The sequence below is a fragment of the Lepidochelys olivacea genome, assembly GCF_965140295.1.
Source record: "Lepidochelys olivacea isolate rLepOli2 genome assembly, chromosome: 3".
NCBI classification, from domain to species: Eukaryota; Metazoa; Chordata; order Testudines; family Cheloniidae; genus Lepidochelys; species Lepidochelys olivacea.
In genome coordinates, this window is record NC_140413.1 from 103042838 (window position 1) to 103176518 (window position 133681).

The 133681-nt window shown below is 43.0% G+C and overlaps 3 protein-coding genes across 4 annotated transcripts; 2 read left to right on the plus strand and 1 right to left on the minus strand.

Moving 5' to 3' along the window:
• Positions 1 to 8604: 8604 nt before the first annotated feature.
• On the plus strand, positions 8605 to 11642 carry TCF21 (transcription factor 21). The gene is made up of 2 exons (XM_084623931.1): positions 8605 to 9240; positions 11150 to 11642. Exons 1-2 carry the CDS (start codon positions 8791 to 8793, stop codon positions 11237 to 11239), a joined length of 540 nt encoding a protein of 179 aa, XP_084480057.1. The 5' UTR covers positions 8605 to 8790; the 3' UTR covers positions 11240 to 11642.
• A 12690-nt stretch (positions 11643 to 24332) lies between these two features.
• Positions 24333 to 49309, plus strand: TBPL1 (TATA-box binding protein like 1). 2 transcript variants are annotated; one of them, XM_084622144.1, is made up of 7 exons: positions 24333 to 24614; positions 33924 to 34110; positions 35525 to 35607; positions 41117 to 41180; positions 43227 to 43330; positions 43431 to 43525; positions 47277 to 49309. In XM_084622144.1, exons 2-7 carry the CDS (start codon positions 33976 to 33978, stop codon positions 47354 to 47356), a joined length of 561 nt encoding a protein of 186 aa, XP_084478270.1. In that variant the 5' UTR covers positions 24333 to 24614; positions 33924 to 33975; the 3' UTR covers positions 47357 to 49309. The 2 variants fall into 2 exon arrangements, with proteins under 2 accessions (XP_084478270.1, XP_084478271.1); XM_084622145.1 differs by lacking the exon at positions 24333 to 24614 and adding an exon at positions 27485 to 27561.
• Positions 49310 to 53328: 4019 nt separating this feature from the next.
• Positions 53329 to 96595, minus strand: SLC2A12 (solute carrier family 2 member 12). The gene is made up of 5 exons (XM_084624377.1): positions 96309 to 96595; positions 86129 to 87466; positions 62882 to 63004; positions 59144 to 59276; positions 53329 to 55968 (listed from the first exon to the last, which is right to left on the minus strand). Exons 1-5 carry the CDS (start codon positions 96433 to 96435, stop codon positions 55869 to 55871), a joined length of 1821 nt encoding a protein of 606 aa, XP_084480503.1. The 5' UTR covers positions 96436 to 96595; the 3' UTR covers positions 53329 to 55868.
• Between the last annotated feature and the right edge of the window lie 37086 nt (positions 96596 to 133681).

Sequence of the window (133681 nt, forward strand, 5' to 3'; positions counted from 1 at the left end):
TAACCCTTCCAATGGAGTTGCATACAATCTCTGCCCCACAGAGATATATGAACTTAATGCAATATGGTCCCCAAAGATATTGCATGGGATTGCAATATGTGCCACAATGATCACATTTATCTCTTTGTTCAGTTCAACAACAGTTGGATCAGGATTTTCCCCCTAACAAACCATGATGTACATTTGCAGCATAGTACAATTTGCCTCAATGTCATATGATTTCAAGCTTTACCAAAATGGCCCTTGATTATGGGCGCTATTCCATATCCTATCTAAATTCTCCTCATAAATTACAATCAAAGAAGTTCAGATGTAAATGTAAGATTTACCATTAGCTTGTCTTAGAGATGACAGAACAAATTAAAATACGTTAAACCCATATGCATTTATGGGATAAAAATATACAGCAAGAATTAAAACTTTTAAAAGGCATCATTTGAAATACATAAATAAAATGCATCTCAAATAAAATAAAATGCATCTCAACTCATACCACCTTGGGCTGTGATCTCTGCAGATCTTCCCAAGATAAGCAAGTCCAGGTCTGGGACCTAATCCTTCCTCGGGATATGCTAGCAAAGACCACTCTGTTAAACCATATGTCCTGGACAAATTCCTATAGTTTGGGGATAACCTAGGATGAAAGGCAACCTAACTATAAGATAATATTATTTAAGATGCAATGGTGTGCCCCCAAATAATCCCCAGAAGAGTAGAGAAGTATTTCTTCTACTCTACCCAGTGAGAGACTTCTGAGGGAAAAGGATTATTATTTGTAGAAGATAGCAGCCTCAAAGAGTACGACTCACACGAGGAAAGGGCAAGAACAACAGTTGCAGAGGACAATAAATGGAAATTGGTAGCAGGATGCTTGTGAGTATTATTTTCCATACTAGCCACCTAGAAAATAGTTGTAAAAAAATCTGTGGCCCAGCTCTTTTGAAGTGACTAGTGATTTTGCATTCCTCAGTTCTGGGGCACCCAACTTGATACACCTTAAAGGGGCCTGATTTTCAGAAAGGGGGTGCACATTCTGAAAATTAGGCCTCTTTAAGGGGTCTCAAGTTGGACACCTAAAGCAGAGGCATTCAGATCTCTAGTTCATTTGGAAAATCTTGGCTTCGATATATATACCATCTGTACCTAGCTATACCTACGGAGTAGTAATACGGGGGAAGAAAGAGATTTCCTTTCCACTCTGTGGTTTTTGTCATCTTTTCCTCTCACTTCTCCTGTAATTTTAGTTCTCCAGTCCTTTCCCAACCATGCTAAATTCCCCTTCAGTGTGCACGTGCGCACACACATAACCCCCCCCCCCCACACACACACACGTGTTTCTGGTCTTCTTTTTATTCTCTTCCCCATTTTGTTTTTAAAAACTGTTTTTCTCTAAATTATATACATTGAGTTTTATTATGTGCTTTTGCAACACTGCTTTCTAAAACAACCATGCTTTCTATATGTATTACAGCTCTCCATCTATTAATCGCATCATAAAACCAAAGGGCTGGATTGTGGCAAACAGCCATGACCCCACTTTGGGGGTGTGCCAGGAGCTAGGAGAGTCATTGTTTGTGAGACATGTACAAGGCCTGTCAGAGCTTAAAGGAGTACAGGGTGACTGTGGTCTCTGCACCCCCTAGGAGCTGCATCATTTCTTTCCTCTGTGTACCCCCGGCCCCAGCTCCATTTGTTCTGGCTAATTGTTTCCAGCTCAGAGCCATGCACACACATACACATCTCCAAGAAACTATTGAGTTGAGCAAATCTATATCCCTGCATGCAATCACATATGTGTGTGTATGTATGTGACTAGTTTTCTGGTTTGTTGTAGTACCATTTTCAGCCAAATACTGGCTTTGATGGGCATGGAGCTCCCATTGATTTCAGCCTCTGAAGGCTTAATGTGGCCCCATATCAGGGGCAGAAAAGTGGCACCCCACATGCCCAATGGAACCAATGGAGCCCGTGCAATTTGTGGTCAACTCTGCCTGTAAGAGAGAAATGCAGCCCATGGAGACAATGGGTCCCAGCATGTGATGCTTAATTTGGATGTAGGTGGAGGACATAGAATGACCCACTCTATTAAGGGTGAGGGCAGTAGCTGCTATTTGTTACATTTTATACCACATACCTGTGTCCCTTGACATCTTGGAAAGTTGCCACTGCAGCCCCTATCTTGGCAAAAGATGAATATTCTTGGGGCCTGATTTTAGGAAGTTCAAGTCAATAGGAGCTTCAGATGCTCAACCTCTCTGAAAATCAGCGTTTTTGATTTTGTGTGTGTGTGTGTCTTGCCAAAGAAACAAAAACCACCTAAATTGTTGTGATTCCTCCTCTCACACGCACCCCAGCAGTGACAACAAGTTCTGGGCATTTGCACCCTGCTTTTCCATTTTTTCAGGAGGCTAAAACCATCTGTCCAAGGTACTAACTATTGGAAGACAAAAGAGGGAAATTATTTCTTATCAACAAACTTCATCGTGTTTTAAAACCACAAAAATGCAAAGAATTAGCCAACTTAGAAACAGTATGAAAAGAGATATTCAAAATAAAAACAGTTATGTCTGCTCTTTAATCCTTCCGTGATAATTTTTCATGAAATATATTGCTTCTTGCATACTTCTCTTTTGAGTATTTGGTAGAGGGACCTGTGACTTATAATGTCAACTATGTGGCAATGTTTCCGAGATGCATCCTATAAGCATTAGATAATATACTGTGTAGCACAGTTGGGCGGATACCACACATCATTGTCTGTGAGTTCTTGCTTGCATTTTAAAATACATGTGCATCAGCCGTGCTCGTACCCTTTTTGTGTTTGGTTTCTACAAACGTTGGAGAGATCAAGTCTTATTTGCATGCATGGTTGTGAAAAGCAAATTGTAAGCGTGTTCATTTGCTCATGGACGACGGCACAAATGGTAACTTATGATGATAAACTTATGTTGGTGATAATATTGGGACTACTTGTTTGTGTGTGCTTATAACTGTAATGTGTCTCTTGAAGGAAAAATGTATCTGTCTTCTGCTGTTATAAATATGCCTCTACATTTTGTGCTGTTCACCAGTAAGGTAATTAATAGATCCCATACAAACTTAACACCTAGCAAGGCAAGAGGATTCCCAGTATTCCTTATCTGAGACCTGCCACAGAGGCAGGAAATGAGTCACACGGGGAGTTGACTGCAGCCTTCATAACTAGGGCCACAAATGCACACACACTTGCTTTGTTTCCAGCTTCTGTCTTGAAAGTTAATATCACCTGAAGTCAACACTGTTCACACTGAGCCAGATTCTGCCGCTCTTATTCATGTAGTATCACTTTGTGGGCAGTTTTGTTGATTTCAATGGGACTACATAACTAGTAAGATACTACTCCACATGAGTAAGAGTGGCAGAATCTAGACAATTATAGATGATGACCTATAGATAAGGTTGCATGACAGTTACCATTATAAAACCCTGTTTTCAGTTGCTTATAATTTTGGCAAATTTTAACAATTCTGGCTGAAATTTTCCAGGGTGGCTTGAGCTGTTTTTCTTTCTTTTTGTTTGCTTGTTTGTTGTTTTTTAATTCAGCATAAATGGTTCAGCTATTTTATAGGATGAGGTTAGGGAAAAAATATGTTGCATGGTCCATGATAAACAGTTCTTGCAGCCATTTTGTTGAAAAGCCCTACCATCTCCATGCTTTAGAGCAGGAGCTTAAAATTTGGCAGGGGAATCACTCTTGTGTCATGTATGTGCTTTTTGCACCAATTCTCCAGGGCATCATTCGGCTGCCTTAAAAACAAGAGCATCCTTTTTCTTCCTGCAGTTTCCTGTCTCATTCACTAGACACCTTCCAACTTCTACAGCAAATGTGGCAGAGTCCTACGGACAACAGCCTCCTTCACTACACAACTCTGGTTCAGATCCTGTGCACTGAATGAGGCAGGGGTCCTGTAGAAAAAATAGCATGTGACTATGTAATTAAAGACTGTATCATAAGGCGTAAGCACAAAAGGAGTCAAATTAGTGTTGCAAGGACAACCTTAATTCCAGCATTTCGTAACTTTTGATTGATTGACTTTGTAAACCTAATGTTCTTTGAATGTAGCTTTTTGTATGTAATTATTATCATGATGATAGCTATTTAAAATTAGCATTGTACGGGGGGGGGGGTCATTCTACTCTCTCAGATTTAGCTTTCAGCTGAGACCAAACACACCTGTGTGCTATGTCAGCCCAAAAAGATTTTTTTGTGAAAATTATAAAATGAAAATAGGAACTGCACAAGGTAACTAGAACCGTGGGGTCCTGTCTCACCTGCGCTCTCAATGATTCCCTTCTGAGGCCCAGGCAGTGTTGAGGAGAAAGGTGCCTGATGCACATGCAGAGTGGACAAGAGGCATACGGAGTGGTGGGGAGAAGGAGTACATTGGGATAAGGAACCTAATGGAAGCAGGGAGGCAGCAACTGGAGGCTGATGCGGGGGATAGAGAGAGAGAAACTGGGACTGAGAGCTAGGGCAGAGCGACAGAGGGGCTGGGCAAGAAGATGGGGATAGGAATGGAGGAGACAAAGACTGGGAGCTGAGGGACACTGGATTGGTTGCATAAGGAGACTGGGACTGAGTGGCCAGGAGGGAGATGCTTGGAGTGTCTGGGTAAGGAGACTGGGACAGAGAGCTGGGGAGAGACGAGGGGTGAGAGCAGGGTGAGGAGAAAGGGGAAGCTGGGATTGATTGGACAAGGAGACTGGGAGCCAGGAAGGGAAACAAGGAGGGAAGACTGGGAGTCTGTTGGGGGCAAAGAGCTGAGACTGGGTATTGGGGGCAACTGGGGATGGCTGGACAAGGAGACTGGGACTGAGAACGAACAGGGGTGAACAGAGCTATGGAAAGACAAGGCATATCTGGCAGGGAGCCAGGGTGCAAGGGGAGAACTGTGACTGGCTGGGCAAACAGACTGAAACAAGGAGCTAGGGAAGGTGTGGGGAGAGACTGAGATGGGATGAGGGGCAGTGCAGAATACTTGGACCGGCTGGGCAAAGAGACTGGGATGGGGGTGAGAAGCTGAGGGTGGATGGGGAGCTGAGCCACAGCGGCCCAGATCCTCAAAGGTATTTCGGTATTTTATTTCAATGGAAGTTGGGATCCTATATACCTCTGAGGATCTCGGCCAGAGAGATTAAAGTCAAACGTGACCACTAATTTGGGATGCCCAATCTGAGACTTTTAAGACCTGCTTCTTCACAGTATTTAACTTTCTCTAGCACTTGATACGTGCAAAGCATAGCCCCCACTGACTTCAGTTGCAGCTGCGAGTGTTCAGCTCTTCCGCAAAACAGATCTCAGGGTCTCAAGTTGGGTACCCAGAAAATACGGAACAGACAATTAGTGACCACCTTTGAAAAGTTTGGTCTCATGACTTGCCCAGCGTTCCATGAGAACTCTGTGGCAGAAATAAGGATAGAATACAATTCTGCAGGGCAGCATTCATCTGTCATAAGCCTGAGGACCCCCACCACTACCATCACCACTACCGCCACCGCTCTAATATGTTATGTCAATGAAGTATTGTCTGCTTTTCTAGAGTCTGGCCTTCTGGCTTTGATCAGTTGTAAAACAGCATAATTGCCTAATTCTATTGGATATCCTGTGAAATGTTTGAGATTTGGGAACATATACAAGCTGTAAATTAACTTTTTGTACTTTTCTTTGTCTATTTCTCAATGAAGACTATTACAAAATTGATCACACACACAAAAAAGCATGTATATATATACACTCCATATGTATCTAGATTAAAAATATGATCTAGATTAAAAATATGATCTAGATTATTCTGATTTTCAGAGTATATGTGCATGTGTATGCACGTATACACACACATCCTCTGTATCTATTTTTATTCAAAAAAAATACAATCTATATTAGTTTGATTTTCAGAAGTGCCGAGGACTCAAAACGCTATTTGAAGTCAATGAAAGCCAAAGATGCACACTGCCTCTAAAATTCAGATGCATACTGTATGTATGTGAAGTTGCATTTTATAATGTATTTATTAGCATGTGTTTTAGATGTTTTCATAAAATCTGAAAATTATTTTTGCTTTCCCATCTAGTCAAGACTTTGAGAAATTTATAGGATGCAGTTAAAAGTCACTTAACTGAAAGCCTATGTAGACATGCTGCTTGATATCCTTTTACTATTTTCTGGGCTTTTTCTTGTGCTTTGCATATTGCACTCTGTGGTCACTTGTGCTCAAAGAAACAAGCACCTTCAACTTGATATTTCTGTCATCCCTGTTCTGGGAAGAATCCTGTTGCTGGTTAATAACATCAATCACTTGGGCCATAAATCTTTGCAGTGGATATGGTCATTTAAATCTCCACCTGCACAAACAACAAGCAGGCACAGAAAATAAGAAAGCTCATAAATCTACATCCTGGTGATTAGTAATTTTTGGATCTTTAACAAGGATGTTATAAAGAAAGAAATCCTAATTCATTAATTAGAGTTATATGCTGACAATTTGTTTAGTTTATAGCACAGAGAAAACACAAACAGGGCACAGTTAACATAACATGACGTTAGAGGTTAGTGAATTCCCAACAGATCCCAGAGCTTGAAGATATGATATCTTAATGTACTTATCCTATTCTGAGGAGGGGGTGTTATCTTGCAGCCAAATGGCAAGGACTAGTTTAAAGTTTAGATCCGCACTTCTTTTTCTGGCTTATACAACTAAGGGAAAACATAAATGGATGAAAAGGTAAGAGATACTTTAATTGCTTATTAAAATCTATATTGAATAATATTTTGTTCATCTATAAAAACTCTCATCTGAAGATCTCATACCACTATACCACCATTTACTAATTTAGCATCACCATATCCCCTAAATATTATGTTGGTTTGGGGGAGGGGGGGTTTAGAAGTGTGGACAAAGAGCCTGATGCAGTGCCCACAAAAGCTAATGGAAGTCTTTCTCTTGGTTTCAAGGAGCTTTCAATCAGGCCTGGAGCAATTAAGTTACACATTGTGATTAAGTCTCCTAAGTAATTGTTTTCCCTGGGGTCCAGATTGTACCTTCCACATACTCACAGAGGGCTCCACCCATATGTGGATCTGCTTCCCTGTAGTCTTGTTCTCTCCTCCCACACATATGTACAACCCAATCTCCAGAGAGATTTATTTTTGGTCCAAGATCTATGGGTGGGGAAGGGACAAGATAGGGAAGGAAATACAACATGCTGCATTTACTTTTCTATGGACCTCCCTCTACACTTGGTTCCAGGGGCAGAGGCATTTAACCATTGACTTCAGTGGAAGCAGAGTTAGGCCAAGGATGGGTACTTTTGAAAACTCTACTATATATATTTCAGAAAAAGCTTTACATGGGTCTTAATAACCTACCAAATTACATTTACACATTATGGGTGGGATTATGAAAACACTCAGTATTGACCTAACTCTGCACTCATTAAAAACAGTGGTAAAATTCCTATTGACTTCAGTGGCAGCAGAATTAGGCCAAAGCTGAGTTCTTTTGAAATTCCTACTCTATGGGCCACCTCATGCTGTATTTACTCAGACAAACCTCCCAGCCGGTCTTTGGTAATGGATCATGCAGTAACCTGAATATAGACAACTAGACATATTTTTAGAATATAAATGAACAAAATAAATATTAACATAAGTACCAAAATCTTTGAAAGAAATATATTTATTTAAACTGATGTTTTATTTAAAGGCAACTTTTTATGCAAACTTTGCAACATTTGGTAAATATTTTTCCTGATTTCATTTCAATTTGTAGGTATATATTTTTATTCTATTTGTTATTAAAAGAAAATAGTCTAACATTAAATTATAATATCACTTTGCACTTATATAAGGCCTTCCATTGGAAGAATTTCTAAGTGCTTTGCAGATACTGATGAAATAAGTTGCACAGCATACCTGAGAATTAGGGAAGAATTAATTATTAATTATATTTGTTATTGTTGTTGTTATTATTCCCATTTTACAGATGGGTAAACTCAAACAGAGAAATGAAGGTGCTTAGCCAAAGGTCACACAGGAAGCCTATAACTGAATTCAGATCTCCTGGGTTCAATCTCTGTGCTTTCACTAGGGGACCCAGCTTCTGTGTTTCAGAGTATATCCTAATAGGATGCATTCTCAAACAATCATCCACAAATTTCTTTCAGATGAGTTTACAGAACACAGTTTGGAAGCTATGTGTTAACAATCCATGGCCAAGTCAGCTGCCTGGTAGACCGGCTGGGCACCCTGATCAGGAGGCATTTTAGCTTTCATCAGGAGTCATGGACAAGGATGACACCAGACGCCTGGGTCATCTAGCAGGCAGGAGGGAGGGCCATGCAGAGTTCCAAGGGGCAGAGGAGGGGGGAGTTGCCTTGCTCCAGTTGGGAAGATTTGAATTACAACGTTGAGTTCACTGGAACTCTTCTTTGGTGCCTGTTTTCCCCTCCTGCTCTTGAGCAGAGGTTTGTGAATGTGGTGAGCAGCAACAGGCAGTGGCCGGACAGGGCCCCTCCCCTGGGCTGCAGCCGGATCCGCCTCTCTATTCCCCAGATAAATTACTAGTGTCCTCAACAAATTCCTCAGCTTTTTCTCTCACTCAAACACGGGCAACAAGCGGGGGTGGGGCGGGGATCCTCTCTTGACTGCAAACCTATCACACCCCAGGGCGAGGGGAAGCGTCTTCTCAAGCTGAGCTATTCCCCCAACGCCTGCCCCTGTGGGAGTTTTGATCCCTGTGCATCTCTCAGACCATGTCCACTGGCTCGCTCAGCGATGTGGAAGACCTTCAGGAGGTGGAAATGCTGGAATGCGATGGCCTGAAAATGGATTCTAACAAAGAGTTTGGGACGTCGAACGAGAGCAACGAAGAGGGCTCCAATTGCGAGAACGCGTCCCCCCAAAAGGGGAGAGGCGCCTCAGGCAAGAGGAAAAAGGCTCCCACCAAAAAGAACCCTTTAAATGGAGTGAGCCAGGAGGGGAAGCAAGTCCAGAGAAACGCTGCCAATGCCCGGGAGAGAGCTAGGATGAGGGTACTCAGCAAAGCTTTCTCGAGGCTTAAGACCACTTTGCCCTGGGTACCTCCAGACACCAAGCTTTCCAAACTGGACACCTTGAGGCTGGCATCCAGCTACATTGCTCACCTGAGACAGATCCTGGCCAATGACAAGTACGAAAATGGTTACATTCACCCAGTCAATCTGGTAAGTTCCAGCCTGGGCGCGTTTAATAGTTCATCAATACACTTGATGGCTGAGGTGAAGGGCGGGGGAAATCAACATGTGTTGTACCCTTCAGATAGGACTGCTGGCAGATTTGGGGCGTTGAGATGTTGCGTTTTATTAGAATAAAACAGACGCCTTCCAAGTCACCTCCCTCCCCAAACGCTGTTTGCTGAAACCTTAAAAGATCTTAACGTTATAATGGCACTCCTTTTTCTGTGTTCATCTGCTCAAAAGGGGGTGACAGATCAGAAGCGCTGCAACTGTGCAGATCGATTCAGTAACGTCTTTTACACACACACTGTTGGGAGAGAGACGACATCCCTAAAAAACCTATGTAACAAGTTCATTATACACGCAGTATTTATACACACAGGGTTTCTTGTTCAATTAAGTACTTTAACATTGTTCAGTATATAGGAACAGGTCCGATTTCTTAACGCAGGAGTCAGTCTTCATGTCTTCTTTATTTTCTGGTGTTTATTGATGTAAAATAGCACACACACACACACACAAACCCCCTTGCTTTTTAAAAACATCACCATAGATCTATTCTTTCAATACCTCAGATTTACTGGTCTCGGGATGTTTCTTTTATAAATGAGAACTTTAGAGTAGGAAAAAAAAACCCCTCTAAATCCTAGGCGAGAGTCTTCTAATTTCACCAAGGATTTAAAAGATGTATTAGGTAATTGTAGCTATTACTGTAGAGTTGGAAGTACAGTAAAGATAAATGAAACACAAGTTCTCCCTCATATATATGTTGATGTAATTCATTCTTGCTGTACTGCCAACCGTATGCATAATAGTAATAATTCAAACCACTGCAAGAACTGAATACATTTTCTAAAATCGGTGGTTAAAACAGATCATTCTTACTCTTCATTTAGCGTTTAAATTTTGATACATGTTTGGACATTGCATGATAAATGAATTTCATAAAACACTGGGGCCGTTCAGTGGGGTGATCTTCTTTTGAGCTGCTTTTCAAACGTTTGGGACCCCGCGGGAAAATAGCCGGCAGTTTGCTATCCAGGAGGTGATTTGATAAGGACTTGAGCTATTTATTTTTAAAATAATTGCATCTTAACTCGTGGGTAGACACAGCAATCTAACAAGCGGGCAGACTGCAGTCTGAGGGCAACCCTTTTGTACTCCTTGCAAAATGTTTTCGGGGGTGCAGCTGTTAGTGCTAAGGCTATTAAAGGAGGCTGCTCTTCCTGCAGCGGTAAAGCGAGGGGAAAATAATAATATAATTTAAATTATGGGTCTAACCCGGCACTCTTTACTTAGCTAAACCTCCCCTTAACCTCAGTGAGACTTTTACCTGAGTAAGAACAGCAGGAGTTGGCCTTCTAATAGTAGAATTACAGTAATCGGTACAGTGTAGAATGCTGAGACTTTTGGTAAGACAGCAAATGGATTTCATTTTAAAAACAAAGGAGCAACATACGAGAGCGGTGCCTTGACATTACCCAGTTTAGGAAGAACGGTGTTGATCTGTCTTTACTCGTACTAATTATGTGCTCGTGAAAACGCTATCAGTTATCTAAAAAGCAACAGAGAGCGATTTCTGGGATGGCTAGACCACGATTCATCACTCGGAGGACTATATATAATCACAAGGGAGAGAGACGAATGGCTTTGGGAGGCTAAGCGTTTTTATGTGCGTTGCCCCTGAGTACAATCCAGCGGAGTCATCGCTAGAAATGACTAACCCAGCACCTGGTTGCCTAGCTCAACAGCTTTTTATTGCTGGTAAAAATGTGGAGAGGCTATTCTGCTCGTGTGTTCTGGTGTATCACAGTCGCACTAGACACTTGTAATATCACAGTGATAACCCCATTTTTTTTTTATCCCCTTGCCCATCCCATGTCATTTCCTGCTACAGACTTGGCCTTTTATGGTGGCTGGCAAACCAGAGAGTGACCTGAAAGAAGTGGTGAACACAAATCGCCTGTGTGGACCTACAGCATCCTGACCAACCTCAAGCCTAGGAGACCATCTTCAGTCTGTGTGTAAGGCGGGGGAGATGGAGAGGGAAGCTGGAGACACCCCGCTAAGGAACACTTTATAGAGACGAGGAGATTTAGCCTCACTAAAGAGGAGACCAAATGTACATTAGCAAAGACTCCATCCCAAAGATCCCATATATTTAACTTTATTAACGCGTGTACAGTTGGTTGTCCTGCAAAGTAGCCTTGCTGGTTCAAGCGCTAATAGCGAGGAAGATCAAACACAACGTACCAAAATGTGTATCTTTTGTATGATACAATGTGACATATGTAGATTCATAGAATAATTGACTTTGATAGTCACATCTATAAAGTAATTCACGTTAAAGATATATAGATATATTTTCTTCAAACAGGTTTTGCTATATTTCTGTGAATAAATCTTGCTTTCTATAGAAAATAAATACAGAGCGGTCTAATTTTCATTTCAGCGCTGGAGCGTTTTGCGGAATGACACCGCGTTCTCGGTTCTCCTGAAAGCAATCACATTTATGTGGGATGATAGATCCGGGAACAAAACTCTTTGACGCCAGATTATAAGGTGTTTATTTTCCTAATTAAGAAGATTTAGACCCTATCCTTTGGGGGTCGGGGGATGATGGTGTTTGGAGCCTGATTGCCAGTTCGCGCTTCTTTTTTAATATTTTGTGGAGAAAGAGAATTACTTCTGAAGTGTGATAATAAGCCCTGGCAGATTGGGGATTCCAGCATTTCTAAAGCAGCCTCCTGCCATTTGAAACTGACCAGCAACAAAGTTCGTAGCCTGCTGGTCCACGGGTAGTGCTAGAGTTTTCATAGCACAGCCGTGTTGCGAAGTACACATTAATATCGATTGTCAAGGCTAACTCCTTACTCTAATTTTAAAAAGACTGACTTTTAGTAACTGCGGGGGAGGCGAATCCAAGGCCTGATCAATGCTGGAAGCGGTTTTCCTCCCCTACAATTTAATTTCGGGGGGAAGGGGTGTTACTTAATGAGTTACTTATTGATGAAGTGAAGCTAGAGAAAGGATTCCCCCTGGGCCCAGGTTCGTGGTGCCTAGAATTTTTAATTTAAACATCTTCCTCTCTATTGATCAGATAGTCTGTGGGAGATTAAAGTTGAGATAAACAGAGCGCGCCGGGCTCTTTCCCTGCGCCAGCGGAGTGCACAGGCAGCTGATGCGCCAGATCCCACCGAGCTGTTTAATGTTTCAGGGTTATGACCGCACTGTTTACAAGATGTCTTCGGTTATTTATACTGTTATTATTAGCAGAGGGGCTTTAAATTTCCGCTTCACTTGCTATTTCAATATTTTTTTCAGTTCAATTTGATACCTGGGTATTTTCTTTTTCTTTACGAAAACAGACAACATTGGCTTTCTGGTCGCTGCCTTACACTGTCTCTGTCTCCGCCTGGAAGAGTTTACCAGGAAACGGGAAATGCACAAGAACAAAAATCAAATCAAAACAAAACAACAACCGTTGTAATGCAAGTTAACGGTCTCATGGGAACCTTAAGGGTTTGCTTTGGGGGAGTCAGGGGAAGACAAGACCGCGCAGACAATATAGCTGATTTACACTAGGGGCTAGGTGGTGATCCGATTCGATATCACTGGGAAGACGGCGAGAAAAATCCAGGGCCAGAACTCTCAAAGTTAGTGGTTTAAAATTAGGCACCTACATTCATATTTCTGGCCTGATCTTGCAAGCACGTTTGCACCTGAGTAACTTTGTGCATTCCAAAGCCAGTGAGATCCCTGGGCTGAGTCAAGGTAGGTGCAAAAGTTTTTGTGGGGCCGGGTTCTCAGCTATCTAATGACCTGATTTTCATCTCCAAGCCCACTGAAGTCAATGGGCGCTGCGGATGCTCCGAACCTGAGGGAAACAGACTACTTCTTTCAGTGCCAAACATTAGTTACCTAAGGTTCAATCCTGAACCCTTTAAGTCAACGGCAAAACTCCCCTTGACATCAGACATCTACAGCTGATCATTTTGGTCAAGATAAATAAATCAGATAGTAGCCAATAGAAGTTTTGCTCCAGTGAGGACTGCGAGATTGGGGCCCAGGTATATATTTCTGATTTTGTATCTCCAAAGCCTGCGCACTTTCTTCTTTTTCCAGTGATGTTTTGTTAACGTTTCTTCTCTTTGCTCTAGGCTCCATCACACTGTCATTTCCTCCATTTCATTTCTGACGTCTCCGTGTAAGTCTGATCTACGGTCCTTTATTCAGGCAAAATCCCTCTTGAAGGATCCTGCCCTGTTTTACATAAACAGAGTCCGGACTCAAATAGGAAGGAGTGGTGAGGTCACAGACTCTGTATTATTAGATTAATGCTAATAATAGCTTAGGATAATAGCTTTTTGCAGATCGGTTTCCTGATTTGTCCAATATATCAGTGTAGTGAGTTACTGATTATATTTTTATTTTACTAACCTCTAATTTAATTTTACATTTAGATTCACAAATTATTTAGTCCCTCAAGTGACCCAAATCCACAAATCCAGATTACAAGAGAACTATGATCTAGTAAATTCATGTAACTAACACTAAACTGATAAACACATTATGGTCCCATAAATACAGCTAAAGAAAATAACTACCTATAACACATATGTGTGTGTGTATAATATATATAAACATGTTTGTGTAGGATATATATATATATATATATATATATATATATATATATATATATATATATATATATAATCCGTGTGTGTGTGTGTGAATTTGAAGTAATTGTTCTAATACTTTTTAATAATAGTGCTATGTCATTTAACTTTCTTCACATCTTTAACTTAACACTTGGTGAAATTAAAAACCCAGAGACACATCCCTATCTGGGGCAAATTAACATAATCTCCTTGTCTTTAGTGGAGCTATGCCACTTTAAAACACCTGAAGATCTGGTTCTGAATATTTTACTTATTATAGGGTAAATATAAATGGATCAATCCTGAATTTTTTGCACACCTAAAGATGATGGGAACCTTGTCTGAATAAAAATTGCAGGACCAGAGGCATGCTCTTACTTCCACAGAATCAACTGGAGTTTTACCATTCCCTTCAAGAGGAACAGAATCAGGTCCCATGACCTTAAACTAGGTGTACTTTATAATCAAGGATCCCTTGAGAGTCACATTTTTATGTTACCTAATGAAACAGAAAAAATAATTGTATTGATACTTAAAATCATTAATTGGGTCAATATTAACTACTGCTTACTAAAGAACTGAAACCAAATGCTGTTCTCTTTTCACACCTTGAAGTCAATGGGAGTTTTGGGGGTACAAAAAATGCAGGATTGGACCCCAGATTTCCTACATAAACAGGTTCCATCTTTTCACCACTCCAGTTCTCAACAATGACTAAATTCAGTCAACACTTTCCTGCTCCTTTTTTAATCTGGTGATATTAATAGTTCATTAGAGGCTAGGATTTCATGGGATATTTGCCACTTTAAATGTACAAGAATAGGGTGGTGAAAAAGGAAATCATCTAAAATGGAAATATGAGAAATGTAATTGCAATCATGGATAAAAGCCTGCACTGAAAACAATGTAGAGACAACAGGTTCATAGACACATAGTAGATACAAGGAGACAGATTCTGCCACCTTTACTTGCTTTGGGTAACACCTTATCTGCAAGTAATCCCATTCAAGACTACTTGTGAAGTAAGGTACTTCTCAAAATGAGTAAAGGCACTGGAATGTGGCCCAGTGAGACCAATTGTGCAGCAAACAAAAAAGCAAATGGTTTTACTTAGATTGAAAAAAATGAACTAAATGTTTTTCTTTACATGTATTTAAGAGAGAATGGGTGACATTTTCAAAAACTTCTAAGTGACTTGCAAGTCTGAGTCCCATTTTCAAAAGTGACTCAGGCACTTAGGAGTCTAATTCCCATTAACTCTCACTGAATTGTGGAGTCCTGAGTGCCAAAGTCTCTTCTGAAAATGGGATTTAGGATCCTAAATCTAGTCTTAAACTATTCAACCAGTCCTCACACAGGCTGCAGGGCTTCGTGTTCAGAGTGTATTTGCCAGCAGCAATCCTCATGAAGCAAGGAGGACTGGACAGCAAATGCTTGTCTTCATTTAAGCCTATGCTATCATCTCTGTTACTCTGTATGATGGAACCACCAGCCCATAAAACACCAGTGGTATTGTTGCTAGCATATCAGGGGCAGGGAAGCCACAAAGGGTGGCTGCCTTACTTCTCCTATGGAAAGAAAGACAGATGGCCTATTGCAGCACAGTCGGTTATTCCAGGTTAGAGCCTGAACTAAGTTTTCTTCAGTGGGACACCTGCGGTTCACAGCTGCAGAGCAAGGAGGTAGAAAGGTGTGGGGTTTGAGATGGAAAACATCTCTCCACCCAAGGTCAGTCCATTTTTCCTTCTGCAGTCAGGTGCACTTGGTTGCTGTATAGTGCAATCCACAGATGTGTAATGAACATGGAGTTGTGTTTATTCAGTGTAAACCCATTGACTTGGAAGCACTGCCTTCTTTTGGGAATTGCACAGCAGCCATTGCCGTACATCTCAGGAACAAAGTGGGATAATTTGAACCATTAAACATCACAGAAATTATGTATCTCAATCCTCCAAACCCCTAATACTATTGAAGTATTGTATTTTTCTGCTATAAAAATATTTCCCCTCACCCTCCTGCCCTACCTGATTTCCCTTTCATCATTCAGATCCCTCATGAAAACATACTTCTTCTGTGGAGCCTTTGTACAGTAGTCTAGACTCAATAATCCAGATGTTTATTAAAACATACGCAGCAGTCTTTTAAGACTGTACCCTCAACCTGTGCATCACGTGTGTGAACTTTGCTATCTGTATCTGAATTAGACCGAGAATTGAGGATAGGGACTGTGTTTTTACAGCACTGATAATCAATAACACCAATGAGATCTAAGGACCAGGTTTTTTTCTTTTTGGAATATAGGTATTATGAAGAATATGACAGCAATGGCATTGGTGAAGTCACATGCAAGCACGTTTTCCTAGGCAGTCAGTCACAAGTGTGGGGTCAAAAATGTTCATGCTTCAACCAAATAAAATATTTTGCAGTGTCTGATCATAGTATATTGGTTTCACATGGTTCTTTCCCACAGATGAAAAACCTTAGGTCTGGTCTGCACAGATTTTTTTACTGATTTAGTTATGGCATTCAGAGGTGTGATTTTTCAGTGAAATAGCTCAATCAATGCAACCCCTCTGTGGATGCAGTTATACCCAAATGAAGGTGCCCATACATTTACAAGAGCAAGCTATATCTGCATAACTATGACCACACAAGGGGTGTACCACTTTAACTATACAGGTTTCAAATGGATATAGCTAAAGCAATCCAAAAACTCCTTGCGTCCAAGCCCTTACTGTCAGAACAGTCTTGAAATTAGGCGTTCTTGTGACTTGTACTTTTGTCCTGAAATTTGAACTTCTAAACTTACTAAAGAAACATTAATATGTGTGTGATGTGTGTACAAATAGGCACAGGCATCAATTGAAGAATTTGAAGTGTCCCTGGTGAGAAAGACATCTGAAAAATATCCCTCCTGATTCCTTAAAATACGTGAGGTAATTTTCACAGAAAGAGTGACAAAGACAAGCAGATCTATAGGACACTGCACTCTTTGCATAAACCGTAACCAAGTCCATTTCCCAGCTATAAATATGGATTAACTGTTTACTAGATTCATCGGTTCCTAGGCCAGAATGGACCACTCTGATCATCTAAACTGACTTTCTGGATAACACACGCTATAGAAGTCCCCCAAAATAATTCCTAAGGCAAAGTTTTAGAAAAGTCCTTTTTGGGTTATTTAGCTGTTGTTCAGAACAATGTGGGTGAGGTAATATCTTTTATTGGACTAACAGACATTGTTCCAATAAAAAAAATATTACCCCATTCATCTTGTCTCTCTAGAATCCTGGGACCAACATGGTTACAACAACACTGCAAACAACGTCATTCCAGATCAGAGAGGCCAGGAGAGGTAGTAAGTTAGCTCCCAGAAGGAGCCTCTGATTGTGTAGCTACCCAAAGAGGAGTCAAGAGTAAAGGTGAATGAACAGCCACAGAATGATCTCTCTTCCTCCGGCTACTGCTCAGTCCTTCAAAAGGCAGGGGGAGGAACCATCAGCATCTAGATCACAAAAGGGCGGAGTCAGACCACCAAAGAGAAAGGAAACATAGCTGAGTGAGCCTGAGAGCTGCAGCTGCCTTTGTCTACCCCGGGAAGAACATCTGTGAAATTCTGGACTACAGCAGCAAGGAGGAGGAGGAGGCAGAGACAATGCACGTTCCCAGGGATGGAGCACACACACAGAGATAACTGTTCAACTGGATGGCAGCCCAAATCGCTACAGCTATATACCTCTCACCCTTCAAACATATATGAGACAAAAGCCAGTGTATGACAAATGACCAGAATGACTGTGTTACCCCTGGCTTTTGGGTTTGTGCCTATTGTGACATATTTAATCATCAAGGCAATATTTTTCTTCTTTGAAACAATAACAATAATATGCAGTGTCTTTTATACAAACAAAACAAGAGACTGCAGAATAACACCACCACCACTTACATATAGAGCTTTTCACGTTTCTTTTATACTTAATGTTCTCCCAGAGGCAAGAGAAAAGATTCGTTAATAATGCTTCTTGGGTGAAAATTAATGTAGAAATAGAAAAACATAGTCAGCAACCCATCTACACTAGGGCTCCCAACATTGCTAACACTGGTGGAAAGGAACCGGTAATAGCAACTAAAACATTTGTACAATTTCCTTAGTGAGGACAAGGCTTTTGTATTTTCAGAGGAGCACAGCCATTGGGAGTTGAGAGTATTCAGCACCTCTGTGCAAAGAGAATTCAGCACTTTGCAGGATCAGGCCCTGGAGAAACTGATGATAGAAATACAGAATCTGAAACTGAGTGATTCTGAAGAATATAGGAAGAAACTAGAAACAAACAGAAACATAATCATTTCCCCTTTTCTCCATTTTATCCCACACCACAATCCAGCCACTTTATCAGTGGAAAGCAGAAGCCAAATCTGTGACAATTTAATGTGCTCAGCATCTCACAAGAGTTATTCAACACCTCTTATGTTCTAGGCCCTGGTTAATACTCTGTTGCTCTTTTAATTTTATTATTCCTCTCTATATTTCCTTGGTATTGCCAACAGAGTCTTTTTGTGCTAAGGATATGATCTGAATGTTTGATTCAATCCCAGCTGCTGAAATTAGATATAGTTAAGCAGGAAAGATGGTACCATTCTGCCTGCTGTAAAGTTACTAAAGGACAATCTTGTTGGTTGCTCTGTATCTTTTCCTTTTTGGTATAGCACTTCTCTACATTTTTTTTCATGCATAAGGTTGTAAAATAACCTTTTGTTTGCTTGAGTATAAATGGCACTGTTGAGCTGTTTTTACTATTTACACCAGATATATAATCATATGATTGAATATACCGAATGCGAGTTATCATACGGCACATAAAGGCATATCTATCTCAGAAGCATATGAGTATACTGAAGACAAGGGCAGCAGATAAGCCAGAGTGCTTATACTATTTTCTATAGCTATACTCAACAACCAGTGGGTGCCTTCCCTTACAAGCCTCTTCCCATGTGTATCTTTCTCCCTAGTGACTGCTGCCTTCTGAGAGCTCTTCAACGATCCCTGAGACACTCAGTATAAACTCTCCCTTGATGATGGTCTCCCCAATAAGACGTTGTTGCCTCCACTTTAAGATTTGGTGCAGGATCTGATTGTCTCTAGATAACTATTATTAAAACAGAGTGCACACTAGCTCTTTCAGTATAGCCTGGGATACTTCATTAATTAGCAAGTCCATTACAAAACAAACAATTACTGGAGGTGCTTAAGGCTCAATTGTAATTATTTTCATTATCATAGCCCCTAGGGGCCAAATTTGAGAACAGGGCCCTATTGTGCTAGGCACTGTACAAACATAATAAGAGACTGCCCCACCCCCCAAAAGCTTACAATCTAATAGACAACGCAAATGTTGGAAGAGGAAACAGAGGCAGAGAGAGTGAAGTGACTTGCTCAAAATCACACAGCTGATCAATGACAGAGGCAGGACTAGAAACCAGGTCTCTCAAGTCGCAATTCAGGGCACTATCCACTGGATCAAAAAGATAGCAATAGCTAGCCCATGCACTAGATCTTCAAAGGAACGTGAGAGGGAGCATACAACCTATAGAGAATTACAGGGACGCAGGAAAGAATTAGTTGTGTGTTGGAGGAAGAAGCAGCCACAGTCCAATTTAGAATGCTGTAGGGGAGCGCAAGTGATCCAAGGACTTGTAGAGAAGAAACAGGGAAAGATGGCTGTGGGAGAGCATAGGGAAGAGTTTCAAGGTATCTGATTAAACATCTAAACTTTTTACCTAGTTTCTAATAGTGTGCAAGCATTTGCTTACACAACTGCCAAATTTGCATGCAAACTTATCAATCACAGAATTTGTATGCATAATTGTCTGTTTGCACATGCAAATACAATAGTTGTATATGCACCTGCCTGGGCATACTTATGTGGACAAGTAGAGGCCGTGTCTTGAAAATATAGCCCAGTATGAATGAGGAACAAGTGGTAAACAGATAGTTGTAAGTTCAAAATAATATGGGATTAATTTCTTTATAATACAAAAATATGTTTATAACATCAGGGTCATGACTAAGCATCTGTATGGAAGTAACACTAGAAGAAGTGAGGACCTGAAAAAGTAACAGTAGGTTTGTGGAAAATAAATACATTTAGAGAGACACTGTTTGTAACACCAGGCATTTAATAACATGCTAAAAAGCAGGGCATTAAAGCCAAAAGTTTAGCTAAAGTGCACTTTATCTTTTTTTCATAACATGGCTGCCTGGTTACTCACAAATGGACCACAGATCTCCAGAGAAGAACCTCAGCATCCTTTGGGATGGTATATATAGCACCCCAGAGGAACTGCCAAGTTCCACAGGAGGCACCATAGGAATCTGTTTAATGGCTAAGAGATCTTTTGTAACATCTGAGGTGACTTAGCAGACCACAGACAAGGAATTAAAAGTAACATGACACACCCCAGAAAACTGCTAGACATTCCCTGGGGTGTCACTCAATTACAGGATATGAGCGGCTGCTCTAAACTTATAAGAATCCCTCCTTTCAAAGAGTTTCTTCAATTTACTGTGTTTCTTCCATGTATGTTTCTTGCAGTGTGATTGTAGCCATGTTGGTTCCAGGATATTAAAGAGACAAGGCTGGTGAGGTACTATTTTTACTGATTTCAGAGTAACAGCCGTGTTAGTCTGTATTCGCAAAAAGAAAAGGAGTACTTGTGGCACCTTAGAGACTAACCAATTTATTTGAGCATGAGCTTTCGTGAGCTACAGCTCACTTCATCGGATGCATACCGTGGAAACTGCAGCAGACTTTATATACATTCTCTGTCTGTATATAAAGTCTGCTGCAGTTTCCACGGTATGCATCCGATGAAGTGAGCTGTAGCTCACGAAAGCTCATGCTCAAATAAATTGGTTAGTCTCTAAGGTGCCACAAGTACTCCTTTTCTTTTTACTGAACCAACTTCTGTTGGTGAGAGAGACATGCTTTTGAGCTATACAGAGCTCTTCTTCAGTAATGGGAAAGGTACTCTGTCTTTCATCAAAGGCAATTTGTCCAGTAACAGATATCACCTCACCTCCCTCCTTAGGCCCTACACTACCAGCACTCCCACTATCTTCGAGACTCCACTGACTTCCTGAGGAAACTACAATCCATCGGTGATCTTCCTGAAAACACCATCTTAGCCTCTATGGATGAAGAAGCCCTCTACACCAACATTCCACACGAAGATGGACTACAAGCCATCAGGAACAGTACCCCCAATAATGTCCCGGCAAACCTGGTGGCTGAACTTTGTGACTTTGTCCTCACCCATTACTATTTCACAATGTATACCTTCAAATTAGGGGCACCACTTTAGGTAGTTGCATGGCCCCACAGTATGCCAACATCTTTATGGCTGATTTAGAACAGCGCTTCCTCAGCTCTCATCCCCTAACACCCCTACTCTACTTGAGTTACATTGATGACATCTTCATCATCTGGACCCATGGGAAGGAGGCCCTTGAGGAATTCCACCATGATTTCAATAATTTCCATCCCACCATCAACCTCAGCCTGGACCAGTCCACACAAGAGATCCACTTCCTGGACACTATGGTGCTAATAAGTGATGGTCACATAACCACCACCCTGTACCGGAAACCTACTGACCACTATGCCTACCTACATGTCTCCAGCTTTCATCCAGACCACACCATACGATCCATTGTCTACAGCCAAGCTCTACAATACAACCGCATTTGCTCCAACCCCTCAGATAGAGACAAACACCTACAGGATCTCTATCAAGTGTTCTTACAACTACAATACCCACCTGCTGAAGTGAAGAACCAGATTGACAGAGCCAGAAGAGTACCCAGAAGTCACCTACTACAGGACAGGCTCAACAAAGAAAATAAGAGAATGCCACTAGCCATCACCTTCAGCCCCCATCTAAAACCTCTCCAACGCATCATCAAGGATCTACAACCTATCCTGAAGGAGGACCCATCACTCTCACAGATCTTGGGAGACAGGCCAGTCCTTGCTTACAAACAGCCCCCCAACCTGAAGCAAATACTCACCAGCAACCACACAACAAAACCACTAACCCAGGAACCTATCCTTGCAACAAAGCCCGTTGCCAACTGTATCCACATATCTATTCAGGGGACACCATCAGAGGGCCTAATCACATCAGCCACGCTATCAGAGGCTTGTACACCTGCACATCTACCAGTGTGATATATGCCATCATGTGCAAGCAATGCCCCTCTGCCATGTACATTGGCCAAACTGGGCAGTCTCTACGTAAAAGAATAAATGGACACAAATCAGACATCAAGAATTATAACATTCAAAAACCAGTTGGAGAACACTTCAATCTCTTTGGTCACTTGATTACAGACCTAAAAGTGGCAATTCTTCAACAAAAAAACTTCAGAAACAGACTCCAACAAGAGACTGCTGAATTGGAATTAATTTGGGAACTGGATACAATTAACTTAGGCTTGAATAAAGACTGGGAGTGCATGTGTCATTACACAAAGTAAAACTATTTCCCTGTGTTTATTCCCCCCCCGCCCCCGCCCACTGTTCCTCACACATTCTTGTCAACTGCTGGAAATGGCCCACCTTGATTATCACTTCAAAAGGTTCTCTCCCCCAATCCCACCCCCCCCCCCCCGCTCTCCTGCTGGTAATAGCTCACCTTACCTGATCACTCTTGTTACAGTGTGTACGGTAACACCCCTGCTTTCATGTTCTCTGTGTATATAAATCTCCCCACTGTATTTTCCTCTGCATGCATCCTATGAAGTGAGCTGTAGCTCACAAAAGCTTATGCTCAAATAAATGTGTTAGTCTCTAAGGTGCCACAAGTACTCCTTTTCTTTTCACCTCACCTTATGTAAGTTTCTGTCCCTTTCATGAGCCACAAGGTGGCAGTCCTGTTGCACATAAGTATTAAGACAGGGCATGTAATGTTCCCAATGCTGCAAAAAGTAAAAATTGCTATAAGAAGCACTGCTATTCTTAATATTCTCCTAGAGGCTAGAGAAAATATTTGAAATGGGAAAATCTGCAAAAATTGCTCCTAATCAATTCCTATTTTTGGGGTGAAAATTAATGTGGATGTAGAAAAAGTTGTCCCAATGCTGAAAGAGTTTTTAAAGTAACAATTTTAAATCAGTTTCACTTGTCCTATGCACAATCAGTACTATTTCACTGTAATTTCTTACATAAAAAGTACTAGTTTATAGAACTAAAGCTTCAGAAAACCTTAAATAAGAGCAATACATTGCACTGTATAGTACCTTTCAGACAAGGTTCTCGACTCCGCTATGAAGTAGTATCATCTCCATATTATGAGGAGGTAATTTAAGGTACAGAGAAGCTAAGTGATTTTCTCCAGGGTCACATTTCAAGTCCATATCAGAACCGGGAACAAAATCCAGGAGTCTTGACTCCCAAGTTTTCTAACCACTACACCATAATCACATGTAGCCCCCTGCCAACAGACATTATTGGAATACTACTATTAATCTAGTTTTTCTGCTATTACATGTTCTTAAATTATATTTTAAAGAGCAATGTATGGGACTGAAACTGTATGTTTTGCGAGACTGAATACTGAATATAGTGCAATCACACTCTTTATGTGCATAGCCACAGGACATTTCTTTCACAACAGTGAAGCCTGTCAGGCTGTAAGCAGTAACATTTTCTGCTAGCTGCAGTCACATGTAGACCTCTTAGAAGTTCCACTTTCCAGATGATTTTCTTGACCAGATAAACTTAAAAACAAACAAAATAAAATATAATCCAGTCTCTTCTTTATCCTCTCTCTCATGTTACTTTGGTGTAAATTTAAACCAGATCTGGAAGTCAGAGACACAGTGTGGGTGAGGTAATATATTTAATTGGACCAACTTCTGGCGAGAGACCAGCTTTTGAACTTGACCTGATGAAGGGCTCTGAGTGGCTCAAAAGCGTGTTTCTCTCACCAACAGAAGTTGGTCCAATAAAAGATATTCCCTCACCCACCTTGTCTCTCTAATATCCTGGGACCAACAACACAGCTCCAACAACACAGCATACAAATTTGGAAATGACACTGAAGTTAAAAGGGCAGTGGCAAACCCGCTGGACAAAACCACTTTGCAAAATACCTGGAACAAGCAAAGGCAGCAGGTGGCCAGGCTGGGACAGCTACTGCCCGCCAGATTATAACCCGGCTGGGAGGAGCAAACAGCTGCACCCCGAGTGACTTGCGCTGCATTGCCCAAGCATTGCTCTCGCAGGCTGCTGAGCAGTGCATGGAGCCTGGGGGCTCGCACGGGCCGCCACTAGCAACCCAGGGGCAGCTCAGGCTGCAGAAGGGGGTAAAGAGGCTCGAGCCCACCCTGCCCTGAACAGGACGTTCGGCCCCGAACCCCGCAGACGTCCCCACGCGCATTCTGCGCTGAGCTGCTTAGCGTGAGGCGGGGAGGAAGGGAGGTGGAGAGAAAAACCGGAAGCGCGTGCGCAGCGCGGCCCTCGTGGCACTTCCGCCGGCCGTTCTAGCCGGGGCCGTCTCTATGGCCGCCGCGTTTTGCGATGTTTATTGTCGCGGGGACTGGGCCCGGGACCCGGAACAACAAAGAGCGAGAGCGACGGGGCGCGTAGCAACCGGGCCGCGCGCGGCGGAGCCGGGGACACTCAACCGCCGGCCCACGCGGTAACTGCAGCCGCCGCCGCCCACCCGCGGCGCTGGCCGGGGAGGGTCTGGCGCTGCGGGGCCGGGGCGCGGGGGGGCCGGGCAGGCAGGTGTCGCGCGGGGGACGGGGGAGCCCCGCTGCGTCCAGGTCGCTCCGAGACCCCTTCCCCGCCCCGCGGTCTGGGCCCGGTCCCCCGGGAACGAGCGCGGAGCCGCCCGCGGCCTCTGTGTCGCGCGCCCCCCCCCCTTAATAAAGGCGCCTCTGGGTGCTGCCCTTTGCGGAGCTGGGGGGCGCGGGGCTCGGGCTTCGCAGCCCTGTGGCGCTCCCACCCCTGCTCTCGCCTAGTGGCTCCTTCCTGGGCGGCGTGGGGCAGAGATCAGAGCAGTGTCTGGGCCCTCCCCTCGTCCCCACAGCTGGGGTGCTGCGGAAATAACGGTGCGTGCACAAAACGTAGTTCAGGCCCTTGGCCAATCCCCCCGCCCCACCCCGTCCTCTCACTGTCCCTTTCCATGGGAAGGGGAAAGTGAGGAGGAGGAGAACGAGACAAGAGCATCCTCCATGGGAAACACTGTTTCCTGGCAACCAATAGAGGCTCCTCAAGATGGCAAATACTTAACCAACCCTCCCCCCCCCCCACACTTCCCTCAAAGGATGATTTTTGTAAGTTCCTAAAATAACATTTGTAGGTTAGATTAATCCTTGGTGGCGGCATGTTAAAGGAGATATAGAATCTATCCCAGGTGATCAGCCTTGTGAAATGGAAACTGTCACATGATTTAGGCCTAAATGCTTTGTAGTTTAACAAAAAGTTTAAGTAAAAATCTAACGTTCATGTTTCCATGAAAAGATTTTGGCTAAGTTTAGAAAACAAATCATTGCTAAAAAACATTGTTTACTTTTGTCTATTTATGTTGTTCATTTATGTTTTGTACTTCATTCAGTTTGTTCCAAAACAAGAATCTAGTCAGTTTTATTTTTTGGTTCTGATGCAGCAGCATAATCCAACCTAGACATTGCAGCAACTACTGCAAAGGAATGTTTAACACAGCTTTTATAAAGGCTTTTAAAGCTATTTTGTATATATTTAATGAAAATATTTCTATAAATATTAGGCTTTATAAAGCCTCCTTTCCCTTCAAAACCTAGATTGGAGGTCTAAAGTGCCTGACAGTGTCCCTAAGAAAAATATGAATGGAACATGTTAGCAATTTTGTGCTGCTAAGTAAGTGCTCTGTAAAAGGAAAAATTAACCTAGGAGCAAGTGGTCTCGGATACAGTGAGTTTCCTAAACTGTGAACCTGTAGAGAACCACCAGCTCAAAAGAGGAAATACACTGGACCCTCACTAGAACACGAGATTTGGGATTCATGCGCGGTACCGTGTTAATGTGGGGACCATGTTAAAATGAATTGCAATTATAGTAATTAAATTTGGGATCCATGGCTGCGACCACGTTATATGCGAATTCGCGCTATATAGACACGCATTCTAGTGAGGGTCCAGTGTACTTTCTTGACAGTGGATACAAGCAATAATAGTTATATGCAGCAGCACTTAAAGGGCTCAGTAGGAACCAATGCCCCTGTGTGGTAGGTGCTGTACAAACACACAGACTCTGCCCTAAAAGCTTACAATCTATAAAAACCAAAAATCTAAATAAACACAACACACCAAACACAAGGGAGGGAAATGAGATACAGTGCAAACAAAATATTACTTTAGACATTATGGTGGCCATCTTTGATCAGGGGAAAAAATTTTCCTCTGCCCAGTTTGACAGCCATGTCACATGATGGTTATGATATTGAGAGACAAAATATCTATCATCTGGTATCCTAATGTAAGGGTGGGTTCTTTCTTTCTGGTTGACTGACAGTCATCTAATTAGGAAACTAAGAGGAACCACTGCATGACAAGTGTGTGTGTGTGTGTGTGAGAGAGAGAGAGATTGTGATATACAGATTACATACACGTGCACAAAAACATACATCAGACCCAGCAGACAACCAATAAGGTGAAGGGAAAGGTTCAGCCTCCTCTTCTAAAGTCTGTTTTAGTGTTCAAGAAATTGGACTCTTAAATCATTTCCTCACTGAGACAATAGAGGCATTACACAAGTGCTACTGGAACTCCTATGAGTAGGGCCCTACCAAATTCACGGTCCATTTTGGTCAATATAATGGACATAGGATTTTAAAAATCGTAAATTTCATGATTTCAGCTATTTAAATCTGAAATTTCATGGTGTTGTAATTGTAGGGGTCATGACCCAAAAAGGAGTTGTGCAGAGTGTCACAAGGTTATTGTAGGGGGGGGTTCCGGTACTGCTACTCTTATTTCTGCGCTGCTGCTGGTGGGGTGCTGCCTTCAGAGCAGTGTGCTTGGCCAACAGCTGTTGCCTTGTGGCCACCCAGCTCTGAAGTCAGCACAGAAGTAAGGGTGGGAAACCAGGACACCCCCTCGCGCCCCCCAAAAATAAACCCAACAACCTTGTAACCTCCCTGTAACTCCCTTTCGGGTCTGGACCACCAATTTGAGAAGCGCTGGTCTCCCCCGTGAAATCTGTATAGTATAGGGTAAAAGCATACAAAAGACCAGATTTCACAGAGGAGACCAGATTTCATGGTCCGATGCATTTTTCATGGCCGTTAATTTGGTAGGGACCTAACTATGAGCTACACAGCATTGGTGAGGGATTGATGTTTCCTAAGATTTGAGAGCTGCAAGCTTACTAGTTGGTTGGGAAGCTCTCTGCCCAGAGTAGCTTCCCAAGTTCCTGCCACAGAGCTAGAGGTTTAGGGAGTTTTTGTGTTTTTTTTTTTTCTTGTGGCAAGCTAACCTTTCCCTTAAATAAAACAGATTATTGTGAAGTCAACATCTGCATCCCCCAAGGCTTACTGAGGCCAGGAATGTTTTCTGCTGAATTCAGACCATCAATTATGTTTTAAGGAACACTTCAGCGTTTAGGTAAAATAATGTCCAAATAGAGCGTAAGTCTTTGTTTACAAAAGAAAGCAAACATAAAGCATTCTATTACAGCTTTATTTCTATCATACAAAATAAGTGGTGTAGTTTTAATCATTTCATCACATGGATGTTGGTACAATAGAATGGCAGTACCACTATTGGCTAACAGCCTATGAAGGCCCTAGTTCTGCAGTCAGAGCTGCATGGGTGAACTCTATAACTACACAGTGGTCTTCCCACGCAGATCCAAAGTGAGACTGAGGCCAAAGTGGTTTGCAGAGCAAGACTAGTATCACCACAAAAGTAAGTGTATGCCATTAAGTCTTTCATTAAAAGACTCTGGTAACACCATAAACCATGAGTAGTTATTCCCTTACATCAGCTGATTCCCTCGCAGTACTTTATAGCATCAAGATTCAGATGCCGAAAGACCTTAAGGCTCGTCATCAGTAAACCTATGACAGTGTCCATGTATTACAGACTGGTTTGAACTTTTATTAATTAGTTGTTTCTAGCGATCTTAAGGTAGTAGCTTTATCTGTTAAAATGACATGTCGGGTTAAGTATTGTTTAAAATGTTTCTGTGCATGTGCAACTAATATTTTAGGTTATTAAAAGTGAAAAACATAATACTGAATTTGCTTCCCCCCAAATAGGCTGTTTACCTTTGGCATTTTTCTAAGCTAGGACAATAAAAAGCACACTAACTAGTGCTTCTCAAGCACTGGCACAATGTTGCAATACTCTTTAAGTTGACAGTATCTTTTTAATACTTTTAGGTCGGAAAGTTCATGAACAGAGCTAATCAACAAAATCTAGTGGAGTCTAATAGGGCAGGTTTAGGAATTTGGCCTGTTATTATAATAATAATAATAAATGCACAATTTATAAAGAACTGGAAACTTTGTTTCCATTCTTGTCCCATTGCTTTACAAGTATAGTTCCTACATCTGGAGTAATAGTAGTGAGCCCTATAAATCTATTGGTTGAGTGATCTCAAAAAGTGCTTTACCAAAGGTACATAAGCACTTTTATCCTCATTTTAAAGACAGAAAAGCTGAGGTACAATGATTAAGTTATTTGCCCAAGGTCATATAGCAAGTCAGTGGCAGAGTTAGGGTTAGATACTAGAGGTGACTCATTGACTTCACTGGGGCCAGGATTTTACCCTATTGTGTCCTGCCCCGTGTCTGTACCATGTTCACTGAACCATGCTGCCTCGCAAAGATGTTATGTATAATTTAAAGAACAGTTATATATAAACTCTGAATATATTTTTGCATCTTTCCTCTTGTGAATATTGTTGATTTGCCCTTTTGTTAAAAAGGAATAACCATGAAGCTGAATCTGTATTTCTATCTTGAGGGATGGTAGCCCACCACACTTCATTTCCCCAGAATCTTTTCTTTGTTCTCAGTATGTTATACTGTACTAAAATGAATGTCTGAAGATTTTGTTTTAGATTTCCTCCTTTATCCAACTTCTTGGACTGTTACTGAGACAAAGACAGTTCTCCCCCTCACCCCCCACCTTTTACACCACAAAAGGGAACTCTCTTGTTTTATTCAATGTTATTAGATCATGTAATGAAAGACCTTATCATTATGCATATGTAACAAAGGGTGAACAAGAACTCCAGCAATGAAATTCCTGACTCTTGTGGCTTCGTATTCTGAAAGAACACTAAAGTAATAATGTTTTGTATTAAATAGCTTGTTCAACATGCTGCTGTTAATGAGGAAACTTAAATCAGTATTATACATCTGAAGTAGTTTACTGTGTAAACACTCAACATTGAAATATTAAATATTCAAGTTTGTTTTTTTCAACCACTGGAAGGTGGTTTTAGTCTTTTACATTGGGCTCAGATATTGCTTGTATAACAAATGTCACTTTTTACCAAGTAACTGTCACAAGCTGTAGACTACAATTATAAAGTTATAGTTAAAATTCATTTTCAAATTTCCAGTTATGTGCTTTGCATCATCTGAACTTTTGGAATATTACTGATGAAAATAGGTGCATTACTATTACAATATAAAACTTCAGCTTGCCAAAATCTGCACGTTTAAATTGTTCTTGATGATATTCTTGTGGATGAAATCACTCTGATTGACTGGGCCCCACAGTATATTAGTATTCTTACTGGTAATTTTCAGCTCCCACATTGAACTTGTGAATTGTTTGTTTTTGTGATCTCTCCACCCTGTACCCACTGTTCTTAACCACTTCTATTGTATAGCTGGCATTTACCTCTAAAAGATGGGTGTTTTGTGATAAAAAGTTGGAGGCATCTCCCAGGAAAGCAGTTACATTATTTAACAGCTGCTGTGGTGTTGTTAAGTAAACATTATACTGTAATAGGCCATCATAAACAGACATGATAGGGCATTAGGAAGCTTAGGGATATGTACAGTTCTCCGTAGAAAAATATTAGTTACCGTTTTTCTTTCTCCTCCACACCCTATATCATTTTCTGTGCTTTCTTGCTATTCTTTTGCCTTTGCTTTGATTCTTTTACTCTCTCTCCCCCCTGCCTCCTTTTTCCTCTGTCTGACAAGCCAAGAGCTATGACATAATGTTTCAGATATGGAGCCAGCTGCAGAGTGAAATAGACGATGATCACACAGCAGCCAGTTCCATATGTAAAAGACATCTGCATTTCAATGTGTCACTACTATATGATGATTGCTACTTCTCTTTTAGAAAAGAAGTACTTGTGGCACCTTAGAGACTAACAAATTTATCTGAGCATAAGCTTTCGTGAGCTACAGCTCACTTCAGGTGCCACAAGTACTCCTTTTCTTTTTGCGGATACAGACTAACACGGCTGCTACTCTGAAACCTGCTTCTCTTGTTATCCAGCTGTAGTCCTCCACTCAAGGTGTGTCTGAGAAGACTATTGGTCAGAAGTTGTGGCAGGGTGCCATGTGATAGGAGGCCAAGAATGCATGGTAAATTAACATTAAAAGTGCTTAGGTGGAAAAGTTGATACTAACAATCTTGGTTTCCCTCTTGCTTATTTCTCATAAATATTTTGACCTTGCCTCTGTATTTCATTTAGCAAGGGAGTATATGTGATGGGCTCCTTTTACATGTGGCAGTTTCTTGTCTCCTGGCCGCCTGCTTTTTGATAACATGAATCAGTGTAGAGAATTTATCTTAAGGCTGACAGCTTTTCTTTCATTATACTCTTTGCTGTTTGTTGTGTTCATTCAGTATGGGGTGTTACTGGATTTTCAGCTAATGGATCAACAGTGTTTTGATGTACTATGGCTAAGGCTTACAAGTCTGTCAAGGAGGTCACGGATTCCGTGATTTTTTCGTTACCTCTGCAACTTCAGGACTTGGGCTATCAGTCCTGGGTGGTGAGGCTCAGTCTGTCATCTCTGTGCTGGGAGGCTCCAGCTTCCATGAATTCTTGTTTATTGCCTGTGACCTGTATGTGACTTTTGCTAAAAATAACCGTGACAAAATCTTAACCTTAACTGTGTCCTCCATCTCTTGAGTTGTGGTCTGCTTTAGCTTTTGAATCTTTCCTTGCCAAATTCTTGCCCATTTTGCTAGCCAGTAATTTTTCAAGGATTTTCCTAACAAGCAGCATTAAAATTTTTACTTTTCTATATTTTCTTGTAAAAAGTTACGAAAATAAATTGTAGTGCTTCGGTGAGACCCTTAGTGTATGTCTACACTGCAGCTGGGAGCATGCTTCCCAGCCTGGATAGACAGAGATGTGCTACCTCCACTCAAGCTAGCACACTGACTAGCAGTGCAGACTTTGTGGCAGTGACTAATCACCCATGCTCAGACACTCCTGATCTCCTGAGTCTGAGTTCAGTGGATAGCATGCTAAAAATAGCAGTGGAGACATCCTTGTGGCACTGGCTAGTCACCTGACCTTGGACCTGGAGGGTTAGGCATGCCTGGGCTCAGGTGGTTAGCTCATGCCACAGTGGCAACCCCGCAATTGTTAGCAGGCTAGCTGAAGTGGAGCTAGCTCTTATCTGTCTACTGAGACTGGAAGGCATGGTCCCAACTCCAGTGCAGATATACCCTTATATATCTCTCTTCTCTTTTCCTTCCCCTACCTCCTCTCTGCTTCAAAAAACAAAACTAAAACCACCCCCACAAAACCAAAGGAGCTGACTTTCCTATCCAATTTTAGGGAGGATGGGTGTCTGCTGGTAAAAATGACAAAAAACATTGACTCTGTTATTGCATAGTTCTATTTGAATTTTAATTGTTAGTGGCAATATTGTGTTGAAATAATTGGTTTTAAAAAAACAAGTCTGCAGTGGGAAGTGAAAGTTCAGTGTATTACTAGTAGAGCACTTGAACTCTGGAATGTTTCAGAGTTGGTCTGATTTTCACAAATGAGAAACTGAACAATCCTTAAGTATGACAGAAGTTGGTCCAATAAAAGATGTTACCTCACTCACTTTATCTAATATGCCAGTATGTGTTATTTGTAGGAGAGAAGAATTCTGAAGTAGTTTCTGGCATGAAACAGGAACTACTTTTAACCATCAAATGGTGAAAGTTTCTTTTTTTTAATATTGTAGTCCAGGGGTGGGCAAACTACGGCCTGCGAACCACATCCGGCCCATCCAACCATTTAATCTGGTCCTCAGCTCCCGCCAGGGAGCAGGGTCGGGGGTTTGCCCCACTCCCGCCAGGGAGCAGGGTCGGGGGCTTGCCCTGCTCCACGCGGCTCCCAGGAAGCAGTCAGCATGTCCCCCCTCCGGCTCCTATGAAGTACGCGTAGGTGTGGCCAAGCAGTTCTGCGCTCTGCCCCATCCACAGGTGCCGCCCCCGCAGCTCCCATTGGCCGTGGTTCCTGGCCAATGGGAGCTGCAGGGGTAGCGCCTGCGGATAGGGCAGTGCGCAGAGCCGCCTGGCCATACCTTGGAGCTGGAGCGGGGACATGCTTCTGGGAGCTGCTTGCAGTAAGTGGCTCCTGGAGCCTACACCCCTGAGCCCCTCCCCCCCCCCCCGTGCCCCAATCTCCTGCCACAGCCCTATTTCCCCTCCCGCCCTCCGTACCCCTCAATCCCAGCCCAGAGCCCCCTCTTGTACCCCAGCCCCACCCCAGAGCCCGCACCCCCAGCCAGAGCCTTCACCCACACCCCGGTGCCCCAATAGCTTGCCCCATCCCTGATCCCCCTCCTGCCCTCTGAACCCATTAGTCCCAGCCTGGAGCACCCTCCTGCACCCCAAACCCCTAATCCTGGCTCCACCCTAGCTGGAGCCCTCACACCCCTCCCCTGTACCCCAGACCCGTGCCCCAGCCCTGATCCCCCCCACCCTCCAAACCCCTTGGGCCCAGCCTGAAGCCTCCTCCTGCACCCCAAACCCCTCATTCCCAGCCCTCCCCAGTCCTCACCCCCCCTCGCCCGCACCCCAACCCGGAGCTCCCTCCCGCACCCTGAAATCCTCATTTCTGGCCCCACTCCAGAGCCCTGACCCCCTCCCGCAACTCTACCCCCAATTTCGTGAGCATTCATGGCCCACCATACAATTTCCATACCCTGATGTGGCCCTCAGGCCAAAAAGTTTGCCCACCCCTGTTGTAGTCCTACATTATACTGAAACACAATGTTAAGAATATAATAGAATGACACAGTGTAACCAAGTGCCTCTCCTCCCAGTTCATTCATAGCATTAACTATATACAGGAAAACTAATTTAAGGATAAAAAATACTTTTCAAAGTCAGTTTATTCTTTTAACGTATTCATGTTTTGTGCATATCTTACAGTTTCACAGGCAATGAGAAGGCTTATAGTTCCAAAGCATAAACTTTGGCAAATATTTGATTCTTATATTTGGAATTAAATTTCATCCATGTAATCATCATTAATCGAAACAGTCGTGAGAAACAAATTTTTCCTTATGTTTAACTTTATCCTGCACTGACTTGAGGAAGGAATTGAGGAAAGGTTATCATTTATAGGTGCTATAAAGCTTTTCCTTTGTTTCATAGAAATACTAATTCATCTTCATATTCAGCTTTTAAAAATATTTTTGTTGAATGAACAGCATAGTATAATTAAGATATCTTATTCCTTTAATTTTTTTCCCAGTTTTTATGTATAATTAGTTCTTTCATGACAATTTCTGATAAGTTGGTTTCATGGTATTGAAACATGAGTGTTAATAAGCAATAGGTTTCCTGTTTTCTGATACACAGGATGCAAAACTGTGTGGTTAACACAGACCATAAATGAGTCAGAATGGCATACAATTTATTCTCCAGTTCCAGATTCTAAAACTGTCTCAATTAAGGAACTAAGGTACATGAAAGGGATAGTTTTAGACAACTGTGTGACACAGTATTTTTAATTGTATTGTTTTCTTTTTCAGAATGTGATCTTCATGGTATGCTGGTGGGGAATCTGAGTTTTCAACCACCCCAATGGATGCAGACAGTGATGTTGCATTGGACATTTTAATCACAAATGTAGTATGTGTTTTTAGAACAAGATGTCATTTAAACTTGAGGAAGATTGCATTAGAGGGAGCAAATGTGATCTACAAGCGTGATGTTGGGGTAAGAAATTTAATGTATCTCAAATGCCAAACTAGACTAACTTTTATACATGTTTATCAAACTAGAGCTCTGTCAATATCCATATGTTGGATGTAGTTGGTAGTGTGAATTCCAAAGTCAATGTAGCAGAACTGTGTTTAGAATGGCTGGATTCTCATCTCTTTGACTTCTTCCAGTTTCTTTCTTGTTCAGGTTTGCCAGGCTTGTATCTGTTCTTGGATACTAAATTTGAGGAGACAAATATTGCAGTACTTTGAAGCCATAAGAAATGTTGTGAAATTAAATTTATGCAGTTTGTTTCTGGTGCACCCTTACCCAATATTAAAGTAAACAGGGAGAAAGTCTTGTTGCCTTCATCTAGTCCAGTGTTTCTCAAACTTTTTGATCCCAGGGACCAGCTTGCTGCCTTTCTGTATTGTGTCAATGAAGTTTCAGGGGACAGGCATGAGTCCATGGACTGGTCAATGAAAAACACTGATCTAGTCCATCTTCCTGTCCATGTAGGGTTAGTTGGGCTGGCCAGAAAAATACCCATTCTGACATGCCAAAAACTTGGCTTGAATCTTATTTATTTATATAGCCCCCTATTGTAGATGTGCACATATCTGTGCAGGAATAAAGTAAGACTCGGATCACTGCCTTGAGAAACTAAATCTGATGTGTGCAGTTAGCTCCAATGTATAGGGGAACACCTTGTTAGAAAGGTATTATACAATCTTGTGTTTATTAATTCTGGCATGGTCAAGCATGAGTGGTAGCAGGGAAGTGCTCAAGTTGTGATCAATGTTGAATGCTAGTCAAAGAACAAGTTTTGAGGTGGGATTTTGAAGCAAGATAGTGAGGTTGCTAGGTATACTGGTGTAGGGAAGCTATTCCAGGTATAGGCGATGGTGTGAAAGTATGGGCAGCTTCACAGGTTAGAGGAGGAGACAAGCACAGTGAGAAATCAAGAGGGAATTAGCAGAGGAAGGATGCTTGGGGAAGCAAAAGAAAATGAGATCTGAAATGTAGACAAAGTGAAGTTGTGTAAAACTTCGCAGATGAGATCAAGGAGTTTGAATTTGTGCAGAAGGAGACAATCAGTGGAAAGAGTCAGAGCAGTGATGTGGTCATAGTGACAGGCAAAGATGATTATAGCACAATGCTACCAGCCTTAAAAAAGTTTATTTAAATAATTTCTGTTCACTTGAGCCACCAGCCAGCCTGTTACTTTAATACTTGCTTATTGGCTAAGATACTTCAGGTTTATTTTGCTCTTCTCAGGAGTTGATATTGATTTAACTTCTGAAGGCAAGGAAGGAACAGTCCTCAAGGCTAAAATAGAATAAAGGAAGTATTTTATTAGTATAACACTTGTTTTTTCAGTATGAAATCACACATACACTAAAACCTGTTTTTCTTCTAATTCTTTCAGAAAGTATTAATGAAACTTAGGAAACCTAGGATTACGGCCACAATTTGGTCCTCAGGAAAAGTTATTTGCACAGGAGCCACAAGGTAAAATCCCTCTTTTGAAGGAGAGGGAAAAAATTGTTCCTGGATGAAACTCTTGTATACGACATTGGAAAATACCACTTATTATCGTGAAATCTATTGCATATATTATTGGCAGCTCTGGTACAACCACCTATTATGAAGGTTGCACGACAGTTCCCATTATAAGAATCTGTTTACAGTTGCTTATAATTTTGCCAAACTTTAACCCTTTGGGTAGAATTTTTTTGTGCTGAATGTCTGCTTCAGGCTGAATTTTTTTGAAAATTTCAACTAAAACAGTTCAACCATTATTTCTGAGAATGACACTAGGGAAAAAATACATTGTTTTACCCACATTTTAAAAAAAAAAAGTCTGGCAACCTTTTCTTTTAAATACTGTAACATCTCCATGCTTTGGAGCAATGACTTGAAATTGGAGTGTGGGGAAGTGGGGTACTTTGTGTCAGGGGAGTATTCTTTACTGTCTCTGTGAAAATCCATCCAAATTTGGTCAAGTTCTAAACCCTGGGGGGGCGGGGGGAATCTCCATTTGCACATTCTCAATAGAGCCTTCTTCAGTTTTAGCAGCTACATTCCCTGAAGAGTTGGTCTTCATTTGGCATACTCCAGCCCAGAACTGAGCAGGACTTTCCCTGCAATTGCTGGGTTGCTGTGGGCTGTGCCAGGTCTGGGTCCTGGCACCTGAACTGGGAGCCTGGCTCTCTTGTGTTTTCCATGACCTCCTGCTGCGTGAAGCAGGTTGCTGCGTGGCTCCAATGCAGAGGGGACAAGGGACTAGATTGGGACAAAGAGCCAGAGGGAGGGAGAGTGAAACTGCAGGCTGGTGGAGGGGAGGGGCGGAATCTGGGTCTTGGGACAGGGAGGACTGAGACTGGCTGAGGAAGGGGTCTGATATGAAGCAGGGTTCTACAGACAACAGTCCCCTTCAATACACAGCCCAGATTTATCCCCAGAGCAGGTCCATGCTGTGAACTGAATGAAGCAAAGGTCCTGTGGAAAACATAATATTGATCCTGTAATTGAAGACTGTAACATAATATAGTGGTTCCCAGACTTTTTACTAAGGCAACCCATCAAATGCATTTTGTCTTTTTGGGGGACCCACCATTACCCCCTCACCTCCCTTTCCCTCCCTTTCTCAGCCCTCCAGCTCCCCTCTCCCTCCAGCCTCCTGCTCAACTCCCCCTCATTTCCTTGCTCTTGCTTTCCCTGCCTTGCCCCATCCTGCAGCCCCAGCTGGTCCCTCTCTCCCTCGGCTGGGCCGTGATCACTGATGATGATGATGGGCGTTCACTCGTTACCGAGTATGATCATCTTCCATGAGAATTATGGATCCTCAGATGACTAATAAGGCCTATCCTTGAATCACAAATTCTATTACAATGGGAGCAGATGTTTTTGGGCTCAGCAGGAGGCTGTTGACCATGACTGGAAGCCAGTTTCTCCTTCCTCCTGCGCCTCTTGTCCTCTTCAGCTTGTTGGCAAGCAAGTTCAAACTGCAGGGGACCAGCATGTAGGACTTCACTCCATTAAGCGATCCTGGACAAGTGTCTCCCAAGTGTCAATGTCAATATTACACTTTTTTAGGTTGTCCTTCAGCAAGTCCTTATAACACTTCTGTTGTCCACCCATGTTATGGTACTCTTCTTTCAGCTGAGAGAACAGGACCTGTTTTGGGAGGCGATGGTCTGGCATCCAGACAGTGTGACCAGGAATTGCTAATGGATGATCATTGCCTCGATACTGGTGGTCTTTGCCTCTTCTAGAACACTAATATTGTTGCTCCTGTCTTCCCATTTGATCTTCAGAATCATACGAAGGCAGCATTGATGGTGCCTCTCAAGGACTTTCAAGTGGTGTCTATAAGTTGTCCAAGTTTCGGACCCATACAACAGTGTTGGTAGAATAACGGCTTGATTAAACAAGAAGCTTGGTGTCTGTTCGAATGTCATGATTTTCAAAACCCCTGTGCCGTAAACAAAAAAAAATCTATGCTGGCACAGCTCAGGTGATGTTGAATTTCTGCATCAATATCTGCCTTTGCTGAAAGATGACTTCCAAGGTAGAGGAAATGATCGATATTCTCCAGTGTCACTCCCTTGATTTTGATAGATGGAGCAGGTAATACCTCATTTGGAGAAGGCTGATAGAGCACTTTAGTCTTCTTGATATTAAGAGTGAAACCAAGACATGAGTAAGCATCGGCAAACACATTCAAGATAGTTTGAAGATCTTTCTCAGAGTGGGCAAAGATTGCATTGTCATCAGCATACTGAAGTTCCACACTGTTTGGAAACCACTCTGTGACTCTTCTAAAATTTCTTCTGATGGGCAGAAGGCAGGTTGCAAGGATCCGCGCCAGAACTTTGCCTGCAATGGCTAGGAGGGAGATACCACGATAATTTCCACAATCCACTTTATCCCCTTTCTTGAAGAGGGTGACAGTCAGGGAATCCCTCATTTCACTGGGTATCTCCTCCTTTATCCAGATTTTAAGGGTAAGCAGGTAAGCTGACAAATTAGCTCTGGTCCACCATCTTTGAAGATTTCAGTGGGGATCCCATCTAGACCTGCTGCCTTGTTGTTCTTCATATGCTTGGTGGCATTGTGTACCTCATAAAAATTGGGAGAGTCTCTGAGCTCATCCCTAAATAGTCATTGAGGGATTTGCTCAAGGACTTCATCTGCAACCATTGAATTACAGTTAAGGAGATCTTCAAAACATTCTTTCCAGTGAGAATTGATGGCTTCGTTGTCCTTCAGAAATGTGGTTCCGTCCTTAGAGTGAAGAGGATTGATACCATGATGAATTGGCCCATAAACAGCGTTGGTGGCACTACAGAAACCACAAGTATTGTGGATGTCCATGAGATGTTGGAGTTCTTGTGCTTTCTCAGTCCACCATTTGTTCTAGAGTTCTCTGGTTTTACGTTGGACTTCCAGTCTCACCTTGGGATGGGCTTCTCTCTTTGTATTACGATTTATGTCGTTCTGCCAAGCATGAAATTTCATTCTCTTCTCATTGATGAGTTGCTCAATTTCAGCATCATTCTCGTCAAACCAGTCCTGATGTTTTCTGGTTTGGTAGCCTATGGTTTCCTCACAGGCATTGATTATTACTGATTTCAACTGGCTCCAATGTTCCTCAGTTTCTTCCGGAAACTCTGATGGGAGCTTTTCTTCTAAGACTGCTTGGAGGTGGTCATGCTTAATAGAGTCCTTCAGATCTTGAACCTTCAGTTTGCACCTGACCTGCTTCTTTTGCAGCCTCCATTTGGGAGCGATCTTAATTTTCATTTTGGATCGAATAAGGCTATGATCAGTCCAACAGTCATCAGCAGTTGTCATTGCTCTTGTGAGAAGTACATCAGGCACGAGCTATGACTTAGTCGAGGAGAGGCCAGAGCTTTGACCGTGGGTGTCTCCAAGGTGTTTTGAACTTTTCCTTGTGTCGGAAAAGAGTGTTCGTAATAATAAGTTCATGTTCAGCACACTTGGTCAAAAGCAGAATTCCATTTGAATTGCTTTTGCCAACTCCTTCTTTCCCGATTGTTCCTTTCCACAGGTCTGAGTCTCGTCCAACACTTGCATTGAAATCCCCCAGAAGGATGATCTGATCTTCTGTAGGGGTCTCCGATAAAATGGTTTCCAACTGAGAATAAAAATCTTCCTTTACATTCTCATTGGCATCCAGTGTTGGTGCATAGGCGCTCACAATAGTTGCCTGTTGATTTTTGGTGAGCCTCAATCGGAGTGTCATAAACCGCTCATTGATGCCAACTGGTATCTCAGAGAGGCACCTTATGAGTTTGCAAAAAGAAAAGGAGTACTTGTGGCACCTTAGAGACTAACCAATTTATTTGAGCATAAGCTTTTGTGATCTACAGCTCACTTCACTGTGGAAAATGCAGAAGATTTTTTTTATACACACAGACCATGAAAAAATGGGTGTTTATCACTACAAAAGGTTTTCTCTCCCCCCACCCCACTCTCCTGCTGGTAATAGCTTATCTAAAGTGATCACTTTCCTTACAATTTGTATGATAATCAAGGTGGGCCATTTCCAGCACAAATCCAGGTTCTCTTCCCCCCGCCCCCAACCCACTCCTTATGACTTTGTTCTTTATAGCAAAGCCCACTTCATGAAATCGGGGTTCATCTATAGATTTTCCCTTCCAGAAGTAGGTGTATCCGCCTTTCTCCTCCCTCACCTGTCCTTCATCAGCTCTTCTAGTTTCGGACAAAGCAGCAATTTTGATGTTAAACCGACTCAATTCATGAGCAATAATGGCTGTACGTCACTCTGGTCGGTCGCTGTTTGAGTTGTCCATCAGGGTACGTATGTTCCAAGTTCCAAAGTTGAAAAGTTCCTTACATTTTCGACCGCTGAAGTGGTGATCCTGCTGGATGCGGCTGTCCAACCAGGAAAAACAGAGGCAAGACTATTTTTAGGGTACCTTTTCTAACCCCCCTTCCCATGTGGGGTGAGCAGAGTGGATCCGAAAAAGGACTGCTCAGTTGTGGGTGCAGCTGCAGAGATGCTCGACCCTCCTCAATCCTTGAGCAGGACAACTGTAACACACACCCACCGCCTGTGTGTCAGTCTGTGACTAGGAACATCCAGATTTCACTGTCCTGTTCCTGTCACCACTCGCAGATCGCCACCGGACTTGTGTGTGCAATATTTTCCCAAAAGCTGGAAGATGCCTGTGCCGGACTTCTTTTAAAATGGGGAGACTGGTGCACAAAAGTCACCACACTGTCCTTGACAGATAGAGGACTTGAAACCAGTGGCATGGACACCATGACAACTGGAGATTCTCTATCTGCTGCAGCCTTCATCCACCTTCACAGCCATTATAACGTTACACAACAGTTTCAACTCTATTGTGCAGTTATCCTCCATCGGCTCTGCTGTTAGGGACTTCTTGGATTACACTTTGTCTGGAACCTCGCCCTTGACAGTTCTGCCATGGGTGACCCTAAGGGAGTACATGACTCCAGGCAGCATCGCTCTCAGGGTCATTGAGACACGCAAGCCTCTCTACCACTATAAGGGTGTTGACTGTACAACCACGCAATCACTACCAGGCTGCTGACTGTCCAATTCTGGCTTCAGCTGCTTCCTCCATGCTGCTGCTGCCCAAATCCCTCTCCCTACACTGCTGCCTTCCAGGGGAAGTGAGATTGCAGGTGGGGAGAGCACCTCTGGGACACAAGTGACCCACCTAGATGCTTTCCAAGACTCACTGGTGGGTCGGGACCTGCTGTTCGGAAAACACTGTCATAATGCATATGCTCAAGGGAGCTGATTTCATACGTACAGGCTATCTTAATGCTGGCACTTCTTCGCTTGACTTTGCATTTTAACGTTTTTTAATATAGTTTTTGTTGTGATTACATATGTAAGTATGTGAACGTGTGTATGTATACATCTTAAAATTTTAGTTTTATTGCAGTAACTATTAGTAAAGCTAGTTGCTTATTATCTCTCTCCTTTAAATTATAGTGAAGAAGAAGCTAAATTTGGTGCCAGACGATTAGCTCGTACTTTGCAGAAACTAGGTTTTCAGGTAATGATCCTTTTGATAATAACCTTCTCTTTTAGGGGTGAACAATAGGATATGTATGTATTTCTATTGATAGGGGATAGCATGTTTGGACCTTTCAGAACAGATAGTCAGCAGAAGAGGTGCTATAACAATTTCATAACCAGCATTTTCTCACTCAAATTCTCATTGTGTAGCAACGCAAGTTATCTTGAGATTGTATTTATTTGGGGCTCCCACTTGGTAGTTCAGCACCAGGCTTCCTTATCAGCTAATGAACAGAAATTTGTTTCAGGAGGCTGGGTAAACTAACCACCTGCATATATATATATATATATAATATATATGTCCTCCTTATACTCAAAATCTCTAAAAGGATTGCATTGAAGAAAAGTGGAAATTTGCCCCATCCATTTGTAAAATATTCTGAATGGCATAAATATGGTTGTCATATGAACAGACACATTTTCCCAATGGATCTTGTTTTCGGATAGCCATTATGGTGAACAATTCCTAACTGCTACAAGTTTGATTTTTGTTTTTTTAAATTAAACTAAAGCAAGTTGCTATAGTCTAGTTAGCCACTGTGCACTGCGACCAGGATTTACTCCTGAATTAGAACTTAAAAAGTGGAACTCCTCCTTGCCTGAGCTTGAGTCAGTTGCATCTACCATTCAGTTGCAAGGTCTGCTACTGTAAATGACTTAGGCGTGGCTGATAGAACCATTCAGTTCGGTGTTTGTTCCTTGAGCAGAAGGGCATATAATGACATTTTAGAGCTATCATCCAACCAGTTGCTCTAATTTAATTAAATAAACCATACATTTACTATCAGGCAAGTAGCTAGACATCAGAGTGATGATATGAAAGTAAGAATGGCCTACTTTTAAGGTTATTTAGCATATAAAATGACCACCAAATTTTAGAGGTGGGCAACCAGCCCACAGCAACTCTTACTATCCTGAGTGCATTAAATCAAGTGATTTAAAACTAAGTGATGGGGTATTAAGTATTGGATATCATGTAAAAGTGAAAACGATGGAGCAGAATGTTGAATTAAGTCAGATGAAATATATACCCTGGTAAAGCTTTAGTAATGGCTTTATAGGATATAAACTGGTTCATTTAGGTGCAGAAACAGATTAATGTGGCCTAACTTTATTGTAAGAGTGAACGTTATAGGCAGAGCACATGTTGATGTCTAATTAATATTGCACAAGCATTTCCATTCTAAGGGGTCATTTTCATCTGCTTGTAATTTAACTGTTCAAACTGAAATTTGGTAGACTCATTCTCAGGCTGCAAATTTTTTTTTCTTTTCTTTTTTTTAATTAAGTTTGAGCAAAAATGGGTCTTCATTGGCCATGTCTGTGTTAACAGCTTCAGGAAAATCTCCCACCATTGCATTGGCTTTGCTGGTAATTCGCCAGAAGCATTTTACCACCATATTGTAGCATTGTGTGGCTGTGGATAAAAGGCTATTGGAAGCCAGCAGTTTAGCTTTTTGTTTCAAAAAGAGAAAGGAAATGGCTTTCTGTGAACTAGCTACTGGAGAAAAAACAAACAAGCAGTTTTCTCTCATTTTCTTTTTTATTCTTAACTCTGGGAGAAACTGTTAAATAAAATAATGATAAACTGTTAATATGAACTAACTATGTAACACCTTAGTGGGTTCTAGTAACACTACAAACCAAGCTTTCCCCGTGTCATTTATTTTGGTGTTTCATGAATAATTTGGTTTAGTTAATTTTTAACTTAGTCACACATGCTTACTACAGTAATATAGACCATGCATGTTCATTCTAAATGTAATTGAATCTACATGAGAAGGCAATTGTGTGTTTGGTTGGGTTTTTTGCTAGACAAGTTATTGGATTACAAATATAGTTCAGAACTAAGTTAGGTATTTAAAAATTCTACCCTAGTTCTGTTTGGATTCCTATTCTTGTCAGCTTTGTGTTAAACACAGGGTTTTGTTGGTTGAAATAATCAAATTATTGTCAGAAGATATCTTTTTCGTATCAAATATCATAACCTTTCTTATTCTTGTTCTCTTTCTCTCTCCAAAAGGTAATTTTCACAGATTTTAAGGTTGTCAATGTTTTAGCAGTATGCAACATGCCCTTTGAAATCAGATTGCCAGAATTTACGAAGAATAATAGACCTCATGCTAGGTACAGTAGGTCTTAAGAGAATTCTTATCTTTTTCTTCAGTGTATCAGCTTTTTATTAGCAAATATAGAAGTGTCTTTGACAATCTTTTCTGTTTTCTAGTTATGAACCGGAGCTTCATCCTGCAGTGTGCTACAGAATAAAACCTCTCAGAGCTACCTTACAGATTTTTTCAACAGGAAGTATCACAGTAACGGGTACTTTATGATGCCAAAATAAATATTTAACTTACTTTGTTTCATGGGAGTTCAGTTAGACTTTCAAAGCAACAGAGAGACAGGCATGTGAGATTTCATTTGTACTTAATGCTGCCAGATAATTTGTCTTTCAGTGAAAATACCTGAATAACTGTGGGAGAATGCAATACTCCCAGCAGATCAAATACGTTTGTCTTGTACACGTGGATGTAGTCAGTTTCTGGGGAGATGAGGCATATGAGGAAACTGAGCTTATATACCAGAGACTGAGGATATTTGCTTGTTTAAGTACAAATTCTAAAACTTTAACCTTCCTTCTCATTTTTCTTCTGTACAGTCCCATAAACTACTGCTGTTTAAGCAGCAGTTACTATCACAGGCATGCACCTTGAGACTAGAGAGGCACAGCCAGTACAACATGGCAGCATCATCCTTTGACCAACAACTAGGGGGTGTTAGAGATTGCCCTATTTCAGGTTTTGGTCCAAGTCTGGCAAACGCTTGGGTAAACTTCCTCTTGCCCCTTTTGGATGGAAAAATTACACACAACCTTGGCTGGAAACTTAAAATGAAACAAACAATTAAAATAGTTGTGGGGAAATCTCTTCCTAGATACCAGACATCTAATGGATTTCCTCAGTCATTGGAACTTTTTTGTTGACTTTGGTCCTGAAATTAAAATAAATATATATGTATGTATATGTGTATATATATATTTTCTTGGAGGCTTCGTGCCACCTTTCCCCCTCCCCTTTATTCCTACTTGGCATCCTCTGCCCCGTATCTCAAGAAGGACTTTACCATGTTTCCCAGATATGCACAAACATCAGCTGAGAGCAAATACAACACCTGCTAAAATGGGGAAAAAACATGAATAAAAAAGGATTCAAAAACTGTGGGAAATAGAACTCCGACACACATGATCTGGAATTATCCCATGCTAAATTTCTATTGATTGGAAATGACAGATAAGATATTGGTATCTAAAATCATGCTTAGGGACACTTGTATTTGGGGGGGAGGGATATGGGATCCTTACCAAGACCTAACATTTTATACAATACATTTCTTTTGACTGCAATAATTATAGCTAAAACCCACAAACATCCAAAATGGAAACCTACCCAAAAATGTAAATGTTCCTGCAAGCTAATTTGAACTAGTGACAGCCAAACATAGAAGAAAAATTACTTTTCAAATAAATGAGAAGCTTGAATGTTCCCCAGAAATGCAGCCAACTTATTGAACTGTGATTTAACTATTTATATTTTGTAACTAAAAATCTCTATTAAAATTCAGGAGAAATACTTTTTTTTAAAAAAATGACATGTGTGGGGAGAGTTACAGGCTTGATGAAGAGAGAAAAAGAAATGAGGAAGCTGGTGGCAGTATCATCAACTCCAGCTTTCCTTCCCCTAAAATGCATGTTGGGTTTCCTCAACTTCTCTGTCTCTCGTCTCTCCCTGTGCTAACCTCCACAATCCTCTGTCTTGCTGTGGAGGTTCCCTTCCAGGTCTTCAACTTTGGGAGAATCACTACTATCCTTGCAAGACCCATGTACCTACTCATGCTCTTTCTGCTTTCCCCGGCCTGCTGGATGTTACTGCGCATTGTTCTCTAGAACTTCTTATTTCTGTGGTAGCAGACAAATTGGAGGGAGGTGCACTGCATTCAGTAGTGCCTGCCTGGAAAGCAGAGTATATTGGCTGATAGGCCTCGTATAATCCTCACAAGATTTGAAAATATGAGAAGGATCTTCTTCCTGGTCCATTTTCTTATTTTTGTAAATGTACAAAAAAGCACTAAAATTATGTTTCCTGAAATTTGCATGTAAATAGGATATACAACGATTTGTGATCTCTTTAAAGATCACTACATTAGGAAGAAACTTCGGAAGTCCTCTTCTCATTCCTGGTGAAACCATTAGTTCATTAAGTCTGGTATCCTGTCTCTGACAGTGGTCAATAGCTGGCGCTTTACAAGAAGGCAGAAAACCCTCCCCAAATTCACTCAACCAAACTGGCAATGTTATCCATGAGGCAGAGAGGGACCCCAGCAGTAATCAGTTTATGCCATGAAACATGTGACTTGATTACCCTTGTCCTAGTTTTCATTTATACAAATTTTGTTAATAGTTTTTAAATTATGCAGGCCATTAAAAATCCAGCTGTGATATTTGATACTGACTTTGAGAGGCAGTGAATTATATAAGTTGTCTGAAATATTATTGAACTTATCTTTATTTTGCCTAAAAATACTGGCTGTTTTCATTGGGTGACCCAGAAGGCTTTATGGGCTGCAAAATTTTGAATAAATTAATGAATTCCTTTCTAACTCTTTTCTCTTCTGGGGTACATAATCCTAGTTTTTCCACCTACACAATCCAAAATATCTTTAGAAAGGGATTTTTAAAGGCATAAAGGGCAGGCGTCATCTTAATTGAGAAAGTCCACAGACACAATCTCAGGTCACAAAAAGTTGGCAGTACTATAAATGGGGGCATGTTAGCATTTGATACAATTTTAGTTGTATTTTCTGCATTTTCTACACTTTTTTAAAATACTGCTGCAAATTAGGCAGACCCTTTTTACTGAGCCTCCAAAATAGTTTTCCTCGGAGGAAATCATAATTTCACACACTATCAGTATGGATGAAAAGTTGACTATTTTGGTCAATACATCACTATACTCCTGTCCAAGATTAATTTTTTTTGTCATTCTGCTCAATCATTTGCAAGCTTCATAGTTTGTTACCCAGTGACTTAGTGCCACCAGCAGACATCACCGACTCTCTCTCCATTTCTGTCTCCAAAGCATCAGTAGATTAGTTTAGATCAGTGGTTCTTAACCTTTACTGCACCCCTTATCAAAAATCAAAATATGTTCTCGCACCCCTTATCAAAAATTGTTGAAGTAGGTCAGTTCTTTAAACCTAGATATATTTTTGTTTGTTTATTATGGTAATTGTTAAAAATGTATAATGTTAATAAATACATAGGTTTGATGAAACAAAGTAGTTGTACTTACGTGCCTGTGCTTAATTTGTGTTTTCGATGATTTACCGTCTAAAAAAATCTGGCATGTCTGGCACCCCCAGAGGGTGTGTGCACCCCACGTTAAGAACCACTGGTTTAGATGATAACCTGAGTATTCTTCCCGTTTGAGGAGATAACCAGATTTTGGGCTAACAGTTGTGTCCTGAGGTTGATGGCAGAGGAATCAAATAAGCCAAACTACAAAGTTACAGACCCATCAAGTTTTTGTTATACTGAACTGTCGAATAACTGAGACAGAGGTTAAAATCCATCACTTACAAATAGTTTCCTTGGTTAGCTCAATGAAATGAGAAATTGAAGTGGCCATCCTTTGATGTGGGTATACAGGTTCTGAGGACAGTAGCAAATCAGAAAGCATATGGTATGCTTTCTAACCCCACTCTTGCTGGGATTCTTCTATTCCAGTATACTAGACAGTATATAATTTCTTATGAAATAAAAGTGACAGATGTGGAGTTATTAATTTCTAATCTAGTCAACAACCAGTTCAAATGTCATTATGGGTTCTAGAAGTTGCATATTATTTTCTTCCTCTAAGTACTTAGTAGCTTTCTTGAATATGAGAAAAGGTGTGTCTACAGTGTAAAGTTGTGCTAGCTGATATATGCTGAATGGTTTTTGAGGTACTGTTACATTCTTGCTTTTTAATGCCCTGACTTTTTCTCCCTCTTCTCTCTATTTTTTAAAATGTCTCAGGGCCAAACGTAAAGGCTGTTGCCAGTGCTGTGGAGCAGATTTACCCATTCGTGTTTGAAAGCAGGAAGGAAATTTTATAATTCACCACTTAATGGTTAGGTTCCCTAACCAAGCACCTTTAAAGACTGCTGCACATTGGACTAAAAGCAAAAAAAGGAAAACTGGACCAACAATAGCTGAGGAAATACAGACTCTTTTACTTGTTCATGGCCACAGTGTAAACTCCAGTCCCTTTGGATTTTATTTTGAACAGTGCTGTATTGTAAAAACGAAAGTTTACAAGATATGAAATTGCTGCTTTTAAAAAGACGTTCTATTTATTTTTGCAGTAATTTCTGTGTATTCATAAGCAAACCTGTCACGATGTGCACTACCTTTCAAACATTTTTTTAGTTTGAGCTTGTGTTTTATTTTGTGAATAGTCTTTTACATTTTTGTATGCTGAATATTGGGCACCAAAGAAGCTGTAAAAGTTATCTTTTTCACTTGATGAATGTGCACAAATAAAAATTTGGAAAATATCTCTCTTAATACCTGTTGTTATATTCCTTTCCCCTTTTTCTATTGCAATTAAAATTGTACAGTTGCAGATTAATTTGGAAACAATGTAAGTGTAGTCTTTTGCTGATACTTTTGTTCCTACTTGTAGTGTGTGTGTGTCTAAAGTAATATGCAGAGGGCTAGACTGAAATCAGTGGTAGTTGCGTACGTGTATCAGAGGGTAGAATTTGGTTTGTTATACTCTTAGTTCTCAACTAAATGCCAGATTTTAACAGTTTTCTTGCTGTTGTGTTGAAGAGAATATGCTTCTAAGCATAATGGCCGATGAGCTTTCATCTTTTGGTGACGGAAAAAGCTTACATTCGAAGAAGCCTCGGTAGAAAAAACAAGGAGCCCTTGTCTACTGGGTGGATGTGAAAAAGGAGCCATCGCATGGGCTTGTTCCTGGTGCCTGACCATGAAGGAAAGATCATCTTCTTGGAGATGAAGCGAAGCAATGTAATTACCATGCTAAGCCAGTCCTAGGCTATTTCTGAAGGACTAACCAAGTCTTGTGTCATATTGGTACTGTATAATAGTATTATCCTGACAAGAACTGCCAACAAGCAACAAAGCTTGGTTCTGGCATGTAATTTCATTGGTATTAATTTTGGACTTGAAAGCCAGTATTAGTCCTCTTAATACATGCACATGTAGAACACAGGAGGGGTGAATACTTAAAGTAAATGAAAATGTTACTTTTAAAAATTACAATAAATATGTATAAATGTATATATGGTCTATTTCCCCCTGTCTGAACCTTCAGAAATTAACACAAAGTGCATATTTGGTGCCACAGGTGGTGTACAACCTTAACTTGAGTCATAAAAAAATATATACTGTGAACTTCCATAGGACATGAAATCCGTAAATGTGAAACAAAAATAGAGCACCCTAAGGAAGTCCTAGCTAACGCCCAGCAGCCTACCCTTTATCCTGCATGTGGGGAAGAAATGGAAGGAGTTGGGAACAGCCACTGTGTCTTCATGTGGAAATGGTAGAGTAAGGGAAACAAATAGTAAATATACAGTCAAGGTTGGTAGAGGAAAAGAATATTCAACTGTCAAAAGGCAGAATGAATTACTGGTGGCCAAAACATTAAGTGAAATAATAGTTTTTACAGTTGTATCAAGGAAGGTGTGTGTGAGGATAGAGAGAGCATGTCTGGCCTTCAATAAATGTGGGGAACTAAACTGAGTCTAAAATCACAGAAATGTTTTTTAAAATGTATCTTTAAGCAAATGACAAGAGAAATATGTCTGTACAGATGTTGATTAAAAGGAAGTTAAAGGAATACTTGCTAATACAAATGGGCATGTTTGTATAATATCTTATGATTCTAGAGTGTCCTGAACCACTGGGAGTTATTTGAAAAATCATGGAGAACAATGGCGGTAACAAGATGAGGGAGGAAAGGGGAAGCAAATGTGGTAGCCAATCTTGTTCGTTACTGTTAAGTCAATGTGCCTAATAAAATTATGTATCTGTCTTAAGTATTTATATTGCATTTATCATATTAAGAAATTAAGCAGCTCTGTATCTGTCTAAAGTACTTACCTGGTCCCCAACACCATAGCATTTGAGTGCCTCACAATTCTTATTTATCTTCACAACACCCCTGTGAGCCAGAGAAGTGCTGTTGTCCACATTTTACAAATAAAGGGACTTGTGCATGTAACTGCCTCCTTAGGCACCTAAGTCTAACATTTAAGTGCCACTGACATTCACAAAACCACTGCTGAGCTGCCACCTAACTCTGTAGGGGCTCAAGTCCCCATATATGCCAGCAGGAATGTACAGAGCTGTCTTGCTGCCACACACACACCTCTCCCCACCACCTAATGAGCTGCCGGGAGCAACCACACCTAAGCCTCAGCAGAATTTTCAAATGAGGTTTTTTACCCACATCACCTGTGGGGCCTATCAGGTAGGCGTACTCAGAGCATTACTAGCCCCCACAAAAGAGCTGGGACTGAGCAGGTTGGGAATTTGTGTGTCCCTTCCCAAGTACCCAATAGCCTAGTCATTGGATACTTACCTGGAGTGAGGGGAGACCCAGATTTGAATCCCCACTCTGCCTGATTTGGAGCAAAGACTTGAATCCAGGTCACCCAAATCTTATGTGAGTGCCCAAACTACCAGCTTCTGAGTATATGGGATGGATTTCTCTCAGTCTCTCCTGTTGAAGATTGGTATAAATAGTTAACTATTGGAGAAGGAACTTGAACCCAACTCTCCCACAGCCCATGTGAGTACCCTAACCACTGGGCTATAAAATTAGCCATTTGTGTTTTGTTGCTTCACCAGAAGAGAGTGAGAGATACCCACATCAGAATTCCTCATAATGTGGTCAGCACACTCGCCTGGAATCAGGTAGGCCTGGGTTCAAGTTCCTCCTCTATAGCAGAGCCGGTAAATACTGTAACCACTGGGATATTGGCTATAATGGGGTGAGGAGGCCAAATCCCAAGTGGAAATAGGTTCCTACCTCCAACCTGTCACTCAGGCACTTAAGGCCTACCTCAATCAGAGTTAGTGCTGAGGTACCTTTGTGGCTCAGGGCCCTCAGCTCCACCCCTTTCTTTCCTCTGCATTTCAGTGCTGGCTAGGTTAGACATCTTGCTGGATTCTGAGCCTCTCCTTCTTAGGCACTGGACTCTACAATGTATAGGGAGCCTGGATGCCTACCTTGGGGCTGTGAATTCTGTAAGATGGCAGAAGACCTAGGACTTAGGTGTTGGCCCACGTTGTGAATCTACCCTTAAGTGACTTGCCCAGGGTCATACAGAGAAAATGTGGCAGAAGAAGGATATGAACCCAGGACTCCCCTGTCCCAGGCTTTTTCCCTGATCACTGAACCAATAGTTCATTTCTGAAAAATAACTTATAGGGACAATTTTTAACTCTATAATTTCTAAAACAGTTTATGTAAAATGTGTCATTTAAAGAAATGCATGATGGTATAAAGTTTTTAGTGGTGCTAGTTTGGAGGAGCTGCATAATTCACTTTCAGGTTCAGTGTGTGCGAGGAATGCAGCAATTCTGAATTCATGCTGCTTTAGGTAACAGGACAATGAGCAGTAAATATGATGAGTTTCTAAAGAACAAAATCATGGTATAAAATCTGGGTTGTGATCCTTCAGTCCTTAACTGCTGAAGGAGAGTTTGAGGTACACAACTGCAAGAGGTGGCTTTGTTTGCTGCTTTTGTATCAAATCATAAAACAAGTGGGTGCAGTCAGTGAAATATTTCTGGATTTTCATTAAAATTTATTTGAGGAAGAATACTGTCTTGGATATTAGTAGTTACTTGAAGTGAAAGCTGCCTGATGGAGTTTGAATGAAGGATAAAGAAACATAACAATGTACCAAGATGGGAGAAGGCATATGGTGGGCTGCTGTAGTGATCCGTGTTCATTTTATTTAATATCTTTATTAAAAATCTGGAAGAGGGGACAAAATGTGTGATAGTTAAACTTCCTGATAATTGCAAATTAGGAAGTTGTGTTAAGACAGAAATAATACAAAAGGCCCCTGTGATTAGATGTATAGATCCTTATCTTCCCCTCCACTTCCATCCCAAAGGGGACCCTACTTAGGTGGACCATGGAGATGGAAATGCCAGTTCTGTGCCATCATACATCATTCACTGTGATCTTGTGTAAATCCCCCTACTGGAGCTCCAGGGGGATGGGGCTGCATAGAGCTTTGCCCAAAAAAAGGAACACCACAGTCTACATTATCTCATGTTGGAGATGTTGGATGTCCGGTTAGATGGCTGCAGCAAAGTTAATGGTGGCTTGTGCCTGCACCCAGAGTTTTTATTTATTTATTTTGCCAGGTGCCCGGTCAATGGGGAATGTGAGGTGAGAGCTGGAGCACAAACGTGTCCAGTCCTTCATGAGAATGGGTTGGGAGGTAACTGCCATAGGATTTCCTCAGCCAATTGTCTTTTTTTTGTGGGAACACTTGCAGGATATAACACCAATATTCAGTGGCAGACATCTATTTAGAAAACGGTAATACTGCAAAGGACCAAGTGGTTGATAGTGGAAAGTAAATTACATGAGACCTGTAGAAAGAATGTAGTATGGTGCTAATAATAAACCAATACAGCTTCAGACTACCTGCTTAGAGGCATCGTGAAGCTATAGAGGCACAAATCAGGAAGCTGACAGTCTCCTGCCAAATGCTATTGCTAAGAATATACCAACTCTAGAATGCTGCATTCATTCCTGGGCACTTCTTAGTAATGGAAAAAATGTTGACAAATTGGCAGCAAATCATCTATCAAGTAACAAGAATGATTGAAGGACTGAAGTGGATGACTTGGGGGAAAAAATAATTTGTCCAAAGCTGCCTGACTGGAATACAATACTGATAATTCTCTACAAGTGTAACCATGAAAAGGGCTTAGAGGTCTGTCTGGGTAGAGCTCGGTGCAGGATCAGTGTCTGTCAAAGGCTAGCTGGCCCTTTAAGGGGGACAGGGAGTCAGCTCAGCTGCACCTGTGATACAGTAACTATTCTCCTGCTGATCCTGACTGGTGGCTTGATTGCAATTATTGGACAGCTGGGAAAGGAAGGCTGACAGAGAGAGAGACTGGGGGGAACGCACCTAGAAGTTTGAGAGTTCCCTCTCTTTGAACTAAGTCTGATAGAAGTTAGGTAGCAGGATAACTGGGAGAAAGCTGTAGGAGGGAAGTAGCTTCTGTGGTGGGCCTGGAAATAGGAGTTAGAGTCTAAGAGAGGTAGTCTTGGGACTCCATGTTCAGCTAAGGAATGGCGCCTAAGGGTAATTTAAGAGGGATGAAAAATTGAGCCTAAGGTGGATAGAAGCAGTTTAAGTTCATGGTGTTAGTTGGAATTTGTCGGGAATTCTAGAGTAGACACCCTTCCTTGAAAAAAGGGTGAACCTAGAGTGGCCAGGGAACATGGGAAGGTAGAGATGGTCTGAGGCTGTGAGACAAGGAGTGTAAGGATGACAGAGACCAGAGTCAGGGGCTGAAGACCTAATACAAGGTCACGGAATAATTTATTGGTAGGACTTCCTGTTACCCCTGGAAGGGGAGGGACTATAAGTGACCTGGCTAGAGAGCTGAGTCATGAGAAGAAGTAGGGCTGGAGTGGTGTTTGGCAGGGGGTTCCAGGTAATGAGAGCCTGCTACCCAATCCTGAGCCATGAGGAGGGTCTGCTGATTGGGGAGTCACTCTCCTCCAGTTCCAAAAAGATAAAAATGAGAAAAGCAGTTGCACGTGGAAGCCCAGAGAACAGCCTCATATAAAGAATAGAACACTGTTGCATTACATGTGCCCCAAACCTTCTTTTCTAAAAGTACATTTGTGCAAATGTCTAGGAGCAACAGGAATATTCTGTGACTTTGTTTAATGTCACTGTATTTTTTTAACACTGCAGCGTTTGCAGCCCTAACACAATATTTTGCTAATGTCTGAGAAAATGAACCTGTCTCTTTGCTTTTCGGTCTGGTGTGTGTTTAACACACAAACAAAACATAAAACATAACAGCGTAGATTCTTTATTATCCAAGTGGTGAGAAACACAAAATAAACATGGCATAAACAGTACACTATAAACTTTAATATTCTTCTATTTCAATAGTCCAAAGTGGAGAATTTAATACAGGGAAGGAAGGACACTAGTATTTTTAAATGATTAACCGGCCTATACTGCCTTAAGGGAAGGAAAATTCAGGCTGACTTACAGTATGGCCAACCCTAAGAGTTTGAAAATCGTGAGTCTGAACCAAAAATTTCCTGAGACTTTCAAAAGGTGAATAAATTATGGGTTTTGGCCTGCTTTCTGGCTTTTGCACACCCCCTTGCCATCTTCAAAGTGTGTATAACAATGGCAGGTTGGAAATTCAAACTGAAATGCATAGAAAATGTATGTGTGCGCTCACATCCTGCTCTCCTGGATTCCACTCTTCTCTAGCCCCCCCACTTCTTAGCGTCTCACTGCCAAACTCCAGCTGCCCCACAATTCCTCCCCTCTAGGCTCCAACAGCTGCCTTCTGGCTCCAGCCTGCAGGTGAGGCTCCTACCTCTATTAACTCCTCCTTCCTGCACTGTAGTGCTATTGGAGGGAAAGGGGGAGTCTGAGGAACTGCTGCTGAGCTCAATAGAAGGGATGGGTTCACCCTGTTGTGCTGTACCTGCACTGGAGCTCTGCCCCACTCAGAGAGCACAGCAATACCTCTGTTCTCAGCAGTGACTATAGCTCTAGTCAAAAAGGGAAACTGCAGATGACTCAGGCAAAATTCTTGATCTGTCTGATTGATCAGAATGCAGCCCAAAACTGACACGCACGGTAATGTGAATATTGACGACAGCAGTGTCAGGAAAAGATGGCCAGCCATGAGATCTTACCAGTCTCTGGAGCAACGATCTAAGGGATTTGCTGGAAGCTCCAGGGCCTGTGTCCTTTAAAACAAGGAAAGCTCTGGAAAATATCATGGTATTAAAACTCCAGTGTTGGCAGGAGGATGGACTTCAACTGATACTTCCTGTACAAAAAGATTGGGTAGGGTTTTGATGTCAGTTCTCTGAGAGATCAGGCTGTAGCCCTCCACAGCATGTAGGATAAGGTGAAGCTTGATCAGTAGGCTCACGTCCCGAGGTAGCTAAATTCCTAATAGCTGCTAGTAAATTGTATCTTTGACTCTTCTCTAGCTTTTCTATGGGATTTGAACTTTGTATTCAATTCTTTAATATATGCACTTCTTGAATCCTTAATGGAAAGCTTAATTGCCTTAGAACCTATAGCCTGAGTAGGCCTATAGCTTTGGCCAGATGGGTCGGAAAATTACAGTTCCTCTTGTGCAAAAAAATCTGTTTTTTCAACGAGATGAGAGTAGTTAAAGCAGTGCCAGATTTCTTGCCCAAAGTTGCATTAAAATATCAACTGAAGGGATCATTTCTGATTCCTTGACTAAATCCTGGTCATGAGGAGAAGAGATTCCACTGTATGGTTGCAGTGAGCCATCAGGATTTCCCTAAAAAAAAAAGACTTGATACCCATCTGTTTGGGTGACTTATTTGTCTTCTAAGAGCTCACTCTACAAGAACATTCATGACCTTCTAGGCAAAGAGAGTAGAAGTCTCTCCACTTGAGCTGTCCAGGGTAACCACCATGTCCACTCCATTTACTTTTGTTGAGTACTGGAGACTGCATTTGGTGACAGCTACAGCCTGACATTTCTAAGCAGTACAGCCAGTTAATTATGATCACCACTGAATACAGATTGAAATCCTATGTGTCTCAGCATGTAAGAGGGCACTGGAAAATGGCAATTTGTGTTCCGCTGATTTGCTTTTTCCAAGTACTCCTTTAGCAGGTACCAGTCCAGATAGCATCTCAAGTCTAGAAGTTCAACAACATAGCTTTAATTGCTATTGCTGCTGTTTTAAAAGTTAATGAAGCTTATTGCTCAGCAAAGCAATGGACCATGAGCCAACTAGTGCCTAATGAAGGGCGAGTGGTGATTGTTTGGGGAAGATCACTTTCATGTTCCTGACTCTGGAATAACTAAAGTAGACAATGAAATCCAATCCAAGTTTCACACAAGACCTTGTGTATGTTGGGGCCAAGAGTGCTGAGAGAGTCATGCAGACTTCTAGCATGGCCAGATGTGAATACAGTAATAAAGCTGCTAACTGCTAACTGCACTGCACAGATTCTTCCTTTTATATATTCCAGTCTAATGTGACCTGTGCTGCAACACAAAGTGATCTGGGTCCCCACAAGTTGAAGAAGTTAGCAATGTGGCTATCCCTATGTTAAATATTGTAATTGTTTTATTTCAATACCCATTCACCTACCATATTTCAGAGCTGGGTTAATTTGGAGGTGAGGAATGTTGGCTTTACTTATTTTAACCCTTTTAATAAACTTTAAACTACAAAAATCTTAAATGTTTTTCTTTCAGTGGCAATATAAAGCTACTAAAGAATGGAATACAGACTAAGTGTTGTGTAGTAGTGTCAATATTGTAGAAACTGTCTTGGTTGCCCTTGGACAAATATCCTTCTCCAGTCTAGTAGAACGGCTCATGATGATCTCTCTTGGGAAGTTCTGTTGGCACTAGTTTCTCTCTACGTTGGCCCATCCAACAAATGGAGCTCTTTGTATACTTCCTGAAAGAGAAGAAACATTTAGCATTCAATCAAATGGTCAAAGTTTGTTCTTCCCTTGTAAATATTTCTACCTCTTTGGCTAGTTCAGTGACACAGAAATAAGTTTTGATTACAGCTGGTCACATAATGCACAATCATTCGCTAGTAATACATTCAACAACTGCTGCAAGGATTTGTTGAGTAGATTTAGTCAATAAACAGTTTTTACAGCTTATCACATAAAACATTATTTGCTGAGTTTCAGAGTAGCAGCCGTGTTAGTCTGTATTTGCAAAAAGAAAAGGAGGACTTGTGGCACCTTAGAGACTAACCAATTTATTTGAGCATAAGCTTTCGTGAGCTACAGCTCACTTCATCGGATGCATGCAGTGGAAAATACAGTGGGGAGATTTATATACACAGAGGACATGACACAATGGGTGTTACCGTACACACACTGTAAGGAGAGTGGTCAGGTAAGGTGAGCTCTTACCAGCAGGAGAGCGGGGGGCAGAGGCTTGAACCTTTTGTAGTGATAATCAAGGTGGGCCTTTTCCAGCAGTTGACAAGAAGTTTGAGGAACAGTGGGGGGTGGGAATAAACATGGGGAAATAGTTTTACTTTGTGTATTTTCCACTGAATGCATCCGATGAAGCGAGCTGTAGCTCACGAAGGCTTATGCTCAAATAAATTGGTTAGTCTCTAAGGTGCCACAAGTCCTCCTTTTCTTATTTGCTGAGTAATGTAGTCAAATGCATTGACTAGACTGTTGGGATATCACTCAGACAGCTTTAGTTTTGACACAGGTTTCCTACAGCTTAATTTCTGTCTGTGTAAGTATTTTAGCTACTTTACTATTTATTCAGAAACATAGACATCTTTGGAGCTTTGAAGAGAAAGACATGGTCCCATGAACTGTGGGAGCATGTTACCCTACTTCTCCACTAGGTGGCAGTTTTGGCTTACCTTTTTTTTTTCTTTTTAAATTGGAATTAGATGGAGAAAGGAAAATACTTTGTTATGCCATGTGTAACAGACACTTGGATGTTGCTAGCTTTGATCTTTGCAATGATTCTTTCTCTTTCTGCAGTTTGTTTAATGATAGAGGAGAATGGTGAGAGCAAAGGAGACTGAGTCCTTAAATCTTGTCCAATAAATATGTATTCCTCAGACTGGTAGTCAGCAACTACCTTATTGTATTCTCAAAGAATTCATTGATTTTTAAGGTCAGAAGGGGTCACTATGATCATCTAGTCTGGCAACAGAATTTCACCTATGAATTCCTACAGTGGAGGGAATTATTCTTTCCTCTATATAAGTGAACATTTTCAAGCCAAATCACTTCTGGTTGAACTACAGAGTATCTTTAGAAAGACATCCATAGAATCATAGAAGATTAGGGTTGAAAGAGAGCTCAGGAGGTCATCTAGTCCAACCCCCTGCTCAAAGCAGGACCACTCCCAACTAAATCATCCCAGCCAGGGCTTTGTCAAGCGGGGCCTTCAAAACCTCTAAGGATGGAGATTCCACCACCTCCCTAGGTAACCCATTCCAGTGCTTCACCACCATCCTAGTGAAATAGTGTTTCCTAATATCCCCCACTGCAATTTGAGATCGTTACTCCTTGTTCTTTCATCTGCCACCAATGAGAACAGCCAAGCTCGTCTTGATTTAAAGACTCCAAGTCATAAAGAATCTCTCTTGATAAGTTTCTCCAATAGCTAATTACCCTCACTGTCAAAAATGTCTTATTTCTTATAAGAATTTTTCTCATTTCAACATCCAGCCAATGGAACTTGTTATATCCTGTCCTTCAAATTAGTAGTACCTAGTGAAGGGGCATAGAGCAGCAACAGAGATGGGATAGCAATAGTCTACTCAAATTCAGATAATGGTTGGTTTGATTAGCCAAAAGAATCCTATGGGACCAGGATTTCACCAATAAAGACAATAGCAAAATTCCCATTGACTTCCATTGGGCCAGGATTTTACCCTATGACATCTGTAACATGACCCCATAAGAATTACAGTGGTCAACTATCTTTTTCTGTGATTTCTCTACCCCTTTTTCCATGATGTTGGACTCCTTTGAAGCTGATCTTCATTAAAGCAGCCAGCTGGTGTAGCTAAAGGCTTCTCACCATCAGCGGAGTGAGGCCCTGAAACAGCCTTCCAACTGGAGTAATGGGACAAACAACTGAACTAGTTTTTAAAATGGAGCTTGATAAATCTGTGAACAGGCTTATATGATTGGATTCCCTATGAAGCCTCTGACCCAGGAGGTCCTTTGCAGTCCTGTGCCCTATGTAGGGTTGCAACCCATCTCGAACATGTCAGGAAAGTCCTGAGTTTTACACCTCAGTCCTGTGTATCCCTGTTTCAGGGGACACACACAAAAATTAGCGCACTGTTAAAAGGCATCAGTTAATTTCTGATCAGTGAAGCTTCTACCTAAAGAATGTGGATACAGCATATAAATACTATAGAACTGTAACTTTGTGCCCCTATGGTTCATTGGGGGTTCATTGTTAATATGGAATCACATAGGACCTTCTCTGCTTATGCATTATGGAAGGAAGCAGATGGAACTCCATCAAATAAAGGATGGTCAGAATGGGCCAGGCAGAAGGCTACATGGGAATGAGGATACTTGCACATTTTCCATCTAACTCCACTACTGCTATGCTGGAGTTTGCACTACACAACTGAGTAGGGACATACACAAGACTTCCTGGTAGGTCTTTTTTGGTGAGATTTCCCCAACAGATCTGCAGACCTGAGCAATTTGGAAGGTTCTTTCAGATCAGAATTTGTGTGTGCTTAAAACTCATCTGAACCTCTGAAGCTTTGAGGTCCTCCCCATCATTAAAGGACAGATTCACTAGTGCACTCTTCCTCTTTTGTTCTGATACAAAGCAGCTGGAGTGTACTGGGAGAACCTGAACTCTAGTTTAGATACTCTTACTGTTTACTTATTCATCACAATGAAGTTCATAGTAGGAGACTGTAAATCCTCTTTTGGGGCCTGGTCCTTCACCATTGAGGGGTTTGCCATTGACTTTAGTGAATGAAGGAACCCTCAAGGAGTTTGATCTTGCAAGCAAACCCAAAGTAACTTTCTATTTATTAATCTGGCAGTAAAAGGCCACAAGTTAATTGGGAGTGTGGTGGGGATGCAAATACACTTGATACTTACTGTTTAGCTAGTTCCATGGATATTTGCTCTAAAGAGGATCCCTTTGTCTCTGGTATAAACACAATGATGAAAGCCAGTGATGCTAGACTCGTTATTGAGTAAATGAAACACACCCATGGCAGACCAATTAGGTCTATAAAAGAAAAAATATGTTTTGTTAGTATTACAAAAGGGTTTTTTAAGGCAGTCCCATTGAAATCAGGGTTGACAGCATTGAGCCCTCGTATCTGTAAGTAATTGTTATGTCACAAGGAAAACTTATATTTTTAATTGTGCCTGGTGCAGGGGTTCTGGAATAATGTGTATAGTGGGGGTGCTGAGAGCCATTGAACCCAACTATAAACCTTGCATATAATGGAAGGAAACCACTTCAAGTCAGGGGATGTGGCAGCATCCCCAGGACCCCTAGTTCTAGCCTTGTGCAAGCAAACTAAGAAATCACAAATAGAATTCAGCAATGCTTGACTACTGGCTTGACTTTTAACTACTATCCCCCGATAGCAGGTCTGGTAACCACTGGTGCTGGTCTGAAAGTTCAGAGGCTCTTTGAAATTCCTCCAACATGTATTTTTGATGTGAACATTTTATGAAGCAAAAAAAACATATTTCACACAGTTGTAGTTGCCAGCTCTAACTAATCCTTTCATGCTGGCAGTTTCCAGTACTTCCACTGCTGACAGTCCACTCTGTGCCAGTAATGGATCTAGGAGTTAACTCCTGTTGGTTCCAGTGAATAACCAGGTTTTGAAAATACATTTGGAACAATGGAGAATACAAGAGATCAGAGTCACAATCTCCTAGCATCTGTCAATTTGTGTCATGAGCTGAAAGTTAAGGCTGAAGCTCTGGGCTGTATTGTACGCTCAGATATGCAAGTACAACTCCTGTTTGATTCAATGGAACCTGACAGGTTTCAGAGCAACAGCCGTGTCAGTCTGTATTCACAAAAAGAAAAGGAGTACTTGTGGCACCTTAGAGACTAACCAATTTATTTGAGCATGAGCTTTCGTGAGCTATGGCTCACTTCATTGGATGCATACCTTGGAAACTGCAGCAGACTTTATATACACACAGAGATCATGAAACAATACCTCCTCCCACCCCACTGTCCTGCTGGTAATAGCTTATCTAAAGTGATCATCAAGTTGGGCCATTTCCAGCACAAATCCAGGTTTTCTCACCCTCCACCCCCCCACACACAAACTCACTCTCCTGCTGGTAATAGCCCAGGGGCTATTACCAGCAGGAGAGTGAGTTTGTGGGGGGGGGTGAGTTTGTGTGTGGGGGGGTGGAGGGTGAGAAAACCTGGATTTGTGCTGGAAATGGCCCAACTTGATGATCACTTTAGATAAGCTATTACCAGCAGGACAGTGGGGTCGGAGGAGGTATTGTTTCATGATCTCTGTGTGTATATAAAGTCTGCTGCAGTTTCCACGGTATGCATCCGATGAAGTGAGCCGTAGCTCACGAAAGCTCATGCTCAAATAAATTGGTTAGTCTCTAAGGTGCCACAAGTACTCCTTTTCTTAATGGAACCTGAATGCACCTTCAGTCTTTTGCCTGAAGACTAACAGCCAAATTTTGCCTGCCTGTGTAAATCCAGACTAACTCCACTTTTGCTAGTCAAATTCTTGTGGATTTACACTCATTTAACTGAACAGAATTTGGCCTGAAATTTCTCTTGAGTTTTAACCAAGGAAAAGCAGACTATTTTTCCTTACCCTGTTTTAAGTCTGGATCGTACCTCTTCTTGATAACCTAATCTCAGCACTCCATCTAACATTACTGAACTCTACCAGACCTGCAGCGAGTTCCAAGATAATCAGCTGAGAGCTGACTCTGCTTCTGCTGAACTCTAGTAGAGCTGGTTGAAACTCTGTTCTGCAGGAAATTCTGACATTTGGAAATTTGTTTTTGTTTGAAATGGTCTAAAACCAAAACATTTCTAAACTTCTGGTGAAATAAAGTTCTGGAAATAAACTGTTTGAGGTTGATCAAATCATTCTTATTTTGTTACATTATAATTTATAAACAGTCTTTTATTTTTCAAAACAAAAAAACATAGCATTTCATTCTGATAAGGTTGAAACAATGTTTCAGCCTTATCAAAACACTTTTTTCCATTTTTTCTCTAAACAGAACTTCATCAAAATTGAAAGTTGGCAGGAATGTGTAAATTTTGGTTAAATGGAAAAACATTTCACTGGAAAATTTTCAACCAGCACTACCCTAGAGTAAAACTTCCATTAACTTCAAAGGAAACAGGACTGAGTCCTAACTGTTATTTGTATAGCTTATTAGTGAAGAGGTCTTTGATAGCCCGAGTAAGAGACCTGTGGCCAGATTCAGAGGTAGTACAAATTAGTCTCTTAATCTGAATCCATTATGCTTCCTCAGGCATATTTACCCCCTACTTACTGGCGTGTGAGCGGAAGGCGTCAGGACTGCAGATGAAGTCTAAACTGATCTAGTGTACTCTCTGTGCGGTCTGGAACACCCACCAGCAAATCACCTCTGAATTTGGCCCTTGCATTTTATTTCTAACATTTAAGAGATTGTTATGTTGTCCATATGGGGAAGATTCATTATGCCTGTGATGCAGAGGTGCATTGGCAGTTCACTACTGCATCAGCAACTCTTGTCAGGCCTGAAAAACTCACTACACCTCACACATTGCTGTCATAGTGTTTATCTGTAAAGAATGTCGTGTGAGATATCAAATGAAAGCTGGTGATACACTGGTCATTAATATCATTGTGAAACATTAACACTGTGTATTAACTGTGTATAGGAGGAATTATGGATACTTACTGATATTAAGCTTTAAAATCTGTAACCAAAGGGTGAAACAGGTTTTCTTCCAGACAAGAGGGAGAACAGTTATCTCCCTCTTTCTGATATAAATTGAGCATTGTGATGCCAGAAACATTGGACAGTTCATTTTGTGTTGGAGGTAAACAGAAGGAGCAAATTAACATGAGGATGAGAAATCAGCATAGGAAGACACTGGAGTCTGATCCCCAGGGGTTCATCCTGACTAGTGAAAAGGACCAACTTTGGGGAATATAAGGAGAAGCAAAAATAAGCTTTGGTTATCCATCACTGAGGGGACAAAGAGGTCAGTGCTCTTTGTAACCATGAATGGTGGATCCATGAATGGTGGGTTGGTGTCACTAAGAAATGGCTGTAGTTGAGAAGTCTGCCTTAGACAAGGATTGAAGTCCATTAAGTTTGTCACTAGAAAGTGTGATAATACTTTTGTTTTATTTGTAACCATTGTCTGTGTATTATCTCTGCTTAGTATCACCTAAATTTCTGTTGTTGGTTAATAAACTTCTCTGTTTCATCGTAAGTACATCGCAGTGCAGTTGTGATAAGTAGAGTGTGAATTCCTGGTTAAATCAAGCCTCTTTAGAGCCAGCGCACTTGGTAATTTCTGTGAGCGTCCAGTGACAGGTTAGATGCTGAAGGGAGATGCTTCTGGAGTGTTCAGGAACTGAAGAGCACCAAGGGTTAACCTGCAAGGCAAAGTTAGGACTGGCAGAGTCCTGAGGGATCTGTGGGGCTGGCTAACCAACTGGAGTGGCAGGAAATTGTCACTCAGTTTAACATCAACAGTTCCCTTTTATGATGAGAGACAGGGCTAACAGGATGACATACAGTGCTAGACACCCTGAGAATGCATCACAATGCCCGGTAATGGGCATATACACTCAAGAAGAAACAAAGAATTCTTACCAGTTACAGTCAAAAATGTCAAGGAGATGAGGAGATTTATACCCCAGTTCAGGCTAGAGGTTAAAGCCATGGCCCGTCCTCTGATCCCACCAGGGAAAATTTCACTCAGCACTAGCCAGGTCACTGAAAGGAAGGGGAAAAAAGACATTATTCTTGAAAGGACGCCTGGGTGCCTAAAATTAGGGACGTAAATCCACAATTAGGCACCTGAATGAGTGACCTGATTTTGTTTTGTGGTGCTGAACACCAGCAGCTCCCACTGGACCAAGGCCTGAACTCCAAGCTGTGTGTGGTACCTTAGCCATGTGACTCACATTCAGTCAATAAAATGCCTGTCAACTGCTGTACTATAGGGTTTTCAGGGACAACCCAACACTAGAACAATGTTTTCCTGCTTCAAGCGTGTGCATAACACTACATGTCTGAAAAGTGTGAGGCAAGGTTTGACAGTGCTATCCCCACACAGCTGAATGTGAAAGAGGGAAATGACTAAACCTCTCTCTCAGAATACAGGTTAACGTATGTGGAGGCAGTGAGACAGAGTACTCGTTGGTTTGTGAGCAGCACTGCATGTTATGTTGAATTATGAATACCTGCCAAAAATACAGCAAGTTTGCTATTCCAGCCATATGCTATATATGTAAGTTTTCTTTCCTCTTGAGGTAAAGGTAGATATGATATATATCTAGATATGATATATTTCTATTCTTGTTTTATGAGTGTCTTGCCTTTGTCTTATATATAATATTATATCACTCTAATATCCATGTACACATAAAGCCAAATTCTGACTTCATTTACACACAGTGATTTTAATTGGATTGCACAGGTGGAACTGAAGACAGAGTCCTGATCTTTGGCTGTGCTGTGGCTGCTTTATGCTTCATACCACTAGTGCAAAGTGATCCAAAAACTGGTTTAGCCAGACACAAGAGGAGAACCCCAGTGAACCCTAAGCCCACCTGTCCCAAGTAAGACTACTAGGCCTTTCCTGTGCCTTGACAAATCATTGTTGTCATAGCAGATCCTTTAGGTCATTGGCAGCAGAGCATAACTTAGATCAGCCGGAGGATGGTGATAGCTTATGCAGGAGGAGTGGACAACACCAGGAGAGCACACAGGTGGGGCACAGGCATCTAAAGGTTTTTGGTCACAGCCATGACTCTGGACCAGAACTGGGCCCTTAATGATTTTCTTTCTGTAGAACACTAAATGCTTGTTTCCTGTTCACTTACACTAAAATCACTGAAAATTACAATTTTAACATAGAACATTGGCAGTGCTTCCCATTGGGCCGTACGCCACACCAAGTATGACTAAAGGGTTCCTGTTTGGCAGGGGCAGAACTCATTACACCACGGCAGTGACAAAGGTGGGGAAAAGAGAGGCATTTTGGGGAGGAAAATGTGGATAACCTGCACTTTGCTGGCTCCAAGTGGTTGGATTTAGAATCCAGGAGAAGTAGAGAAATATAAGCCACTCCTCTTGTCTTTGTAGTTTAAGGAATAACTCCACTGCCACTCGTGACGTGTTGATCAGCACGCTGCTCGCTCTGACCAACAGTTCGGGATCCATTCCTGCAGCTGAAGAGGCAGGGCGCGCAGGACACAAACCGTTGAAAGACGGTGCCAAATGCGGACAGAAGCACAGGGATTGCTGGGATGTGAAGCAATGCATCATGGGGCATTGGGACAGGACACAGGATGCCCCGCAACCCCCCTCTGCCTTCCCACAAGTCTTAGCGGCAGAAGAGAAACAGGTGCTCTGTGGGACAGCTGCCCAGAGCGCACCGCTCCAAATACCGCTGCAAGTGTGAACACGCTATTGCACAGGCAGCTGTCCGTGTGAACACACAACAGCGGTTTCCCTTCAGCGCTCTCTGAGCAGCGCTGTAACTGCTGGCGCTGTAACTCTGCCAGTGTAGACATGCCCTAATATGTTCTGTCCATCTTTTCCCCTAATCTGCATGGTAAATAATGAACGATTCTTGGCTTTTGACACCTCTCTGGAATCGCTATCACCGTTTGTCCTTTTGCCAAGAAGCAGCCGCTGCAGGAGGCACAAAGGGGCTGTATTTTCCTCTTGGGAGACCAGTAACTAGGTGTCAGCTTCTGTTTGTCGTCATAATTAATACTGAGAGCTGTGACTCTAGTCCCCATGCAAAGCTCTGAAAATCTAACCTGCCTATCTCTAAAGCCACTTCTGCAGAGTAACTGACTGCTTCACCTACACTCACTTCAGCAGGTATGTTCAGCACTATAACAATAAGCCCAAACCTCAACTCTGCGTCAGAAAATAATGCCCCTCTCCCACCACGTACAGCATTCCAGCATTGTTTCAAGTGTGCATGATAGTAATAATCGCACAGCATACATCTGGACAGTCCTTGGGTGGTGTGCATTCTGCAGAGAGCACAAAGCTGTGGTTTTTCAACTTGAGTGTGAGCCGAGGAGTAACAGTAAGAATAGGGGGTGCATTGACATTGAAGCTGAAGGTGTAATTTCCAGGTAGGGGAGAGACACATCTGCTAGCTTTGATTGAGCTAACATGCTAAAAATAGCAGTGTAGCTGTGTGGTGCAGGTGAGGAGAGGGGCTAGCTGCCCTGAGTACAGTCCCAGCCAGGATCCTAGGCACTTACTTGGGTGACTAGTCCATCCCATCACCTGTGCTGCCATGGCTCTGCTGCTAGTTTTTGCGCACTAGTGCGATCAAAGGTAGCACATGTACGTTTACCTGTGGTGGGAATTGTGCCTTCAGCTTGACTGTTGATGCAGCCTAAGCGTGAGCCTCTGAGCTGAGGGCTAAGCCCTGTGCCTATTGAAGTCAAAGGGAAAGTCTCTCATGGATTTCAGATGAGCTTTGGGTGAGGCCTAAGTGAAAATATGCCTCAGCCCCTGTGTGTTCTCTCACTTACACTCAAGCGTGGAGTGCAAAACAAAACAAAAACAAACCACACCAAACAAAACCACACACCAGGGGCAGGGTGTGGTAAAAATGAGCATATCTGAAGAATTACATGGCTTTAAGTGTGATCCTCAATCTGCAAATGAGGCACATGACTAAGTCCCCTCTCTGACCTCACTCCTGCTAGTACGCAGAGTGGCTGCACGGCCATGCTTTCAACGTGAAATTGGACTTGTGCATTCAGCTCATGTCTTCCCTTCCTGCACCTGTGTTGTGCAGAATCAAGTCCTTGATGGACAGAATTAAAAAGAAGAGTACTTGAAAGAATTCAGGGTTTTAGCAGCATAAATTGCGAGAAGAGATTAGGCGGATTTACAGTTTAGAAATGAAAGAGTAGAGGTATGCAAGACTGAAAGGAATGGAATGGTCTGTTAGCAACAAGAGGTCCAAACTGAAGATAAGAAGGGGATTATCCCATAAGCAATGTCAGCAGAATATCTGTAGGCAAAGGGTGCTTAGAGATGCAACAAACTTTCAAAGTCAAGGAGAGAAATAAGCGAGCAAATAAAACAGCAGGCACGACACTGAAACTGTGCAGAGAAGCAATGAATCAGAGGGTGCAGCTAATGAATGAAGTTTGCTCTGAGGGCAAACTCTCCTTAGGTCTTTCTCCAGCTGGACTCCTGGCTCTAAGCATTTCCAAAGAGTTAGATGATAAAGTACTTTGCAGCGAAGGACATCTCCACATTTTGCTAAACTACCTGGGGCCAGATGCTTCTCTGCTTACTCTCAAAAAATAGTATGCTATTTCACAGGAATTTCCACCGATTTCAATGGGACTTCTTGCAGAGTAAGATACAGGCCTTTGGAGTACATATAATGGGGTCTAGACTGAACATGTAGCTCTGTGACTCTGAGGGTCTGTCTACATGAGGAGATATACTGGTATTATACCTCTACAGTTATGCCACTTTAGCTCCCTGTGCAGACACTCTTAGCCCTGGTCTACACTAGGACTTTAGGTCGAATTTAGCAGCGTTAAATCGATGTAAACCTGCACCCGTCCACACGATGAAGCCCTTTATTTCGACTTAAAGGGCTCTTAAAATCGATTTCCTTACTCCACCCCTGACAAGTGGATTAGCGCTTAAATCGGCCTTGCCGAGTCGAATTTGGGGTACTGTGGACACAATTCGACGGTATTGGCCTCCGGGAGCTATCCCAGAGTGCTCCATTCTGACCGCTCTGGACAGCACTCTCAACTCAGATGCACTGGCCAGGTAGACAGGAAAAGAACCGCAAACTTTTTAATCTCATTTCCTCTTTGGCCAGCGTGGCAAGCTGCAGGTGACCATGCAGAGCTCATCAGCAGAGGTGACCATGGTGGCGTCCCAGAAACGCAAAAGAGCTCCAGCATGGACTGAACGGGAGGTACGGGATCTGATCGCTGTATGGGGAGAGGAATCCGTAATATCAGAACTCCGTTCCAGTTTTCGAAATACCAAAACCTTTGTGAAAATCTCCCAGGGCATGAAGGACAGAGGCCATAACAGGGACGCGAAGCAGTGCCACGTGAAACTTAAGGAGCTGAGGCAAGCCTACCAGAAAACCAGAGAGGCGAACGGCCGCTCCGGGTCAGAGCCCCAAACATGCCGCTTCTATGATGAGCTGCATGCCATTTTAGGGGGTTCAGCCACCACTACCCCAGCCGTGTTGTTTGACTCCTTCAATGGAGATGGAGGTAACAAAGATGCAGGTTTTGGGGACGAAGAAGATGATGATGATAATGATGAGGTTGTAGATAGCTCACAGCAAGCAAGCGGAGAAACCGGTTTTCCCGACAGCCAGGAACTGTTTCTCACCCTAGACCTGGAGCCAGTACCCCCCGAACCCACCCAAGGCTGCTTCCTGGACCCGGCAGGCGGAGAAGGGACCTCCGGTGAGTGTACCTTTTAAAATACTATACATGGTTTAAAAGCAAGTATGTGAAAGGATTACTTTGCCCTGGCATTCGCGGCTCTCCTGGATGTATTCCCAAAGCCTTTGCAAAAGGTTTCTGGGGAGGGCAGCCTTATTGCATCCTCCATGGTAGGACACTTTACCACTCCAGGCCAGTAACACGTACTCGGGAATCATTGTAGAACAAAGCATTGCAGTGTATGTTTGCTGGCATTCAAACAACATCCGTTCTTTATCTCTCTTGTTATCCTCAGGAGAGTGAGATATCATTCATGGTCACCTGGTTGAAATAGGGTGCTTTTCTTCAGGGGACACTCAGAGGAGCCCGTTCCTGCTGGGCTGTTTACCTGTGGCTGAACAGAAATGTTCCCCGCTGTTAGCCACGGGGAGGAGGGAAGGTTTAGGGGGTAGCCACGTGGTGGGGGGAGGCAAAATGCGACCTTATAACGAAAGCACATGTGCTATGTATGTAATGTTAACAGCAAGGTTTACCCTGAAAGAGTGTAGCCACTGTTTTATAAAATGTGTCTTTTTAAATACCGCTGTCCCTTTTTTTTTTCTCCACCAGCTGCATGTGTTTCAATGATCACAGGATCTTCTCCTTCCCAGAGGCTAGTGAAGATTAGAAAGAAAGAAAAATGCACTCGTGATGAAATGCTCTCTGAGCTCATGCTGTCCGCCCACACTGACAGAGCACAGACGAATGCGTGGAGACAAATAATGTCAGAGTGCAGGAAAGCACAAAATGACCGGGAGGAGAGGTGGAGGGCTGAAGAGAGTAAGTGGCGGGCTGAAGAGAGTAAGTTGTGGGCTGAAGACAGGGCTGAAGCTCAAATGTGGTGGCAGCATGATGAGAGGAGGCAGGATTCAATACTGAGGCTGCTGCAGGACCAAACCAGTATGCTCCAGTGTATGGTTGAGCTGCAGCAAAGGCAGCTGGAGCACAGACTGCCACTACAGCCCCTGTGTAACCAACCACCCTCCTCTCCAAGTTCCATAGCCTCCACACCCAGACGCCCAAGAACGCGGTGGGGAGGCCACCGGCCAACCAGCCACTCCGCCACAGAGGATTGCCCAAAAAAAAGAAGACTGGCATTCAATAAATTTTAAAGATGTAAACTTTTAAAGTGCTGTGTGGCATTTTCCTTCCCTCCTCCACCACCCCTCCTGGGCTACCTTGGTAGTCATCCCCCTATTTGTGTGATGAATGAATAAAGAATGCATGAATGTGAAGCAACAATGACTTTATTGCTTCTGCAAGCAATGATTAAAGGGAGGACGGGAGGGTGGTTAGCTTGCAGGGAAGTAGAGTGAACCAAGGGGCGGGGGGTTTCATCAAGGAGAAACAAACAGAACTTTCACACCGTAGCCTGGCCAGTCATGAAACTGGTTTTCAAAGCTTCTCTGATGCGTACCGCGCCCTCCTGTGCTCTTCTAACCACTCTGGTGTCTGGCTGTGCGTAACCAGCAGCCAGGCGATTTGCCTCAACCTCCCACCCTGCCATAAACGTCTCCCCTTTGCTCTCACAGATATTGTGGAGCACACAGCAAGCAGTAATAACAGTGAGAATATTGGTTTTGCTGAGGTCTAAGCGAGTCAGTAAACTGCGCCAGCGCGCCTTTAAACGTCCAAATGCACATTCTACCACCATTCTGCACTTGCTCAGCCTGTAGTTGAACAGCTCCTGACTACTGTCCAGGCTGCCTGTGTACGGCTTCATGAGCCATGGCATTAAGGGGTAGGCTGGGTCCCCAAGGATACATATAGGCATTTCAACGTCCCCAACAGTTATTCTCTGGTCTGGGAATAAAGTCCCTTCCTGCAGCTTTTGAAACAGACCAGAGTTCCTGAAGATGCGAGCGTCATGTACCTTTCCTGGCCATCCCACGTTGATGTTGGTGAAACGTCCCTTGTGATCCACCAGAGCTTGCAGCACTATTGAAAAGTACCCCTTGCGGTTTATGTACTCGGCGGTTTGGTGCTCCGGTGCCAAGATAGGGATATAGGTTCCGTCTATGGCCCCACCACAGTTAGGGAATCCCATTGCAGCAAAGCCATCCACTATGACCTGCACATTTCCCAGGGTCACTACCCTTGATATTAGCAGATCTTTGATTGCGTGGGCTACTTGCATCACAGCAGCTCCAACAGTAGATTTGCCCACTCCAAATTGATTCCCAACTGACCGGTAGCTGTCTGGAGTTGCAAGCTTCCACAGGGCTATCGCCACTCGCTTCTCAACTGTGAGGGCTGCTCTCATCTTGGTATTCATGCGCTTCAGGGCAGGGGAAAGCAAGTCACAAAGTTCCATGAAAGTGCCCCTACGCATGCGAAAGTTTCGCAGCCACTGGGAATCGTCCCAGACCTGCAACACTATGTGGTCCCACCAGTCTGTGCTTGTTTCCCGAGCCCAGAATCGGCGTTCCACAGCATGAACCTACCCCATTAGCACCATGATGCATGCATTGTCAGGGCCCATGCTTTCAGAGAAATCTGTGTCCATGTCCTGATCACTCATGTGACCGCGCTGACGTCGCCTCCGCGTCCAGTATCGCTTTGCCAGGTTCTGGTACTGCATATACTGCTGGATAATGCGTGTGGTGTTTAATGTGCTCCTAATTGCCAAAGTGAGCTCAGAGGCCTCCATGCTTGCCTTGGTATGGTGTCCGCACAGAAAAAAGGCGCGGAACAATTGTCTGCCGTTGCTCTGACGGAGGGAGGGGCAACTGACGACATGGCTTACAGGGTTGGCTTCAGGGAGCTAAAATCAACAAAGGGGGTGGCTTTACATCAAGGAGTATTTCAGGCAGGACTTCACGGAGGGTTCCAATAAGAAATGGTGCATCTAAGTTATTGTTCTTATTGGAACAATGAGGTTAGTCTGGCCTCTGATTGATACATGGCTAGATTTACCTTGCTGCACCTTCTCTGTGAGTGACTGCAGTGTGACCTAGAGGAATGAGTCCCCTAGATGGGGTAGGGGGGGAAGCAAATGAGTACAAAACAAATCTGGTCTGTTTTCTTGTTTTGATCCACTCCATCTATCTTTCACATCTTTGGCTGGCAGCAGACGGTGCAGAAGGACTGCATGCCATCCACATCTCTTGCCTGCCCAGCAGAAGATGATGCAATAGGACTGCTAGCAATCCGTATCGCCTGCCTGCTCACCATAAGACAGTTCAATAGGACTGACTGCAGGACTAAAGAGAATGACCTGGTCGAGTCACTCCAAATTTAGTCCCTGCGCCCATGTCTGCCCAGGCGCTCCTGGCCGACATGGCCAGGAGCACCTCGGACATGACAAGGACGGCTACCAGTCATACTGTACCATCTGCTGCCAGAAGGCAATGGGTTGCTGCTACTGTGTAGCAATGCCGTACCACGTCTGCCAGCACCCAGGAGACATAGGGTGATGGTTACCTGAGCGGGCTCCATGCTTGCTGTGGTATGGCGTCTGCACAGGTAACTCAGGAAAAAAGGCGCAAAACGATTGTCTGCCCTTGCTTTCACGGAGGGAGGGAGGAAACGGGGGCCTGACGATATGTACCCAGAACCACCCGCGACAATGTTTTAGCCCCATCAGGCATTGGGATCTCAACCCAGAATTCCAATGGGCAGCAGAGACTGCGGGAACTGTGGGATAGCCACCCACAGTGCAACACTCCGGAAGTAGACTCTAGCCTCGGTACTGTGGAAGCACTCCGCCGAGTTAATGCACTTAATGCACTTAGAGCATTTTCTGTGGGGACACACACACTTGAATATATAAAACCAATTTCTAAAAAAACGACTTCTATAAATTCGACCTGATTTCGTAGTGTAGACATACCCTTATTCTGGAATAAGAGACTTTTCTGGTTTAGTTTATGCTGCTTTCAAAGGGTGAGTCACAATTCCTTCCCTGGCTTGCCTTTATTTCCCCCTTGGAACAAATCAGATATTGCCCCATACTGGTAGCACTTTACTTCTACCCAGTCCCTCTCCTTCTCCAGTTGCTCCTCCACCATCTAAATGGATGTCGAGAGTGGGGGGGTGGGAGGGGAAAGGAGAAGCATCTGCCCAAGAAGCCTGCTGTCTCCCCACTTCTACAGACCAGTGGTGCTGGTAGCCCATGCAGAGGAACAAAGTGGAACATTTCCCCCCTTATTCTCTTGCATGGATGGGAAACGTGACAATCCTGCCATAATTGATTATTTTGTCTAGAACCTTTTTCTTTTTTTTCTTCTTAATTTTTTTTTCCGTGTTGGGATCCAGGAAGTGCTGGTAAGGGACTTCCCCCCAGCCTAAGGGGAGGATCCACAGGTCCAGGATTCCACGTGATTACGGGGGACAACTAAAGATATAACAGGAATGGGAGTGAGGTCACACGGCTAAACGAACCTTTTTCTTCTGAGGCAGATAAAACATACTGTGGAAAATCACTCTTGTAAATTGTGTGGTGAGCTTACCGCCATGTGACCCTCATTTACATCACTCGGTACAGTGTTCTGACACTGACCCCAGAGAATTTGATTATTTGCAAATACTTTAGCAGCAACTCCGGAGAAGGACAATGAAGATTGCTAGAAGTATGCTGAGGCTTACAAACAAACAAGTGCAAAAGCTAGGAATGTTTAAACTTGAAAAAAGGCAGAGTTAGAGGCAGTTGTTTTATTCCAAACCAGAGAAGATGGTTAAGATGCATGAATAATGGGAAGAAATTCTATGGCCTGTCTTGTTCAGGAGGTCAGACTAGATTCTCATTATGGTCTCTCCTGGCCTAAAAATTTGTGTAAATGAACGCAATCCTCCTTTTTGGCTCTATCCCCATACTATGACAAGAGTGGTCACTCAAGATTAATAATCAGTAAATATGGAACAAGTGAAAGGATATATTACTTTGCCTGTAATCAAGTATTAGAATTCACAGCTGTAAAAGAATATCAAGTCAAAAACTGTGTCTAGATTTGAAAAAGGACTGCATTTAATTACCATTGGTAAGACTAGCAAGCTAAGACAAGGGTAATCAAATGTCATGCCTCAGTGTGTATCCCAACTCCTTGGGAGATCAGGAAATAAACATTTTCCTATGTACCTCATTCTACAGTTTTCCAGGTACTTTGATGTTTTGGGTATCTTATTTCTGCTTTCCTCACATGAAATAGCATTAGCTATTGCTGGAAGCAGGATACCAGAATTGATGGACCAATGGTCTGGACTGGTGAGGCAAATTTTAAATTCACTTTTTTTCCCCTTCTGCTATGATAAATTCTGTGGGCCAAATCCTGGAAGTCACATATGGAAGACAATCAGGATTGTGGAAAACAGTGTTCAAGTCCTTAAAATAATTAGTCTGTGTCCAAACCATGAGCATCAATGATATGGAGATAAGCTGAGCAATAATATAAGCATCCTTTGCGGAGCCCTCTTCTGAACTAAAATATGTACTTCTTCCTCATTCCTCCTTCTGTCTGCTCCTCCAATTCATGTTAAAACAGAGCAGTTAAACATCCCCGTTAGAACCCATGACCTCTTTTCTGTGTGCTAGATACTTGATACAAATTGTAGCAACTCTAGTGTCTTTGGGAAGCAATACAATATTCTTTTTTTAATATATTCAGTTATATGTAGAAGAAAAAGAATATTCATGAATGTGGATTGCTTCCTGATAAAATTTCCCTATAAAATTCCCTATAAAATCCCCTATAATATTCATGAATGTGGATTGCTTCCGGATAAAATTTCCCTATAAAATTCCCTATAATATTCATGAATGTGGATTGCTTCCCTATAAAAGGTGATTACTGTTACGTAAGAGCCAGTCTGTTCTATAGGAACATAAAAATTGCCATCCTGCATCAGGACTCAGCTTCACTTACACCAATATCCTGTCTGCAAACATGGCCAGTACCAGATGCTTCAAAGGAAAGTGTAAGAACCCTCGCAGTAGACAGATATGGGGCAATTTGCCTCGCACATCAGGTTTCATCCTAATCTCTAATAGAGATTGATTTAAACCCTGAAGGATGAGGTAAAGGTTCTCTTTGTAACCTTACTACACAATCTGTTTCCTTTTTGTTCTTGCCCATGTTGGCATTCATGCTGCTCCATCAACAAACAGCCCACTTGGCAGGCAAGCACACAAGAATGAAAAAATAAGCTTCAATGGAAAATTGCTTAGAGTAAGTCACATACTGTAGCTTAAGAAATGCCTTTCTTATTAAAATGGGGAATATGTATTCCTACTTGTGAGTGTTTGTTCTGAATATTGAATCTAAGATAATCCTTGGAGGCATTTGCACAGGAATGGCCATGGAAGCCAGAGGCTCTAATTCATAAACAAGTTATGCACAAACTACTCAGGATTATTGCATATTTCACTCCAGAAAAGTATGGAGACAAAAAAAATACACAACTTGGGTGGCTGAATGTACCTGCTTTTCTAGTACAGAAGACAGGGTGCATTCTACTCCTGAGGGGACCGCAGAACAGAAATGACTGCTGATTGAGACCCAGGAACAGGGACAATTCTAGTTTTATGCTTTCAAACAGAAAGTGTATTCTTTTAACAGGAAAAAGTATGAATGTTTTTGATGTTTCCTTCCTATGAAGTGAGGTTGTTCAGGGCATATCTGTTCTTGATTGTCTTCTGAGCATCTCCCTTTGAGGTTTGATCCTAAAAGTCCCACTGAAGGCAAAATTCTGTGCATGGAAAGTTTGTAGAGTTGGGCCTGATATGGGCAATACTGCACATGCCTTTTTATTTTTTCAGAAAAGCCCATGTATATATTCCCCATAGCAAACAGTCACATTGAATGAGTTAGATCTTTCTCACAGTTGCACTGCTGTAAATCCAGACCTACCTTATGAGTCAGTTACTTTGGAGCCTAAAGCCCCAATCCGGCAGACAACTCTATTTGTGCTGGCTTCAGTGGAACTACTCTCATGCTTTAAATTTAAGCCCTCACATGTTTGCAGGATCAAGGCCTCATACAGCAAAATGCAGCAGCAGGATTGAGCTAACTTCATATGCCATTAAAATGCTCTTGGCATTTGTTTCCTTGAAAAACATGACCCCTTGAACTCTCTACTTTGGATAAGCTATAAACTTGTGACTTTTTAAAAAACATACTTTTTTGGCATCAAGCACTTTCTCACCTTATAATACTTGATATACTGTGTTTATCTTTGCTGGTGAAATCTAGTAATGTGTTTGCATTTAGCATCCTATTGAATTAAAATTGCTCTGGGCTTTTGTACTAAGCCTGCACAAGATCACGGAAGCTCTGAAATATCATCTTCCCAAGTGTAGAAACTGGACTGTGTTGAATTTGACAAACTTTTAAAAAACTTTTTCACAGAATGACCACATACAGACATGCTCCAGTGAATGTCAAGTGAAATTAATGTAAACCCTTTACTATGATAATCAAAGGCCACTATTTACTGCATATTTGAATGTAACATTTGACCTACATTACATGAAGGGCAAATGTTAAATTCAAACATACAATAACTAATAGCAGCCTTTTGATAGCAGATAAAAGGTTCTATATTTTTATTTGTGTGCTGCCTGGCAAAGGAAAATGTCACCATCACATAAAAATAAAATGTTAGAATGAATTGTTATTACAATAATATATATATGAATGAGATGGTCTGCATGCATTTGTAAAATTCATTCGACATGAGTTTGGGTCAGTGGCATTACTGTTGCTGCTACTAAATAAGATTCAGCATATATGTAGTGCTTTGCCTCTTCAAAACACTTTGCACATGTTAGCTAACCAGATCCTACTCCTCTCAGCCCCTGCGTGCACCTCCTGCACAGCTCCCTTACATGCAACCTCCCACTTTGCACAGTGGAACTACACGGGTTCTGCTCCTAAGTAGAGCTCTATGGCCTAGCAATATGGAACTGGATTTGCACCTACCAGAGGCCCTGCTTATGCAAGATACTTAAGCACATGCCTAACTTTAAGCAGAAGTAGTTTCACTGAAGTCAATGGGATTACGCAAAGCTTAAAGTTACTTACGTACTGTGCTGAACTGGGGTCAGAATACCTAACATTATAGCATCAAGTTTTAATCCATTGTACTGAAGGTCTTTTATAGATATAGGCAGCTAGCCTCAGTCCTCGTCAATTTTCTTCTCACAAAGCCAAATTCTGCCCTTTGTTACATGTGTGTACTCCATTGACTTCAGTGGGGTTACAGGGAGAGCAGAATCGGGTTTATGCTCTCAACATGCAACTCATTTGTTTGGAGGTAGCTAAAGGCTTAATCCTTTAGGGCGTTGAGCACTTCAATCTGATCTAGCAAAGCACTTCTTCCAGGTTTAAGTTTAAGCACTTGAGTGGGCCCTTTGAAGTCACTGGGAGGGACTACTCCTGTGCTAAAAGCTGGGCACCTGCTTAAGTGATTTGCTGAATTGGGCCAGACTACTCAGCACCTTGCAGAATTGAATCCTAATTGAACAAAGGGAAAACTCTGGAATCTCAGCATTTTTTAAAAAATGATTTCTATGAAATTTTTCAGTACTCTTATGCACAGATTAAGTAAATCTCTTTCTTGCTATAAAATAAACAATACTTAGTTATTCCACCACATTGGCTCAGATTAATCTATTTTAAGGGCAGTTTAGAAAACTCACACTGCTCTGTGATGTTTATAATTCAGCTTCAGACTACCTAAGCATAATTCAAACTAGCTGGCACTTTACTTGCATCAAGTATTCTATGAAATTCAAACTGAATGCTGGCAGATGGATGGTGTTCAATCCAGAGCAAGGGTTTTCTCTTGTGTTTTGGCACCCACGCTCACTACACTGCAGCCTATCAGCCTGTGGACATTATATGAAATGAAGATTTAGTTGGGGAGTTGTCCTGCTTTGAGCAGGGGGTTGGACTAGACGACCTCCTGAGGTCCCTGATATTCTGTGATTCCATTGAATGCATCTGATGAAGTGAGCTGTCGCTCACGAAAGCTTATGCTCAAATAAATTTGTTAGTCTCTAAGGTGCCACACCTCCTCCTTTTCTTTTTGTGATTCTATGAAGACTACATGTGGTGTTATTTGAATAGCACGTGAACAATGAATTGGATAAGTTCTATCTGCATCAAATCCAAAACAACATCAGTGTAGTAGAGCAGAGCAAACTCTCAAATGACTCTGCTGTACATATTGGCTATGCTATGAACCTCAAAATAAAAAGATGAATTAGTTGTTTTCTAGGAAAAATAACCCTAAAATATGCCACTTTTTAATTTTGTTTGAACATGAGGGTTTCTATCATGTAAACCAGCAGTTCTCAAACTGTAGGTCGGGACCCGAAAGTGGGTCGGGATCCCATTTTAATGGGGTCGCCAGGGCTGGCTTAGACTTGCTGGGGTCTGGGGCCGAAGCCCAAGCCCCACTGCCCAGGGCTGAAGGTGAAACCCAAGGGCTTCAGCCCTGGGTGGCGGGGCTCAGGTTACAGACCCCCTGCCTGGGGCTGAAGCCCTTGGGCTTTGCCCCCCTCCCCTCCAGGGCAGTGGGGCTTGGGTGGGCTCAGGCTTCGGTCCCCCCTCCTGGGGTCATGTAGTAATTTTTGTTGTCAGAAGGGGGTCGCAGTGCAAATGAAGTTTGAGAACCCTTGCTGTAAACCGATTAAACACATGTTTTCCAGGTTTGAGCATTCTGGCTCTAATCCAGCAAACCACTTAAGCACATGATTAACTTTAAGCGCTTTGCTCTTTTTTAAGTCATGTAAACGCTGGACATTTTATTTATATGAACTGTAAGGCAAGATCATGAAGAGTCTGTAAAACTTATGAACTCATAAATACAATGCTTCAAACAAATGTACAAGGGAACATTGTAGCATGACTGATTAACATTAAATGTATGTGCACTATAAACAAACATAGTAAATTGATGTCTTATAAAAGCTTGAAATGTTACTTTGTCTAGTGTCAGAGATATTGATGAGAGCTGTAGCACACACAACTTCTACCAGTGTCTTCCAATCTATTGTAAGGCCATGTGGCTTATGCTATTTTGTAGCTGAATAATATCCAACTAAAACAACTGCTGAGAGTAATGGGTTATGTTTAGAGATGGGCAAAATTTTAAGGCTGAAACTTTTTTCACTGAAAAATGCACACTGGGGTTGTCTGAAACATTTTGTAAATTAATGTCAAATTTGCAGAATCGTTTCGGTCAGGAAAAAACCCCTGAAAAAATCAAAACATTTCATTTTGACATTCTTAAAAAATGTTTCAATTTTTTTACTCAAAATGACTTGTTTTGAATGTTGTTTTATTTTTAAAAGCATTAATGGAACATTTCATTTGATCCAGACAAACATTTTTCAACTTTGCACAGCTCTAATGATGTTGCAAGTGACACTGCATCCTCACTCACTTATTTTCATTACCAGATTTTCCAATTTCTTGAAGGAGACGCGATGTCCCCATTTAAAATTTGATCAAAGTTGGGTTCTGCAGCAATATGTTAGGGGTGGAGGGAAATAGTGTCTTGATCATAAATATGGGCATAGTGTATCATTCTTGTCATCACATCAGTGGGTTGATCAAAGCCAGAAGTGAAGCTGGCTATTTTGTTCTGTTTTAAATTTGCATCAAGTGTTTGAAGGGAATATGCTAAAGAAATGTACAAAACAAGACACTTAGCATCTTCAAACCATGTAACAAGTAAATCTAATGATTACAGATGTGCAAAATGCAGTGGGCCAATATTATCCCTGATGTAACTCCAATGACTTCAGTGGAATTACTGCAAGGATCATGGTTTCAGTTTGCAAGGGCACGTCAGTATAGATAGATACTTGTTTTTTTTGGAAGTTAATTATTCTAAACCACATGAAAACACATGAGGTGTGTGTCCCCACTGAAGAGGACTACCACAAAATAGTAAAAAGCTGGATGGGGATTCGTCCCCTTCATTTCCTTCAGTGGTTAATATTTCACTGCTTTGACTAGATTTCTACATACACACATACTGCCTCCTGCATCTTGCCTTAAGTCTTTGGATTTACATAAGCTCAAAAACTCCCAGCAAAACTCATCCAAAACTGACATTTCCAGATTAAGCATAAATTATCTAGGTTTCACCCAGAATTTCAACCCATTCTTGGTGAGTTTGGCAAAACTGCCCGAAGTTGGGTTTGTAGCAAAACCTGATGCTAGCCATGTTTCATCCTGCTTTATTAGAAGTTTCACAGGCTTCTAGTAAACATTGGTCCTACATAGAGTATGTCTTCAGCCGAGAGTTAGGCTCTCACTGGGTTGTCCCTAATGTGGCTCCCATCCACGCACAAACCCTCTCATCAGAATTTAGTGGTGCTTTACATCCAGGCTACTGGCCTCTCCTGAGATATACGCTAAAACCCAAGTGGTTCTTACACTCAAACTAGTAACCCCCTTTCCCTTTGTGCCACGGATGTGGGCTAAATCATTGGAGTGCTGTTAATCCTTCAATGCTTTTCCACTGTTCCCTCTGTCTGCCCAGAAGGACAGACATGTTGTCCTACAATTCACTAAGATAGATACAGAGAGTGGCTCAGTTTACTGCAGAATAAAGGTCCATGAGATTCATAGATTGATAGATTCATAGATATTTAGGTCAGAAGGGACCATTATGATCATCTAGTCTGACCTCCTGCACAACGCAAGCCACAGAATTTCACCCACCACTCCTACAAAAAAAACCTCACACCTATATCTGTGCTATTGAAGTCCTCAATTCGTAGTTTAAAGACGTCAAGGAGCAGAGAATCCTCCAGCAAGTGACCCGTGCCCCATGCTACAGAGGAAGGCGAAAAACCTCCAGGGCCTCTTCCAATCTGCCCTGGAGGAAAATTCCTTCCCGACCCCAAATATGGCGATCAGCTAAACCCTGAGCATATGGGCAAGATTCATCATCCAGATACTATGGAAAATTCTTTCCTGGGTAACTCGGATCTCACCCCATCTAATATGCCCCTAGAAGTCCTAGCAATACACATGGGTGAATGCAACACCAGTGTGAGGAGACGGGGTATGTCCAAATTGCAGCTGGAAGCTGTATTTTCCAGTTTGAGGAGACATATCACACTAGCTCTGATCGAGAGAGCACACTAACAATATAAGTATAGCTGTGGCAGTGGGAGGGGATAGCCACCCCCAGTACACACACATCCAAAATGCTAAGTAGATATTTGGCTAGCAGCAGCAGCAGAGGGAGGGGAGAGCCACCCAGGTATGTAGCTAGCATCTAGCACAGGTATGCAGCTATGAGACCCTCTCATCCCTTATGTTGGTCTCACTGTGCTTTTAATTTTAGCATGCTAGCTCATGAGAGCTAGCTCAGGCATGTCTCCTCAAGCTGTGAATTACGTCCCAGCTCGAAGTGTAGATGAAACCTCAGTAACTCAGGTATGGCTTTGCAGTGTGGCTGCTCAGACTTGAACTAAAGTAACCCTGGTGCTGACCACCCAGTTAGCTCTGCAGTGATGATATTAGTGAGCAAAAATCTTCTGTTCAATGCAAATTAATTTGAAAGGGCACTTAATGCAGTCCAAATAGAATCATTTTTATCTTACTGGGCCCATTGCCCAGCCACAGTAGCTAGGTTGGGTGCTCGGGAGATGGGTGGGCGTGAGTATAGGAATCCTCTCTCCCTACAGATCAGCTGTGGTCTTGCTCCATGACCGCTATTGCAACACTGAGGCTGTACTGACCTCCACATACTTCTTCCATGACGGGGTGGGGACAGAAAAGAGGAGGGTCCACGTAACTGCCTAGGCCCTCCCCTGTCCCCTATACCATACTCACAAACACTTTCTGCATGATAGGATGCAAAGGCCACTGTGAAATTGATCTCAACACTGCCCTTCCCCCGGTGCAGTGATTGCATTGCCATGACCTCTCCACAGACACAGAGGCATGAGTAGATCCCATTTGCTTAGCTATGCAACATCTTCTGACTCTAGAAGTTAAGGGGGAAAAGTGATGAACTGAATAATCAATATGTAATTCTGTTCTATTTTCCCAAAGCTGAATAATGAATGGCTGATGTTAACAGAATGTCCATTTATTTCTTGGTGAAAATGTCAACTTGTGAACATTAGGCTTTATTAATTTTTTTAAAAGCCCACCCCCGAGAACAAAAACTTAAAGTTGGCTTTGCCTCTACAATTTAAACTGCTTACTGGGAAATTCATTTTCCTCTGAAGCCCTGTAAAGGACGTACAATTCCACTCTCAGGATAAGGCTCCCAGATATCAATTCCCACGCTGTAACTAATGATAACAAATACAAATATAGGGCCTGATCCTGCAAATGCCTACTTTGTAATAGATCTTCAATGGGAATAATCAAGGTAGTCAGCAGTACTTATCATAGTCAGTGTGTGCAAGATCAGGCCTCTGTAGTGTGTGTAGAGACAGAGACAGAGGTGAGATTTTATTGAGAATGATATTTGGGAACAAAGGACCAAGTTCTCAGCTGGTGTAAATTAGTGCATCTCCATTGAAGTCAAGGAAGTTGCACTAATTTATACCAGTGGAGGATTAGGCCCCAAGTGTATTGCTCAACAGCCTAAAAGCCTCTAATCTGCAAAGAGAACAGGCTAAGATTTTACATTAGAAAGAGGAGTCATTTTGCGAAAGTATTTAAAGAACATGCTGTGGGGGTGGTACACACACGCACACACACATGCATACACATATATATATATATAACCAAAATGCAGAAAATTATTTATGCTCCCCTTCAATAAAAGCATTCCTCACCATAGAATAAGTGCCAAATGATGTTCCTAAAAGCAGAAAAAGTCCCTCCACCTATACCTTTTGGGAGAAGTGATCTGCATCTGGTGTTTCTATAACAGAAGTCAGTGTTGTCAGTTTCACAGCTTTACAAGCTGTGGGAAATGTGTAGATCTCATCTGGACAATTACTCTTCCCCGCAATTTCAGAATCACATGCAGAATTTCCTTTATTTGTGTTAGTTTTGCCATTGCCCCAAACTCTATCAGCTCTGTTCAAACTGTGAATTGCTCTTATGTCCATGGGTTTAATTTCACTTGTTGGAATAAATTCAGACCTTGCCATACATTCTGTGCTTTGTCCATTTTAGCGAGAGGCCATCAGGAACTGGTTATGGCTCCTGATAATCTGCCCTGGCCTTGGCCCTGCTTCAGGTTTGAGCTGGTTGAAGGCTGCTCTAACTTACGCCAGCTAGGTACGGTCGTCTACAGATCACGCACCACTTGGCTATAACTGCATTTCATGCTATGGCTATTCTCTCACTCTCCCCAAGCCTGAGACAACCCCTGGGCTGGATGATGTGGGGTGGAATGCATAGGAGCTGGCTCTGCCAGCTCTTTTGTTTGTTTCTTTGTGAATTCCAGATGCTGGGAATATCCCCAGCAGGGGATTTACTGGACTTTTCCATTCTCTTTGCACAGCGTTAGCTTCAGTCCTAAGTGGCACCAAGGGAGCAGATTGGGACAAAGAATCTGATCCTTTGTAAACGGGTGCCATTCCATTACTGTTAGTGTGGAACTGTACACACTTATATCAGGTCTGAAAGTGCCTGCATTGTTTGGGGAGGGAAACACCAGGCTGATGTTGCATGTTTTTTGTTTTAGACATGTTTTTAACCAACAAGATTATCACACTCAAATTCATGGGTCTCATTTAGGAAAATAATCTCATCATTAGGAATTTCCATTGCCTCAGTCTTACAACTTAATGGTGACCAATGGTGGAGTTTACTTTTATTTACAACACAGAACTTTTTATTTCTGTCCCCAAATGGTTATCACATCATAGATATGACTTACTTTCTATTATTCCAATTAATTTTCTTCCTTTAGTATGTGGCCATGAGCAGATACCCTCTACAGAAGACGTTTGTTTCCTAGTCTATATTAAATACATTTTCACTATTGCATCCAGCTTTCAATATAGGCAATGTATCTGTGATCCATCTACGTACAGCATTAAACTCAACATCCCACTTCTGTTCTGTGTTCTGTTTTAAGGATAGTGTCATCTGTAGGCTCAAATTTCTCAAGTCCTAAGTGTATGGCAAGTTCTTATGCCTGAACATAAGTCCTGAGGGCCCACATCTCTTTGCAAACACTCACTGAAATCAAACAAGCTTCTACCTCACTCACCTTGCCTTTGCAGCTTCATGTTCACTATGGATTGATAATTATCTGCTGTGCAAGTATTTCTGTTTCCTGATGAAGGGGACTCCTCCCCATTTGACCTTTTTGAAATGCCAGATGTTGATGACAGAAGATAAAGAAGCCAAAGGTGTGTCAAGTATGTCTAACATCTGCACTTTAGTTAATAGGAGCTGATGGTGCTTATGTGAGAAGTGTCAGCGAGACAATGTGTGCTGTCCTGCAGTGTGGTGCAACACTGATTTATTATGCTTGTAATATACCCTAATCATTGTCTGAAACCGAGTGTAAGCGAAAAGCTGGATCGCACTTCATCAAACTTAATGCAAAACAGAGAAATAAAGCTGCCCCTCTTATCTTGCATAAGGGCTTGTTTATATAAATATACAATATATTGGAATTAAACTAGGACTAGACAGCTGCTCTCTTGTCTACAACTCTTTTATAATGCAAAAAGGCTTTAATCTATCTGTTTTCATTATGGTTGTGCCTGAGTGCTTTCATAAGCAATAATAGACAGTAATATTTAGCAAATCAGTTCATTAGAAAATCTAATTGCTTCTAGTAATTTGGTAAAAAGAAGAAACCACTGAGGTACAAAAATAAAACAAAAAATGGCTACCAAGAAAGGCAATAATAACTGGACCTCACACTAGAGCCAAAAGTCTTTGCACAGTAGGAAAAAAGGAAGATGAAAGAGCTGGATTGGAATGATGGATTCACATGTACTCTCCATAAGGATTTGAACTACACATACTCTAAATATCATATGTTTTCTAAATAGACAAAAGGCTATTGTGGCCAGCTTTGCCCGGCTGGGTGAGGTGGTGGGTGCAAGAAACCTTCTGCCCCTTTCAAGGGTAGGCACAATTCCATCTGCCTGGAGGTGCTCATTACTCAAGAAAGAATACAGATGCCAAGTGAGGTCAGCCCCAGCTCTCCTTCTTCATATCAACCAACAGAGCAAGCCAGACATTGAAGGGAAGTTGCATGCTGCACTCACTGAAAGGGTAGTGAAACCTCCACTACAGTCTGCACCATCTGGGGCCCCATGCAGATTGTCTGGCTCTGTCAGTCAGAATGTTCTGGAACTTATACTGTGGCATGGCCCCTCCCTTTCCCACATGGGACATGGTTTAAAAGTAACAATTTGGTAGACAGTGTAACAGGTTGAGGGGATGAGTAATCCAAACATTTTAAATGGGCCATTTTATATAATTGAGGGATTGGTTTTTTAAAAAAAGCTAACACTAAGAAAAATTAATTTAACAGACGAAATCTACACATTTGAAATATCTTTAAAGTGTTTGAGCTGCAAGCAGAAGAAGCCAGGAGTTACATATGAAATTCAATCCTTATCCTGCCTTTCAGCCACGGCACATATAATTACAATATATAAAACCCTCCATTATTTATAGACTCCAGCAATTCCTTGGTTCAGTTAATCTGAGCTTTCTGTATTTAATCAGTTTTAGCTGAGCATTGGACACTGAGTTACTACACTGCATAGATACACCACCATATTTTGATTCACTTCATATACAGTGTACATCGCAAACATGCCTTTGTTCAAACCTATCTACTTTAAAGTCCCTAGAACTCAAGCGTCTGTGGAAAGCAACTTGATTGCATCCCCAATGCTGGAATAAGTTGCCCCTTCCAATAAAATAGATGTCCACATTTTGTTTCATTTGAAGAAACTTTTAATTCCTTGTTTTAAGAAAACTTGTTAATGGAAAAGGAATTGAAATTGTGATGCTTCCCTACTGGTTGCTATTCTAGGATTAGTTTGTGCTCTCTGTTACACTGGTGTAAATCTGAAGTAACTCTTTTTAGTGATGTTACTCAAGATTTATACCCATGTAACTGAGAACAGAATCTAGTCCTTAGACTGGTTATAAAGTACTGAAGTATGCTGGAGTAACTGTTAAACTGCTATCCTTTCGGTGTCTCTTGGCAATGAATATTTATCTCAGGCAGCTATCCTAGTGAGCTATTTATCCTAAATAAATAACTGTTGTTGGGTTTTGTCTTCACATTTTTGCCTTTTCTATGACAGTAGGGTTGTTATGCTCCTGGTAAACTCTTTGTCGTAATTAACTTCAAGGAGTACAGTATGTTTCCAAGCCAAGTTTGTGTCAGGGCACACAGGCACACAAAGTCTGTTAATAAATAATAGGCTTTGTGCATGCACATTTTACAATCTGGTTTAATAAAAGATCAACCCTATGTGAAAAAGAAGGAAAAGAGTAGTTTTAGTCACTGGGAATGGGAATGGCAGGAAAGTTGTCTTCTGTCATTAGTGAGGACCCTGCAGTTGTGTTTCTTCTAAAAGCACACTTTGGTTTAAATGGATATTTTATAGATTGAACAATTCTTAACTTTTTGTTGTTTATTCTGTTCAGGATAGGAAGTGTATGGGCCAAGAGAGTTTACTTAGTAGGATTAAATGTTTTCCATTTCCTAGCAGTAGGTTGGGTTACATGGTCAGCGTGGCTACATGCTCCAGAACCTCAGCTGGAGTCAATCGGTGTAGCTCCTGTTGATTTGGGAAGGCTATGCTCATTTGAAGCACCTAGCAATATGTTTTTAACTTGGGTTTATGAGCCATCACAGTATAGCTTATGTATTATCATTTACATGGTAAGAAAAGAAAAGAAAAGAAAAGAAAAGAAAAGAAAAGAAAAGAAAAGAAAAGAAAAGAAAAGAAAAGGGGTGGAGTGTGGGGGAATTAAAAATGGTTCTAGACACAGTTAATGTGATACAGAGTTTTTCACTTACAGGTCGCTGATTCAAATCAACACCAGTTGGCAGTGACTGAGGGTGAAATCCTGGCTTTGCCATTGATTTCAATGGGGTGAGGATTTCACCCTGAAAGTTACCATCACTTGGATATTCTACAGACTTATATTAAAATTTCTCAACCTACTTTGTAGTGGTAACATGCCCTCATCACCATTAGTGTTTCTAGAGGCGATCTTAGCAGAGAGGTCAAAGACTGACTGGGCAATGGAGACTGAATTGCTCTCTCGCCCGCCTTGGTTGGTGTCTCCAGAGTCTGTTGGCAGAGCAGCATGGTGGAAACACATACTGCTGCTTAGTGTGATGTTTGTTCTGTGGATTGAGAACTTCAGTTTCCAGTGATGTCAACATGGGCATCTAAAACCAGTGCTTAATTTACTTTTAAATAAATCATTAAAAGGAATAAAAAATATGAAACACTTACTTGGTCCAAGACCTACGGAAAAAGCAGCAACATAAACAAGCAAGCTGGCCAAAGACAGCCATTTCAGAGCAACTGGAACTTCTACAGTGTCTATTACTACGTGGGATCCTCTTTGGCTTGCTGCAGAGGTCTTTCCTCCTGCCAAGGCTGTGCTGTTCTGCTCCTCTGTCTTAGCAGTTTCAAATTTTCTCAGCGTGGTTAGCGATGTTCTGCCTTGGGAAGGCATACCAGCAAACTGCTCCCTGAGACTCTCGTTGCTGGCACTCACGTTTCCTGGTCCATGAAAAATGGAATCTTCCAGGAACTGGTTTCTACAGATATTAGTGAAATTCATGTGTATATTAAGATTTACCAATCCCATAGTGACCAGTGACACTGCCATAATAGAAGAACCAATACACAGAAAGGTTTTGCTTCCAACTTGATCCACAAAAACAGTGGCTGGGATTGTACTAACCACTTTAACCACTCCAACTCCAGTCGAGGCCAAGCTAGCTGCTTCATTGCTCTGGAACCCAACTGACTTTAAAACAGTGGATGCATAAAATAAAATGTTAGGCTGCCCTGTTGTTTGCACAAAAAACACTAGCGTGAGGCCTATTAGCATTCGGGCTCTCATGTTGTCTTTTGAACGGAACAGGTCCAAGAAACTGTACTGATGTTCATCTTTCAAAGAAGACTTGATCACAGTGAGTTCTTCAGCAGTATTTGAAGTTGCCCTGAGCCTTCCCAGTACCTTGCTAGCAGCTTCATCGTTACCTTTCATAACAAGAAACCGAGGACTCGGTGGAAGGAAATACATGGCAGTAGCTTGTAAGGCACCTATTGGTATCACAAGGCCAAACATATACTTCCAGCCATGGGAAACATTGGTGAATACATAATTTGAAATGTAGGCAAAAAGAATGCCAATCACAATCATAAGTTCATTTAATGATACAAGCAGACCTCTTCTATGCTGTGGGGCTATCTCAGCGATATATACACACGTTGCAATTGAGGATAATGATATTGAAATACCAATAGCAATCCGTCCTACAATTAGTATGCCATATGATGAACTGATTATCAAGATCAGGCTTCCCAGTACAAGTAAACAAGATGCTATAATAATCGCAATTCTCCTTCCAAATCGGTCTATTAGGAATCCACCCGTAAGTGATGCTAGTAAGGCCCCAATGAGGAGGGAGCTTACGACTATTTCCTGTTGTTTGCAAGAAAGTGCTAGTATACTGCTTAGCTGAAGAAGAGCCCCAGAGATGAGTCCCAGTTCATAACCCATTAGGAATCCACTGATGGCAGCAATGGTAGATGATAGAAAAGTAAATGTTCCACATCCTGGAATTACAGAAGGAAACCAAAATGAGCTCTGTACCATTCTAATCATCAATAATAAAGTTATTTTATAAACCTGTCCTCAAAATCTTATTCTGAGGTCTCAGTTTGGGGGGAAACGATAGGATCAAATGAAGAAAACCCAACAACATTGATCATATCAAGTGACATTGCTGAAAGCAGGAAAAAATACATCATGTAATGCACTTAGTTTTTCCCCTTTATTTTTAGTATCTCTTAAGCACCTGATCCCAAACCCATTGAAAGACTCCCATTCAGTTATAGAGTTTAATGCCAGGAGGGAGCACCAAATCATCTAGTTTGACCTCCTGTATATCACAGGCCACCAACGTTACCCAGCACCTGCACATTAAACCCAACAACTGAGGCCAGGTCTATACTACAGATCTATATTGGTATAACTACGTTGCTCAAGGATGTGAAAAATTCACACCCCCGAGTGAAGTAGTTATACCAACTTAACCCCCTATGTAGACAGCACTGTGTTGGTGGGGAAGTTCTCCTGTCGACATAGCTGCCGCCTCTCAGGGAGGTGGATTAACTATGTCACTGGGAGACGCTCTCCTGTTGGCATAGTAGCGTCTTCGCTAAAGTGCTGCGGTGGTGTGGCTGTGCTGCTGTAGTGCTGTACGTGAAGACAAGCTCTGCAATTAGACCAAAGTATTACGGCCCACAGGAGACTAGACTATTATGTGCCACAGACAGAGAATAGGAGGGACCAAGGTGCACCCCTGCCTGGGGAATGAGTAAGTGAGATATAGGCAGATAATCCTGGCCAGTGACCCACACCCACACAGTTCAGGAGAAGGGGGGGAAAAAACAAGGTCACTGCCACTTGCTGACTCCACATATGGTGATCAGTTAGACCCTGAGCATGTGAGCATAAACCAACCAGCCAAGCACTTGAGAGAGAAAATGTTTGGCGCCACCTCAGAGCCCTGGTGCTCTCTGTCCAGTGTTCCATCTCCAGCCGGGGCCATCCCTGATGCTTCAGAAGAAGAGAAAAATAAATTGGTGCTGGGGGAAATCCCTTCCAATCCTAACCCCTGCAAGTAGTAAGCTGAAGCCCTGACACATGAACTTTTAGAAACGTAAGATGTAAACAAGAAGTGGGCCAACCGCAGGGCTGTTGAGAACTGTCCCCTATCATCATTTTTTTCCTGTTAAATTTCCAACATTTTTCCTGAGTTTAATTTAGTCGCCATGAAAGGCATCAGACTGACAGCCCTAGAACCCTTATCCACACAGTTGGTATATTATAGACAAGAATAGTTTATGCTTCCTAACCAAAGTGCTTCAGTCCCACCTTGGAGGGACTAACTGTAGCTCACGAAAGCTTATGCTCAAATAAATTTGTTAGTCTCTAAGGTGCCACAAGTCCTCCTTTTCTTTTTGCGAATACAGACTAACACGGCTGTTATTCTGAAACATGTGAGAATATAGTTTATCCTGGACTCCCATTAAATCCTTGGCCTTGCTGAGAATGCAAGGTGTTCCTTTGTGATGTGGACACTTATCCACTGGAAACCAGACTAAGATTTCCCACCCAGTTTTGCTGCTCCAGATAGATAGATTGGATATTTCAGATAAGCCAAATTTTGGGGTGCATACCTCTGAACACTTTGCGATTCACTCACCATTAATCCTTGAGTTCTTTTTAACAAAAAGATCAGCTATTTCACATCAGAAACAGCACAAGGCGTAAGCAGACTAAGCATTTGCTTAGAGCCCCGAGCAGCTCAAGGGTGCTCCCTATTAATTATTAGTATGTGTTGTGTGTGGGGAGGTCTCTAAAAATATTCCTGTTTAGGGCCCCCAATGGGCTAGCATTGCCTCTGTTTCACATAGTTTCTGATGGCTGCATCACTGGGAATAAAAACCAGATGGTGCTAGAATAGACAAAATGGAGAACATGTGCCATTGTATCTCCACTTTAAAATAAACTCTGTTTTATACAACTGAGATTCATTGTTTATTTCTACAAGAAAGATGTAACTAATCATATTCTGCTTGTTGTGAAGCCTTTGCACCCTAGCTTTTGGTGGATAATTCTAGTTTATTATTGTTGGGTTAATTCTTCCACTCAGCATAGTTGTTGTTTTTTCTCAGCATGATATTGGCTGCCACACAATTAGAGCCCAAGTGAATTGACTGCTGATATTCCAGTTAGTTGCAGAGAGCTCATGGACCAGTGGGAAGTGGCTTCTGCAACATAGCACAGACAGTATTTCAACTAATTCTTTTGGGGCAGCTTTGGACGACTAGTTCAGTCAACTTGGCCTGAGAGTGGTGTATGGTAGAAAGATACCTAGCCCATCGGAAAGTAATGGATAGTTCTGTATTTAATGGATAGCTCTGTATTTATTTTCAATTGCTGTGATCTCCTTTGCACTGTACCCAATACTTTTTTCTCCATTTAGGCCTACAGTATCCAAGAACAATAGGTTTATTGGCAGCACTGATTTGTGCAAAGTTACACTGTGGGTCAGATCTTCAGGGGACGTAAATTGGCTTCAACTGAGCTACCCCAATTTACACCTGCTACAAATCTGGCTCCTGGTATACATATGTGATACAGGTGTTAACCTCACTGCAGAAATTAACCTTCTCCCACCTTTGATCTTCTGCTTTTAATACATTAGTAGTGCTGGGGGAAAAAATCCTCCAGTTAGGTCCTGGTGGAGGAATTCAGTGGGGCAGGAATAAGACATTACTTATGCCCCCGGGGTAAATAGTATGGTTATTTTAAAATAAATTATTTTTGATTTAAAAAAGTATGCCAGTTTGGTGTGGCCCTCAGACAGCTTGGAACTTGCCAGCGTGGGACTCAAGGCCACAAAGGTTGTGCACCACTGATACATGCCAATGTTTAATAAGAATAGGATGATTATTGTATTGGTAATTTTAAATGTTAGCTTTGTTTTTTCACTCCTAGTTTGAGAACCTCCTCTAAGGCCTGAGGCTCATGTTATTAGACCTACTCAGTTTTACAAACTTGCGGCAACTAGTGTTATGCCGTTGATCTACAGCTCTCACCTCCTCTCTCTTCCCCAAAGCAGGTTTTGGAACAGCGAGTTATACCAGTCGAGCAGGTTTTTAATTTTTAGGGAAGACTCTGATTCCCATTTGTTGTCTGACAGTGACCCCCACCCACCACAGTTCTGCAGATGAGCCTATCATCTGTCAATCCTAACATCCTTTTGAAATGAATTGTGCTGCCTTTTCAAAGTTGGCCCTTGAATGTACAGCACCTCCTGGCATGAAAAGGGCAAATAGAACATTCTACAATCTCAGTAGCAAACTCTCTCAGCAGTTCTACGTGAATCACATTGAATCAGCAGTCATTGCTTTTCCCTGGAGCCTATACATATTTTTCTTATTACTGGGCCAAATCTTAATGTCCCTTACCATACTCAGTCCTTACTTGGGCATAATTTCCAATGGGTTAAATCCTGAGAGCTTTATTCAGCTTCCACTCAGGCCAAGTCTACACGACAGAGTTATATCGGTATAACTGTGAAAAATTCACACCCCTGAACGACTGAGTTATACTGACCTAACCCCCGGTGTAGACAATGCTCTGTTGACAGGAGAGCTTCTTCTGTTGACATAGCTACTGCCTCTCATGGAGGTGGATTAAGTATGCTGACGGGGGAAGCTCTCCTGTCGGCGTAGTAATGTCTTCACCTGCGCTACAGTTGTGCAGCTGTAGCACTGTATGTGAAGACAAACTCCAAGTCTTTCCCTGACAAAATTCCCATTGACTTCAATGTGACTTTTGCTTTAGCACTTCCAATAGTTTTACAGACACTCCTTTTAAATGAAAAGAAAAGGAGTACTTGTGTCACCTTAGAGACTAACCAATTTAGCACTTCCAATAGTTTTACAGACACTCCTTTTAAATGAAAAGAAAAGGAGTACTTGTGGCACCTTAGAGACTAACCAATTTATTTGAGCATAAGCTTTCGTGAGCTACACTTTCCACTTCTTCGGATGCATACTGTGGAAAGTGTAGAAGATCTTTTTATACACACAAAGCATGAAAAAATACCTCCTCCCACCCCACTCTCCTGCTGGTAATAGCTTATCTAAAGTGATCACTCTCCTTACAATGTGTATGATAATCAAGGTGGGCCATTTCCAGCACAAATCCAGGTTTTCTCCCACACACACACACAAACCCACTCTCCTGCTGGTAATAGCTTATCTAAAGTGACCACTCTCCTTACAATGTGTATGATAATCAAGGTGGGCCATTTCCAGCACAAATCCAGAGTTTAACAAGAACGTCTGAGGGGGGGAGGGTTAGGAAAAAACAAGGGGAAATAGGTTACCTTGCATAATGACTTAGCCACTCTCAGTCTCTATTCAAGCCTAAGTTAATTGTATCCAATTTGCAAATGAATTTCAATTCAACAGTCTCTCGCTGGAGTCTGGATTTGAAGTTTTTTTGTTGTAATATCGCAACTTTCATGTCTGTAATCGCGTGACCAGAGAGATTGAAGTGTTCTCCGACTGGTTTATGAATGTTATAATTCTTGACATCTGATTTGTGTCCATTTATTCTTTTATGTAGAGACTGTCCAGTTTGACCAATGTACATGGCAGAGGGGCATTGCTGGCACATGATGGCATATATCACATTGGTGGATGTGCAGGTGAACGAGCCTCTGATAGTGTGGCTGATGTTATTAGGCCCTGTGATGGTGTCCCCTGAATAGATATGTGGGCACAGTTGGCAATGGGCTTTGTTGCAAGGATAGGTTCCTGGGTTAGTGGTTCTGTTGTGTGGTATGTGGTTGTTGGTGAGTATTTGCTTCAGGTTGGGGGGCTGTCTGTAGGCAAGGATTGGCCTGTCTCCCAAGATTTGTGAGAGTGTTGGGTCATCCTTCAGGATAGGTTGTAGATCCTTAATAATGCATTGGAGGGGTTTTAGTTGGGGGCTGAAGGTGATGGCTAGTGGCGTTCTGTTATCTTCTTTGTAGAACAAAGTGGCTGGGAGTGGCTAAGTCATTATGCAAGGTAACCTATTTCCCCTTGTTTTTTCCTACCCCTTCCCTCCCCAGACATTCTTGTTAAACCCTGGATTTGTGCTGGAAATGGCCCACCTTGATTATCATACACATTGTAAGGAGAGTGGTCACTTTAGATAAGCTATTACCAGCAGGAGAGTGGGGTGGGGGGAGGTATTTTTTCCTGCTTTTTGTGTATAAAAAGATCTTCTACACTGTCCACAGTTTGCATCCGATGAAGTGAGCTGTAGCTCATGAAAGCTTATGCTCAAATAAATTGGTTAGTTTCTAAGGTGCCACAAGTACTCCTTTTCTTTTTACGAATACAGACTAACATGGCTGTTACTCTGAATCCTTTTAAATGCAGGCTTTTTGTGATATTTCTGGGTGGAGAGGGGTTTAGACATTCCCTTTAAAAATGCTTCTTTAAAAATATATATATATTTCTTTTGTTTTTGTGAGAACCCTAAAATATATATAGCAATTCACAGTCATGTGCTGCTAATATATATATTTTAATGGGAGGCTTCCATAAAAAATTCTAGATAAACCCCATGGCCAATGGGTGTGTGACTAAAAATAAAAAGGATTGAGAAAGCTATTCATTTATTTTTCCATTTCAATAAAAATGCGTTCTAACAACCAAGGAAGAAGGCAGCACTGCCTGGCAAACAAACTTATCTTTAAGAGCATTTGCTAAAAGGTTTATGGTTTGTTCCTGAAAAACAGACTGAGGATAGTAACAGTATAGCCTAGAGTTCAGCATGTGTAATTTGAAATTAGGGGTGGAGATGGGGAGATGAAAATGTTATGGAGGGAGTGAATCCTTCCCCATTATTTTTTTAACCTGTCATTTGGTGCAATCTGAGCCATTTCAAAGGTAACTGTATATTATGAGATGCACGGGTAAGTCATTTCTGGCAGGGGAGATTTACAAGCTTTCAGAGAAGGGGTGATTCCATCAGAGGCAAATAAAACCATCCTTATCTGCCCTTCAATTTGTAGCAAGCTCCTGACTATGGAAATTTCTAACTCTGTCCAGCACATCACAGCAGCTTCACAGATGAGATTATTCCAGGCATGGAGATTCCTTTTGTGCACAAATGTTTCCACATTGTTTTTTAATTATTCCACAAAGCACATTTCAGTTTCTCTGTCTCCATAATGACACAATTTTTTTAAAAAAATTGTAAATAAAATTATTTTGTTGTTATAATTTATTATTTGTAGTACACTAATGCCCACAATGCAGACAGAAGGAAATTGCTGCCCAAACAGGTATGTTGGTTATGGGATGTGGAGTCTTTCATCTCTGTGCCCTTGCTACAAATCCAGCCCACTGTCAGAGTGTCTGGAAATAGATGAATTTTTTTCAATCCCTCACCTTCCTGAACTGCCTCAAGGGTAATTTGGAATGAGAAAGTCTCCATTTCCGGGAAAGAAGTAAACAGTTTTCGGGAAGGTTATAATTTTTTATATTTTTAAATGTTTGCTATTTGCAACTATCTAGAGATTTGGAAAGTTGGGTACAGTTCTATCAAAAATAGATTAATGGTAAATAGGTCAGGCAGTCAAAAGTGCATGATGAAAGGAGTTCATCACATAGATATGACTACCAAACAATGGGATTCCCCCTCTCCAATGGGACAAGGCATTTGTTTGTAGCCTTGGTAGATCATGAGATATCAAACCTTAGAACTGCAACATTTGTATGGAAAATTGATTTTCCCCAGGTTATCTCTTTCCTCTCCCTCTCAGAGCTGGACAGTTAGACTGGATAGTATAAGGAGAGCCCGGCTTTACAGGTGGAAGGATATGGGAAAAAAGAATTAACAAAAGTTTTTAAAATGCTCAAATATGTTTCTAAAATAGTGTTTCTCTAAAACATGTCGCATATGCAGAATACATTGTGTATACATTGTGGTGTGGTTTGTTGGCGCTTGTTGGGAACGGCTGCATAATTCATTCTTGGGTCTGGCTTTTGTAAGCAAGTTGGCATCCCAATCTCATGCAATAAAACCTTTATACCATCATGTAGTCAGTCTACCTCTCTAAAACTGAGTGTGAAAAAGATACATGTCATTGACCTGTTCTGATGTTCAAGGCTTCTTTAGACCCAGCATGAGGCCAAAGGGTAGGCATGAAATATCTTTGTTTTCTCTTGTTGAATTGCCAGTTCCTAAATTTACTTGATTTAGGCCCCAGCCTTATAACTGGATTCAAGAGGGTTAACAATTGCTGAATTGGGACCTGAGTCATGTAGCAAGCTTAATGTGAATCTCATTTCTTTCCTTGTCAGATAACATTTTATTTGCACCCCATATAATAATATTCACTTTTACTATCCAAAATTTTGACTAGATGGTGTAGCAAGTTCAGAAGCACTGTTCATTTTGGGAGCTTCATTTTAAACTTCGGGTATTTGCAGCACCCATTGCCATGTATCTAAGTAATTCAGTTCCTGCTGATGGCACTATCCACCACACAGTGTGAGAACACAATAGAATTCATATACAGAACAATATTTGTTATTTACACAGGGGGGAAAGTTTTACTTTCCCATGGAAGTTAAAACAGTTCAGAAGGATATGGGTCCTTTAAACTGGAGATTACTTTCAGGCCAGCTGGTGGAATACATATTTCATATATTCATAATTCTCCCGCCCTTTAACAATATTTTTAAAAAATCTTGCTGAAAACACAGTACTTTAAAACTGAAATCTGTACAATTGTTATGTCCCTGAAAAAGAAAACAAAAACAAAAAAGAAAACCCAACCCAGTTCACGCTTCGTGGCTGCGTAAGTGCAAAAGGCTGAGGTGTTGGAAAGTATGGGGTACTGGGTACATTGTAACCTGATGACTATGTTGCATAAATAATGCACAGATTGTAAAAACAATAGTTCAGTAATGTGTCCGCAAACTGAATGGTTTTTTGTTCATTAACCTTAGCTTCCCTGCGATCCCAGATATCAGTGGATATTGCTGGCCTTATCAATAACTTTTTATTACACGCCAACAATATCATTTGTGCCAATAGTATCTTAACATATTTGGGTTAGTTAGTTCATTGCAATTCATTTATTTCTAAGCGAACATTAACTCAGGCATAGCCCTCTCTGGTTTTCAGCAATATTTTCCTTCTTCTGCCTCAGTTGTAAATCATGGTAACAGAATGTAACGATTTTGTGTCCCCTCCTTCTGATCTCAGTAAAAGAATCTCTAGATGTACAAAATGTGTTACACCAGAGATTGGGAGAAAATGACAGTTAAAACAGCAAAGTGCAGATGGATAAAAGTTGTTCTATGCTTGCAAATATTTTTTTCAGTAGTAATTTCATATTGGATTCCTAGTCTGCAGACCCAAAGTCAAACTGCTATAAGCAGGTGCAACTCCCAATGGAGTCCATGAGCTCCAGTGATTTCAAAGGGAGGGTTGAATTTGGTCCTTTGTGTGCATGGGTCGCAATAGAATAGCCATTGTGGGCATCAGTGGCTCTTTTGATCTTTCAGGTGACTAATCTGCAAAAGGAGAAGTATTTACACATTAGAGGGTGCATACATGAGCTGTAGGATCAAGGCCTTCAGGGGGAAGTATTTCAAACACCCTCATTGAAAGGGAAAGGTGACACTTTGTTTTTTGCTCACATTTTCCCTCTCTTGCAATGCCAGGAATTAGGGGGCAGACGAAAGGTGTTAATTTAGACTCTCCTGGCTTTTGCCAGGCTATTTTCTTCCAAACCCGAACATTAGTTACACATATTTGCTCTATTGTCATTCAGTCACAGCTGGCATTCAAACTGTGCCACATTACCTGTCTGAGTGGGAAGCTTGTGTAGGTTGGTGTTGCTGCTGCGGCTGCCTCTGTTATCGTCACTCTCCCCTGTTCTCATTTTCCTGCCCTGCTGGTTGAGGTCCTCCACATTCTGCACAGGGACCATTGCCCTTTAACAGCTCTATTCCACACTTCAGGGTAGAAACACTTCACAGGGCAATTGTCCGTCCCATGCTGCCAACAAACACACAGGTTATTTTCCTCATGGCAGCGTGATGCAGAAGCTTACAGAGTGTATGGCACAGAGTGATTTGTGAACAACTTTGTTTCTATTTCAGAAGGCTTTGCCCTTTCTAGTGACACAGGCTGTTGCTATTCTTGGTAGCCTATCACAGGCAAGTGGGAGGGCCATCTTGCAGAAGTATTGGTTTTGCCTTTAAACAAACAGTTGAAGCCATTAGGCATTCACACAGAGCTCAAGGCACATTCTTTAGCCATTAGCTTAAAGGATCTCTCTTGTGTTAATGTACCTTTAAAAAAAATAAAAACAGAGAAGGAACATGAAGGGAGATTTAAACTATTTGCTGCGTCAGCTAAAGTTAGGGTACTGAATACACACAGATGGTGTCAATTAATTCTTTTGAACGATGAACAAGTTATTGAGATAAATTCTACAGAGCAAAGCAGTGTCAGTCTTTCAGCCTCTGAGTCCAGTGCCCAGTAGTAGTGATGGTATATTTTTAGTCATTTCTACCATGCCGGAGTTGTGCATGGCACTTTACAGATGAATAAAAAGACAAGAGCCTGCCACATGAGTTTAGAGTCAAAGGGCCCAATCCTGGGCACTGCTAAGTACCCACAATTCCCACTAACTACAACCGAAGAAAGGGGCAATAATAAACAAAGGGGGGGGGAAGCAAGACAAGGGTTACAACAGTGAAAGATGAACTATGTACATAGGGCTAGATAGTGCAACCCTTACTCGAGCATCAGTGAGGCGAGCTGCTCATGTAGGCATGCACCAAGTGAGCCGCTAGGGTGGTGTAGACTTTTAATTTTGTTTCTTTTTTGTTTTGTTTGTTTTTGTTGCAGTTAATGCATTAACACGTGGGGACAGAACGGGAGTGAAGGCGGGGGCAGAGGTGGAAGGCTGATAACTCTTGCCCTAGTAGCATTTTCAGGAAGGAGCATTCCTAAACGTTTTTCACCTTAATTAAAACAGTCACCAAACATCCCTTATCAGTCTTTGCTTGACAAGGACATTCTACAGAAGAGAAAATAAATGTCTTTTCTGAGAGGTGGGTCACAGGAAAGTCTAGAGGCAGGAACATTTGGATTCCAAAATAACAAAGATTCTTGCTGTGGCCTTATTTATTTATTTATTTTTGACGGTACATTTGGCATTGTGTTACAAGAGTCAGACTAATCCTTCTCCTACTGGTAAATTTTTTTTTTAGAAAGAAAATCAAATAAGAGCATATCAAGGAGTCAGCAGCCGTTGGATGCTGTCAGAGTCTGTCAAAAAAAAAAATACTCACTACTGCCAGTGAGATATGTTTACATATGGTACATTTAAAAAAGAAAAAAAACATTTCATATTTATTTTGAATTTTTGATAAAAACAGGACGCTGTTTCCATGGGGGGGAGCTGTAATTTTGTTTTGAAAAATCTGTTTTAATTATGAAAATTAACAATTTTATCTATGGCGAGATTTCCCTGTGACAATCTGACGGCCTGCCCTGCTCCTTGAGCGATTCTCAAATAGCTCCCTCCCTGAACATGACTCTTAGACAAAACTCTTAGACTCTTTTTTCAGTTAGACCTCTAAACAGACCCTTGTTTCTTCTAGTGTCCAAAATCCCTAGCCCCTCTCTCTTTAATGAACTTGGGATGCCTGAGGGCATTATCCTATGTGGCATATTGGCTGCAAACAAGTCCCTCGTCCTGGATGCTTGTCTTTGGGAGCACGTGTGCGGCTCAATTTCCCTCTCTTGACTGCTAGTTTGTGGGGTAGCCAGATTCTTTGTTTGACCCACTGTAATGTTTCAAACCCTGAGGTGATATATACCATAATACATTGCGTACCCAAGAGTATATGAGATTTCAGTTTAGTGGCAGCTGGGGCCCCACAGAAAAGTTATCAGAGGACCTTGGGGCCCTCACTGGTGTCTAGCAAAGGTAAGGGTTGTGTTTGTGAGGAGGACCTAGTAGAAAATCATAAAGGTAGAATAATAACCATGGTGGATTTCCACTGTCTCATTCTCCTTTGGTGGTGGGGCTAATCAAAACTTTGTCAAACCTTAAAATTTGGGTTCATGGAGTGAGTGATGGATCAGATCTGAAAATATGGCCCATCAGTAAGTAATTATATATGTCAAAGATCACACTGATTTTGTTTCTGTGGGTTATCATTATGTTTGCCTTCCAACTAAGAAGAGGCTGTTTTGCTGGAAACAGAGACAGCCCCTGAGGAGTTAGAAGGATGGGCTGAGAAAACAGAGGAGGCAGCACTGAAAGTACTATAATTAGGTTTATCTCCTCCCTCCTCACAAATGTCAAGAATTTTTAGAGCTTCTACCCTTCCTCCCCCCTCAAGGTGACACTGCAAATCTTCATAAAATATTTACCCCCTGCTTTGAGCCCATTCAGATTCAGCAGTCTGTGCAGGTATTATTTACTTTTTGTTTATTTTTTACAAGAGTTGGAGAGAGACCCTATGACTGTATCCCTTTTCCATTCTTCACTTCCTTTCCACACATAACTCTCCAGTTAGAGTGCTAAAGAGAGGCATATTTATTGGTGAGCCAGGAGTGGCGAGGGGCTGCAGGAGGGGCAGGGGCTCTGGCAATATGCAGCCCTCATGTGACAGCACAAAGCCTGCCTTGAGCCACTGCCACAGTGTCTGCTGCTTACGAAGCTTGGTGTGTGTCGGCAATGGGGTGGGTTCTGGGGGTCCACGGGCAGGGGTGATGGCTGTGCCACCTCGACACTCTGGGGTCAGTGGTGCTGGCGGGGGACTGCCTTCAACGGAGCATAGGTTTACCAGTTTAATAATACTGCGTAGGGCCCCATAAATCCTAAGGACGGCCCTGCCTCAGAGGGCTGGCTGGTCATATAGTGTTGGCTCCCCCACCTTATTTCCAGTGGAGAAAAACAGGACATATGTGAGGAAGAAGACAAAATGAAGAGCAAAAGCAGACAGTGCATTTAACTCTTTTCTAAAAGATCCAAGCACCATATTAAAGGCAACTAAAATACATTAAGTACTTTCCTTATATTACTTTCCCATGTATGCAACTAATGTAACTGCCACATTAATGTTACACAATCACAAACTGAAGGGGAGATGTCTGTACTATTGTGAATGGAGTGAGGACAGTCCACAAAATCATCTTGAATAAGAGAGCCGGTCTTTATTTGGGAGCCCTTATCGTAAAGGCTGCATCCTGGACATGACTGATTGGGTCCCAGTCTGCAGAAAGATATAGTGCAGCAGTTCCCAACACCCAGAGGGTTTGCAAACAGATGATAAGGGGTTGCAAATCCAATCACTCTGTCCTTCTCAGGTTGCTCCATGGGAAGGGTCTCCTGGTGAGAACCGGCTAAGGAAGGGGCATTCTGGTATGGAAAAGGTAACAGAGCAGGATCCCAATATGGAAATGATTAAGAACGACTGAGATGGACTAACAAGTTAACCAGGCACCATGCAATATAATTAGAAGTGCCTGTCTCACAATGCTGCAGCTTCGGAGCAAACAGGATGTCATGCTGTTCAGAAAAAAGGAGGAGGACTGAAGGGATTGCAGTTAATAAAGCAAAAAGGTGAAGGTGAAAATGTAAGCCAGTAGCGCTCACAGGAAGCATTCGTTTCACTGGTGCCCAGATGGCATCAAAGTCATCAGCTGGGCTATTTTCTTATATCTGCTTTCAGAAATGAATCTTTTGGCTGACTGAACAGCTTATAATTAGAAAAATAATCACAGTAGAAACTGAAGAATTACTTTTAATTCTAAACTGCTGAATAAGGGGAATCTGCAGGCTTTGGGCCAATGTTTCTAGCAGATCCCACCCTATGCAAATGTACCCAGTCCCAGCTCCTCTCTTGTCTACATTTCCAAAAGTCCTATTTTGTGGGATTGGAAACAGGGGGAGAATGCACTCCCTTAGAAACACCTCTTTGACTTTTCGAATTTGTTCCCTTCACATATTTTTAAAAGAGGGGGGGAAGAGTGCACCCATCTTATCTCCTTGGGCCTTCATATCTAGCGAGTCACAGAGGTGAGGCAGTGGAGCACAGTTGCTCAATTTCTTCCAAAATCTGGAAGTAAAATTTGGCAACAAATCCTTAAGAAAATATGCTTGCCGGTCCAGTTCTCTATGGGATTCCTACCTCCTTGAGTGTCAAGCTTTTTCTCTCAAAAGCAAAGGTCCACCTCCTGGGAATAAGGTCAGTCAGACAGGCATGCCTGGATCCTGGGAAGGGGAGTAGGAGGAAGGGAAATAACAATTCAGAGAGAGAGAAAAAGAAACAACAGAGAAAAGGAAGAAACGGAGCAAGACAAACCAAGACAAACATGCAAATACTCCAGAAAAAGAACAGTATAAAAAAGCACAACCAGCCTCATCTCTCCCCCTGGCCATTAAAAGATGAGCTGAGGCATTGATGCCCACTCAGCAGTGGAGTTGGGCAAAGTTCCAAGTTGAAAGACATAAAAAGAGACCGAAAAATATCCCAAGAAAAATAATTAATCCATCCTTGAGAAAGTATGGCTGTAAAAAAGAACATGCACTTATTATTATTTATTAGTTAATATGATGTAATTCAACATAGTCATCCACCCCGCCCCCAAAAAAGCTTTTTACAAACCTATGTTAAGCTTCATGGAACCAATGTGAGCGAGGTAAGTCTCATTTTCCCCACTTTGCAGGTGGGGAAACTGAGGCACAGATGTTATGTGATTTGCCTTAAGAACAGCCATGCAGAGACTCTGTGGTAGAACTGGGAAGAGAACCCAAGTGTCCTCACGTTGAGTTCTGTGCTTTATTTAAAGGCAGTTTGCTCTCTCTCTCTCTCTCTGTCTCAGAGGGGCTATTAAGTTATATGTACTTATTTAATTCAATTATATATATTTTAAAAAACCCATAACAAAGCCTTTCTGAAAAGTCCTTGACATCTGTTAAGCAAACAAATAACCAACTCAACCCAGAAGCTAACACCATGCTGCAACAATTTCCCTTCCTTCTCCATTAGCAAAACACCTACTGACTTCCTACTGCACCTTCTGTTCTCACAGCATTAGAAGTGCCTTGAATGTGGGCTGGGGCTGGGCCAGTAGCATAAAGACTGAAGTACTGGCAAAAAAATCAAACTTACGGGAAAAACTACAAGGAAGCAAAATGCAATGAAAGAGGCAGACCTAGCAATTTGAGCTTGGAAAAAGAAAATAAAAGCTGAGGTTTACTTCAAGTTTTACCTTCTGTGGCAGTGCAGCCTTTCTTTCAAATAAAAGGAAAGTGTATCCTTGAAAGTCACATATAATATTTGCTGAGTCAGGTGCCTGTGGTCATCAGCCCTTACTGCTCCTTTCTCTTCATATCAGCCATCTTTAGGAGCTCTCCCTTTTTGTTCACATTAAAGAATAACACATAGAAACAGCAGTTGCACACATGTAGTCTTGAAAAAAAATCAAGGTGAATTCAGGCTGAGTGGACCTCAAAAAGTTTAGTTTAGATACTTATCCAAATCTTATCTGAGACAAATTGCCTCAACATGCCTTAAAAACAGGTTTTTTGGTGGTGAAATTTGCTTTACTGGGGCTGTAAAGCAATTTTAAAAATTAATTGTGATTAATCGCACTATTAAACAATAATAGAATACCATTTATTTAAATATTTTTGGATGTTTTCAATATTTTCAAATATATTGATTTCAATTACAACACAGAATACCAAGTTTACAGTGCTCACTATATACTTATTTTTTATTACAAGTATTTGCACTGTAAAAAAAGAAAAGAAATAGAATTTTGCAATTCACCTAAGTACTGTCGTGCAATCTCTTTATCATGAAAGTTGAACTTACAAATGTAGAATTATGTATAAAAAAACCTGAATTCAAAAATAAAACAATGTAAAATTTTATAGCCTGCAATTCCACTCAGTCCTACTTCTTGTTCAGCCAATCACTCAGACAAACAAGTTTGTTTTCATTTGCAGGAGATAATGCTGCCCGCTTCTTGTTTACAGTGTCACCAGAAAGTGAGAACAGGTGTTCTCACCCCACTGTTGTAGTCGGCATCGCAATATATTTATGCGCCAGATGTGCTAAAAGATTCATATCTCCCTTCATGCTTCAACCACCATTCCAGGGAACATGCGTCCATGCTGGTGATGGGTTCTGCTCGATAACAATCCAAAGCCGTGCGCACCAACGCATGGTCATTTTCATCATCTGAGTCAGATGCCACTAGCAGAGGCTGATTTTCTTTTTTTGTGGTTTGGGTTCTGTAGTTTCCGCATCGGAGTGTTGCTCTTTTAAAACTTCTGAAAGCATGCTCCCAATCTCGTCCTACTCAGATTTTGGAAGGCACTTCAGATTCTTAAAGCTTGGGTCCAGTGCTGTAGCTATCTTTAGAAATCTCACATTGGTACCTTCTTTGCGTTTTGTGAAATCTGCAGTGAAAGTGTTCTTAAAATGAACATGTGCTGGGTCATCATCCAAGATTGCTATAACATGAAATATATGGCAAAATGCAGGTAAAACAGAGGAGGGGACATACACTTCTCCCCCAAGGAGTTCAGTCACAAATTTAATTAACATTTTTTTTTTTTAATGAGAGTCATCAGCATGGAAGCATGTCCTCTGGAATGGTAGCTGAAATATGAAGGCGCATATGAATGTTTACCATATCTGGCACGTAAATACCTTGCAATGCCAGCTACAAAAGTGCCTGTTCTCACTTTCTGGTGACACTGTAAATAAGAAGAGGGCAGCATTATCTCCCATAAATGTAAACAAACTTGTTTGTCTTAGCAATTGGCTGAACGAGAAATAGAACTGAGTGGACTTGTAGGCTCTGAAGTTTTACATTGTTTTGTTTTTGAGTGCAGTGATGTAACATAAAAATATACATTTGTAAATTGCACTTTCAGTACTTATATGAGGTGAATCGAAAAATACTATTTCTTTTGTTTATCATTATTATTTATAATAAAAAATAATATACACTTTTATTTCAATTACAACACAGAATACAACCTACATGAAAATGTACAAAAACATTCAAAATATTTAATACATTTCAGTTGGTATTCTATTGTTTAACAGTGTGATTAATTGTGATTCATTTTTTTAATCGTGATTCATTTTTTTTGAGTTAATCACATGAGTTAACTGATTAATTGACAGCCCTACTTTTTGCCATCAAATTGGAAATATCTTTGGCTTAATTTTTCTCTGACCTATGTAGTATATATTCAGTATTCCCATTGTAGTTAACGGAGAAAAACTGGTGTAAAACTGTAAAAAATGACTATTCGTGGCCAATATCTTATTTCCAACATATTTGTGGCCAATATGTTACTTCCAACAGTAGGTGAATGAAGGACTTATTTTATCCAACCACTTTAGTGCAGATTGGCACTATAAGCTTAGCTCACAGAAGTACGCATTTTACATATATTTTTGGGAAGGGGCAGAGGGCACAATGTAGTTAATTACATTTGGAATTTTAACAACTTTGATTATGCTGAATATTAGTTAAGGCCCAGTCCTGCAATTTGGTTTGCATTGGTGCTATAATCTGCCCATGTGCTGTTAGTTGCACTATATGGGCTTTAAATCAGTGAGTTTATAATGACACCCACATGCTGAAAATGAGGCCTCTTTAAGGTGTCTCAAGTAGGGCACCCAAAAATGGAATCTCCCCAAAAGACTACTCACTTGGAAATTTACCTCAAGGTTTTTGTAATTCATAACATGTAAATATGTTTCTTCTGTATATGGTCCTCATGTGATGCATCACTGAAAATTCTCACTGCCCTTCCTTATCAAGAGAAATGTAAATTACTAATATGTATTTTGTTTGCCCAATAACATTTATGCCCTTCCACCATTTGTTCATCAGACACAAAATATTCATGTTTTTAATTTCCATAATGTATTTTTATTGAATATCTAAAGCACACAAAAAAAAAGGTAAATGTCAGAAAGTGGTATTTCAAGTTATGGCAATTTTATTGACCATAGTTTGCAATTTAAAAGAAATTCTACATGCAATGAGTAATACTGAATGACTGGAACCAGATTTCCAAAGTTCAGCAAAGTTTTCAAAAAGTTATAGGCTAAAAGGGAATGTTATGTTCCATACACCTCCTGTCTCAAATGTACGGGTTGTTCTACAATGTGTATAAATGTACAAACACAGTGCACAATAATGTTAAGTAAGGGATGTATGTTTAAAATAGTCTGGTTTTGTGAATACTTCTTTGAGATTGTTAACTAAGAGCTAAAGATGAGGGAACTTCAACAGAGTTTGAAATTCATGCTCAGCACTTGCCATCTGCATTTCAGTCCCCTTTAAGGTCTCAAATTGGGCACCTAAAAATCAAGTCACCCCAATTCACTAGTCACTTTTGAACATTTATATCTGTAATTCTTAACAAGAGTTATCAAAACTCTGAGGGTATGTCTACACTACGAAATTAGGTCGAATTTATAGAAGTCGGTTTTTTAGAAATCGGTTTTATATATTCGAGTGTGTGTGTCCCCACAGAAAATGCTCTAAGTGCATTAAGTGCATTAACTCAGCGGAGCGCTTCCACAGTACCGAGGCAAGCGTCGACTTCCGGAGCATTGCACTGTAGGTAGCTATCCCACAGTTCCCGCAGTCTCCGCTGCCCATTGGAATTCTGGGTTGAGATCCCAATGCCTGATGGGGCTAAAACATTGTTGCGGGTGGTTCTGGGTACATATCGTCAGGCCCCCGTTCCCTCCCTCCCCCCGTGAAAGCAAGGGCAGACAATCATTTCGCGCCTTTTTTCCTGAGTTACCTGTGCAGACGCCATACCACGGCAAGCATGGAGCCCGCTCAGGTAACCGTCACCCTATGTCTCCTGGGTGCTGGCAGACGCGGTACGGCATTGCTACACAGTAGCAGCAACCCCTTGCCTTGTGGCAGCAGACGGTACAGTACGACTGGTAGCCGTCATCGTCATGTCTGAGGTGCTCCTGGTCGCTTCTGTGAGGTCGATCAGGAGCGCCCGGTCAGACATGGGTGCAGGGACTAAATTTGGAGTGACTTGAGCAGGTCATTCTCTTTAGTCCTGCAGTCAGTCCTATTGAACCGTCTTATGGTGAGCGGGCAGGCGATACGGACTGCTAGCAGTCGTACTGTACCATCTTCTGCCGAGCAGCCATGAGATGTGGATGGCATGCAGTCCTTCTGCACCGTCTGCTGCCAGCCAAAGATGTAAAAGATAGATGGAGTGGATCAAAACAAGAAATAGACCAGATTTGTTTTATACTCATTTGCTTCCCCCCCTCCCCTGTCTAGGGGACTCATTCTTCTAGATCACACTGCAGTCACTTACAGAGAAAGTGCAGCGAGGTAAATCTAGCCATGTATCAATCAGAGGCCAGGCTAACCTTCTTGTTCCAATAAGGACAATAACTTAGGTGCACCATTTCTTATTGGAACCCTCCGTGAAGTCCTGCCTGAAATACTCCTTGATGTAAAGCCACCCCCTTTGTTGATTTTAGCTCCCTGAAGCCAACCCTGTAAGCGCCCCTCCCAGCGTCAGAGTAATGGCAAACAATCGGGCATCTGAGAGTGCTGTCCAGAGCACTCACAATGGAGCACTCTGATGGGGCTAAAACATTGTCGTGGGTGGTTCTGGGTACGTGTCGTCAGGCCCCCGTTCCCTCCCTCCCTCCGTGAAAGCAAGGGCAGACAATCATTTCGCGCCTTTTTTCATGAGTTACCTGTGCAGACACCATACCACGGCAAGCATGGAGCCAGCTCAGGTAACCGTCACCCTATGTCTCCTGGGTGCTGGCAGACGCGGTACGGCTTTGCTGCACAGTAGCAGCAACCCATTGCCTTCTGGCAGCAGACGGTGCAATACGATTGGTAGTCGTCCTCGTCGTGTCCGAGGTGCTCCTGGCCACGTCGGCTGGGAGCGCCTGGGCAGACATGGGCGCAGGGACTAAATTTGGAGTGACTTGACCAGGTCATTCTCTTTAGTCCTGCAGTCCTATTGAACCGTCTTATGGTGAGCGGGCAGGCGATACGGACTGCTAGCAGTCGTACTGTACCATCTTCTGCCAGGCAGGCAAGAGATGAGGATTGCTAGCAGTCGTATTGTACCATCTTATGCCAGGCAGGCAAGAGATGAAGATGGCTAGCAGTCGTACTGTACCATCTTCTGCCAAGCAGCCATGAGATGTGGATGGCATGCAGTCCTTCTGCACCGTCTGCTGCCAGCCAAAGATGTAAAAGATAGATGGAGTGGGTCAGAACAAGAAATAGACCAGATTTGTTTTGTACTCATTTGCCTCCTCCCCTGTCTAGATCACACTGCAGTCACTCACAGAGAAGGTGCAGCGAGGTAAATCTAGCCATGTATCAATCAGAGGCCAGGCTAACCTCCTTGTTCCAATAACAACGATAACTTAGGTGCACCATTTCTTATTGGAACCCTCCGTGCAGTCCTGCCTGAAATACTCCTTGATGTACAGGCACACCCTTTGTTGATTTTAGCTCCCTGAAGCCAACCCTGTAAGCCGTGTCGTCAGTCGCCCCTCCCTCCATCAGAGCAACGGCAGACAATCGTTCCGCGCCTTTTTTCTGTGCGGACGCCATACCAAGGCAAGCATGGAGGCCGCTGAGCTCATTTTGGCAATTAGGAGCACATTAACCACCACACGCATTATCCAGCAGTATATGCAGCACCAGAACATGGCAACGCGATACCGGGCGAGGAGGCGACGTCAGCGCGGTCCCGTGAGTGATCAGGACATGGACACAGATTTCTCTGAAAGCATGGGCCCTGACAATGCATGCATCATGGTGCTAATGGGGCAGGTTCATGCTGTGGAACGCCGATTCTGGGCTCGGGAAACAAGCACAGACTGGTGGGACCGCATAGTGTTGCAGGTCTGGGACGATTCCCAGTGGCTGCGAAACTTTCGCATGCGTAGGGGCACTTTCATGGAACTTTGTGACTTGCTTTCCCCTGCCCTGAAGCGCATGAATACCAAGATGAGAGCGGCCCTCACAGTTGAGAAGCGAGTGGCGATAGCCCTGTGGAAGCTTGCAACGCCAGACAGCGACCGGTCAGTTGGGAATCAATTTGGAGTGGGCAAATCTACTGTGGGGGCTGCTGTGATGCAAGAAGCTCACGCAATCAAAGATCTGCTGATATCAAGGGTAGTGACCCTGGGAAATGTGCAGGTCATAGTGGATGGCTTTGCTGCAATGGGATTCCCTAACTGTGGTGGGGCTATAGACGGAACCCATATCCCTATCTTGGCACCGGAGCACCAAGCCGCCGAGTACATAAACCGCAAGGGGTACTTTTCGATAGTGCTGCAAGCTCTGGTGGATCACAAGGGACGTTTCACCAACATCAACGTGGGATGGCCGGGAAAGGTGCATGATGCTCGCATCTTCAGGAACTCTGGTCTGTTTCAAAAGCTGCAGGAAGGGACTTTATTCCCAGACCAGAAAATAACTGTTGGGGATGTTGAAATGCCTATATGTATCCTTGGGGACCCAGCCTACCCCTTAATGCCATGGCTCATGAAGCCGTACACAGGCAGCCTGGACAGTAGTCAGGAGCTGTTCAACTACAGGCTGAGCAAGTGCAGAATGGTGGTAGAATGTGCATTTGGACGTTTAAAGGCGCGCTGGCGCAGTTTACTGACTCGCTTAGACCTCAGCGAAACCAATATTCCCACTGTTATTACTGCTTGCTGTGTGCTCCACAATATCTGTGAGAGTAAGGGGGAGACGTTTATGGCGGGGTGGGAGGCTGAGGCAAATTGCCTAGCTGCTGGTTACGCGCAGCCAGACACCAGGGCGGTTAGAAGAGCACATGAGGGCGCGGTACACATCAGAGAAGCTTTGAAAACCAGTTTCATGACTGGCCAGGCTACGGTGTGAAAGTTCTGTTTGTTTCTCCTTGATGAAACCCCCCGCCCCTTGGTTCACTCTACTTCCCTGTAAGCTAACCACCCTCCCCTCCTCCCTTTAATCATTGCTTGCAGAGGCAATAAAGTCATTGCTGCTTCACAGTCATGCATTCGTTATTCATTCATCACACAAATAGGGAGATGACTACCAAGGTATCCCAGGAGGGGTGGTGGAGGAGGGAAGGAAAATGCCACACAGCACTTTAAGCACAGCACTTTAAAAGTTTACAACTTTAAAATTTATTGAATGACAGCCTTCTTTTTTTGGGGCAATCCTCTGTGGTGGAGTGGCTGGTTGGCCGGAGGCCCCCCCACCGCGTTCTTGGGCATCTGGGTGTGGAGGCTATAGAACTTGGGGAGGAGGGCGGTTGGTTACAGAGGGGCAGCAGTGGCAGTCTGTGCTCCAGCTGCCTTTGCTGCAACTCAACCATACACTGGAGCATACTGGTTTGGTCCTGCAGCAGCCTCAGCATTGAATCCTGCCTCCTCTCATAACGCTGCCGCCACATTTGAGCTTCAGCCCTGTCTTCAGCCCGCCACTTACTCTCTTCAGCCCGCCACTTACTCTCTTCAGCCCTCCACCTCTCCTCCCGGTCATTTTGTGCTTTCCTGCACTCTGACATTATTTGCCTCCACGCATTCGTCTGTGCTCTGTCAGTGTGGGAGGACAGCATGAGCTCGGAGAACATTTCATCGCGAGTGCGTTTTTTTTTCTTTCTAAGCTTCACTAGCCTCTGGGAAGGAGAAGATCCCATGATCATTGAAACACATGCAGCTGGTGGAGAAAAAAAAAGGGACAGCGGTATTTAAAAAGACACATTTTATAAAACAGTCGCTACACTCTTTCAGGGTAAACCTTGCTGTTAACATTACATACATAGCACATGTGCTTTCGTTACAAGGTCGCATTTTGCCTCCTCCCACCGCGTGACTACCCCCTCAACCTTCCCCCCTCCCTGTGGCTAACAGCGGGGAACATTTCTGTTTAGCCACAGGCAAACAGCCCAGCAGGAATGGGCTCCTCTGAGTGTCCCCTGAAGAAAAGCACTCTATTTCAACCAGGTGACCATGAATTATATCTCACTCTCCTGAGGATAACAAGAGAGATAAAGAACGGATTTTGGTTGAATGCCAGCAAACATACACTGCAATGCTTTGTTCTACAGTGATTCCTGAGTATGTGTTACTGGCCTGGAGTGGTAAAGTGTCCTACCATGAAGGACGAAATAAGGCTGCCCTCCCCAGAAACCTTTTGCAAAGGCTTTAGGACTACATCTAGGAGAACCGCAAATGCCAGGGCAAAGTAATCCTTTCACATGCTTGCTTTTAAACCATGTATAGCATTTTAAAAGATACACTCACCAGAGGTCCCTTCTCCGCCTGCTGGGTCCAGGAGGCAGCCTTGGGTGGGTTCGGGGGGTACTGGCTCCAGGTCTAGGGTGAGAAACAGTTCCTGGCTGTCGGGAAAACCGGTTTCTCCGCTTGCTTGCTGTGAGCTATCTACAACCTCCTCCTCCTCATCATCTTCTTCGTCCCCAAAGCCTACTTCCGTATTGCCTCCATCTCCATTGAAGGAGTCAAACAACACGGCTGGGGTAGTGGTGGCTGAACCCCCTAAAATGGCATGCAGCTCATCATAGAAGCGGCATGTTTGGGGCTCTGACCCAGAGCGGCTGTTCACCTCTCTGGTTTTCTGGTAGGCTTGCCTCAGCTCCTTCAGTTTCACGTGGCACTGCTTCGGGTCCCTGTTATGGCCTCTGTCCTTCATGCCCTGGGAGATTTTCACAAAGGTTTTGGCATTTCGAAAACTGGAACGGAGTTCTGATAGCACGGATTCCTCTCCCCAAACAGCGATCAGATCCCGTACCTCCCGTTCGGTCCATGCTGGAGCTCTTTTGCGATTCTGGGACTCCATCATGGTCACCTGTGCTGATGAGCTCTGCATGGTCACCTGCAGCTTGCCACGCTGGCCAAACAGGAAATGAGATTCAAAAGTTTGCGGTTCTTTTCCTGTCTACCTGGCCAGTGCATCTGAGTTGAGAGTGCTGTCCAGAGCTGTCAGAATGGAGCACTCTGGGATAGCTCCCGGAGGCCAATACCATCGAATTGTGTCCACAGTACCCCAAATTCGAGCCGGCAACGTCGATTTAAGCGCTAATCCACTTGTCAGGGGTGGAGTAAGGAAATCGATTTTAAGAGCCCTTTAAGTCGAAATAAAGGGCTTCACTGTGTGGACGGGTGCAGGTTTAAATCGATTTAACGCTGCTAAATTCGACCTAAAGTCCTAGTGTAGACCAGGGCTGAGAAGGGCACAGAAGGGACAGAACTCAGAGAGAAAAGAAGGAGCAAGAGTCTTGCACAGCAAAAGTGCCAGCATGTCATCCTGACTTTTTCTTGGAAAGAAAAACAAACAGTTTTTTCCTAATCTAATCTATTATGCCAACACGTTGCTATTAAACTAATGACTATTAGTACCAAAGTTATTAGAATATGAGCCCTGCTGGGTGAAGGGGAGCATCCAGGTGTGTTAGGACCACAGGCATCTTCATGCGAATAATACCTAGCTTCTATTCATCCATAGATCTCAAAGTGCTTTATAAAGGAGTTAACTAGCATTATCCCCATTTTATGGTGGCACAACTGAGGCACAGCGAGGTGACATGACTTATCCAAGATGATCTAGCAGGCCAGTGACAATGTTTAGAACAGAACCAAGGTCTTCTAAGTCCTAGTCCAGTGTTCTAGGCACTGTCTCTGTATTTATGTTTTGAAATAGAGATGAGCGAAATGCTGCGCTGGCAGTATTTTGACAAAGGGCTCCCACAAAATATTACCTCCTCCATAGGCACCAACTTCTCCTGGCGCCGGTGGGTGCTCGAACCCCCCCGCCCTCGGCCTGCCCCTGTGCCCCAACTCCACCCCTGCCCTTCCCCCATTCCAACCCCTTCCTCAAAGTCCCTGCCCCAACTCTGTCCCCTCCCTGCCCCTATTGGATTCCTTCCCCGAATCTCCGCCCTGGCCCCGCCTCTTCCCCGCCTCCTTTCCTGAGCGCACCACGTTCCCACTCCTCCCCCTCCCTCCCGCAGCTTGTTACTCCACGAAACAGCTGTTTTGCGGTGGCAAGCGCTGGGAGAAGTGGGGACGTGGCGTACTTAGGGGAGGAGGCGGAGGTGACGTGAGCTGGGGCATGGTGGGGAGCTTGGCTGCTGGTGGGTACAGTGCACCCACCAATTTTTCCCCGTGGGTACTCCAGCCCCGGAGCACCCACGGAGTCCGCGCCTATGACCTCCTCAGACTATGGTAAGACCCATGAGCCAGGCGTAAAGCAGCGAGGGACTGCGGAAACTATTCATTTGTTTTCTAGTTTAAACCAAAAAAAGCTCCCTCTTATAACTATAAAGAGTAAGGGGATGCTATTTTGGCAGACAAACTTGTATTAAGTGTAATTCTCTGGAAATGTTTAGACTTTGTTCCTCAAAAATTATGTTGAGTGTATTGATAGTATCTACTTGTGTTGTTTGAAACAAGTTTTGTGCATGTGCTTGTAGGGGTGAGGGTGTGAGGGCAGAGGGGAGGGAGTACCTTGTAAAGGGAGCTGGGGTGGAGTATCATCCTTGAAAACACTTTTCCTGAAAATACCTGACATTTGATATAGTCTGCTATATTCCTCAGACCAAAATTGTCTCTTCAGAAGTTTTTTCTTTTAATAAACCCTGGGGCTACATCATCTTTGGCAGAGATGGTTAGCAATGTGCAGGGAGGGAATGAACTCCCATGAGGGAAAAGGAAATTATCCCAACCCTCCCTTTAGTTTAACAATATGATTTTAACAAGGGGCTCCTGTGAGCCATTGAGAAGCCCTGCCTACATACAGTTGGATGGAGGAACCAGTTTGAATAAAATAAAACTCAGATTGTTTTGAAGTTGCAAAATTCTGATAACTTTTTTATTATTAGTCTGCAGTTCAAAACCACAAGCAAAGTGGATTCTTCACTGGATATATCATCCAACATATGCCTCCAGTCCCTTCCCTCTCTCCTGTTCACTTGAAATCGGCCACTTTGCTGTTGTACTCTGCCTACAGCTCCCCACCTCAAATCTGTCATTGAGTCTTTCTGACCCCAATTCCTCTGCCACCACCCCTATGCCTACACACTCATTGGATCTTGTTTGTAAATCTGTATTTCATTAGGTTGGCCTACAACTCTGACACCTCTAAAATTATCAATATTCCACTTCCTGAGTGAAAAACACTCTAAGCTTAACTGTGGCTTTGCCACAAGCCCTGAGCAAGGGACAATGCATTGTTGTGCTGCCCTTTTGGAGCAGACCAGGAGGCAGATTGTAACAGAATTTCCCCATTGCTCCAAGGAAGAGGTGCCCTGTGCCAGTGTAACACTGACAGACCCTGGTCGTCGGCAGGCGGGATCGAACTTCTGCTCCTGTCAGTGGGTGCTCGACCCCCCGCACCTTCCCCGGCTCCACCCCAACTCCACCCTTTCCATGAGACCCCGCCCCGTACCCATTCCAACTCCTTCCCCAAAGTCCCTGCACCAACTCTGCCCTCTCCGTGCCCCTATTCAGACTCCTTCCCCAAATTCCAGCCCCGCCTCCTCTCCTGAGTGTGCCACATTCCCATTCCTCCCTCCCCCGCCCTCCCAGAGCGGCCAAACAGCTGTTTGGTGGCGGCTGGGTGGGAAGCGCTGAAAGGTAGGCGGAGGAGCAGGGAGGTGGGGGGGGGGCAGGGGAGCTTGGCTGCTGGTGGGTGCACCCACTAATTTTTCCCCATGGGTGCTCCAGCACTGGAGCACCCAAGGAGTCGGCGCCTATGCAGCTTACTTCCCTTGGCATATCTGGGAGGAGTTGTTTGGAGGAATGAAGACTCCATCCACTTCCCTTCTTCGCCTGCCACCTACCAGGAAGGGCCTGCCTTGGCTCTGTACAGCCTCCTCTCTTCCTCAACTGTGGTACGGGTAGCTGGTGCAAGGGAGTATATGATGTCTTATATCCCATTATTCCCTTGCACTGCTACAAACTCTGATTTGGCATTGTATAAATGCAGATAGCTAGATATAACAAATATTCTAGTTAATGTGGTGCAAACAAAGCTTTATAGTTCCAATAATGCATCTGTTCTGGATGAGATAGATTGGTGCAAAGTGTGGATGAGAAAATACTTCGTAATTGCTACTAAAAGTTGGCTGTGAAAACTCTTCCTGCCACGAATACAATGCATACAAAAAACATTCTTGCCTATGACTGGAACTATGAATTTATTTTTTCACTGTCCTTAGCTGCAGTTGCCTTCATAGGATATGGGGGACAGCAGGCCCATTCTCCTTATCTAGTATCTTCAGCGGATATCTCACTCTTTGCCTGAATGTGATATATATAAACCAGAATAGTATCAGATGAAGAATCCATTGTAGCTACTCTGAATATAATCAAAAGGTATTTTTTAATTTTAGATTTGGGACATTAGGTTTTAAAGTTAGCAAAGCAGTGCATTTAGGGATCTCTTCTATTGTTCCACACCCTTTGTTATTGTGGGAGGGCGAGGTCAAATCAATGTCTTTGACAGTTCTGTCAGATCTGAAATCGGCTCAAGTTGTGGTTGTTCTCATCTCTTCCAGGAGTGAGTTCCAGCTGTGTGCCAGACACTGAGAAAACATCCTCTCTTCTGGGAGGTGATCTTTATTGTTCAGTCGGTCCCCTTGGCAAAGGTATCTATAGTGCCCACTACCTTAAGACAGAGCAGGAAAAAGGAAACAAATAGCTTTTAGGTATGAATTGAATCACTTGATGGTAATGCAGAGACCTCTCAATGAGCTTTGTACCTACATTTTGTATGTTTTGATAACATGCTGAGTCTTTCAGAGGCTGTGATTCTTTACAGCTCCGTCCTGTGGTCCTACTGGGAAATACCATCAGCTGCCTTTAGGATCAGAATGCTTTGTGGAATTTTTTCACTTGCAAGATCTTTCCCTGTGCTCAGATACTATGATGAGATTTGTTTTGCAAATAATACATGTAGCATGAATAATAACAGTTATAGAGTGAGAAAGAGAATCAGAGTTTGGAGAACACAGAACCTCACAGAATCAGATTTATACCTATACTCTTCAGTTATTTAGAGCCCCAAGCTATTTAGAGTTCCTATTGTAAATGCCAATAGGAAAAGTCAGTTAACGTTTTAAGGTGCTCTGACGCATACCAAACTGAGCAAACATTCAGGCATATTTAATGAGAGACATTTTTGTTTCTGTGGACTATTGACTTGAAATGGGAGCTGCTTTGAAGGGGAAAATGTAAGATATAATTTTTTCTTCCACTGGGTGTCACCAACACTATAATTTTACAAACAGACTATGGGAACTGCTAGCACAGAATATCTCAATAACATTTCAGTCAATGAATGGACACGTTACTTAGGGTTTGCCTACATGGGGAAATTGACCAGCAATAGCTACTCCAGAATAGCCACAATAGCTATTGTGGAATAGCTGCCTGGTTTGGAGACCCTATTACAGAATAAAAGTGTTATTATTCTGCAATAAAATCTATAAATTATTTCCTGTCAAAAATTATTCTGGAATAACTAATTTATACCAGACTAGCTATAGCAGAATAGTTACTCTGGAACACCTGTACCAGTTAATTTCCCCTGTTTACACAAGACCTAATGTGCCTTCTTCTTCTTCTGGTTTTTCATATCAGTACAATTAACAGTTGGAAATAATTCAAAAAGAAGAACATTCCCTAAAAAAGAGAGTAACTGCTAAAATGAGTATTTGTAGTTAGAGTTTCTGTTCTGCCTCTCCTATGGCCAGTGTCGGGTTTACAATGGCACCAGTGGTGTCATGGAGCTGGGGCCATGCTCAGAAGGGGCCCCAGCCTCCTCTGCTTGCACTATGCCCTGAGACCCCACCAGCCCGCTGGCTCCCCCCTACCCCAACCCCGCCCACCACTTGCTCCTCTCGGCATGCCCCCCCTTGTGCATGCCCCTGGCTCCCAGTCAGCATGACAAGGTCTGTACTGAAAGGAGAAGAAATGATTTTATGGCCCTGCCTTTACCTCCCTATGCATTACCTGAAGCCCTCTAAAGGGGCTGAGGTCATGTGGCAGACTCGAGGGCCAATATATAGGTTCAACTGCTGGAGAGTTTTGTCTCTGTGAATACCCAAACTTCAGACTTTAGCACGCTTTCCCAGCCAGGGGCTCAGTCTCCCACACGCATCCTGCGGGTCATGACATAACAGCGTCTAACCACAGCCAGTGGAGTCAGCGGTGTGTGACACGGGAATTTACCTGCCCTGACGTGAGCGGGCCAGGAAACAAAGGGAATCTCTGCCGCACGGCTGTGTGCTGCTCAGTTGGCGCTGGAGGCAGGCGTGGCTGCCAGGCTTTGTGCGGCTCCACGTGGGGCATTTTATGTAAATTATTTAATGGGATAATTTGCATATTTGTAAACATATTCCCAACCTTCCTCCCAACAGCCTCCCCTTTCCTGACCCCAGCCCACTGCAGACCCCACCCTATTCTCTCCCTGCTCCGCTGCCCCCTGCAGGCCCCTGGCCTTTCCCACCCTACCAGCTGCCGCCACCACGACCTCCTCCCTGATGCACCAGCTGGCTGTGCCCACGCAAGGGGAGCAGTGAGAGGAGAGGCAGAGAGGCCACCTGCCTCCCTCAGGCCAAGTGCCACAGCAGCCCCCAGTGGCTAGGGGGTGAACTGCAGCTTTTGCTGGCCACGCAGCTGGATGCGCGAGGGTCCCCCTAGGCTGTGGGGACGTGTGATGGGGCAGGCTGCCGAAAGCCTGGACTGTGGTGGCAGCCCTGGGTAAAGACAATGTTAATAAAAATGTAACAAAGGAAACTGCCTCCATTTCTCAGCCTAGACAGGAGCCTGGCAGGGAACTGCAGGAGGTGACTGCAGAGTGTCCAGATGTTCCTGGAAGCAAGTGGTATTGCAGAGAGTCAAAGCCTACATTTGGCTACCTGGGGTCACGCGATAAAGGGATTAAGCTTTGTAACCATGACTCAAGTCAGGTGACTGGGCTGGGAAATAAAGCAAGGCCAGCATTCCTGTCTACTACACCCGTGGTTTTCAACCTGTTGTCTGCAGACTATGTCTAAGATTTCCAAAGGGGTCCAGTGAGATGAAAACAAGTTAGCACTTACATACACTTACATAATGCCTTGAATCTTCAAAGCACTAGGCAAGCATTAGTTAATCTGGAAAGGGCAGGTGCTGAGGGTCAGCTAATGTTGCTTCTAGCAGCAATAACATCTACAAGGAAATCTCCATGGTTACAAAAGCACCACGCTGTAGAGTACAGATGCCTCCTGGTACTTCCCTCGACTCCTACACATGCTATATCTGCCCTCTACTTCCCAAAGTCCTAAATTCATGAAGGAGCGTGGAGAGGCTTCTGTAGGATCCTGGGATGGGAGGGATGTGCAGAGGAGCTGCTGCTTCCCCAACTTCTGGCTACACATCCCTCTGACATTAGATTTTGTTCCCATCAACCTATATGAAAGGAGTACCATTGGTGCTAAGTGGTGTATCTGACTTAATCTGAAAGGACAGAGAGTAATAGCAGGGTTTAGGATTCAGGATTTCCCATCTCCTGTGCTCAGAACACACCACCATGCCCATCCTTAAAAGAAGAATTAGTACTTCTGTCTTTTGGTTTGTGCTCAAGCCAAAACTGGCAAGGAAGAGCTTCTTCACTCAGATTAATTGGAATATACAACAGGCTACTCTGTCATGGCCTGGACGCACAAAGTAGAAAAAGGCAAAGAGGGATACAGTATACTTAGAATCAGAAAATAGAGTAGAATACATCTGCTAACTATCACGATACACTTGCTGGGAGGTTAAACATGAACTAAATAGATATTTGGGGGGGGCGGGTTCTGTCTACAGATTATGTTGCATTGTAATTAGACTTTTAAAATTAACCTGCTTTAAAGAGTTGTCCCATAGTGCATCTATTACTTTGAAGAGTCCAGTAAAGTATATTTTTAATTAAACAAATGCTCTTTACACTAATTTCTGATGGAGAATTTCTAATATTAAAAATGTATAATCCTGATTTCGGAATCTTTTAGACAGCAGATACTACATTTAAAAGGAACAGGGGCAAAGGAAAGCTTTTAGTTTTAAGCAATTAACTAGCTTTTGTAATGATTCTTTTAATTTGAGTGGTAGAGCTAGTCTGTACTCTCTTTTCAGATTGTGGATTTCTTTAATAAACTAGAAAGAAAGCTCTCTGGAGGGAATGAAGCTTCCTGGAAATACCACATTTACATTCACAAATTAATATCCTTGTTATATCCTGACAGTGTCATCAGTTTAGTCTTTATCTGTAGGGTCAAAGTAATTATTTTGTTTAACTCCTCACCTTATTTAGGATCATTGCAAAAGACTATGGATTTACTGAGAATGTAAGCAGAAAATTTAAACCTGTAAAGATAGACATTCTGAATTTAGGAAGGATAATGGAAAGCCTTGTTCTTAGAACTAAAATTTAGGACAGAGAGCATAATGGAAACAGATTAGTGCCAAGCAATTTGCTTCTACAGCAGGACTTGTCAATTTGCCATTTATAAATAGGAGGGCCAAATTTTTGTCTTAGGTACTTATGTAAACTGGTATTATTATAATTTACACTGATATAAATAAGAGCAGAATTTGACCGTAGGTTTTTATTCTGTTCTTTCTAAAAACCAGAAGGGTCAAGGAGTCTGATTTAAATGAAATTTATTTTCTTTCAACTGAACAGCAAACAAAAATGATTTAAAATGGTTATTTAGAAACTCCAGAAATAGCACAGAGCTTGGTAGGCTTTTCAGCAAATTTCATGCATGGATAGAAAGTTGCATATATGGGAAAACCTTTCCATAGACAGGAAGTATGAGATTTGTACCAGAAATATTGACATTATACCAACCTGTGGTGGAAATGGTGACCACTTTAATAACATCAGAGACAGAAACACATTAAGACATATAGAACAGATATATAGTTAAATCTGCACCCCTATTGGTATGGAGTACCGTTATATTAAAAGGATGCTGTTTGTCATGTTAGAAATCATGGGCCACATCCTTGGGTCCTGCCAAGCTATTCTCAGTGCTGTACTGAGCAGGAAGGTAGTTGGGAGGGAAAAAGTAGTTAAAAGCCCTATTTTGTGGGCTTAAATTGGCTTTAAGTGGCACATTAACCTGGTGCTGATCTCTGCATATGGGTGAAAATCACCCACACTGAATGAATAATACCTGCACCCTAAATGATTCTGCATGAAGTTCCCATGTTCCTACCTGTGAATAATAACTGTGCACCAATTACATTCTGCCTGGAAGATACACAAGTGTGTAGGGAGGTGAAGAGGCACCTTTCCCCCAGAAATCTCATTCAAAAGTACACAGAATTGAGGGCCACATTCTGCTTTCAGTCATACCCGTCTAAATATGCAGTAACCCCATCACAGTCAATACAGGCAGTCTGTATTTATTTTTTATGTGTTAAATGCTGCCAATGTGCAGTCTTTATCCCATTCTCGGGCCTCAGTGTCATAGTGAATTATACCCAGGTAAGCAGTTATTGCTGTGTGGAATCACACAGATTTCATATAGACTATGGGTAAAATTTTCAAAAGCACCTAAGTGACTTAGGATCATAAGTCCCACTGAAAATCTCCTAAGTCATTTACATGTACTTTTAAAATTTTAACCCTGTATGCCAGGATGGAAGCATAAAAGACAGACACATAGAAGAGAGAATGAAATGGGAAATCAGAAGAACAAGTAATTTAGGCCCAGATCCAGCAAAGCACATAAGCATGGTCTTAACTTTAAACACATAGTTACTCCCGTGACTTCAACTTGACTATCCACGTGCTTATAATAAAGCCTATACTTAAGTGCTTTGCTGGATCAGGGCCTTAGAAGGGTTTTGTTAGTTTGCTTGATTTGCTATTATTGTTAACTCACTACCTGTGTAACTGAAAGCAAAATTTGTCCATAATCCCATGCTAGTGTTATGCAGTCATTAGGATCAAATGGTAAATCCCAAAAGCTGTTATTAGTTAGAAGCCTGCAGTTTGCATAAATATGTATATCTTATACTCTAACTGCTAGATCTGTTTAATTTAGCTGTATACACAAGGGAGGAGATAGTTCCTACAGAAGTCCATCTATTGTAGATTAAGGATAGCACAATATATGGTAGAAAAAAATATAAGGTATAGGATTTCATTGCTGCAGTTAAAATGCCATTACCGAATCTGTATAGACCTGGTGACCATAAGTGCACAGAATCAATGGGCAGGCACCTAAATAAGATGTGGACATTGGAATTATGTTTTTAGCATTATCACCTTAGCTGCATTACAATTATAATTTATAACTGAGTGACAGATAAAATAGAGAGAGGTATAATAGGTCTCATTTTTATTCCGTTACTGTAGATAAATGTTAGATATTAAACTATAAGCAATATATATTACAAGCACACTGTAATGGCCTGGGTACTGCAGGTACCCATATGACTAATACTGCATGCAGAAACATCATACATCACCTGTGAGCAATCTGCCATGCCTGTGTGGACAAAGAAAATTGGGTTCCTGAACCCTGATACAGGAAATGGGTTTATTTATCATTTAAAATCATTTAAAATAAAAAAATCCCTGATGAGCTATAAATCCTTTTTACTTTGCTGCTTGAAGAATAAGTGTAGGACTATACTATATTAAAAAGATGTCTTTGCTGCACTAGACAAAAGGCGTTTCCAAACATATGGGCATTGAATAGAGGCTGTTCACATATCCACAAATGGGAAGACTATCCCCCTTTCTGGTGACCACATATACCCTGTTGGCTTTGGAGGTAGTTAGTATTGGACTTAGTATTGATGGACAAACATTCAGAAGTTTGGGTCAAAAATGCAAAAAAGGGAAAGCTACGGTCTAAAATTTATTCTCATGAGTCACCAATAAATCCTGACCATAAACTGACTCAGCAGATTTGGGTAGTCAGGTGCTTTGTTAAACTCTCTGCAAAATTCTTGCATTTTGGTATTCAAATGCACTCATTCTCCTTTGACTTTCCTTAAAATTCTTACAGTGTTGAAGAGCGCTGTCTTCCAGAGGACACGGATCATGATGTCTTGCATTCCTAATGTATTCTTGAGCTGGTCGTTCATACGCTCAGGGATCACTCCAATAATCACCAGGGGTTGTCTTTGTTCTAGTTTTCTATGTCATTTCACTTCATGCCAGAGTGAAGTTCTGTAACAGACTTTCAAGAGGAACAGTAAGGGCAAAAAGCTGAACTGATGATAAATTTATGGAGGGGATGGTATGAGGAGACTGCCTACAATGGCATGCAGCCAATCTGCAATTGCTAGCAGTAAATATCTCCAACAGCTGGTGATGGGACATTAGATGGGGAGAGCTCTGAGTTACTACAGAGAATTCTTTCCCAAGTGTCCGGCTGGTGGGTCTTGCCCACATACTCAGAGTCTAACTGATCTCCTTATTTGGAGTCAGGAAGGAATTTCCCCCCAGGTCAGATTGGCAGAGACCCTGGGTGTTTACTATACACTGCCTTCATGTGGCAACCATTCTTCATAGAGTTTTGAAATGCCCTCTAGAAAAACATGACAATACCTTGTTATTCTTAAAGGCACAATAAACTTGTAATCCATGATATTTCATTTGCATGATTCATTGGAAAAACATGTTGACACTATGGTTATTATTGATATAGTTTTCAGGATATTAGGCCATATCCTCAGCTGGTATATAGTGGCTTAGGGATTTACACCAGCTGAGGAGCTGGCCCTTTGTTCCAAAGTCAAGATCCTCTCACAAAAGGTTGTATAGCCTTTCTCTTTGTGTCTCTCTAGAGATTGTGAGCGGTAATTGGCTATGCTAATATAAAATCAGCCTCTCAAATGAGCATATCCATAATGATTCCTGGCTCAGGAGCAGTCTGTGAATCGTTTGGTACAGGAGAGGCACTGGGCCAAGAAGTCTTTTGTTCAAGTTTTTTCCTTGTTAACTTCTGCAACAAAAGTAGTTTTTTCCAATGTCATCCCCCACCCCCCATTTCCTCCCCACGAGATGCTAGTGTCCGCTCTCTCCCATCATGGGAAGGTCATTTGTGATGTTATGATGATTCCGTTAGGCTGCTTGAACCCAGATATGAGGCCTGTTAAGATTGTTCTGGCACCGGGTTTATTTGCTTGTAAATTACCCCAAACAGCCCTTGAACCTGGCTTTAAACCACCACATAGATAGAGCAGCTAATATAGTGTTTGCTACTTCTGCAATGTTTCCTGGGTGGTGACCCTGGTCATTTGAGGAGTTCGTGCCCATGCACTGCTGGTTTAGGGGTCCCTGGGAAGAATGTGGGAGAGGACCCCAGGATAGTCAAGGGATATCAAGGGACCAACAGGAGAGAAAGCCTGCATCTCCCCTCCTTGCTGTATGTAGTCTGCTGTTGTCCAGGTAGCAGCCCCCTCCCAGAGGAACCCTCTGTTGTGACCCCAGAAGCAAGTCCTGGATGTTGAGAAGCACCTCCCTGCAGAGGAAGCAGAGACAGGTTCTAGACATGGGGGTGAAGGACAGACCAACAATACGGATTTATGCGGGACTATTTCTAAAAGGGCTAAGACTTCATAGGCCCCTAAGCTTCTGACAGTGGCTGAGTATGGAGCTGTGTGCCCTAAGGAGGAAGATAGTCTTGCGTTGGGTGGTAACTCCATGCCTGAAGCACCCAGTGGGGTACTCTCTTCCCCTGGCATGGAGATTCCTCATGATGCCATGATGATGCTGGGTCCCAGCCTGGGGCTGCACTGCCTACCACTGTTGGGAACAGCTACTCCCACTGAATCTCTCTCCTTTGTGAATGATGAGAAAGTTACAGTGGTAGCTCAATGGCTCTTCTGTGTTAGTGGAGTCTAAGGGAGGTGAAGAGAACAATGATGATCTCTTTGACTCCTCACTGGTTCCTGATGTCCCAGCCAGTCAGATATCTAGGAAGGGTGGGTATAGTGTGAAGGAGATTAGTAATAGCACTAAAGGGAAGCAGGGAGTTGAGACTGAGGCCTATTTCCCTGATTTACAATGCTTTGTTCACTCAACTGCCCTTGTTTTAAGAGAGACCTAGGTTGATCATAGGAAACATTTCCTTCTCAAAAAGTTGTTGAGCAAGATGAGGAAGTGTGTGGGGTCATTCAAGATAAAAAGTCCACCCCATGGCTCGCTTTCTTCAAAGTACTTTCATTGTCTCTCTCTGCTGCTTGGTTCTTTCCTCCTAGTCTCTGTGCTGCTGCCAACTTTGGTCCCCTAAATATTAATGGATGCAGGATGGTCATAGAAGGGCACAACTCTGAATTTCTCAGACCAAAATGGACTGATGTTGTCCTTTTGCAAGTAATACACTCAGACCCTGATTATCAGGGGAACTGGTTGAAGGAATGGGAAGGGGGAACTTTCTTGAGCCCTGGCTCCAATGTCACTGCTGGGGTAGATGTTCTCTTTCCCCAGAGTACAGGGGAGGAGATCCTTTCTGTGAAAGAGATCGTGCAGGTCTAGCTCCTCCAGGTGGAGACACATATTGGCACTATTGTTTTAAAACTTTTTACTGTGTATACCCCTACCCTGGGGTGATATCATGTATCCTGCAGACACTTGCCCAGGCCATGCTTGGCTGTGACCATGATTCTATTATTGTTCTGGGAGAGGATTTCAATTGCTCTGAAGGTTATGTTTTAGACAGGAACCATGAGGAGCCAAACAGTTAGTCAGGGAACTGTATTGTCTGTTGCAGACCTATGGGCTAGTAGATGTTTGGAGGTTCTCCCACCCACTGTTAGGCAGTACTCTTGGCTGAAGGCTACTCCCAACCAGATCTCAGGGGCTAGACAGGATCACTTTTATACCATGAAGGCCAGTGTAAATATGTTTGTTCGGTTTTCCACGACCCCCACTCATTTGTCTGATCATCATTATGTCTCTGTCAGTGTGTGTCTCCCTCTTCCTTCCTGTGCTTCCCACTGGCACTTTCATACCAAATTATTACAGGACTTGAATTTCACCCAGATGGTTGCTGTGTTTTGGAAGTGTTGGCAACAGCACAAGGCCCTGTATAAATTCCTGAGACAGTGGTGGGATGTGGGAAAGGTCCAGATCCAACTGTTCTGCCAACAGCATACCCAGGCTGCCACATGGCCCTTGTATCAGGCCATGCACGCTGGAACAAGCCATCTTCGGGCTTCATGGCACCTTGATGGAAACCCAGTGCAGCTTCATGAAACCTTAACTGAGAAGTACTAACTCCTGAGGTGCTTGTTGGAAGAGAAGTTGCAAGGAGCCCTGGTTCAGACCCATTTTACTCAGCTCCATGAAATTGAAGTTCCCACAAGATTCTTTTGCAGATTGGAGTTTTTTTGCCTGTGGCTACTGGATGGTCATCTGATGTCTGACCCTGCTGAGATCCAGAAAACAACTGTTTCTTTTACAGTATTCTGTAGCACTGGCAATGGAGGAGCCGTACCAGAGATTACCCCATCTGACTGGACACCCCAATGTTACTGCAGGAACTGTCCCCCATCTGAGGAACAGTGGTGTCTGGACACCCCATTGTTACTGCAGAAACTCTCCATTGTAGTCCAACTTTCTATAGGCAAGGCCCCAGGTGTTGATGGGCTGCCATCTGAATTTTACAAGCATTTTTGCATCTTATTGGTCCTGACTTTTTTCTAGTGCTGCTGGAGTGTAACTGGAAGAAAGAGTTGCACCTTAGTTGTTGCAGGGTAGTGATCACTCTGCTGCACAAAAAAGGGGACCTCTGTGACTTACGGAACAGGTGACCTATTTCTCTTCTCTGTTCTGATCATAAGATTTTATCCAGAGCCTTAGCCAACCAGCTGAAGGACAGTCTGGACTCTTTGATACCCCCTGATAAAACACATTGTATTCCTAACTGCTGTATTTTGGATAATTTGCTTTTAATTTGTGGTGTTTTTGCTGTTAGCAAACTTTGTAATCTGGATGTAGGGCTTGTTTCAATGGACCAGGAAAAGGCCTTTCATAGAGTTAACCATAGTTATCTTTTAAAAATGTTAGACGCTTTTGAGGTTGGGCCAGTGTTCTCTTCTGATATTTCTTTATGGTACCATAACATTTTTAGTGTCCTAAAGATTAATGTGGATCTTAGCCACTGCTTCCCAGTTCACAGAGGCAACAATCAGAGATGTCCTCTGTCTAGGATGCTGTATGTCTTAGTTTGAAGCCATTCCTGCACCTCCTCAGAAGCCGTCTGACTGGCCTTTCTGTGCCAGGGGTGTTGGATGCTTTCCTGGTTCATCTGTCAGCCCATGCGGATAATATCTCAGTTTTCATCATGCCTGAGACTGACGTGCAGGCACTTTGTGCCTGTTTACAAGTGTATGAACAGGGTCTTCTGTCTGCATTAACTGGGAGTGATAGGGTGTACTCCCTACACTGGCCCTGAAAGTGGGTTGAATTAGACCAGGTGGGCTCGATCAGCCAATGAAGCTGCGAAGAGGGAGATATAGGCTATGTGGAGGGTACTAATTAGAAGGAAGTTCACCTGTGAGGGAACAAGCAGGGCATCTATAAAGCCAGGAGGCTGGCAGCAGGGTGGGATGCTGAAGGGAGGAAACCTGCAGTTTCTCTCCTTGAGGTAAGGGAGAAGAAAGGAGGAGAGGAACCCCCTGGAAAAGGGTTGACTGAGTAGGCCTAAGAGAGAGGGCCTGACTAGGGAAGCTGGAAAATGAAATGCTTGCAGAAGCAAGGTAGGAAGTGGTCCAGGAGTGAGGGTGGTAAGGTTGGAGTAGCTGCAGACCTTAACTGGGCACTACAGGACCTTGGGCTGGAGCCCAGAGTAGAGCGTGGGCCTGGGCTCCCCTACCATGCACTGCAGAGTGGTGTTTGCATAGGGTAGTGAATGGGAAGTCTGCCTGAGTCGCTGCACGAGTGATGTAGTGAAGGCATAGGGTGACCAGGTGTCTGGTTTTCGACAGGAACAACCGATAGAAAAGGGACCCTGGCGGCTCTGGTCAGTACCGCAGACCGGGCCGTTCAAATGCCAGTCAGCGGAATTGCGGCGCTAAGGCAGGCTAATCCTTACCTGTCCTGGCTTTGTGCTGCACCTTGGAAGAGGCCAGCAGGTCTGGCTCCTGGCTCCTAGCCAGGAACTGTGGCCAATGGGAGCTGCAGCAGCTGCAGCTGCAGAGCCCCCTGCCGCACCTCCACCTAGGTGAGGATCTGCTGGCTGCTTCTGGGGCTCAGCGCAGTCTGTGGTTCCAGGACAGGCAGGAAGCCTGCCTTATCCCCCTCACTGTGCTGCTGACCGGGAGCTGCTGGAGGTAATCCCCTGCCCCAACCCTGAGCCCCAATCCCCTGCCCCAGCCCTAAGCCCCCCCAACCCAGAGCCCCCTCCTGTACCCCAAACCCCTCATCCCTGACCCCACCCAAGAGCCCATGCCCCCCATACCCCAACACTCTGCCTCAACCTGCAGCCCCCTCCTGCACCCCCTCCTGGAGCCCTCACCCCCTCCCACACCGCAACCCCCTGCCCCAGCCTGGATCCCCCTCCTGCACCCTGAACCCCTCATTTATAGCCCCATCCCAGAGCCCACACCCCCAGCGAGAGCCCTCACCCCCTCCTGCACCCCAACCCCCTATCCCAGCTCAGTGAAAGTGAGTGAGGGTGGGGAAGAGTGAGCCACTGAGGGAAGGGGAATGTAGTGAGCAAGGGGCAGGACCTAGGGAAGGGCCAGGACTATGGTGTTCAGTTTTGTGGGATTAGAAAGTTGGCAACCCTAGCAAGGCAGTGGGCATGAGGACTGCCTGACACTGCCTGTGGAGAGAGACTTTGAAAAGCTCCCCCAGAAGGGGGATCACAGTGTGACCTGGCTGGAGGGCTGAGCCCTGAAGCAGCCATACTGCAGCTCTGTGAGCTGGAGGAGAGCTGTGACGGTGGAAGAGAAGAAAGGGGTGCTAAACTGGGCAGAGGTAATCCCCAGAATAGCCAGAAAGAGGTGCCACCCAGCAGTGAATAGAGGAGCCCGTGACACTCAAGTAAGAGGAATTTTATCTTACTGGGCTCTTGTTAGCACAGTGGTCCCCCTTTGTTGCCCCAACAATTGCAGTGGGACACCTCTGGGATTAAGGTGTTAAGGGTCTTTTTCGGATCTGAACAATACATGCTGAGGAACTGGGAGGGGGCTGAGGAGAAGGTGCAAGGCCATCTGCAGAAATGGCACTGGCTCCTTCCTGGACACTTTTTTCAGGGGCAGGTTTTGATTGCCAACAATCTTGTTGTCTCAACATTGTGGCACCAGCTAGTGTGGCTGCACCCTGCCTTGGGCCTTTCAGTGGCATATTAACCATTTTTTTTCTAATCATTACCACTGGTTGTGCCCTCTTTGCTGCTCCTGCCATTAGATGAAGGGGTACAGCGACTCATTGATTTAGTCAGCAGCATGGCAGCCTTTTGCCTCCAGTCCATGCACCTGTTGCTGTACTCTTATACTCTGGCTCCCTGCAGGCCTGGCAGTCCCTTGCTTTTTCTCTCCTCCATTGCACTGGTGGAATGGGCTTTAATGCTCATCTATTTTTGTTGGAACCTGGTTGATTAGTGTCTAGATTTGCCTTCATTCTATAATGGCCCTTTTAACACCTGATGACTTCTGCAGAGTGTGCGACCGGACCAGGCATTTTCCAGTTTATGACTCTTGGAAGAGCTGCTGTTTTTTAACCCACTTTTTCCTGATGAAGTACTTTCCTCCAGGAGCCCATTTTCTGCCTTTACTCAGGCTGTGTTGACCAAGCTGAACCACTTGATTGTTCCTAGTTGGTTAACCGAGAAGTCAGGACAGCTCTTGCTGTTTAGACCAGAATCTGGCCTGTGTGTTTTTTGGATAAGGTCCTCTCTAAATACCAGGTGGTGCTTCCTCTGCAGGCTGCTCAGTATTTGTGGGAAGTTTTTTCCGGGATAGTTCTTCCAGGGGAGAATCCTGTGTCCTCCCCTTCTGTTGATGAGATCCTTGAGCAACCAGGCAGATTGTTGTCCTGGAAGGGTTTGGTGAATATTCCATTTGCAACCATGACCAAGAAGGAGCTCTGTGGCATGTGTGTCAAGCTGCAGTATTATGCCACCCTCTCTGATCTCCCTGATACAGCCTGGAGGATGCCCCTGTCCCTGGTTGACTCTATATCCCCAGCTTGGAGGACATTGTAAAAACTACCTCTTTTTAAGTGCTCCAGTATCTTGCAGTGGAGGGTCCCACACAGTATAGTAGCAATCAAGCATTTTGTGCACCATATTACCCCTAAGATATCTGCACAGTGCCCCTTATGTTTGGCTTCAGACACCGTGTTCAATTTTATCCTACATTGCCCTCCTTTGATTCCTCTTTGTGTTTTTTTGCAGCAGCTTTTCTGAGGGTTAGAACTGGTTTTCTCCAAGCCGCTCTTTGTTCTTGGAATGAGATACAGTGCTCACATTCAGCCATTTTCATGCCTACCTAACTTTTTGCTGAGTCATGCAAAACTAGCTGTTTTGAAATCTCTCCAGAACCTAATGGCCAGGGTAGAGCGGTATGATGTGCTGGGGCTGTTCTGTGCACTGATTGTGGTCTGGCTGCAGATTGATTACACCTTGTATAAATTGACTTGTAACCTGGACACTTTTCAGCTGACTTTGTGTGTTAACAATATTTTGAGTGAACTTGGTGACGATGCTCTAGTGATTCTTGTATAATGTTCACTTAATAAGAGTTTTGCTTTATTTTATTGATATATTTTGTGTGTATATTGTAATTTTATAAAATCTGAAATACTTTTGAATGAAAGTTTATGCAAATAAAGGTGTTTTTGTCATCTCTCTCTCCCTCGCTCTCTCATTCTCTTTTCCCCCTCTCTTAAATATTAATTGAAAATAAACATGTCTCTAAAATAAAGGATTTTTTTCTTTTAAAATCAGTTTTTAAATCTATTTGTTTCCACACATTTTAATTATCTTTCTATACCCTGGTCTACACTAGGACTTTAGGTCGAATTTAGCAGCGTTAAATCGATTTAAACCTGCACCCATCCACACAATGAAGCCCTTTATTTCGACTTAAAGGGCTCTTAAAATCGATTTCCTTACTCCACCCCTGACAAGTGGATTAGCGCTTAAATCGACGTTGCCGGCTCGAATTTGGGGTACTGTGGACACAATTCGATGGTATTGGCCTCCGGGAGCTATCCCAGAGTGCTCCATTCTAACCGCTCTGGACAGCACTCTCAACTCAGATGCACTGGCCAGGTAGACAGGAAAAGAACCGCGAACTTTTGAATTTCATTTCCTGTTTGGCCAGCATGGCAAGCTGCAGGTGACCATGCAGAGCTCATCAGCACAGGTGACTATGATGGAGTCCCAGAATCGCAAAAGAGCTCCAGCATGGACCGAACGGGAGGTACGGGATCTGATCGCTGTTTGGGGAGAGGAATCCGTGCTATCAGAACTCCGTTCCAGTTTTCGAAATGCCAAAACCTTTGTGAAAATCTCCCAGGGCATGAAGGACAGAGGCCATAACAGGGACCCGAAGCAATGCCGCGTGAAACTGAAGGAGCTGAGGCAAGCCTACCAGAAAACCAGAGAGGCGAACAGCCGCTCTGGGTCAGAGCCCCAAACATGCCGCTTCTATGATGAGCTGCATGCCATTTTAGGGGGTTCAGCCACCACTACCCCAGCCGTGTTGTTTGACTCCTTCAATGGAGATGGAGGCAATACGGAAGTAGGTTTTGGGGACGAAGAAGATGATAGCTCACAGCAAGCAAGCGGAGAAACCGGTTTTCCCGACAGCCAGGAACTGTTTCTCACCCTAGACCTGGAGCCTGTACCCCCCGAACCCACCCAAGGCTGCCTCCTGGACCCAGCAGGCGGAGAAGGGACCTCTGGTGAGTGTACCTTTTAAAATGCTATACATGGTTTAAAAGCAAGCATGTGAAAGGATTACTTTGCCCTGGCATTTGCGGTTCTCCTAGATGTAGTCCTAAAGCCTTTGCAAAAGGTTTCTGGGGAGGGCAGCCTTATTTCGTCCTTCATGGTAGGACACTTTACCACTCCAGGCCAGTAACACGTACTCGGGAATCACTGTAGAACAAAGCATTGCAGTGTATGTTTGCTGGCATTCAACCAAAATCCGTTCTTTATCTCTCTGTGTTATCCTCAGGAGAGTGAGATATAATTCATGGTCACCTGGTTGAAATAGAGTGCTTTTCTTCAGGGGACACTCAGAGGAGCCCATTCCTGCTGGGCTGTTTGCCTGTGGCTAAACAGAAATGTTCCCCGCTGTTAGCCGCAGGGAGGGGGGAAGGTTGAGGGGGTAGTCACGCGGTGGGAGGAGGCAAAATGCGACCTTGTAACGAAAGCACATGTGCTATGTATGTAATGTTAACAGCAAGGTTTACCCTGAAAGAGTGTAGCGAGTGTTTTATAAAATGTGTCTTTTTAAATACCGCTGTCCCTTTTTTTTTCTCCACCAGCTGCATGTGTTTCAATGATCACAGGATCTTCTCCTTCCCAGAGGCTAGTGAAGCTTAGAAAAAAAAAAACGCACTCGCGATGAAATGTTCTCCGAGCTCATGCTGTCCTCCCACACTGACAGAGCACAGACGAATGCGTGGAGGCAAATAATGTCAGAGTGCAGGAAAGCACAAAATGACCGGGAGGAGAGGTGGCGGGCTGAAGAGAGTAAGTGGCAGGCTGAAGAGAGTAAGTGGCGGGCTGAAGACAGGGCTGAAGCTCAAATGTGGCGGCAGCGTGATGAGAGGAGGCAGGATTCAATACTGAGGCTGCTGCAGGACCAAACCAGTATGCTCCAGTGTATGGTTGAGCTGCAGCAAAGGCAGCTGGAGCACAGACTGCCACTGCTGCCCCTCTGTAACCAACCGCCCTCCTCCCCAAGTTCCATAGCCTCCACACCCAGACGCCCAAGAACGCGGTGGGGGGGCCTCCGGCCAACCAGCCACTCCACCACAGAGGATTGCCCCAAAAAAAGAAGGCTGTCATTCAATAAATTTTAAAGTTGTCAATTTTTAAAGTGCTGTGCTTAAAGTGCTGTGTGGCATTTTCCTTCCCTCCTCCACCACCCCTCCTGGGATACCTTGGTAGTCATCTCCCTATTTGTGTGATGAATGAATAACGAATGCATGACTGTGAAGCAGCAATGACTTTATTGCCTCTGCAAGCAATGATTAAAGGGAGGAGGGGAGGGTGGTTAGCTTACAGGGAAGTAGAGTGAACCAAGGGGCGGGGGGTTTCATCAAGGAGAAACAAACAGAACTTTCACACCGTAGCCTGGCCAGTCATGAAACTGGTTTTCAAAGCTTCTCTGATGCGTACCGCGCCCTCCTGTGCTCTTCTAACCGCCCTGGTGTCTGGCTGCGCGTAACCAGCAGCTAGGCGATTTGCCTCAGCCTCCCACCCCGCCATAAACGTCTCCCCCTTACTCTCACAGATATTGTGGAGCACACAGCAAGCAGTAATAACAATGGGAATATTGGTTTCGCTGAGGTCTAAGCGAGTCAGTAAACTGCGCCAGCGCGCCTTTAAACGTCCAAATGCACATTCTACCACCATTCTGCACTTGCTCAGCCTGTAGTTGAACAGCTCCTGACTACTGTCCAGGCTGCCTGTGTACGGCTTCATGAGCCATGGCATTAAGGGGTAGGCTGGGTCCCCAAGGATACATATAGGCATTTCAACATCCCCAACAGTTATTTTCTGGTCTGGGAATAAAGTCCCTTCCTGCAGCTTTTGAAACAGACCAGAGTTCCTGAAGATGCGAGCATCATGCACCTTTCCCGGCCATCCCACATTGATGTTGGTGAAACGTCCCTTGTGATCCACCAGAGCTTGCAGCACTATCGAAAAGTACCCCTTGCGGTTTATGTACTCGGCGGCTTGGTGCTCCGGTGCCAAGATAGGGATATGGGTTCCGTCTATAGCCCCACCACAGTTAGGGAATCCCATTGCAGCAAAGCCATCCACTATGACCTGCACATTTCCCAGGGTCACTACCCTTGATATCAGCAGATCTTTGATTGCGTGAGCTTCTTGCATCACAGCAGCCCCCACAGTAGATTTGCCCACTCCAAATTGATTCCCAACTGACCGGTAGCTGTCTGGCGTTGCAAGCTTCCACAGGGCTATCGCCACTCGCTTCTCAACTGTGAGGGCCGCTCTCATCTTGGTATTCATGCGCTTCAGGGCAGGGGAAAGCAAGTCACAAAGTTCCATGAAAGTGCCCGTACGCATGCAAAAGTTTCGCAGCCACTGGGAATCGTCCCAGACCTGCAACACTATGCGGTCCCACCAGTCTGTGCTTGTTTCCCGAGCCCAGAATCGGCGTTCCACAGCATGAACCTGCCCCATTAGCACCATGATGCATGCATTGTCAGGGCCCATGCTTTCAGAGAAATCTGTGTCCATGTCCTGATCACTCACGGGACCGCGCTGACGTCGCCTCCTCACCCGGTATCGCGTTGCCATGTTCTGGTGCTGCATATACTGCTGGATAATGCGTGTGGTGGTTAATGTGCTCCTAATTGCCAAAATGAGCTCAGCGGCCTCCATGCTTGCCTTGGTATGGCGTCCGCACAGAAAAAAGGCGCGGAACGATTGTCTGCCGTTGCTCTGACGGAGGGAGGGGCGACTGACGACACGGCTTACAGGGTTGGCTTCAGGGAGCTAAAATCAACAAAGGGTGTGCCTGTACATCAAGGAGTATTTCAGGCAGGACTGCACGGAGGGTTCCAATAAGAAATGGTGCACCTAAGTTATCGTTGTTATTGGAACAAGGAGGTTAGCCTGGCCTCTGATTGATACATGGCTAGATTTACCTCGCTGTACCTTCTCTGTGAGTGACTGCAGTGTGATCTAGACAGGGGAGGAGGCAAATGAGTACAAAACAAATCTGGTCTATTTCTTGTTCTGACCCACTCCATCTATCTTTTACATCTTTGGCTGGCAGCAGACGGTGCAGAAGGACTGCATGCCATCCACATCTCATGGCTGCTTGGCAGAAGATGGTACAGTACGACTGCTAGCCATCTTCATCTCTTGCCTGCCTGGCAGAAGATGGTACAGTACGACTGCTAGCAGTCCGTATCGCCTGCCCGCTCACCATAAGACGGTTCAATAGGACTGCAGGACTAAAGAGAATGACCTGGTCAAGTCACTCCAAATTTAGTCCCTGCGCCCATGTCTGCCCAGGCGCTCCCAGCCGACGTGGCCAGGAGCACCTCGGACACGACGAGGACGACTACCAATCGTATTGCACCGTCTGCTGCCAGAAGGCAATGGGTTGCTGCTACTGTGCAGCAAAGCCGTACCGCGTCTGCCAGCACCCAGGAGACATAGGGTGACGGTTACCTGAGCTGGCTCCATGCTTGCCGTGGTATGGTGTCTGCACAGGTAACTCATGAAAAAAGGCGCGAAATGATTGTCTGCCCTTGCTTTCACGGAGGGAGGGAGGGAACGGGGGCCTGACGACACGTACCCAGAACCACCCGCGACAATGTTTTAGCCCCATCAGAGTGCTCCATTGTGAGTGCTCTGGACAGCACTCTCAGATGCCCGATTGTTTGCCATTGCTCTGACGCTGGGAGGGGCGCTTACAGGGTTGGCTTCAGGGAGCTAAAATCAACAAAGGGGGTGGCTTTACATCAAGGAGTATTTCAGGCAGGACTTCACGGAGGGTTCCAATAAGAAATGGTGCACCTAAGTTATTGTCCTTATTGGAACAAGAAGGTTAGCCTGGCCTCTGATTGATACATGGCTAGATTTACCTCGCTGCACCTTCTCTGTAAGTGACTGCAGTGTGATCTAGAAGAATGAGTCCCCTAGACAGGGGAGGGGGGGAAGCAAATGAGTACAAAACAAATCTGGTCTATTTCTTGTTTTGATCCACTCCATCTATCTTTTACATCTTTGGCTGGCAGCAGACGGTGCAGAAGGACTGCATGCCATCCACATCTCATGGCTGCTCGGCAGAAGATGGTACAGTACGACTGCTAGCAGTCCGTATCGCCTGCCCGCTCACCATAAGACGGTTCAATAGGACTGACTGCAGGACTAAAGAGAATGACCTGGTCAAGTCACTCCAAATTTAGTCCCTGCGCCC

Bases quoted from the DNA above. Each gene is read 5' to 3' on its own strand.
- TCF21 (XM_084623931.1), top strand. From the start codon at position 8,791: ATGTCCACTGGCTCGCTCAGCGATGTGGAAGACCTTCAGGAGGTGGAA. The intron at 9,241-11,149 runs GTAAGTTCCAGC...TTCCTGCTACAG, and splicing joins ACATTCACCCAGTCAATCTG to ACTTGGCCTTTTATGGTGGC.
- TBPL1 (XM_084622144.1), top strand. From the start codon at position 33,976: ATGGATGCAGACAGTGATGTTGCATTGGACATTTTAATCACAAATGTA. The intron at 35,608-41,116 runs GTAAAATCCCTC...TTTAAATTATAG, and splicing joins ATTTGCACAGGAGCCACAAG to TGAAGAAGAAGCTAAATTTG. The intron at 43,331-43,430 runs GTACAGTAGGTC...TCTGTTTTCTAG, and splicing joins AATAATAGACCTCATGCTAG to TTATGAACCGGAGCTTCATC.
- SLC2A12 (XM_084624377.1), bottom strand. From the start codon at position 96,435: ATGGTCCCTGTGCAGAATGTGGAGGACCTCAACCAGCAGGGCAGGAAA. The intron at 63,005-86,128 runs GTAAGTGTTTCA...CCTTCCTTTCAG, and splicing joins TTCCGTAGGTCTTGGACCAA to TGACCTGGCTAGTGCTGAGT. The intron at 55,969-59,143 runs GTAAGTATCAAG...CTTCTCTTTCAG, and splicing joins TCCATGGAACTAGCTAAACA to GAAGTATACAAAGAGCTCCA.